The sequence below is a fragment of the Manacus candei genome, unplaced genomic scaffold (genome assembly GCF_025592945.1).
Source record: "Manacus candei isolate 608988 ecotype Guabito, Panama unplaced genomic scaffold, ASM2559294v1 h1tg000064l, whole genome shotgun sequence".
NCBI lineage: Eukaryota > Metazoa > Chordata > Aves > Passeriformes > Pipridae > Manacus > Manacus candei.
The window spans coordinates 105,902-232,109 of NW_026138112.1; the positions used below are offsets into that span (position 1 = coordinate 105,902).

The following is a 126,208-nucleotide window of genomic DNA, read 5'->3' on the forward strand; positions in this document are numbered from 1 at the left end:
AACCAGGAACAGCCCGGGCGGGGAGCGGGGCAGGAGCCATCTGGGGGGATTTTCCTGGCAAGGATGGAAAGGGACTGCTGGGATGGATCTCCAAGAGGAGGGAGAAACGGGGGATTTGGGCGTGAAGAGCCCCCACTCGACGCCCTCTCCACGGCGGGCACCTCCCTGGAGCCACCGGGAGCCACCGGCGCTTCCATCCTCGCAGTTTGTTGGCAGGGGGTTCCCCCGGTGCGGATCTGGAGGGCTGCCAGCGGTCTGGAGCGTAACTGGTTGGCACTGGTGTGTCACTGGGCAGCCTGGTGGCTCCGGCACCGCAGGGACAGAGCTCTGATTTTGCGAGGCTGAGCCCCCGCCGAGCCCAGCACGGCGACGCTGAGCTCGCCCCTGGCTCGTGGCTAATGAGATTCCAGCCCCGGGAAGGCGAGGAACGTGCAACATATCCCCAAAACAGCCTTTAATAGTGGCTTTGGAGGATCGGAGGAGCCTTTGAATCCACATCTGCATATCTGTCTGCGTGTGTGTGCACGGCACAGGCACAGGCACAGGCACACGTGTCCGTCAGCTCCTTCGTGCTGGGGATGAATCACGAGCCATTAATATTTCACAGGCAAAGGATAACTGCAGGGAGTGAAAGAGGAGCTAAATCCCCAGGACAGCAGCTCTCGCTGCCCCTGGGTGACCCACCTGGGTGCTGGGTGTCGCTGGCATTGCCACAATCAGGGTTCAGCCAGCCCTGGCTGGGGCGAGTGGGTGCCAACATCACACAGGGCTTTGCTTTGGGTTATAACTGACTTTTGGGGTCAGTTGTGGTGAGGGAGACCTGAAGGCACCTCTGTTTTTACCAGCAAAGGCGGCTCCAGGTACATCCCATGTGTCCCAAGTGCTGCTTGGGCGACCCTGGGTACACAGATCATGGATACCTTACCACAGGTACAAATTTTCCTCGAACAGCCCCCAAATTAATGCTTTTGTTGCCCTGAATTTCAAAAATAGGATGTATAGGCACCAAGGTGGGGCTGTTGGACCTGGCCACTGGCCACCAGCCCCTGCCCACCGCGGGGCCCGGCGCTGTCGCTGCTGCCGGCAGGTTCGGGTTCCCCTCCCCGCTCCGTATCAGCAGGAACGGGAGGGAAAAAAAAGGCTGGCGTGGAGCCGAGCCCTGACCTGGAGGGTGAGAACAGCGGTGGCCCCCAGGCAGCGCTGCCACCAGTCCCAGCCCAGCGCCGGGGGGGCCTCGGGGAGGGCCGAGCAGCAGAATCTGCATTTAAACAATAATTTAACAATAATTCTCACAACGTTGGCGCTGCAGCCGGAGCCAGGACGGGGCTGGGGGGGGTCCCGCACCGCTGACCCGGCCCGGACCATCCCGCCCGTGCCGGTCCTGCCCAGGACGGGCTCCAGCCCGGGCTCGGGCAGAGCCCCACAATGGGATATTGTTCGGAGCTGTGATTTATGTTTCCTCCCCAGGCTCGTCTGGGCTTTCCCAGGAGCTGCTGGAGCACCGGGCTGGTCCTTTCCGGGCGGGCCGGGGTGGGCTGAGCCCCCCGCAGCCCCCCCAGCAGGGACTGGGGGGTCCTGCCTGGGTGAGGGCACGGGCTGGGGGCGTAAAGCTCCAGCCCTTCGTTAGGGCTTGATTAGCTCATTACGGGCTGTCCTGTGCCCGGCTGGGACAGCCCGAGCCTGCTCCACCACGGATGTCCCGGAGACATCCTGGAAAGCATCCTGGGGGCTGGGGGAGCCCCGGGGAGCCCCGGGCTGCTGCCTGGCCATCCACAGATTAATTGGCCGCTTCTGTCGCGGCCACCCACCCTTTAACAGGATTGCTGCTCTGAGCCAGAGCAGAGCTGATCCCGCTTTGCGGAAAGACCCGGCTCGTTAGCGGGATTAATGCCAGCCAGGGCATGGAAAGTCGCTGCCCGGCATCCCCCGGGGGTTTCCATCCTCTCCTGCCCACCTGCTGGGAAGGGGCTGCCCTGCCCAAAGTCCCCAAGCTCCCGCCGTCCCATTGCTCAGCAGATTCCCTTTTCCTCACCTCTATTTTTACGCTGCCCTCCGGGACAGAAACCCGACCCCCGGGGAGCGCAGACGCGATGTGAGCTCCCGCTTGGCTCCCGGCAGCCCTGGGAAGGAGGAGTGATTCCCAATTCCCAGCTTTTTGCCCTAAACTTCGCGCCTGCAGCCTCCTCCAAAGAGCTGAGCCGTGCCCTGGGCAGCAGCAGGTACAAAAACCGGCTGGAGGCTTTCCCGTGCCCCACAGCTACGGATTTGTCCCTTGTTTTTTTGGGATAGGGTGGCTTTCTGTGCCTGTGCAGCAAACCCTGGAGAGAGGGGGGGATTGAGGGCACCCCCTCATTGCTGGGTGTGCTGGGAGGTCCCCGTGGTGTGGGGAGGGGTCCGGGATGCTGAAGGTTCCCCTTGGAAGACAATTCCAGCTCAGGGATTGTGCCTGGGCTCCGGGAGGGCTGCGGGATGTGGGGTGGGATTTGGGCAGCCGGCACCGGGAGAGCGGGGCCAGAGGAGAGGTCGTCCCACCTCTCCCACCTCAGAGGTCGTCTGGCACCTTTCCTGGCACGTCGGGGTGCCAGACACCACCGCGGGTCTCTGGAGGGCACGAGGGAAACCCTGTGCCCCCCACCCAAGGGACAGCCATGGGGCAGGGACGCTCCGTGTCCCCATTTCCAGCCGGTGGAGAGAAACATCCCAGGATCCCGGCAGGTACCAGGCACGTGGATGAGCCTTCAGCCTCCTCCTCCTGCCTTCCTGCTCGGCCAGCAGGTCCTGTGGGGAGAGCTCAGGAGCAGGGCAGAGCCTGGTGGTGCCGTGTGGGAATGCTTTCTGGGAGCACTGGGATGCTGCAGGGGAGACCAGGAACCATTTTTTCCACTTTTCCCACTTTTTCCAAGCTCCTTCCACACCAGTCCTACCACGATGGCCCCCAGTCGTGCAGCAGCTCCGGAAGCTCACGGGGAAGGTCTCTTGCAAAACCACCCTTTGGGAATACCTGTTCTTCTCAGGAGGCTTTTCCCCACTGGGATTGGTGTCCCTGGGTTGGGTTTCAGCTATTTTTGGCCCTGTAAATCTGATGGGTGACGATGCTCATGGCTGTGAGCGTGTGGCAAAGTCCTCCTTGGTACGATGGGTCCTTCCTCCACACGCACAAGCTGCTTTCTCTTTTGGGATTTAATCTATTTTAACTCTTATTTCCAGCTCTTTTCTCCATCCGTCTCCTCTTCCAGCACCCTGGATGGGGACTGCTCCTTGATTACCCCTTGCATGGGGGGTTTTGCTGCTTGAATTATCCCATAGCATCCTCCAGTGTGGGGATCAGTCCCTGTTTCCTACCTGGAACCCCCAAAGCCCAACACATCGGGCTGATTCCCAGTTAATTTTGCATTCCCAGCCCTGCATCCATGCACTGGGAGCAACTCGTGGTGGCATTGGCTCTGCACATCCTGAATCCACAGGGATGTGGGAAGGCTGTGGACTGGGAAGGGGAAGGTTTGGCACTGGGAATCCCTCTCTCCGTGGCTGGGCAGACACCATCAGTGGTTTTCCCTGGATCCCACCCCTGGGCTCTGCTCCCAGCAAAGGAGGCTTGGCTACCTGGGGTGCTGGGAGGAAAATGGATTGCCCCATTCTCCACACTTTCTCCCACACCTTAAAAACAATGCAGCTGGCAGGAGAAGGGCCCCTGGGTGCTGTTCAGCCACCCACACCTCCCAGGGAGCACCGTGGGACTGTGTTCCCAGGGGAACAACACCACAGCCACCCCTGGAAACAGTGGTGAGAGAGACCTGGGCTGTGCTGGGGCTGCTGGGGGGCTGTGCTGGGGCTGCTGGGGGGGTGTGCCAGGGCTGGGGGGTGTGCCAGGGCTGGCACAGGGGCTTGGGGGGATGCTGAGGAGAGTGCCTGTTGTGTTTGGGGGGGGGGGAATTTGGGTGCTGAGTGCCCGGGAAGGTTGTGCTCTGCTCCTAAAGGGGGAGAGGAAAACTGCTGGGGAGCATCCAAACACTCTTGTCAGTAGAAATAGGGTGGGGAAGGCAAAGGGTTTGCCTTCAAATATTTGGGAAGGTGATAAAACAGCAGTTGGCCCAGTGGGAGCTGCTGATTGTTCCTGTCTGGCTGCAGCCCCAGGGTATCCATTCATCCCTCCATCCATCCACCCATCCCTCCACCCATCCATCCATCCCTCCATCCATCCCTCCATCCCTCCATCCACCCATCCCTCCATCCACCCCTCCATCCATCCCCCATCCATCCCTCCATCCATCCCTCCATCCCTCCACCCATCCACCCATCCCTCCATCCCTCCATCCAGGGCTCTCTCCTGCCCTACTGGAGGCAGTGCCTGTGGTTATAAAAATGGCCTGTCCCTCAGTGCACAGCACCTTTTCCAACTGCTGAAACCCTCCTTGTTTCCCTGAAGCTGGTGGGGATGGATCCTGGGAATGCAGGGCTGGGGGATGTGAGAGCAGAAGTGCTGAACCCGTCAGTTCTGCTGCAAGGAGGATGCTCAGAAGTGTTTGCTCGGGGATATTTGTTGGTTAAATGGCCCTGGCACAGACCAGCAGGGACTGATCCTGGCTTTGGAAAAGGGAAATGCTGGATTAAAAGGCTCACAGGTGGATCAGAGTGGAGGTTTTTAGGCAGTGAGCGACTGGAGGGCGCTCAGGGTTCCTGCCCTCAGGATGGGATGGGAAGGGCTCGTGTGAAGCATGGCAAGGACCTGCTCCAGAGGTGTTGACAGCAATCAGGGAACGATGTGACTCCAAAACCTATTTTTATTTTGTTTTATTGGCTTCCTCGGGCTTGAGCTGAGGCTTCTGGCCAGGAGAGCCACGTCCATGTCGGTGCAATAGGTGGGTCAAGCTCAGCCCTCCCTGCTCAGGGCCAGAGGGTCTCACTTGGGGTTAAAGTCTCTTAAATTTAAAGAAGCAAATTGTCTCTGGGGATGTTCAGGGGCTTTGCAGCAGAACCTGGTGCTGAACTGAGGTGCAGCTCATCCTGCTGGATGGGACAATTGGAGGGGACAGGGACAACAGGGTCCCTGAGGGTGATTTAATCTCAAAGTGCTCGTTTAATTAACGCAGCAGCCCTTGGATGCATCCTAATTCTCTGTGCACATCTGACTTTGCGGCACATGGGGGCTGAAGCTGTGCCTTTCTGCTCTCCCTCACTTGGTGGCTGGGAAAAAAATCAATGTAAAACCCTTCAAAATGCCCGGAAAGACCCGTTATCTCCTGCTATCAAACCGGGAAGGTGAAGTTCAAACAACCCCATCAAGGACGGGAGCTCCTTCCCTGCTCTCCTGGGAGTGGGTTGAGAAACCAACCCCTTCCTTATAGATTTATGTAATTCCTTTGGTTTAGGGCAAAAAAGAGCTTTGCTTGGCCTGGTTGTGGGGTGGAAAGAGCCTTCTCCTTGGGCCTGCACCTTGTTCTGCTTTGGGAAAAGCATTTTGCAGAGGGGAAGGCCCTGATCCCCCTTGCACATGTCCCTGCTGCAGCCTGGTTCTGTTCTCAGTCAGGGGCTGGCTCCTGATTTTCTTTTTTTCCCATTACTTGGGTGTTTTGAACTCCAACACGAAGCTTTCTCTCATCCTCACCCCCCTTCCCAGTCTTCCCAGTCCCACCAGTTGGCCTAAGGGAGACACAGACCCACCAAACACCTGAAAATCGGCTGTAACCTGAAAACCAGGCGTGGAGCAGCTTCCACCGGGAGAGATTAAAAGTTACTGAATAACCCAACTCCGTCAGCCCCCGGTCGCTGCAGGGAATGTGGCAGCGCCGGTGCCAGGTGCCCAGTGCCCGGCGGGCATTTTGGTCACCCAAAACCACAAAGCAATTCCCCCCTTCCCCCCTCCCCATCCCAACCCTCCGGGAGCCCGGGGAGGGGGGATGCCCAGGCCGGGGTGATGAGCAGAGCGAGCCCCGGCAGAGCTGCAGGACGCCGGGCACGGGCCGGGGAGGGGACGAGGGCACTGCTGGGACCCGCTGAGCGTGGATGCCACCGTGGGAAAAGCGGCGGGCACGGCGCAGCCGGCTCAGCCCCGCTCCCGCAGCCCTCCCGCAGCTCCCCCGGCTCCGCCGCCGGCTGAGCCCTTTTCCTGCCGCTGCCCACCCAGCGCCTCCTTCCCGGGCTCGGGCAGCCCCCGCTGCCTCCGGACGGCCATGGCCTCGGTGTGTGCCTTTTGTTTGCTCTTGCTTTCGGGACCGAATTGCCCGGGGCGGGGGGAGCGGGGCCCCGGCCAAGCGGCATCTGCGGCGGGGGCGAGCGGGGCGCGATGCCCGGTGGCATCTCCGCGGCTCTCTCCGGACACAAGTAAGGCCGAGGGCGGCGGGGACACCCCTGGGGGGGGGTGTCGGGGGGTGGCTCTGAGCGGCCAGGAGGGCGCGGATATCTTTGGCTCCCATTGAGTTTCAGTTTTCCAGGAGCGCTTTATTCGGGATGGGACGGTGCGGGTCCGCTCCCCCCGCGCCTCCCCGCCGGTCTCTTAGTCCGGGAATCACAAGCAACCCTCTGGCTGCTCCGCTCGTTCCTCTGCTTTAGACGCGGGGTCGGGGGCTGGCACTGCCAGCAGCATCCCTTTGGCCCGAGCGGGTCGGCAGCTCCCCTTTTGAAGAGCAGGACCCTTAAAAATCCCTCCCCTGCACAACCCGCCGCGCTCTCGGGCCCTTCAGCTTCTCCTCGGGGCCCCTTTGGCACGTGGGGGGCAGAGGGGCGGCTGTGGGGCCTGGGGAAGGGAGGAAGGAAAGCATCCAGGAGGGAAGGGAAGGGAAGGGAAGCAGCTTCTGGGGAGGGGAGGCGTGTGCTCCTTCCTCCTGCAAGCCCCTCATCCTGCAAACTGCGTCGGCTCGCAGCTGCTCCGGCTTCCTGGGAAGTCCTATTGATGCCAAAGCAATCCTGGAGAAGTGTGGAGGGGAGGGGGGAATGACTAAAGTTATCCGTGGCCGTGTGTGCTGCTGCAGATGCGGGGTCCTTCCCCCCCCTCTCCCTGTTTTTTTGGGGAGGGGTTCGGAGCCCGTGATCAAAAGCTGGAGCTGCCGTCCATCTGCTTCTGACAACCTGAGCGCTCGCTGGCAGCTTCTGAATTCAGAGCCTTGAATTCCTCAATAATTAGAGGAGTTTTTTTCTCAAAAAAACCACCCCATCTGGGCTTTTTCGCGATGGGAATGAAAAGCCAAGGTGGGTGTGGGAGAGGGGCAGGTGGATTTTCAGCCTTAGCAACCCAAATCTTGAAATATTACATCAGCACCGAAGAGGTGTAATTAAGTAGGAAACAAATGAGCCCAGCTAATCTGTTTTGCTTGTTTGAGCTTAGCGGAGTGCAGAAAACAAACAGAGGCTGAATGATGAATGAGACTTCTTTTTATTTATTTTATTTTAAAGGGTTTCTCTTTCTCTGAGCCCCAAAGGGGGGTTGGGATGTGGGTCAGGAAAGTCGGCCGCTCCCCCCCCCCCCCCCCCCCGCGGCTCGGAGGTCACCCGGACGCGGCCGCCGGGGCCGCGCTCGCCGTTTGCCCCTTTCCTGCTCTAATTGACTGCTCTGCCAAGCCTCGGCTCCCTTGGATGCCTTCCCGGAGGGACAGGGATGGATCTCCACGCCGCTCTTCCCCGTGGCTGGCGGGGAGTCAAAGCCGTGGCCCCGCGGGTCGCCGGGCGAGTGCCCCTTTAACGCGGGCTCTGCCCCCTCGCCCCTCCCTCGCCGCGGCCCCAGGAGCTTCCCCGGGTCCTCGGGACGCGAGGCTGTCGCTGGGCACGGGTGTTCCTGCAGAGAACCGATGGTGCTGGTGCACCTTTGGGCGGCAGAAGTGGCCGGACAGCCCCCACGCGGGGCCCCCCCACGCCAACCATCCCCTCCCTCCTGCTGCCTGCCTGCCACCGGCCGTCCCACGAGGGACAGGGGGCACGGCCCTGGCTGGGAAGCCCCTGGCACGGTGGCTTTCACACCCCGAGGGGCTTCGGCAGCCCGAGCGTGTCCCAGCCCGGCCCCAGCTGTGCCACGGGGAGGGGCAGGGGCTCGGCCGGGTGGGATCGGGAGGTCTGGGGGGGCTCTCAGCACGTGGGGTCACCCCGGGGTGGTGCCACCGTCGTGTCCTCGCTTCTCCGTGCCCACCGTGCCCCAGCTGCCATCCCACCCCGAGACCCCCGGCACGGGCTGTGTGGTGGGAAGGAGGGAAGGAGGCCTGGCTGGGGTTTATTTTCCCCAGGCACTCGAGTGCTGTCGGGCTCTGGCACTGCCACGAGGTGCCAGGAGCAGATGGCAGCCATCGGCCGGGCTTTCTCCCAAATCCCTGTGGCTCCTGGCACCGTGCTGGGCAGCGGCTCCCGGTAACCCCCTCGCTCCCACACCGCTCTCTGGGGAAAGAACTGGAGGGTTTTTGGTCTCTTCGTTGAGCATTTTGCATTTAAACCCCGTCCCCAGCCTGGCGAGGAGTTACTTGTTGCTCTCTCTGGTGCGATGAGGATTGGAGGGTGGAAGGGCTTTGTGTTAAAGGCAGGTGGGTCTGAACCACTGCCCATCACTCAGCGTTGACAAAGACCCTGTTCCCCCTCCCCCCTCCTGCCAAACCTTCCAGAAATGGTTTTAAAAGCAGAGGAAACGGGCAACTCGCTTGGCCCCGGAGAGGGCAGGTGCCAGTGCGCCATGGGGAGGAGCTGGGTGGGAAGGGGGGCTCTGGGGGGCTGTCAGCACGTGGGGGCACCCCGGGAGGGGGAGCCTGGCCACCACCGTGCTGCTGCTGAGGTCCCCCCTGACCCTGGGAACAGCGGCCCCCCAAAATCACTCGGCAGGGGGGATGGTCCCGGCGAGCCCCGAAATGTCGCACGGCAGAGGTGACCCTCCCCATGTGCTGCTGGAGCCTGTCCCGCTCAGCATCCCCCAAAACCACCCCGGTGCTTCCTTTGCAGCCCCTCTCTCGCTCCTGCTGTTTGAAGCCTCCTCCATGGGGTTGTGTCCCCAGCAGCGACCCCCCCTTTTCAACAGGGGGACACCGAGCCCCCCGCACACATCTGGCTCCCCCTCCCCGCCCCTCAACCCTCCCCCGACCACCCCTCTGTCCTCCCTCCCCCTCCCATCTCCCCAGCGCTCCTCCTGCCCCCCGGAGGGGCCGGAAAATTGGGAAGAGGCCAAAATGAAACAAGTTTTCCCCTTCCCTCCTGGGTGACAATTTCAGCGCCGCGGGAGCTCGGTGGCCACCAGCCACATCTCCCGAATCCACAGCGGCCCCGCAGCCCCCCCCGAGGGCAGCAGCAGCCCCCGCCTCCCTCCAGAAGCAGCTCCGGCACTCGCCGTGTCATTGTCATTACGATGGTTTTAAATTCTGCCTTTTCTCTGCGAGGAGAAGGCCGGAGCTATTTATTCTCAGGCACCGCAGTCGCTGGTCTCAGCCTCTCTCCGAGTAATAAGAGCATCTCTGGAAGAGAAAATTGAGCAACTCGGTGGCAGGCGGTGTCTTCCTCGCCGAGCGAGGCTGTTTATCCTGCTCGTTTGGTTTCAGAGGAATAAATTTGCCAGACAACAGCGATATTACCCTCGTCTCAAAGACTTTATCAATTTGCAGTTGTCTCTCTTCGATGATGGTTTTTTATTGAACTGTCTGAGATGATTTCCAAAGAGAGGACTGCAATTTAAACTATTAAGTAATTTGGGAGAGCAATTAGTGTTAATCTGGAAACTCCCTGTGTTGCTCCCGAATAAATCACCCTCTCCGTGAGAGCAGTGCTGAAACAGCCTCGGCTGATTTATGGGGAAGGGGGGGATTTGGACCAGGAAAACAACAAGGAGTGAGTTTTCTTGCCTGGCAAACTTTAATGCTGTGGTTCAGAGGGTGTCAGGGGCTCATGGGAGTTGGGTTTTCCTCTTGGGGTCTCCCAGCAGGGCGGGGTGTCCCTCCATGTATCCCCATCTCCAAAAAGCTTCTCCACTGTGGTGCTCCCTGGAGAGATTTGGTTCGACCCAGGGTTTTGGTTCTGGAAGTGGAGGAGGGATGCTAGGGATGGGGAGCAGGGGGATGAGGGGGGCAGAGGAGATCCCTCTTCCTCCCTTGCTGTGTGATTCCATGGGATAGGAGCTGCCTGGAGCACCACAGTGCACGGCTGGTGCCAGAAACACTGTGTGCTCCCATCAGGTGGAGCCTCTTACTCCTCTGTCTCTTCTCTGTTGGCTTCTGCTCAAAACCAACCCCCAAAACTGTGTGTGAGGTCTCCACACCTCTCCAGACCGTAGGAGCATCCTCTGTTCTCTGCCTTTCACCCTGCCTCCTCTGCCTGCACCACGGGCTGCCTCACCCAAGGCAGGGCCAGAGGTGGGTGCCCAGGGGCAGGTTCCAGAGAACTCCAGGGGTGACAATCCCGTGTGTTTTACCCCCTTCATGGGGACATCTTTTGCTCCCCCAACAGCAAGTCAGACTGTCTGATGTTCCACCCTGTGCCATCACATCTCATCCTCTGGTGACCTCCCCCTGTCTCCTCCCCAGCTTCCACCCCGGTGCTTGCAGACGTGTCTCTTCCCTTCTCCCCCTGCTCTTCCCTTCTCCCCCTCCTCTTCCCTTCTCCCCCTGCTCTTCCCTGGGGAGAAGGAGCCCAGCTCCTGCAGCCTCCCCCTGTGCACTCTGTGCTCCTGCCTCTTGCTCAGGGGGGTCTCCACTGGGCTCCTCCAGCGTGTCCCTGTCTGTCTGATCCCGTGGAGCCCAGACCTGGACACCACCCAGACCTGTAAGAGGCAAGCAGAGGGGACTGACACAGCCCAGGGAAGCAGCTGGATTTGGCCAAGCTGAACTCTGGTTGTCCTTGTCCTCCAGCATCTCCAGATCCTTTCTCCAAAGCTGCTTCACAGCTCTTTGGACCCAGCCTGTCCTGTCCTTTGGGGTTATCCCATTCCAGGGGCAGCACTTGGTGTTTGCCTCCAAATTCCCTGGGCTCCTGTTGGGCTCTGTTGTCATCTGCTCCTCCCTCCCTGGTGTCCTCTGGGAATGAGCTGAGGGTGCAGCCTCAGTCCAGCTGGTTATCCACCACTTGGCCACCAGGACAGGACAAGGGGGGATGGTTTTAAGCAGGAACAGGATTGATTTAGATTGGATATAAGGAAGAAGTTTTTCACAGTGAGGGTGGGGAGGCCCTGGCCCAGGTTGCCCAGAGAAGCTGTGGCTGCCCCTGGATCCCTGGAAGTGTCCAAGGCCAGGTTGGACAGGGCTTGGAGCAACCTGGGCTAGTGGAAAGTGTCCCTGCCCATGGCAGGGGGTTAGATTAGTTGATCTTAAAAGTCCCTTCCAACCCAAACCATTCCATGATTTTATTCTATGATACTATGGAAAGCTCTGGCAAAGGCCCTGCTGAAGTGAAGTTCCCCAGCTTGCACTGCTCCTCCTGGATCCACAGAGCCAGCCCTCCCTCCCTGGCACTGAGCAGGTCCATTGGCCCTGATTTACACCTGAGAAATCCCTCCTGGCAGTTCCCAGTGTCCCTCCCGTCCATCATGGCTGGAAAGAGCATCCAGGAGGATTTGCTCCATCACCTTCTCGGGGGAGCTGAGCTGCCTGTGCTTCCCTGGCTCATCCTTGCTGGGGGATGGGTGACATCTGCCTTTTCCCTGTGCTCAGGAGCTCTCCTGCTCCCCACCATCCCCCAGAGACAGAAGCAGCTCAGGTGAGGGAGGAAGCAGAAGGGTGAAGGCAGCTCCAGCAGAGCTGTCCCAGCCCTGCTCTGCCTCTCCTTTCCTCTCTCCTCAAGGTCATCCCAGGGAAGTTATTTCTGTTTGCAGGGATCACGACAGCACCTTGTGAGCAGCAGCCCGGAGAGCCTCCCCCTCTCCAGACTGTTGCTTCTGTTTGGAGTTATTGCTTTTTCCAAGTGGCTGCCGGTTCCCCGCTCCAATCCCTCCGTAATCCACTAAGGGACCTCACATCTCCCTCTCTTTCTCCTTTTTTTTTTCTCTTTCTAAAACAATTAGCTTGGCTCAAAACCCTCTGCAATACGTCAATTAATACGAGCTGCGGCAGTAAATTAAAGGGAAACAGGAACAACTATGCTGGGATTAGGTCACTGAAACTATAAACTTTGGAACAAATCAGATTTCCTTGGGAAGGGAAATGGACAGCGGGGATATGTCAAGTCGTGAGATGAGACAGGCTCGGAGCAACTTTCCAGAGTCTCCTGACTTGGTTGCTGGATGCCAGAACTTCTTTCCCAAGGGGAAGTTTTGGGCTGCCAGAGCCCTGTTGCTGCTGATAAATGCTTGGATGGCCAAACAAACAAACAAGAAGAGAGAGAAACTGGAAAAGAGGGGGGTGAGGGGGGAGCTGTGAGGCGGTTTTGGGCAGCGGGTGGTTTGTGGCTGTATCAAGACTTGCTGCCGGTGAGGTCAAGCCCTGTATCCCCCTCCCTGGGTGGTTGGTGCTCTTGGATGTTGTACATGGCCCTGCTAAAGGGTCAGATCTGTTCACTCCCAGCTCACCCAGTGACGTTCCCAGTCTGCCAAGTGGTGGCAGGGAGCAGTGCTGGGAAGGTGCTCGGGGGGCCCTGAGGGAAGCAGGGCACTGCCACCTCTGTGCCAGCTCCGTCTGCAGGCAACAGGGGATAAAAAAACCCTCCCAAAAGCCGAGGTGAGTGGTACAACAGCGATTTCTGCACTGAGGGAGCGAGACCATCCTGGCCCTGGTGTTCTGGCAGAGCTCAGACACTCCCTTCTCCAAGAGAGGTCGTCTGTCCTCCCCCACTCCACAGAGGATCTGCTTGTGCTCCTGGTCTCTGAGGCTGGTGGAGGGCCTGGAACAGGGGTTTGCCCCCTCCTGGGGTGCTCTCCCCAGCGGGATAATTACAGCCCACGTGTTCTCATCAGCTTCACAAACACCTCATCCCTCCTGGCCTCTCGCTCAGCCCTTGGCCCCGCAAACGGAATTAAACGCTGTGCTCAGGAGCAAAGCTCTCCCTCCTCTCATCATCCCTGCCTCATCCCTGCCTCCTCCCTCCCCACAGCCTTCACCCCGGGCTGTGTGCTGCCAAACCCAGGAGGTCCCCAAGGCTTTTTTTGGGAAGGTCCCTCTCTCCCCCCTCGCACAAACCCCGCTCGCTGCCGCCCTGCGAGCGCTGACCCGGTGCTTAACCCCGGCCCACAGAGAGGTGTGAAGGCCACCACAGCCCTGCACCGCCAGACAAAAGGCTTCCCAATGATGGAAACCCCTGCTGGTGGGGCTGGGACAGCGTGGGAGCCGCGGGGACGGGGATTCAGGGCTCTGCCTTGGGAAAAACAACCCATTATTTCCTTGTTTCCTCCAGCACCGGTGATGTTTCTCAGCCGCCTCAACCCGTTCAGAGTATCCAAGTTGGGAGGCAACATTCCAGGCTCCTGGAGCTGTCAGAGAGGAGAGGCAGCTCTGGAGGTGGGGCTGTGGTGGGCTCCAAGCCCTCCCAGGGCTCCCACCCCTGGTGGTGTCCGTGGGGGCCGGGGGACCTGGAGCTCTGCAGGGCTGCACCCCAGGGGTGATGCAAGTTCTGCTGAAGGGTTGGACATGACATTCCCCGCCTGCTGCACCTCAACCAGCACCCAGGTGCTCCTTGGAGCTGGTTGAGGCTCCTCCTGACATCAGTCTTGGGGTCTGCATGACCACGGAGGTGTTTGGTTGGCATCACATTGTCACCAAGGTGACACGATTCCTGGGATCAGCTCTCTCTTGCTAAAAGGACAGTGTGGGCTCTGCCACGGGGTGCCAACAGGATTGGGGGTAAAATCAGAGAAAACTGGGAAGTCATATTCATGTTCTAATGACACAGAAATCACAGGGGAAATGCAGTTGCTGCTCCCTGGCTGGAATGTGGGGGCATCCCCCGCAGAGGAATTCCAGGGTGATTCCCCACACGCCCAGTCCGCAGCCTTAGGCACAGTTGTTATGGGGGATGAAGTGGAGGGTGTTCAAGTGGAGTGGCCAAGGATTTCTGAAAGGATCCTAAAAGGATTTCTGTTGAATTCCTCTGATTTTCTGCTGAAATCCTTTTCGGGAGGAGAACCTGAGGGCACCTCGTAGCTGATAAACCTCGTGGCAGGTTTATCCCTGATAAAGCAAAGGAGAGGGGAGGAGATGTCTTGCTGCTGAGCTGACAGTCGTGGTGAAATCACTCTCCTTGGATGACTTTGGTTCGTTGTAATCGAATTGTGACATCAAAACACATCTCTACCCCCGAGCTCCCTGCCCCCAGGGGATGATCCCCCCAAGGTGTGACCCCTGCTCTGTATTTTAGGGACTGTCACCCTCAGTGACCAAGGTCTGTCTGTCTGGAGTCAGGCCTGAACATACAGAACAGAAGTAAGTTAAGAAAGGGCAGAAGTTCAGAAAGACTCCTCTGGGCCATTCACTTAAGAGTTAGACTCGGTATCCTTGTGGGTCCCTCCCAACTCCAAATACTCTGTGCAACCTGTGGAATAACTCCTGGGATCAGCTGACAGGCTGAACCTGCCTCCCTCCCTTGTGATGCCCGGTGGGTAAGCCCCAGAACTCTGAATTATTGCCTTGAGCTCATTTTTTTTTCAGGATTAGAGCTCGTCTCTTTATCGCTTTGGGTCTGTTTGTGCAGTCAGATCCTGTCCCTGGCAGTCCTGGAACCTCAGCCTGTCCCAATTTTCTATTAGGCCGTGTATCAATCAGGAGTGTTACTCCACAACCTCTCACTGTGAGTCCTTCAAGGGCACTGGCAGCGGGGAATATATGGAATAAAAGTGTGGAGAGCAGGGAGAGGGTCTCTGTGCAGCTGTTGGAGTGTCCCTGGACACGTTAGTGAGACCACCCTCTGACCCAGCAGCTGCTCCAGAGAGAGCCCCTGTGATGGGACACACACAGGCTGGGTGGGCACGAGGGGCTCTCCTGGGGCACTGACAGACCCCCCAGACACAGAGGGGTGAGGGAATCCCCCCAAACAGAGGGGTGAGGGAATCCCCCCCAAACACGGAGGGGTGAAGGAATCCCCCCCAGACACAGAGGGGTGAGGGAATCCCCCCAAACACAGAGGGGTGAAGGAATCCCCCCAAAGAGAGGGGTGAGGGAATCCCCCCAGACACAGAGGGGTGAGGGAATCCCCCCAAACACAGAGGGGTGAAGGAATCCCCCCAAAGAGAGGGGTGAGGGAATCCCCCCAGACACAGAGGGGTGAGGGAATCCCCCCCAGACACAGAGGGGTGAGGGAATCCCCCCCAGACACAGAGGGGTGAGGGAATCCCCCCCAGACACAGAGGGGTGAGGGATTCCCCCCCAAACAGAGGGGTGAGGGAATCCTCCCTTCCTTGGGACAGAAAAATGGGGCAGTGGGAGGCTCCCTGGAGAGAGGTGGGATGGGATAAGGAGAGTAGAGATGGGATGGGATAGGGATGGATAGAGGTGAGATGGGATAAGGTTGGGTAGGGGTGTGATGGGATAAGGATGAGTAGAAGTGAGATGAGAAAGGGATGAGTAGAGATGGGACAGGATAAGGATGAGTAGAGGTGGGATGGGATAGGGATGAGTAGAGGTGTGATGGGATAGGGATGGATAGAGATGTGATGGGATAAGGATGAGTAGAGGTGGGATGGGATAGGGATGGATAGAGATGTGATGGGATAAGGATGAGTAGAGGTGGGTTGGGATAGGGATGGATAGAGATGTGATGGGATAAGGATGAGTAGGGGTGTGATGGAGTAAGGTGTGTGATGACACCACTTGGCAAACTCGTTCAAACAGTTTTCCTCCTTCTTGCTGTTGGTTAAACCAAAGCTGTGCTGCCTCTCCCTGCTCCAAGGGAGGCAAACCAGGCAAATTCTGCTCATGATTTGAGCTCCTTCTTTCCCGGGTGACACCTGGAGGGAGCTGCTGAGACACTTCCCACCGTCTACCCTGGTTGTTGGAGGCAGGATATTTTACAGCACTCCTGCTGCTGCCTCCCTGCCCAGGGCCAGCCTGCTGTGCCAAGCCCTCAGCCAGCTCCAGGCTGTTGGAAGAGCTGGATTTGCCATCCTCAGCCTGATGGCTCTGCTGGTGGGCACAGCATTTGTGTTCCCTCCATGTGTGAACCGTTGTGCTCATGAAACAGTGGTGAGAGGCAGAGATGTTCACTCCTGTGAAACCAAGGAGGCGGTGCCACATGTGCTACCCCCAATTTATTGCCCTTTCTCCACCTCTTCCTGGTATTGGGAAGGGACAGGGATGGGAGAAGCAAAGAGATTTCAGCAGTACTGAAGGCAAAACCTGGCCTTGGCTGTTCTGGTGGCCCTGAAACAATTTGGATTTTTTTCTTCACCTTCTCTTCTGGATCGTATTTTCCTGTCCTTTTAGCAAGAGAGAGCTGATCCCAGGAATGGTGTCACCAGGCAATGTGATGCCAACCAAACACCTCCAGGGTCATGCAGACTCCAAGACTGATGTCAGGAGGAGCCTCAACCAGCTCCAAGGAGCACCTGGGTGCTGGTTGAGGTGCAGCAGGCGGGGAATGTCATGTCCAACCCTGCAGCAGAACTTGCACTGCTCCAGTGTCTTCCTTGTGTTTCCCACATTAATGTCCCCAGCCCCTTCATGGGAACCAACCTGCAGTCTTGGGTGAGAATGGACAGGTTGGAAGAGGCCAAGAGAGCCAGACAAAGTGGGATTTGCATCTGGAGAGCCTGGGACGACCTCTGGGATAGCCTGTCCCAACCTCAGCTGGCGGCACCCACGTTCACAGCCACGAGGCCACCTTGGGCTCCCCTCGATCCTCCCTTCCCTGCATCCACCTCAGCCGTGGGTTTCTGTGGCTGCTCGTGGTTTTCTGGGGTCCCTGAGCCTGTCTGGGGAGTGGAGATGCCTGCAGGGAGATCGGGAGGTTCAGACACTGGCTAATCCTGTTAGGAAGCCAGTGGTTATTGCAGGGCTTCCAGTGGGACCTGCTAAATGAACCATAATTCTGTAATGAGATTTCCTTTTCCCGGCCAGACTAAATGTTCTTGGCCACTGGGAATAAGAGGCTTGGGGGGGGGTGGGGGGAGAAGGGGGAGAGGAAGCAAAAAACCAAAGAGAGAGCAAGAAAAAGGAGTGGGGGAGCCTTTCTCGGGTTCCATCTCTGGCGGTGGCGTCGGAGGTTTGAAGGGCTCTGGCTCGTCCTGTGCCCCACGAGGGCAGCTCAGGCTGCCCTGCCCTCCCCTGGGGGGGGCTGACAGGACCCTGAGGGCAAGAAAAACACCTCTGAGGTTGTGTTATGGCTCCAAAATCCAGGGAAGGCGAGAGAGAGAGACTTCTTTCCAAAGCAGCAGGGAAGGGGAACCAGGCCGTGAGGGGGAACGGCTCCGGAGGGGCGGCGGTTCCTTGGTGGGAGGGTGGAATGACACCAAGGGGTGTTTTGTTCTGCCTTCCAGCTGCAGCAGGGAAGAGCAGCAGCCTCCTGGGGTGTGACCACGGGCAGTGTGAGGGCTGGGGGGGTCAGCACTGATCCTGTCCTGGCTCATCAGTGGGACCCCTTGGCCACCACGGCCCCGGGCTGGGGTGAGGTCAGGGAAGAGGAGAACGGGACCAATGACCTGTGCAGGCTGTGGGGCTTGGGTGCAAACCCACGGCTGGATTAGCTCAAAGAGCAGCAGCCCCTCAAAGCTCATCCCATCCCACCCCCTGCCCTGGGCAGGGACAGCTTCCACCAGCCCAGGCTGCTCCAAACTGGCCTTGGACACTTGCAGGGATGGGGCATCCTGTGGGAAATTCATTCCAGTCCATCCTCACCCTGACAGGGAGGAATTTCTTCCTAATAGCTCATCTAAACCAGCCCATGGAATCATGGAATGATTTGGGTTGGGAGGGACCTTAAAGATGATCTTATTCCACCCCCCTGCCCTGGGCAGGGACACCTCCCACCAGCCCAGGTTGCTCCAAGCCCCGTCCAACCTGGCCTTGGACACTTCCAGGGATCCAGGGGCATCCACAGCTTCTCTGGGCAACCTGGGCCAGGGCCTCCCCACTCTCACAGCCAACAATTCCTTCCCAATATCCCATCTACCCCTGCCCTCTGGCAGTGGGAAGCCATTCCCTGTGTCCTGTCCCTCCATCCCTTGTCCCCAGTCCCTCTCCAGCTCTCCTGGAGCCCCTTCAGGCCCTGCAAGGGGCTCTCAGCTCTCCCTGGAGCCTTCTCTTGTCCAGGGGAACCCCCCCAGCTCTCCCAGCCTGGCTCCAGAGCAGAGGGGCTCCAGCCCTGGCAGCATCTCCGTGGAGCCTCTGCTGATGCCACATCCCTCCCCTCCTCCTCCAGCAGCTTGCAGGTGTCCCCAGACTTCCCAAATCGGCCTCATTTCACCCAGGGATGAGGAGCAGCCCCCCTGGGGAGTGCTGGGCTCTCTTCTGGGGAGCACTTTGGGGCTGGGAACTCTTTGATGCAGCTCAAGGAGCAGGGAAGGATCCTCCTGCTGTGACTCGGGGGTTTTGCAGCAGCTCTTTTCTTGCTCGATCTCGATCCTGCTTGGGGTTTGTTCCTTTTCTTCCCAGTCTTTCTTTGGGAGTTCCTGACTCCAATTTATTTCTGTCTCAGTGGCAATCAGAAGCATTTGGTTTGCCAAGTCCCAGGCTGGGCTCCTCTGGCTGTTTCTGGTGCACTGGGGTGAGAATTTTCCAGCCTTCCCCTTCCCCTCGAGGAATTCCTGATGGAAAACCCTGAGCCCATCCAGCGGGCAGGTGAGGAAAAAATGAAAAATGCTTCAATATTTTTAATGTTTCCCTTTTTAAATTTGGCCCCGGGGGTGCTGCAAACCCGTCGTGACCGACCTTGGGCCCTTCCATGCCTCAGTTTCCCGTTTTTAAAACAGGAACTGGGGAGGAGGGTGGTTTTTTTCCAGTGTTTCACGGGGCAGTGCTTTGCTGGTCCAAGGTGGCCTGTTTATTTGTCGGGCTGTTTTTCCTGTTTACTGTGTTTTTAGCCTCAAACCTCTCCCTTGGGCTGCACGGCTGGGTACCCCCCGCTCTCCTAACTCTCAGAGAGCCTTTTTTTCCAGCCCATCAGCTGCTCCTGCAGCAAAACACCCTCAAAATGAGGATGGGAAAATAACATCGCTAAAAATAAAATAAAATAAAAACAAACAAAAAAAAAACCCCCGGGCTGGTTTGGATGCCAGCTCTCCTGGTATACCCTGGGCACCTCTTCCTCCCTGCTGGCTGGACTCAGCGGGGCAGAAAGCCCCGAGGGGCTGGTGGTGCTGGGATGGGGCTGGGGCTGGGGCTGTCCAGCATGGGGGTAAATCCTGGGGCTCTCCAGCCTCCTGGGTGGGCTCTGCCCCAGCATTTAGTGGTGGGCTGAGGGGGGATTCAGCTCATCTGCTGCAGCAGTGGCTGCCCTGGCTGGGGGCACTGATGGAGGACTCGGGGGGCTGCAGCCACAACCAAATTTCCCTTTCCAACAGGGTCCCACCGGAGGCCAAGGGACTGTCCCCTGTGCTGAGGTGGCCACTGAAGGAGCCTGAGGGTGGGTGGCAGTGGGGGACAGTGAGGCCCATCACCCCCAGAGCTTCAAGGTCCCTTCCCACCCAAACCACTCCATGACCCTGTGATGATCCCAGCTTCTCCCTGGACGGAGCAGCAGAGCTCACCCAGGTGGATGTGGAGGGGCACAGCCACGACCCCCCAGCCAGCAGAAGGATTCCCCAGCTCCACACGAGGCGTTAGGAGAGAGCAGGATACCCACAGGCTCGTTGGGCAAAGCCTGGACAAGCCCAGGCTTGGCTGTGGGCAGGACCTGGCTCAGGTGTTCCTGTCACCACGATGGGCTCAGTCCTCACCGAGCTGAGCCCTCTCCCGAGGGTGAAGGGTGTAAGGAGGCAGCAGGGAAAGCAGGAGCCTGGAAATCAAAACAGGTGGGGCCCCTCCAGTGTTTTCCTGGCACGGAGAGACAGGATATCCCAGGATTTCACCACCTCCCACTGCAAACTGGGCAGGATCCCAGGTCTGAGTGGGGGGGACTGGGAAGGTCTGTGTGTGCCCATCGTGGAATCACAGACTGGTTTGGGGGGGAAGGGACCTTAAAGCTCACCCAGTGCCACCCCCTGCCATGGGCAGGGACACCTCCCACTGTCCCAGGTTGCTCCAAGTTTATCCAACCCGGCCTTGAGCACTTCCAGGGATGGGACATCAGGAAACCTCTCCTTGCCAGGGACTTATCCACGACTGGGTGAGCTGCACACCGAGGGAAAGAGATTTCTTTGCAGCTGGTTTGGGGTTTGTGGGCAGCCAAACCTCCTTGGTGGAGTTACCACCACCCACCAGAGATGTCAAGGGGTGGAAACCCTCCAATTTTTAACATTAATAGGTGGAAACCCTCTGGTTTTTAATATGAACAGGTGGAAACCCTCTGGATTTTAAACACAGGCACAACTTCCCTCCTCTGACAGCACCAAACCATTAGAAGGTTCTGAGGGGTGTTTTTTCTTTTTGGGGATACCCTTGGGAGCAGGGTTTGTCCAGCTGGGCTCTGGTTTCTCCATCTGCCTCTTCTCAAATCCAGCTGAATTCCATGGCAGGGCTGAGATCTGAACAATAGGATGTTTTTGTGAGAACTGTGCATTGGGGTGAGAATTTCCCAGTCCCGATTTTGTTATGAAAATGGGTCCCAGGGGGCTGGAAAGTGTGGGATACCAAGGAGGGGGACGAGGTTTGGGCTGAAACCCACGTGGCACCAGTGATCTCCCAAGGAAAAACATCAGGGATACTTTTGACCCCAGGCAGAGAACCTTTGGAAGTGAGAGAATCACCGAGCTGTGTCTGGGGGCAGCCAAAAAGCTGTACATTGATTTTTTTATCATTATTTTATTTTTTTAAAGCCGTGAACTCGGGGTCTGGGCAGACTCCAACCTGCTGCCAGGGCTCGGTGTCGGGGTGCTGAGCTCTCCTGGCCACGCTGGTTGCCCAAGCAGCTCGAAGCAAAGCGCTCTGGGGGAAGGGGTTTGCTCAGAAAAAAAAGCTGTTAAATACCTTTAAATGACAGCAGCGCTTCAACATCCCATTAAAGTCGTGCCAGAAATAAATCTGAATTCCTGGCGCAGCTTCTGCAAACTTCTGCTCGGTTGGTGGGGAGGCTGAACGCCGCCTTTCTGTTTGTTTGGGAGAGAAAAGATGGGAAAAAAAAAACATCTCCGTGTCTCTGGAGTTGTTGTTTGTCTCCCTTTTTTTTTTTTTTTTTTTGTTTGGGCTGGGAATGATCCATGGCTGCTCTTGGGCCGTGGCTGAACGGTGCTGATTTCGGGGTGGGAAACCAACACCTTTGGTCCCTCCATGCTTGAACACCACTCAGGGCTTCTTTATTATTATTATTATTATTATTATTATTATTATTATTATTATTATTATTATTATTGATTTTGCTGGGGCTGTGAGTGATTTGGGGCTTGGATTAGCCTTTGGTGTTTCCACCTTCCCCTTGGGTTTTGCTGCTCTGTCCAGGAAGAAGGTGGGATTGGCACAGAGTCATGGAATGCTTTGGGTGGGAAGGGACCTTAAAGCTCATCCTTTTCCACCCCTGCCATGGGCAGGGACACCTCCCACTAGCCCAGGTTGCTCCAACCTGGCCTTGGACACTTCCAGGGATCCAGGGGCAGCCACAGCTTCTCTGCCCAACCTGTGCCAGGGCCTCCCCACCCTCCCAGCCAACAATTCCTTCCCAATCTCCCATCTCTCCCTGCCCTCTGGCAGTGGGAAGCCATTCCCCGTGTCCTGTCCCTCCATGCCTTGTCCCCAGTCCCTCTCCAGCTCTCCTGGAGCCCCTTTAGGCCCTGCAAGGGGCTCTCAGCTCTCCCTGGAGCCTTCTCTTCTCCAGGGGAACCCCCCCAGCTCTCCCAGCCTGGCTCCAGAGCAGAGGGGCTCCAGCCCTGGCAGCATCTCCGGGGCCTCCTCTGGACTCTCTCCAGCAGCTCCACGTCCTCCCTGTGCTGGGGCAGCCACAGCTTCTCTGGGCAACCTGTGCCAGGACCTTCCCAGCCAGGAATTCCTTCCCAATCTCCCATCTAACCCTGCCCTCAGGGTTGGTGTGTGGGAGGGGCTGCCCAGCTCTATCCCAGATTCTCTGCTTCATTCCAGGGGTCTGGGGGGAGCAGGGATGCTGGAGCCTCCCTCCCACCCACCCTGTGGGGCAGCACGGGAGGGGCTTTGCCGGTGGGGAGTGGGTTATTTTTGGCTTTATTTTTTATTTATTTATTTTTTTATTTTCCTTCTTGCTCCTCTTTAGAAATTAAGGACTCGACAGCAGCTGTTCCTCTGCTTTTGGGTTTGCTTTGTGTCGGTTTTTGCAATGAATGCTTTGCAGATTTGGCTTATCAGGCTCGTCAGGCTGCTCCCAGCCCGCCACTCTCCTCCCCGGCCCTATTTACCCAGAGCCCTGGCTGACGCAGGGCCCTTTCCTGTGTTTGTCACCACCCACCCCAAGGTCCTCCGGTGATAACTTTTCACTTAAGATTAAGGATTTGGGTCTTTTCAAAAGAGTCTTTAACCTGCAGCCCTCTGAAATGTGTCACTGCATAGAAAAAAAGAAAACAAATTTAAACCTCTCAACTCCGCTGCTTAAGGTCGACACAGAAGTGGCTTTTCTGCTTTGTAATTACGCCCATAATCGACCTAAAGGTGAAAAGGTGCTGCTTGGGGGCCTGATCCCACCAGAAAGGCTTGAAATAGGGACTCAGATGGTACAAAATCCCGAGGACTGGCTGGTTTTAGCTGGCTTTAATGATCTCGATTCTGCTGATTCCACTGGAGTCGTGTAGCTCTGCTGCTGCTGCTGCGAAGCATCTGCCCCCAAACTTCCAGCTGCCGGTGGATGGCTCAGACACTTGTGCTTCAAAACAGCGTTTGCATCTGAATAACCCAGAAGGGACTCGAACCCCTTTCAGGCTGTGCAGGGAGGTCTTAAAGCAGGAGGTTTTTTTGGTTTTTTTTTTTAAATCTGTCTAAATTAGACCCCGGATTTACAAGAAGCCCTTGAACCCCGGTGCGTTTGTCAGCCCTCCGACGTGTCCTTAAAATGATAATGAAAGCGATTTCGGTTTTGATGGAAAGGTGGTAGGGCTGGGGCTGGAGGAAACACGCTGTCATGACTTTTAAAGGTTGGGGGGGGGGGGATCATATTTTGAAGTCCAAGAAGAAAGAAATGCAAGGGAAGACAGACAGGTACTTCTCTGCCCTGTAACAGCGATGAAGCATTAATTCATCCCCCTGGAATTTCTTGTTTGTGTGCTCCCATAATTTCATTTCTTTGGTGTCTGTATGAAGCTCGAGATAGTTGAATGCCAGGAGCCAAATACTCCTCGACTAATATCTTTTTATTAGATTTCGTGTGTGTGTGTGTGCCCACGTGTGAGAGAGAGAGATCACCCTTCATAACCCACTCGGTGCCCCGAGAGGCTGAGCCACGCTCCGAAGGAATCTTCCCAGCAGCACATTCCCAACTCTGACCCCCGCTGCGGGGAGTTTTGGGACTTGTATGAAGCTTTTGGTGGGGTTTACAGGTGGCTTGTGGGATGTTGGTGTTTGTGCTGGAAGCCTTCACGTTGCCACGGCTCTGCCTGGTAGTCCAGGGGTTGTTACAGCTTGTAGGGAGCAAAGGGTTTCCCCCTTCCCCCCCAAAAAAGTCATAGGGCTGGTGGAGCTGGGAGGTGGCACCGGGATGTGTCTAAAAGGGAGCTGCCTCGGCCACGTGCTGCCAGGTCTGAAGGGCAGCCTGGATGTGGTAAAACCCAGTTTCTGCCCCGTGCTAAAGGCAGTTTGGGTTTCAGCAACGCCCACCCTTTGCCCCGGGCACCGTGCGGAGGGGAGGGTGCCAAAGAATCCGCCGAGCCTGCGGCGGGGGTGTGCTCAGGGGGGATTCTGGATAGGTCACACCTGATCAGGGTCACCTGATTGTGCAGGTCACACCTGTGGGCTCGACACCGGTATTTAGGGGGGGTTTTTTTGGATGCGCATTTTTTCGATGCCCACGCTTTTTGGGGGGCGTTTTTTGGGATGCCCACAGCAAACCCTTGGCCGGCCCAGCGGAGAGGGCAGAGCTCCGGCTCGGCCGGGACTTCCCGGGCCCTCTTGAGCCGCGTTCGGGGCGAGGAGAAGAGCGAAGGCTCACTGCCACCTCTAGGCAAGCACCAGCATCGGCGCCCGCTCTAAACTAGAGCACAGACAGACAATCCTGGGATTTGTCCCAAATCGCCGCAGTCTCTGTGCCAGACCCCGCTATCAGCTGGTGTGTGTGTGTGAGTGTGTGTGCGCGGTTCCACAGGCTCCTAAAGCTTTAGTATAAATATGTTTAGCCGTTTCTTTAGTCCCCGGGCAATAATCCCTCGAACGCATTTCGAGTTGCATGGAAATAGCAGCCGAATAACTCCGGAGCTGCCGGGGATATTGTGTGTGTGATCCGTGCCGGGGCCGCGGCTTCCTAAGGATCTTAAGAGAGCCGAGCATCCTGAGCGGCACATTCCCGGCGGCGGGCGGGGAGCTCCGGCAGCGCAGCCGGCTCGCATTCCCGGCTCCAGCTCCCTGCCACGCACCCGCTGGAGCCCCCGGCGCCGCTGGCTCCCCAGAGAGAGGTGGGTGAGGGAGAAGGGCAGCAGGAGAGGGGGAAAAGAGCCAGGATTTGAGAGGAGGTGGGGTGGGGGTGGGAAGGAAACTTGGGTGAGCATTAACTGCTGCGTTTATATTTGGCTTCTCTAACCGCTGGCAGCATATGGCCAGAGGCAAGAGGCGCTGAGCTGCTTTCAGAGGAGAGGGGGAACCGGGGAGCAGCTGCGTGAGGGGCAGGGAAGAGGCTGTTCCCTCTGCCGAGCAGTTTTGGGGGATAACTTGCTCGATAGCGCTGCTTGCATTTGCTCCCAGCTGTGGGAAGGGGGGAAGGAACTTCCATGGACAGGGCTGGGCAGGAGGGGGCTTCTCCGGGGCTCTTGCTACCCGAGGAGGACGAGGCAGGATGACAGGAATATGTTCCCTGTGGGGACATCCTGTCCCCAAACAATTTTTGCTGGAGGAAGGGAGGTGCAAACCCTTGCTGTCACCCCAAGAGCTGTGTGGGAACGGGCTCGCTGGGGGCAGATGTGCTGGAGAGGGTCTCGCTCCACCTTCTCCGTTCACAGACGGTTGTTTGTGCACCTCCAAGCCTTCCTCTCCGGGCTGACTCATGGCTTCCAGCTGGAGGGAAAGGCTACCTGGGGCTCCTCCCTGGCGCGGGGGGAGCACAGGACAAGCACAGGCCGGCGGGTCCCTTCCAGTTCTGACACTTTCTCCCGGCTCACCCGGATTTACGGGCGGCAGCAAAGCTGCAGATGATCCGAAAATGAGCGTGTTCCCACTCGGTTCTCTGCGGGTGAAGGAGGTGCTGCCGTGCCCTGGGAGGACGTGGCACAGGGATGAGCAGTTCCCAAGCTCCAGGCCGGTGCAGAGGGCGGGGGTCCTGCCGAGGGTGCTGCTGCAGGGTGGTGGGGGGCGGGTGGGTGAGCTGCACTTCCAAACCCGTGTCCTGGAGCTGCACAGGGAGCCCTGCTCACCCTCATCCCAGCACTCAGGGCTTTGCTTCCCCAGCAAGGCTTTGCCTCCAGTGGATGTGCCTCCCTGGCAGGAGGGCAGGGGAGCAGCGAGGTGCTGCTGGCCAGAACCCCTGTCGTGTGTCAGGGTGGCTTTGGCCGGGCAGAGTCCCCTCGAACACCACACGGGTGCCATCACACCCCTCGGCCCTGTGAGCTGGACCTGCAGCCACGCTGCACCCACCCCCAGCCGAGGGGGACCAGCCTCCCTGATAATCACCAGCCCACACAGCCCTGCAGCTCTAAGGCCGTGCTCAGAGCTCTGAGCACTGAAGGGAGAAGGGTTTGGACTTTTCTCAGCCGCACTGAGTGTTCTCAGCCTGTGACAGGGTCACAAAGCCCTTCCTCACCAGCGTGTGCCCACTCATCCCTCCACGGGGCAGGATTCCCTGACCAGTGGATCAGAGCAGATGTCGTTGGCTAGCTCGCTATTAGATTACTCCTCCTGCATCTAAATAGTCATAATCATGTTTTCATTAGCCCCAGACGGTGCACACAGCTCTGGTGATTAGTGTGAGGAGCGGGGAGAACGGGGGAAGCAGCCCCAGCTCTGCTGCTGCGTTTGCCTGTCCCCTGCCCTCCTCCACCTCTGCACAGCTCCCGGGGTGCCTGGAGGAGCAGGGCTGCTCGGTTTTCCCTTCCCTGTGGGAAGTTTCGTGATTGAATGGCCTGCTGTGCTGTGTGCTGTTTGCCTGCCTTCGCCCAGGCAGTGGGGCAGGCTGTGGGGCTGCCCGGGGTGGGTGGCACCGGAGCTGCCGGGCATCCACGGGCTGTGGATCTTCACCAGGCTTGAAGCCACCTCTCTGTGCCCTGGTGGGAGCTGCCTCCTGAGCTCGGGAAGAGGCTGAGAGCAGGTGAACCTCACACTCCTGCCCGAGAGCCCACTTGGTTTATATAATATTATATATCTATAATTGTGTGTTTGTTGTTGCCATGGGAATGAGCGCAGTTCCAAAGCCTGGAGACTGATGTCAAGCCTGGGTCTGCACTGGGCCTTGCTGGGGGGCAGGAAAAGAGTCAGGAGGGGAAATGGGGTGAGGAGACCCTTTGTTCTGTCCCCTGTGTGCAGCCCAGGTTCAGCTCCAGCTGAGGTACAGGGCTGTCCCAGCACTGCCTGGAGCCGGGCTGGGGGCACTGGGATATCCAGGAGGGGCTGGTGTTCTGAGCCCCGGGCACTGAGCGGGCAGAGGGGGCTGTCAGGGAAAGAGGGGGCTTTTCTGCAGCATAACCTGGCTGGGAGCAGGACTGGGGGGGCTGCAGCACGGCTGGGTAGGGAGCTGGGGAGTGCTGAGCCCCCCGGGTCAGGCAGAGCCCCCCATTCCCCCGGGGCAGACTGAGCTGAGCCCGCGGGCAGTGGAGCGGAGCTTCCCGGCAACAAGTGGGGGCCGGGGGGTGTCTCTCAGCTCTTTAATTGGTGGGGGAGTTGGGGAGGGGGGTGGGCGACGCTCCCCGGCAAGGGGAGGGAGGGGGAAGAAAAGCCACGCTGGAAATGAGGTTATATAAAAGATGTATGATTTGGAGAGCAGAGTGTCTCCTAATGAGGGCTGCACCGGCTCGCTCCACACCCATAAAAACCCTGGTTGGACGTCAAAGCGGATTCGTTTCGGTGATGCTGGGATAAAGGGGCGCAGCGAGGACTGGCTCCCCCCCTGCCAGCCCAGCCGAGCCCAGCGCCGCGCCGGGAGGGATGCGGGGCCGGGCACGGGCGCGGGGCCGGGCACGGCTCCTCTCTGCCGCACGGTAGGTGCCCCCCCAGCCCCGCGCCGGGCGCCGCTTCTCCGGGAAACTTTGCGGCGGGGCAGCGGGTGCGGGACCGGCCGCGGAGCCCCGCGGGACCGTGCGCCCCGTCGGAAGCGCTGCCGCCGCCTCGGGGCACCGGGGCTGCGCCGAGCCCTCGGCCGGGGAAAAGGAGGGACGGCAGCGGGACCCCCGCCCCGCCGGTGCGGGCAGGAGGGCTCCGCGGGCGCGGGGGGCACGCGTGGGGTCTGCCCGGGGAAAGCCGCTTTGCCGGTCCGGAGAGCCGGGTCGTGGGTGGGCGCGCCGAGACGCGGGTCCCACCGCACCCCCTCGGGCCCTGCTGTGCCCCCTCCCGAGCCCCTCCGCGCCCCGGGGGTCCCCCCAGAACTTCGCCCGCCGCCCCCGTGCCCGGCGCCCCCCGCGCTGCGGGAATCGGCGTCTCCCTCCCCCGCAACTCCGCGCACCAAGTTTGGATGGGGCGAGGGGGCTCCTGGCGCGGGGGGGACACGCGGGGGACCCGGGGAAGGTTTTTTCCCGGGAAGGGCAGGCAGGGGCAGGTGCAGGGAGTGCGGGGGTGGGCAGCGGGAGCGGCGGGCAGCGAGCCCGGGACAGCCGGCACTTTGCCCGGCGAGGGAAGGGAAGGAAGGGAAAGGGGCCGGAGCGGGCGGGTGCCGGATGCGATGGGTCCGGAGCGGGCAGGGGCCGCGATCGGCAGCTTTCCGGGGGTCGGGGGGGCTTAATATGGGAAGTTTTTAGGGAGGGCAAAGGGGCGGTTTTCCGGGCGGGGGTGGGGGCGGAATGTCAGTCTTCTGGGGTGGGGGGCAGTTTTCCCTGGGGATGCTGTTTCCCGGGCGAGGGCAGTTCCCGGGGGGCGGGGGCAGTGTTCCTGGTGGAGGGGCAGTGTCCCGGGGGGATCAGTGCTCGGGGGGGAGGTGAGGGGTGAGCTGGTCCCCCCGCCCGCAGCGGGCTGTGCCAGAGCTGTCCCGGGTGCTGAACTCCGCGGGCACCGCCGCCTGCCCGCAGCGCCCCGACACTCCGGGCACGGGCGGGACGGGCTTGGCACGCAGGAGGTGCCACCAACCCCGGCGCTGGGGTGGCGGGGGTGACCCACGCCACGTCCTGCCCTTGCCGTTTCCCCTGTCCCTCGGGGCCGGGATGTCCCAGGTGTCCCCAGGGTGTCCGGGGTGGGTGGGGAAGAGACTCCCTGATGCGGCTCCAGCCCTGGAGCGAAGGGCCGGGATGTCCCGCTGATGGCGGGCTCCTCTCCTTTGGGGAGAGCCGGGGCTCAGTGTGGATTTTGCCCCTTCCCTCTCCCCCCCTGCACACCAGGGACCTCGATGGTCCCTGTGGATGAGCCTGAAATGCGGGAGGGAGTTGTCGTCGCCGGGATCAAAGGAGATGAACCCCGCGTGCCCTCCCTGCTGCCTCGCTCTCGGCTGGGAGACAGTGGGAAGCTTTTGGGTTTTCCTGGCAAAGCAGAGCAAAAGGGCGCCTCTGCACAACATCTGGAGCATCTGGAGCTGGGGGGGGATGTGCGTTGCCCCGTGCAGGCTCCGTTCCCTGCCCCCCGAGCCCGCCGACTCCACAGCCCAGGTGCAGACATTTTCTTCCGACGCTTCCAAGTTGTGACTGTCAGGAGGAAATTCTGGCAGGCGACTTGGCAATTATCTGCCGAGCCCCCGAGGAGCTGATCCGCCTCTCACTGAGATGGAGGGGAAGTGTCTCCTTCCTTCCCGTGGGAGCAGGGGCTGTCTGGAGCGGGAGGTGTGGGATTGCAGGGGGCATTTGCGGTGCTCGGGGGCTCCGCTGCCTTCAGCGCCAGCTCCTCTTCCTCCTCCACATCCCCCAGTGCCAACGGCTCAGGCAGGAGGCACAATGGGATCGACAGGGGTGATCACACAGAAGCTGCAGGGAGGCTTTTGGGGCAGGGGGGCTGTGCAGGACAAGACTCTCCGGAGGATTTCTCCCTGCACATCTTGCTCGGCTGTGCCTTTCCTGCTCAAGCTCGCGGGTGGGGAAGCCTTATTTTAAGGAATTTGGGTTTGCATCAGTGATTTCTTCCTCCCTCTATTTTCTCCTAGCTCGTGTTACCCAGAATATTTCCTTAAAGACACCACAAACTCGCAGAGCCTCCAATTTTAAAACGTGCATATGTTTGCAAACAAACTCCCGGTACGGAGGAGTCTCTTCCCACGCGGACGTGGGGTTTGAGGGGATGTTTCTCTGCTCACATACCTGCTCCGGGAGAAGCATTTCACATCCTCGTGAGTGAAGGAGAATGACAAGTCCCTGTGCCCTTCGAATTCTGTTTATTCCCTCTGTCAGTGCGACGACCGTGAGCGAGAGGCCATCTTAGGCAGAGGGGTTTGGGCTGAATCCTCACTTGGAATTAACGTTGTGTGGCTGCTCGTGGGGAGGGGTTGGTCCTCCCTCACCCTCAGGGCCATTTTGGCCCTGTCAGATTTTTTCTTTCTCCCCCCCTCTGCTTTGCTTGTGTATTTTGTCTTTTCCATTTCGCTGGTGTGTCTGTACAAAGGCTTAGGAAACCTGCCAGATTCCCTAAATCAGTGCCTGAAAACAACTATATATAGCAACTGATAAGTCACATGAGCTCAGCTCGCATAGATTAGCATTTACCTTTCCCGAGTAACGAGGATATTGTTTGATACTTGTTGATACCATCAATTTTTCCCAAAGAAATACAACCCCCCCCAACAGGGGACCGGTTTTGAGAGGAGGCTCCGAAACGGGAGCCAAAAATGCCTTCGTTCTACTCACGCTGTTCCGATTGTATCTGTGCGTTAAATCAAACCCGTGGATGCAATCTGATCTCTCCTCCCGAGCCAAAAATAAATACATTGTGTCCCGAAGAGGCCTGGGAGCCACTGTCTGGCTGAAGCTGGATGAAAGCGTGTTTGATTCTCCCCTCTCGTCGCAAACGAGCCGTGACGGGCTGTGTGCGATAAGGGACCCGGCGCAGCGCGGGTTCCCACCCGAGGTGGCAGCTGTGCTGATGTGATGCCGAGGGAGCTCTCGGGATCTGGTTGCGGGCACCGGCAGCTCTGGGGAGCCCATATGTTATCAGGGTGTTGGCTCCGTTATGTGGAGCGTGGCGACCCGCGAGGTACAAAGGCGGAGGTAATTGTGCCAAGGCGGCGACGCTTCTCTCTTTTCGCATGACAATTCCGAAGTGCTTAACGAGATCTAGCAATGCCCTTCTAGGGCAGGCTTGTCTTAATCCCATTTTCCGGAGTTTTCAGGCTTCTGTTTTCAGACACGCTGGAAACGTGAGGTTCTGCCTCGCTTTGGAAGTCAGGAAAGCTCAGGCTTTTCCGAGCGGGGATTATCCTTTGTCCCGAAAAAGCCATCAAAATGGAGTGTCGGTGCTGTGGGTGGGTCAAGGGCTGCAGAGCTGGCCCTGGGGTCACAGCCTGCCTCACCCCACCGTGCCAGGGGTGAGGAGCAAGGTCTTGGGAAGTCCAATCCCTCTCCTCTGGCACAGGGAAAAGCTGTTTTCAGGGTCAGGGCTGGGGCTGCTTCAGCCAAAGGCAGCATCACCAGCACGGGGCTGTCCCATGGGGAAGGGGAAAAACCCGGGAACTGATGGGCACCAGGGATATCAGGGACTATTTCCACTCCTCTCCCTCACACAGTGCTGGCTTTCTTGCCACGCTGCCCCATGCCCAGCCCCACGTTAGTGGTGCAGTGAGATGATGTGGCTGCTGCTGCTGCTTCCAAGGAACAACCTCTCTCTCACTGACAGCACCTTTAGCAAAGACTAGGAGGCAGAAAATTCCTCATCTCCCCACCTCAATCTTGCCTGAATTAGAGCGATGGCCCTCGTAGGACAAGGAATGGGTCCCAGGAGGCCCCCAGAGAACTTTGCCGCCGCTGTTGGTACTATGGCAACAAGTGCTAATGCAAAACCCTGAGAGAAGCAGGGACGGCAACTCAGGGGAACAAATTATCCTCGATTTCTGCCTCGCACAGTCCCTGAGGAGGGCGGTGCAAAGAGGGCGAGAGCTCCGCTTCGGCTCCACGTTCCGGAGCCAGCCGTGGGAGAGTGGGGGATGGCACCTGAAGAGAGATGGGGGGGACGCTCAGGGGACAGAGGGAATCCCAGAGCCAGGATTCCTCAGGGATCTGGCTGGGGGGTCGTGCCTCCAGACCGAGGAACCCGGGCTTGTGGCGGGAGGAGCCCGAGCTTTTCCAGAGGGTTTTAAATAGGGCCATGAGTCACTCTTAGAGCCGGTGGCAATAAGATCCATTGCTGTTCAGAGTCCTAAATGACTTGTTAGTGTAGGAAAATTTAACGCCGTGCTAGAAGGAATTTTGGGGTGTCAGCAGCAAAGGAGGGCACGAGAACACGGGTTGCTGAAATGAAGCAGGAGTTTATTCCTGGACTGACTGAGCCAAGAGCTCTGTCGCTGACTTTATTGATGCCGGCTGGCGGCTCTGGAGCTATTACAGCTCAGCCAACCTGCTGCGATCCTTAAATTCTCCTTTTCCTTTTTTTTCCTTCCCAAATGGAGCCCCGATTCCCCTCTCGTGCTGCGATTGGATTGCGAGACCATCCATCAAGTGGCATTTTCTCATTTGTTCCCTACCTACCTATTTTGTCTTTTTAGGACAAAGTGGCTGCGCGTTAACACGGGGCCAATTTGTCAAAGCGGAGTCGCGGGGTGTGTGATTCCAATCCCCTCGGCAAACGGATGGTGGGGAAATTTATGTTTTACAGATGGACCGAGCCCTAATAAGAACATCAGTTGTAGGTGGTGGTGGGGGGGAGCAGCAGAACTGATGGTTTTATCTGAGCCGCGGCACCGCGGGCACCGAGAAAATATCGCACGGGAAGAGTCAAAGAGAAATGGCAGGCGTGGTGCTGAAATATGCTCAAGCCTTGGACTCCAAATTACAAGAAAACCCTGTTTCTGTCAGCTTAAAAAAGAAGAAAGAACAAAAAAAAAAAAAAAAAAAAGAAGGAAGGGAATTTTGTCAACACAGTTGTCTTGGCAACATTAAAATGTATTGCTGCGGTCGGCTCGGAGAGGGGCGGTTCGTGTCAGAGGGAGTGAAGGGGAGAGGGATGAGGGGCTTCATTAAATGGAAATAAAGTTTTAGTAGGGTTCTACTCCCTGTAATACTCCGTGATTAGAAGACGCTGGTCTGACTGGGATGGGATAGGATGGAGTGTTTCAGCTGGGAGGGATCCACAATGATCAGTTCAACCGCCTGGAAGATGTGCCAGTGGCTGCTCGTGCTGGCAGGACCAGACTTTCCTTGGCTGTTTAATTCCCTGGGGAGGGGATGAACACCAAACTGAGTGCCAGGAGTTGGATAAATGTGCAGGTCACGGGGCTTTGGGGCAGCTGCATCCCAACAATATGGTTGTGAGCAATCAGATGTTGGTTTGCTTTCCAGAAAACAACCCCCTGAGTAGAGGCAAATGGACCCTCCTGGGGACCGGGCATGGATTTATTGATATCAGAAAGCAAATATTTATTTTATTAACTGCTCTTTTGCCAGGAATAGGCGTGTTTTGAGTGCAGACAGCCCTGCTGACACGGAGCAGGTGAGTGGATCTCCAGGGCTGAGTCCTTGGCACTTCATCCCTCTGGCACTGTCCTTCCCGAGCCCGCCGGTGTCCGTGGCTGCGGGGAGGGGTCCGGCAGCTCTGCACCATGGCTGGGCACTGGCACAAGGGTGTCATACAGATGGCAAAGCGCCACATTTCATCCACTCCTGTGTGTAAATCAGGTTTATTGGGGGCAAAGGAGGCGTCGTGGCCCCGGTGAAACAGTGACCTCCCAGCCAGGCGCGCTGGGGATGGGAGGGGAGAAGCAGAGCGGGCGTTTGGCTGGGAAGGGAAAAGGTCTCGCTCCTTCCTGGGTGGATTTTGGCAGGGTTGGTGGGAGGTGGATAATTAGAGATGGCTGAAGGAGCATTGTCTATATATCCCCAGGATTAAAAGGCCGTGTACACAGACACGCCGCGCCGTCGGCCGGAGCCGAGCGGGAGTCGAGCGCGGAACTGCTGGCACGAGCGAGCTGCCTGCCAGTGAATCACTTTAATGCTCCATTTTCAGAGGCACAAACACGCAGGTTTACAGTAACTGTGCATATGTTGCATCCCAGTGCTCCTCATCGCATCCACTGACGCTCCGTGGGTCGTAAAAATTAAACGGGCATAAATCCATCAGCGCCGGGGCTCTTCCCCGAGCGCCATAAATCCCACGAAAACTAATTAAGTAGGACAGTGGTGCCCATTTAAAGCTGGCACGCAGGACCACGAGCTATTATCGTGGCGAAGGCAAGGCTCAAAATCCATTTGTGAGGCCAAGGGCAGCCCAAGTGCCCACGCCGGAGGGCTGGAGCTGGGCACGTCCCAGCTCTCCTCTGCCTGGCAGAGTTAGGAGATTGTGTTAAGCTCCTGAAGATTGAGTTCTCCTCCGCTCTGCTTCTGAAATCAAATCATCCAATTAACATATGTGCTGGAGTTTGGTGCTCGAAATGTTATCTGGCAACTTGAGAAGCTTTTTGTTATTGCTTTTTTTTTCCTTTCTTTCTTTTTTTGGGGTGGGAGTTGTTGGTGGAGCGAATGCTTTCGTCGCTGTCGAAGGGGAGCCTGTTTGCTGCTCTTCCTTAGGCTCATTAAAGCCTCCAAAGGGAGGGATGTTACCAGGGATTGGTGTCGGGATCCGAGTTAACACTTGTCTGGGGTGCTACAAGTTTGCACGTCTGCAGGGTCTGTTGTGGTTTGAGTTGGGTTTATGTGTTGGAAAGGGAGACTGAGGCAGGGAGTGGGCTGGCACCGCCTGTGGGTGTTTATTCCAGCAGGGAGCTGAGCCTGGCTCTGCTCACAGCACTGGCCACTCCTGGCTCCCTTTCGGGGGTGAAAGGAGAGTTTCCACCCCAGTGAAACCCCCTTCTCACTGGTTTTAAGGAGTTTGACATGACACACCACAGGTAGCTTTAAATGTACAACCTGGCAAATGTCCTGCAGCTCTTGGGTTCATAAATCACACTCCCAAGGGTGCTGGGAGGGAGAGTTGAGCTCTCAGAGCCGAGCCCAGCTGCCATCTCCCCGTCGCTTCACGGGGGCTGAATCAGTCAGGTTCCATCTTAAATGTGGGATCAGACCTCCTGGGACACCCCAGGAGCTGGGCAGGGGGGAGCCCTGGCCCTCACTGGGTGTTTGGGGGAGTCTTTTGCGCATTCCCAGATGTCTCCTGCTGCCCTGACCTGCTCCCTCTCCCTCCCACCTCTGCTCTGAGTTTGTGCAAGACTTCAGAGCTGAGGAACCATCAGTCTCCACAATCTTAAAGTTATTATCCAGCCTAAATGATGCCATAATTCTATGAAAATGCTTGCCCAGCTCTTCCCAAAGGAGCAGAAGGCTCAGGGGCTTAGAGACAGGTTGCCCTCACTCTTCTGGCCTGCCCCTCTGCTTTCTGCCTCTTTTCTGACCCTCCTGACTCTGAGGAGCTGCAGAGAAAAAGGAAAGGAAGGGCTTGAGAAAGAGGAAACATAATGTCATTCCCTGTTTTCCAGCCAGTCCCCAGTGGGATCCCACAATCACAGGTGGGAGAGTGAAAGGTCTGGGAGCAAGACACCCTCTGTCTGTAGGGGACACACTCACCCTCATCTGGGAGAAAGCCCTGGCTGGGTGTTGGGGTATCACCCAGAATCTCCTTTTGTCTCCTTGTCCCTCTTGCAAGGAATGCCGAGGTGTCCGTGGGTTTTGGGGATGGGGAATGCTGTGCACCCAGAAATCATGTTGTCCCCCGGGATCTTGCAGGCTGGAGCTGAATACACACAACAGATGATGAGCCTTTTGGTGGAAATAACTGGAAATCAGCCTGGTGGGAGAAGAGTGAGGGGATAAACACTTTGGGGTTTCTCGGCCCTGCCCAGCGAGCTCGGCGTGGCCGTGCTGCCCTGCAGGCACCGCGGGAAGGTCGAGCTGGGCTGCAGGGTCTCCTCCAGCTGTTGAACATCTGCCTGTGTGAGCTGCTGGGGATGCCCAGCAGTGACAGGGACTCGTGCCAGGCAGTCCCTGAGGTGGCCTTGGCCCCGCTGAGACGGGCAGGACACGAACACCGACTCCAGCAGCGGTGAGGAGCCTGCGAACGCTGCTGCCCGTGACTAATGCTCAGCAAATAACAGGGCTGTCCCCTTGAAGGGAGCTGGCAGTGCCACGCTCCCGTGGCACTTGTGCTGCTCTCAGAGCCACGCTCGTCCTACAGCGTCAGCCAGGACGTTAGAAATGAGTCCTGTGTGACTCAGTGCCCTGCCCGGGCGTCAGGGGGACGGTCACTGCGCTTGTACGGGCACCAGTGGAGGGGCTGGGGATGCAGGGACCAGGAAAAGACAGACCCTGGCAGGGGGAAGGAAGCTGGTCCTGTGGTTCAGCACTGGCACCAAAATGCTTGAGAAAAAGAGGGAAGAGTTGGTCGGGGTCCTGCGGGTGAAAGCGGGCTCTGGATGGACGGGCTGGGAAGGAGGGAAAGGGACAGAACCTTCCCGGTAGAAGCAGATCTCTGCTTCCCTCCAACCTCCCCAAAGCTGGGATCTTCCCTCCCCACGTGGCCTGAGGATCTGGAGCAGACACCCTGCTCTGCTGCCCCGAGCCCTGGGAGGTGGCACAGCCCATCACGGCCAGTGTTGGTCCAGCTCCAGTGGCCTCTGGCCGGGGTCACTTGCAGGAAGTCACCCAGCAATTAGTGCTTATGTGCCCGGGGTTAATTAGCCCTTACTCGGTGGCATTTAACCCTTTGCACGTTGCTGGTGCTCTGCAGGGCCGAGTCACAGCAGGGGAAGGGCCACAGGGGTTAAACCCATTGGTTTGGGTTGTACATATTTAATTGTTTTATTCTTAACTCGCTTGTAAAATGTGCAGTCTGGGGTCAGCAGCCCTCATCACATGAGGATTAAAATGCCTGAGTTAATTCCAGGACTGGTGTCACTGGCTGCTCCTCAGATCCCAGTTTTTCCCATCTGGGTGCTCCTGGCAGAGGGGACTTGGTGCTCCATGTCTGAAGGTGCAAACGCTGCCCTGAGTATGGGGAGACAGGAGAGTGTTTTCCTTGTCGTGCCAGTGCCTCCAGCCTGCAGATCAAGTGCCCTCTGTTCTCTCCCCAAAACCCAGATTTACAAGTGAAAAGAAGGCGCCTGCATTTCAGTTTGCTGCAAAATGTCAGGGCGCAGCCCTGGAGAGGAACGTTCTCCAGAGCATCTGAGGAAAGGGAGGGGAAGGCAGAGAGGGTCTGGGAGCAGAAGTTTCTGAACGCAAGCCTGGGCATGTAAGAACAAGGGTCCCATCAGGAGTCAATGAGACGTGGCTCCCCGAGCCAGCTGAGGGCTGTAGACAGTCATGCCCAGCTGCACGAGGCTCCCCCGAGAGCCGGGAAAACTCACTGCGTGTTCTCCTGGAGATGGTTCGCCATCAGCCGAAGCAGTTTGTGTGGGAACAGTTCAGAGCCGGATGGCAGGGCTGGGCACGGGGGAGTGCGAGCGTTGCCTCCTCATCCCCGTGCCAGGCTCGAAATACGCGGAGAGGAGGAGCTGAGGCGATGATCCCTGGAGCCAGGCTTAAAAGCAGTTGCCTTTGCAAGTTCCCAACTCGGGGGAAGGGGGCTGAGTGTCCTCTTCTCCTGCCTCGCTCTGCTCGTGGCTGCTGCTCCCGGAGCACCGAGACCGACTCGCTGTGACAGCACCTACGGAGCGGGTTTCCTCCTGGGCAGGGATGTACGTCCCCTGTCTGGTTCTCGACCATCAGGTTGTTGGATGCTCTGGAAAACACATGGAGACAGGATCCCCCGCCGGCAGAAATCGCCGCCGAGCTCCGAGCGGCTCTGCCCCTTCCCCGGGCGTTCTCTGGCAACCCCTGGGCGAAGCCCCTTGCCAGGGCTCCCCCGCTCCCCCCGCGCCTTCCCGGCCCCCGCCGAACAGATGGTGCCGATTTTCGCAGGGGAGGGGGGGGAAAGGAGGAAACAAAGCCCGGAGCGATGGGAGGCTGCAGCCTGTCTCCCAAACGCAGCCCGGGGGGTGACATCTGTGGGGACGGGCTGATGCATGTGGGTGCCTGTGGCGTGCCGAGCCCCGTGCTGAGCAGGCACTTACCCCTGCCCTGTCTCACTTTTCTTTCTCCTTTGTTGGTTTTTTTTTTTCCCCTTCCTTTCCAGATAAAGAAGCTCGTGGACGGTCTGCGGGGATGCCGGTGAAGCGAGCGAGCTGCCTCCCCCTCTCTGCCCAGCGCAGGACCACAGGCTGACTGGAAGCTGGCATGTTGTCCCCTCCAGCCCCTGCTTGGCCACGCGATGCCCAGCCCTGCCTGCCCTGCCTGCCCTGCCTGTCCTGTCCCTAGCCTTGCTTCCCACCCGTGACACCCCCTGCCCTTCCCCGGGTGTTTCAGGGCGCGGTGACACCGAGCATGCCGCAGAAAGCCCCGCAGCAGAAGCCCTGAGGAGTTTCCCAGTTAAGAGCAGTTCCCTAAGAGCCAGAGTTGCCCCTTCCCCGCCCCGGCGAGGACGAGCATCTCCGACGGCGGATCTCTCTGCGCTCAGCGGGTGTCGAGGTCCTGGTCTGCAGGCTCGAGGAGGGGCTGCCATGGAAGAGAATGTGTTCAGCGTGCAGCAGATACAGCCCAACGTCATCTCGGTGAGGCTCTTCAAGCGCAAGGTGGGCGGCCTCGGCTTCCTGGTGAAGGAGCGCGTCAGCAAACCGCCCGTCATCATCTCCGACCTGATCCGGGGAGGGGCTGCGGAGCAGAGCGGCCTCATCCAGGCTGGGGACATCATCCTGGCCGTCAATGGCAGGCCCCTGGTGGACATGAGCTATGAGACGGCGCTGGAGATCCTGAGAAGCATCGCCTCCGAGACCTACGTGGTCCTCATCCTGCGGGGCCCCGAGGGCTTCACCACTCACCTGGAGACCACCTTCGCGGGCGACGGGACGCCCAAAACCGTCCGTGTCACCAGACCCCTCTGCCCGGCTCCCAGGGCTGTTGACTTGTCCAACCCGAGCCCGCACGGCAAAGAGCAGCTGCAGCCCGAGCGCGCCATGGGCTCCCTGTGGACCAGAGAGATGGGGAGGGAGGTGGAGCCGATGGTCCACGTTAACGGCGTCGTTACCGGCGGCAAAGGGCAGGACGCCGGGAAGGGCAAGGAGGGGGCTTGTGGCCACCCGTGCCTCAACGGCGGCGTGGAGGACAACGAGCTGCTCAAAGAGATCGAGCCCGTCCTGGATCTCCTGAAGAGCAGCAGTAAGGGCAGCGATGGAGATGCGCCCTCCAAGGTAGAGACAAGGGATATAGAAGTCCAGGTGGACTGGTAGGTCCCTAAATACGTTTTTTACATTCGGTGGAACGCGCTGGGTTTTGGCTACGCGAGGTTGAGGTGCCGGGGAGCCCCTCTCCGGAGCTGGCTGCTGTCTGGCACAGCAGGGTGGAGGTGGAGAGGAAGGGCTGTAAGAAAAGGGGGGAGCGGTTGAAGAGGGGAAGATAAAAGTAATGAAAAATTGGGAGAAGGCTGCGGAAGAAAGGGAAAAAGGTTGAGCATGGGAAACGGGGCAGAGCAGGAACAACGTCTCCTGGAAAGCTGAGCTGTGATGTGCTGGAGCACGGGCTGGGCTGGGGTGTGTTTCTGTTCCATGTTCTGAATCTCACTCGTCTGAATTCAAGCAAAGTCCTGTGTCTCAGTATCCCCACCTGCCAGACAAGATCCATGTGTTGCCTGTCCTTGCTGTCCTGCTGTAGAGCTCTCCGGGTGAAATCCGCCGTTGATTAACGGCGGGAGAGCGAGCGGGAAGGTCAGACCGGCAGGGCACGATGCTCCCCGGGAGAAACGAGGTTCAAAACCTTCTGTGCTTTTGGGAGAGGGGAGGGGAGCCCCAGCCCAGCTCTGTCTGAAGCCAAGGGGACCTCTGCCTTGGTGCTCTTGTCTTCTGGGAAGCAGGGAATTGTTTCCATCAAGAGCTCAGGAACGGCCAGCCCTTGTTGAAACGCAAGAGTGGAGCTGCCTGTTCATCCCCTCCGCTCTTTCTGGAGCAGGATAATAATTATTTCAGACCTGTTTGCAGGGGTTACAGGGGTGGGGATGCAGACAACACTTGTCCCATGGCTTCTTGAGGACGGTGAAGTCCCATCTTGTGGGTGGAACAGCTTAATTTTTGACATATCCTCCTTGCAAGGGGCCATGTGCGTGGTGCTGCCCTCTGATCTCCCTCAGCGTTTCCCTGAGCTGTAGCTCATCGCTCCATAGCCGGAGCAGCTCCCTGTGGCCCTTCCTGCTTTACAAAGCTGTTGTTAGAAGCTATTTTATTTTCTTTTTGGTACCAGCTCTCTCTCTCTCTCTCTCTCTCCTCCTGGCCGTTTATTAGCAGTGCTGGGTTGCCTTTTGCTGTTGCCTTTCCCCAAGTCCCCAAACACATTTTAGTGGTGTCAAGTGCTGCAGCAGGTTGTGGCTGCCCTCGGTTATTGACTGGCTGGAACAGCCTGCAGGGTTTGCTGGAGCTGGAGGTCTCGGTTCAGCCACGCAGGGATTTGTAATTTCAACTTCTCTTGCTGCACACGCTTCCTTAGGAAAGGGGAAAAAAAAAAAAAAAACAAAAAAAAGAAATTACATTCCTTTTTCTTTATCAGAAACAAGAAGGGAAAGGCACAGCAGGGTCCCCTCGTGGGCTCCCAGCCAAGGCTGAGCTCCCGATCGCTCCCATCCCAAACCGACGCCCACTCCCTGTGTTTTCCACCTCCCTTTTTGTGTTTTCAGTTGTTTTCCTGCGGTTTCTGCTCTCTCCCAAATTGTGCCTGTTTGCCGTGGAGGACACGGTAACTCAGAGCCCGTTTGGGTGGTCACACTGAGTCAGAGGGGAAAAAATACCTGCTGAGCCCGGTGCCGGTGGGCGGCAGACGCTGGGGGAGAGCGGTGGGACACGCTCAGGGACGCCCTTCCTGCCATCCCCTCCCCACCACGTGAGCCCCCAGGTGTTGTACATTTGGGAATTGTTGGTTTTGGGGCTCTGCTGTGCAACAGGAGGTGATTTAACCTCCCTCTCTCTGAGCCCAGCACGCTCTCTGAAGGCTGGGCTGCCCGGCTGGATGGTGCGTCCCTTAACCCACTGCCAGCCCATCCTGGGGGAACCTGCTGGAAGCAACCAAAGATTTGAGACACTGAAAGGGTCGTGCTTGTCTACAAAATGTGCAGGGGTGCTTAAAAGCCCCCTCTGGTTTAGCACAGGCTGCTGTGGAGGGGTTGGGGGTCGCAGCCCAGCGAAGCCCCCGGAGGACACAATCCCGGTCCAAGGTACAGCCTCACCCTTCAAACCACATCCTCTGCTGTCTCTTCTGCTCCAGCTGTGGGGGAGGGATGAAAAATGGTGTCTTTTCTTTGAGGAGTCTCTTCTGTACAGAGATTAAACAGAAATGCTTTGAATTCATGTAAATTGAAGGACCTCGAAGCAGCAAGTGGGTACTTCACCAAAACCTCACTCTTTCTTTTTCTTTCAACACCCTTAAAAAAAAAAATAATCATGTAATCTATATAGTCTGGGACTGAAAACCCACTTTTCAGTCAAAACCTCCTGCTTGATGAGAAGCTGCAGCCTCGTTCTTGCAGCAGGACTCGGTGTGAGCGAGGGCTCGAGCAGAGATGTGGGAAAGGAGATGCACTGCAGGGAAAACTTGTTGAGAGCTGCTCTGCAGGGCAAAGGGCCTTTCTCCTGTAATGTGCTGGAGATGATTCATCTCCTCTGCCTGGGCTCAGGCAGAGCCAGGGCATCGCGAAGGTCTGCTGCAGTCAAAGCTTTCTCAGTCCGTAGGAGAAGTGCAGAAGGGGCAGGGAGCGAGGGGGGGGTAACTGGGGAGGCTGCTGGACAGTGCCAAAGAAATGCCAAAAACACCCCAGCAAGCCTCACCAGATTGATGGAGCTCTCGTGCTGCAGGCTGTGACTCCTCCAGGCTGGGGGAGAAGCGAAGCTGGCGTTAGTCAGAGCAGGAACAGAGCTCTGCCTGGACACCAGGAGGGGGCAAAACCTCGTTTAAGGTCGAGCTTGGCACCCACAGCCTGGACCACTTGACCATCAATCCAGGTGGAGATGCTGGTCTTGGGATGACTCCAGTTCTGTCTCGTCCCTGCCCTGTGCTGGCCCTCCCAGCCTGCAGCACTTTGTCAGAGCTGCTCAGGGAGCTGTGACAGCCCTTCTGAAGGCAGGAGGGAGCGACTCTGAGGTTGTTCACAAGGAGCCAAAAACTTCTCGCTCAAGGTGGGCTTTGCCAAAAGTGATTCAAACAACACCTGGTGCTTCGGGCTTCCAGCCCGTGTTTCTAGTGCTACTTCCAAGGAAAACTGGGAACAGTTACGTCCAACACCTGAAGGGAGGTGGAGAGGCACTTTTTAAATGTAGTCACAGGAAAAGGGGGGGAATGGATTCAAACTGACAGAGGGCAGGGGAAAAATTCTCCCCTGTGAGGGTGGGGAGGCCCTGGCACAGGTTGCCCAGAGAAGCTGTGGCTGCCCCTGGATCCCTGGAAGTGTCCAAGGCCAGGTTGGACGGGGCTTGGAGCAACCTGGGCTGGTGGGAGGTGTCCCTGCCCATGGCAGGGGGTGGGATGGGATGAGCTTTAAGGTCCGTTCCAACGCAGGGCATTCTGTGATTGATGGATTCTGAGTTTGCTTGGGGGGAACCATCAGTTCATCTCCATCCCCTGCACTGCCCAGGGGAGTTATCCCTGGAATGACCTGGCTTTTCCTCCCTGCTGATTTCCCTGCCTGTCTGTGGGATGGGCTGTGACCAGGGCTGCGTGTCTGCTCCTTGGCTCCAGCCATCTGCACTGAAGTCAGTCACAAAACAGAGCATGGAAGTGGGGAGCAAGGTATGATGAGAGCTGGCATTTCTGCCATGAGGCTCACCGTGGGCTAGAGAGCAAAAATAGAGTTTGATTCACTCACTGCCAGCTAACCTAGGTCTGTTTTTCCCTCTGAGCTCTAGGGAGATTGTCATGTCCCATCTTCCCTCCTTCTTTCCCCCCTCGCCACCGAGTTGCCAATATTTATTTTCCTCCTCAGGTCTATTCCATAACACGAGCAGCATGATGGAAACATGGCAGTTTGGGTCCAAAAAGCAGCAATCAGCAGCCCCGAGAGGGAGAAGTGTGCTGAGAGCAGGAATTCAGTTTATGGAGGGTTTCAAGGTTTCAGGCTCCATCCTGCATTGGAACAAACCCCATAATTTCGCAGTTCTCGAAGAGAAAAATTCTCTTCCTCCCACCTCCTTCGCTGCCGCCAAAACCTCTTTGTGTTGCTCAAAACATTGCATTTGCATTTCTGATGTCTTTGTGCTTGGACACGAAACTTTCAAACCCATGAAACGAAAAAGGTTCCCCTGAAACCCTCCTGTTTGTGGCACTCTGCAAATGGATGCAGGGAGTTTTGGAAGGGAACAACCCTCCCCTTCTGCCTCGGCCGATCCTCCTTCCTTGTCGCTCTGACTCCATCAGGTTGATCCCCGGAGGCATTTAGTGCCTGCAAACAGCCTATTCCACCCAAATAACCCCCCCTGGAGCTGCCTTGGGCCGCTCATCAAACCACCCTTCATCCCTTCACCCTCTGTGCTGCTTCTTGCACCCCACGGGATGGGCCAGCCGTTCCCTGTACGTGGTCCCAGCAGACAAACCCACAGCCCGTGGGGGATCCTGCAGCTCTCCCAGCAGACCTGAGCTGTGTTTGGCCTCCAGAGAAGCTGCTGAGGTTGGAATCCTCCTCCAGGTGTCCTTTGAGCACGGCTGGGAAGGGACAAGAGCGGCAGTTGCAGCTCGACGCTGGTTGAATTTTGAACAATGCTGGTGGGGCTTTGGGATGGCTTGGATCTGTTCCCAGGTCTTTATCTGTCAGAGCCTGCTCCGTGACATTTAACAGCCTCATATTTCATGGGTGTCTCTGAAGCCCCAGCTCATTAGTCCCTGATCCCGGCACTGGGCACAGCCCAGCCAGGCTCGGACCTTCTGGGGCTGCAGAACCTTCTTCAGGCCGTGCCACGAGCTCACTGGGAGGCTCTTGCCCTCCTCTGGTGCTGTTCCATATCCCCTCTCTCATTTAGGAAGTGGTTCCTTGCTTTGACCACTCTGCAGTTGCCCACTCTGGGCACATGGTCCCTGCTGCCTCTCCGGGGAGTGCATCCCACCTTTTGGAGTTATTCCTCCCGCTTCCGAATTCCCACCTCCTTCCCGAGCTCTGCTCCATCCTCTCTGCGCCCTAAAAATCCCTTCTCCTGCCCTACAAATCCCTTCTCCTGCCCTACAAATCCCTTCTCCTGCCCTACAAACCCCTTCTCCTGCCTCTCCCTCTGCTCTTGCACAGGCCTTGCTTTCGCCCTCCAGGTGAGGAGTCTGCAGCCAGCACGTTTTCCATGAGCTGCCCCAGGAGAGGAAGCGAGGAAACATCAGCTCCTGAGGATGCCATGCCCTCTGGAGTGTGGTTTTCCAGGGGGCAAAAGGAAGGTAAAAGGCAAAGCCATTTAGCCTGGAAGGAGGAGCACTGCAAGTGCAGCCCTGCAGCACCCCCGGGGATGGATCAGGAGAGGGGAAGAAGGGAAGAAGAAGGGATTTCTCTCAAAGGTTCAGAGCAGTCCCAAGTTCAAGTGTGGGGTTTTCAGCCCCCAAGGAGAAGGGCTTGGAAGGAAGGAAAGGGTCCATCCACTGTGGGCACAGCACGGGGTGACTCTACCAGTGCCACAGCACAAGAGCTGTTGTTGGACCCGTGGGCACCATCCTCCTCCTCAGCTCACCCAGAGTGGTCCCTGGAGATGGCAGCAGCCCGTGCTATCTCTTATCTCTGCCTGGGAAATCAGAGAGATCCTTCTGCCAAGGAAATTCAAAGGAGAGAAGTGACAAACTTTCCTTTTTCTCTCTTCTTTTTTTTTTTTTTTTTTTTTTTAAATTTCTTTTTGGAAAAGCTTTGGAGAAATTTAAGAAAGGGCTGTCTCAGCAACTTCCCTTCTGCTTCATCACTCTGAGCACTGCAACATCATCAAATTAGTCAAAAGAAAACAGTGGTGCCTCTCATTTCTCCAAACAGCCAGATGCTCTTTCCGAGGGGAGGCAGCATCCGAGGCTCTTGCACCAGGGGGGCAGGGCAGGATTCCTCTTTCCTTTTTTAAATATCAGATTTTGATTTTGGAACAGAAAACAACCTCAAAAATGGTCCCTTTCCCCGAAACCTGATCTGGATCCAAGAGATCTGGCTGATGGTATTTAACAGATGTGGCAGCAGGACTGCTCAGAGAGGGATCTCTGGATCCTGGGTCCGGCCTTTGGGAGAGTTCAGCCAATCCATGGCCTCCAAGGACACATCTTCAGCACTGCTGCCTGTTCCTCAGGGACATTAAAGTGCCCATTTAAAAAATCTCATGGAATGGGTTGGGTTGGAAGGGAGCTTTGAGGTCTCCTTCCACCTCCTGCCGTGAGCAGGGACACCTCCCGCTATCCCAGGTTGCTCCAAGCCCCGTCCAACCTGTCCAGGATTTCTCCACAAGGAGCCAAGGGCCAGCTCCACTCACCCTGGGGAGCTCCCAGGGCAGATCCCTGGGAATGCCCAGCCTGGCTGCCTCCAAACACCCCTCGAGGGAACTGCACCCTCCCCACTGCCCACCAGAACAGCCCTTGGGGTCCTCCTGCTGCTAAAGTGCTTTTGGGAACATCCAGGGGAGGCTGAGGCCGGGCACGGTGTCTCTGCCGCTGTCCTGGAGCTGTGAGGGGCATCCTGGATGTGGCAGGTCACCCCCGTGCCTCTGCTGGGGGCTGGAGAAGCCACGTCAGGAGAGGAAAACAACTTACCCCAAACGCCCTGTTCCTGCCCGGGCTCACAAACAAGGCAATTACAAGAAAGGGGCAGGAAATATTTGTAAAATGAAACCATTGATTGTTTTTAGTTTTTTTCCCCCCCATCCGCGCTAGGACTGGGGTGAGGCTCTGGCTGCTCTGAAAGGGCTTTTCTCTCCTTGTCTCTCTCTCCAAAAGACAGAGCCGGATACTTCTGGGTGGCCTCATCCGGGGGGAGGTCTGTGCTGGCTCAGGACACGCACCCGGAGCTGCACCGGGAGGGAGGGAGGGAGAGAGGGATCCCCTGCCCGACCCTGAGCTCCGGGAGGGAGGGAAGGATCCCCTGTCCTACCCTGAGCTCCGGGAGGGAGAGAGGGATCCTCTGCCCCGATCCCGAGCTCCGGGAGGGAGAGAGGGATCCTCTGCCCCGATCCCGAGCTCCGGGAGGGAGGGAAGGATCCCCGACTCCGAGCTCCAGGAGGGAGGGAAGGATCCCCTGCCCGACCCTGAGCTCCGGGAGGGAGGGAGAGAGGGATCCCCTGCCCGACCCTGAGCTCCAGGAGAGAGGGAGGGATCCTCTGCCCCGATCCCGAGCTCTGGGAGGGAGAGGGGGATCCTCTGCCCCGATCCCGAGCTCCGGGAGGGAGAGAGGGAGTGATCCCCTGCCCGACCCCGTGGCACAGCACCGGCTGGAGGCGAGGGATGCACCCCCGGGGCTGGTCTAATGGCTCTGTGGCAGCCACGCTTGACTGCGCTTTTCCAGCAGAGGCTGAGGGTGAGGCAGCACCGCCCTGCCGTGCTCACACAGCCGTGAGTCCGTCAAGAATAGCAACACACAGCCCGCTCCTGCCACACCACCCGCTCCTGCCACACTTGCAAACACGCGATGGGATGTGGAGCGTTTGCTCCTGAGCATCTGCCCCGGAATGGCCACCTGGAACTCAATGCTCCTTGGGAAGGGGCATAGAATTCTAGAATTATAGAATTATAGAATCATAGAACGTGCCGAGATGGAAGGGATCACAAGGATCATCCAGTCCAGCTCCTGGCTCTGCACAGACACCCCAACAACTCCACTCTGTCCCTGAGAGCGTTGTCCAAACCCTCCTGGAGCTCTGGCAGCCTTGGGGCTGTGCCCACTGCCCTGGAGAGCCTGTCACTGCTCACAGAGAGCAGAGATTGGTACCTGCCCCTCCACTGCCCCTCGTGAGGATGTTGAAGCCCTCAAGGAGGTCTCCCCTCAGTCTCCTCTTCTCCAGGCTGAGCAAACCTTGAGGCCAGTGGCCGGGAGCAGGTCCGACTCTCCCGACTGAGGAGCTTCCCTCGTGCCAGTGCTGGGCTTGCAAACACCTCTCTGGAAACAGCAGGTCAAGCCAGGCACCTGCAGGTGTATCCTCAGCACCATTCCAGAGGTGCCTGTGGGATCTGTGGCACGCTGGGGTCTCTCTGCAGACCCCGAGCCTCTCCAGGCAAAGTCCATGCCCTTGGAGAGGCACCGTGGTCTTCTGAGAGGCAGGTTCCCTCTGCTGAGCCCCAAGCACCAGGAAAGCCAAGGGATTTCTTCCACTGACTTATGGATTTAGGGCTTGTGCCTTGATTTTGGGCCAGTTATGAGGAGCAGCACGTCAGGGCTCATTGTGTGTGCCCGTCCCTTCGTGTGCCTGGTGGCCCTGTGCTGACCTGGCTCCACACTCCCTGGCAGGATGGGGCTCAGGGCAAGAGGGCAGGGATGTGCAGCTGGGAAATGAGTGTTCTCCAGGAGATTTAACAGCTGACTCTGACTCAGAGGGAAGAGCCAGATTGGCTGAATTTTCATCCTGCTAATTCCCTGTCTTGCTGCTGGGGATTATCCTACATGGAGGTAGACTGGACGTGTCAAGAGACCCTAAGCTTCCCCTTTGGGTGGGCTGGCATTGGGCAGAGTGGGACTGTCTGGGTTGTGGTTGTCCCTGCCCCTGGGATCTGCTGGGAAAGCTGGAAAAGCACCACCACTGTGCAGCAGAGATCCAGGGTCTGCTGCCTTTGGCTGTTGTGGAGCTTCTGGGATACTTCTGGATATTCTTGTGTGTTGTCTGATTGAAACCATTTCATACCCTGGGAGGAGCCAAGTCACCACAGAACAGCTTCCTTGTCCTTGGGGGGGGTGGGGGCAGAGAAACCCCAGTGAAAACTGCCCCTATGGCACCTGTACCTCCTCATCTGTGCCAGGCTGGCCACTCTCACCCTAAGGCAGACAATGTCTGGAAGGTATCCAGGTATCTAATGAAATATTTTGGCAGCTGAACATTGCTCTGTAAAGGCAGGAAAATTACAGAAAACGTGGGGCACGAGGAGATCCTCTTTAAGTGAAGCATTTTCCCAAAGATACGAGCTGGGGGACGAGGAGGATTGTGGAGACTGAGTTTGTTTGTCTTCCTGGGACGGTGTCAAGAGCATCATGTTGGTGTGAATTATGTCCTGAGTGCAAAGTGCCCTACTTTGGTCGGTGCCCAAAACCCGCCGTCATTAATGAGAAGGCTCATTATTGACTTCAGTGGGCATCTGGAAGACTCTGAAGAACTGACAGCAGGAGCCAAACAATTGCCAGAGCGCATCACCCCGGCGCTGTGTTGAGCAAGGGCAAGGGCAGCGTGGCCACGAGCCGTGGGGCTGTGCCTGCCCTGGCCCCACTCAGCCCAGCCCAACCCAGCCCACGGGGCTTCTTCCCACCCGTGGCCTCGCCGGGGAGGTGGTGCTGGTGACACAGATGCCACCACCTGCCTTCTGTGACTATCACAGCTCCAAGCCCTGCTTGTTTTCCTCCTTCAGAGGGCTCGTGTGGCGCTGGTTTGGCGTCCCCTGCCCGGGTGGCATTTCAGACGCCCCCGGGGCACGTTCCCCAGGCAAACACTGTGCAGCAGGTTTTGTGCACCGGGAGTTCCTCTGCTCTCACTGCACGGCCCAGGGCAGCCAGTGCTGGGATACCCTCAGTGCCCAGCCCTACCCATGCCCCCAGCTCCCGGGGGACAATCCATCCGTTCGCTCGACTAGAATCGCTTGCGCTCACCAGCTTTTGCAGCATCTGTAAAGGTCAGGAAGAGGAGAGAGAGCTGTTTCCCACCTCCTGGGAACCACCTATTTGTTCTTGGGCTTTTTTCCCCCTCTTCTCTGCTCATAAACACCAAGCTGCTCTGCAAACCCAGCTCATTTTGCCGGGAGGTTTTGCAGCTGGAATTGTGGGCGACTCCCCTTTCCCCGGCTCCGGGCTTGCTCTCACGGGGTTCCAGCCTGGTTTTTGGGGTGCAGGGGGTCTGTTGTGTAACCTGGCAGAGCCAGTGTTGGGGCAGGGGTTTCCTGTTGCCCACGAGGTGGAATTTCCATTGTGTTTGGGTTGCCCTCTTCGTGGTGATTCATCGTCTTGGCCGAGGCAGAGTTTCCTTCCTTCCCGCAGGGCAATGTGCAAGGTTTCACTCCTTTGGAAAACAGCTGGAACAGGACCTGTCCCCGTGATCCCCGCACCCAGCCACCCTCCAGTCCACTGACCCAAATGGTTTTTAACCCTCCAGTTTCAGGGAAGGGGAAAACAATCCTCAGAAAGCTTTCCCGGCTCGGATGGAGAACGACCGTGTCCTGGGCGACCTGTGGGGGAAGAGCAACGTGCCCGTGGTCCTGAACAACCCCTACTCCGAAGCAGAGCAGGTAAGAGACCATGGCTTGTGCTGCTTTGGGTGGGAAGGGGGGTTTGGGGACATGTGACCCATCCTGGTGGGCTCTCACCCCACGGAGAACCCGCGCTTTGATCCCCAGAGCTGGGGTTGGTGGGGTGCAGAGCCCGTGGGTCAGACAGGGTATGTGGGTCACTGGAGAATGATGCTCTCCATCCAAGGGCTGACGTGGGATGGGAGCACAGCCAGGGACCAGGACTGTGAAACCTCCCTGGGGAATGTGATCCCTTTTGGTGGCAAACGGCCAAGTTGCATCATTAAAGTCGTTTTGATTCCCAGGAGGGTAATTCAATAGAGCACTTCAGATAATACGTGGTACACGGCGCCTTTTCATCTCCTCACACTCCACGGACATAAATTCTCAGGCTTCCTTGCCAAAAGGAGATTAACTCCACGCTTGTAGCAAAGCCAGAGACGTAAGGCAGACCCTGCCAGGCCACAAGATCACCTCAGGGAAAGCATGACGTGGGTGAGCCCTGCCAAGCCTGCTCAGGCAAACGTGTCTCCCCGATGGGATTAACCAGCAGCAAGGCAGGACAGGGGGGATCAGGCTCGGGACCACCTTGTTGCACCCCCTGCCATGGGCAGGGACACCTCCCACTAGCCCAGGTTGCTCCAAGCCCCGTCCAACCTGGCCTTGGACACTTCCAGGGATCCAGGGGCAGCCACAGCTTCTCTGGGCAACCTGTGCCAGGGCCTCCCCACCCTCACAGTCAACAATTCCTTCCCAATATCCCATCTATCTCTGCCCTCTGGCAGTGGGAAGCCATTCCCTGTGTCCTGTCCCTCCATCCCTTATCCCCAGTCCCTCTCCAGCTCTCCTGGAGCCCTTTTAGGCCCCTTTAGGTCTCTCTGGAGCCTCCTCTCCTCCAGTGAATCCCCCCCAGCTCTCCCAGCCTGGCTCCAGAGCAGAGGGGCTCCAGCCCTCAGAGCATCTTCATGGCCTCTTCTGGACTCTCTCCAGCATCTCCATGTCCTTTCTGTGCTGAGATCCCAGAGCTGGACACAGTTCTCCTGGGACTCCTGCATGGATCTGTGTCCCCAGTGCAGCCTCACAGTGCCAGAGCCCCACGGGACGTGTGACACCCACCGTGCTGGTGCTGGAGCACACACAGGGCAGCTGAGATGCTCCTGACCACACCAGCATGGTTTTAACCAAACTGGTTGGGTGCTGAGATGCAGCTGGGACCGATTCCACCCTGCCTGGCTGAGGCTCAGGATGGAGGTGAGGTGTCCCAGCAGCACAGCCAACCTCGCAGTGGGTGTCACCTACACCCCAACAGGGCCATCCACGGGCTCTGTTCTGCCTCTGCAGGGATGTCCCTGGGCAGTCCCCTGTCCCACCACGTGGTTCATGCACTGGGGCAGGTCTCAGAAGCCCCAAGCACAGGTCACAACTCTGCTCCCTTTGCCCCAGCTCTGGAAAGACTCTCCTGCCTCCTTTGCTAAGCTCCTCGCGGGTACGTGTCTGTTACTATAAGCACTTTATAACCTTGTGTTCAGAGCTTAATTTCTCTCCATGTTAGAGCTGCCAAAACCTCCAGTCTTAAGCTGCTATTAAACTCTTTATTATTATTTTTTTTGTTTTTTGCACTAGATGCACAGCTTTCTTTTTTATCCTTCTTATCCCCAGATCGTTACGCCTGCTCTTCTGGGAGCAGTTTGGTTTCCTCCCCACACACACACACCCCCCATGCTCCCTGCAGCCTGTTCCCCAGGGGCTGTGGGTGTGCTCAGGGCAACTCAACTTCTTCCAGGCAGCAATAAATACCATTAACACAGGGCAAAGCTCTTCGAAGCAGGGTTTGGTGGATTCTCTTGGCCAGGTGGTGAATGCTCACCCAGGCTCGTAATGAGGTGCTGAAAGACCCGCTGGGCATCGATCCCCAACCCTCTTTTATTTTTTGCAAGGTCATGCAGCGTGTTTTTCACTTGTTTCCCAGGAGCCCAATCCCCCTGACCCTCCATTTGACTGATGGAAAGGTGTTGTAGCTGTGCCAGGCCCTGTTTCAGCCCGTGTGGATTGATTTGTTTTTAGTAGCTCCAGGTAACGGGGAGGTTTGTGTCCGTGTAGCTCTCAGGGGAAGGGACTTATATCAGCTCCACCACGCTTGTGAGGGTGATTTACAGCTTTATAAAAGCAAAAAAAAACCCCACACTTTCAGTGAGCAAAGTCTGGAAGGAAATGTCAGCATGGCCATATATCTCTGACCTGGTCTCGTGCTGCAGTCTTCATCACAGAACCACAGGATCTGCTGAGCTGGGAGGGACCCACAAGGATCACGGAGTCCAACCCTCAGCCCTGCACAGCCCCAGCCCCAAGAGTCCCCCCCTGTGCCCCAGAGCATCATCCCAACCCTCCTGGAGCTCTGGCAGCCTTGGGGCTGTGCCCACTGCCCTGGGGAGCCTGGGCAGTGCCCAACCAGCCTCTGGGGGAAGAACCTTTTGCTGAGATCCAACCTGAGCCTGCCCTGACACAGCTCCAGCCATTCCCTGGCTGCTGTCCCTGGTCCCCCCAGAGCAGAGCTCAGTCCCTGCCCCTCCTCTGCCCCTGCCCAGGCAGCTGGAACTGCACTGAGCTCTCCCCTCAGTCTCCTCTGCTCCAGCTGAACACACCAAGTGCCCTCAGTGTCCTCACACGCCTTCAAATCCAGGCCCTTCCCCATCTTCATTCCCCTCCTTTGGCCTCTGGCTTAACATCTTTCTCACATCTTTCTCTGCAGTGCCCAAAACCGCCACAACATTCCAGGTGAGGCCTCCCCCGGGCAGAGCAGAGCGGGACAATCCCCTCCCTTGCCCAGCTGGTGACGCTTCACCCGCTGCCCCCCAGCCCGGGGGCTCCAGCAGGGAACCAGCGCAGGGCGCAGGAAGGGTGAGGACCCGTAGATCCCACTCAGATCCCAAAAGGGGAGATGCTCCCCGTCACTCTGGCCCCGAGGAGCACCCGGGCCTGCATTCCTGCTGTCTCCAGACAGCTCAGGGGCTGGGTGCTGCCGACAAGAGCCACCACACCCCCTGCCAAAAGGCGTTTGCATAACGCGTGTGCGCCCCGGCTGCTGCGTTCCACTCTCCAGCTTGTGCCACCCTTGAGTCACTAATATCACAGCTGCCTAATTAGAACATGAAAGGATCTCACACAGCCTCCCTGACAGACAGAACGAGGGGTAATATTTGGCTTCAGCTTTGCCGTGCGGGGAAGGAGCACACACACACACACACACACACACACACACACACACACACACACACACAGCTCCTTCCTTGTCTCTTCTGCGTGTCTCTCTCTCCACAGCTGCTCTGTGGTGTGCTTGGCAGACCTGACACCTCTGCTTCTTGGAGGTGGTGTTGCCTTGGATGCTCCAGCCTGGCTGGCATCCCAGGATTTTGGCATCCCTCCGCTCCGGGGCCCTCTCTCAGCACAGGCTGAAAGGGTTGTCAGGCACTGGGAGAGGCTGGGGGAGTCCCCATCCCTCTGGGGGTGTCCAAGGAACAACGGGACGTGGCACTCAGTGCTCTGGTCTGGTTGACAAGGTGACGGGCCACAGGCTGGACTCGACGATCTTGGAGGTCTTTTCCAACCTTAATGTTTCTGTGACTCCAAGATTCGAGCTTTCCCAGATCCTGCAGGACAAAAAGACAAACAGGAAAGGGAGCAGCTTTGAGGGAGCCCAGGGCAGAACATCTGCAGGCAGATGTTAAGCAGCCAGTGTCCTCCAGCTTGGAGCTCGCTCGCTCCAAGGGTCATGGCTACACCTGGATTCATGGCACAAATCCCCCTGGATTCTTGGGCCACCCCTGCTCTGCCAAGATGTTGTTTAGCAGCACGCCTTGTCAGGAAATCAAACCTAGCTGGGATTTAAACAATCAACACTTCCCGCCCCGTGCTCCCGATTTCTGTCTGGCAGGTGGAGGAGCAGGTGAGGGTTGGTTTCAGTTGCATTTCTGAGCAGCACCTTTCAGCTTCGTTTGACCAGTCTCACAGAGCTGCTCTGAGCAATCAGGCTCGGAAGGAAGGTGGCAGATTGTTCCCCTCGGCGCTCAGGGTGGTTCAGAGAGCACAGGATGCTGGTAGTGGCTAAAGAATGATTTCATTCCCTTGGAAGAGTAAAACAAGCAGGGGGGAAAAAACAACCAGGAACTGCCACTGCCAAAATTCAGGGGGCATTCCCTAAAGCTGAAAAAAACTAACTTAAAAATTGTGCTTTTCCAGGGCTACATTTTGGTGGTTCTTTTTATTTACTGCTGGTTTCAAGCTCTGCGTGGTTCTCATGTCTGGTTTTTGCAGCATGGGAAGGGGAGGCTGAGATCCAGGGTTTGGTCACTTGGCTTCAGGGGCTTTGAAACTCTGCTTGGGAAGACCACAGGATTTGTGACATGAGGAATGTCATGGAGATCCATGGCAGCACAGCCCAAAGGGTCAGGCTGTAAATCTCTCCCTGCCCCTCCAGCCTCTGTCCCTTGTTCCCAGCATGTGCTTTCAGTGCATGGGTATCACACTGTGAGCCTCAGGCTGCTTGACTGCAAAATCTCTGTTTTCCAGGAAAAAAAAGGAGTCTGGAGCATATGGTAAAAACAAGGACTGGGCAAAAACTCTGGCCAACAGTGCCACCAGGGCAGTGCAGAGGTGTCTGCTCAGCACAGCCCTCAGGGATCAGTCAGGCATGGATCTCTCCCTGCTTTGGGAAAGCAGAGCAATCCTCTGTCTGGCAAAGCAGGAGCCAGTCAGATCTGGAGCCTCACCTGCTTTGTCATCCTCGTGGCTCCTGTTGCTTTCCCTCCTGAACCAAGAGCTTCTTCCACCCTGTGTTGGCTCTTCCTTGGTTGCTCTTCCAGTGTGTAACGCTGAATTTGTGCTGTTGCTGCCAGTGCAACTGTGACATGGGCCCAGAACCCCCAAAAAGGAAGGTGAGACTCTGCACAGCTCTGCTGAGGGCAGTGCCATCTCCAAAAAACCCTCACAGATGGATCAGGAAGGGACACCAGCCACGGGATTCATGTAGGAAGGGTACAGCAAACTCGGTCCAGGCTCAGGGATAATTTGCAGAGATTTAATCCTGAAGTGGTGCCAAATACAAACAGGGTTTGCCAGGATGCTCTGGGGTGGAACAGATCTCCCCCTGAGACCTGCAGCAACAGCGTTGTGGTCACAGTGATGGAATTACCTCCTACTGCAAGATTTGATTCCAAGGAGGAACATTTCCAGAGCTCCCTGTCCCACGGCACGCTGGCAGACACCCAGTGCTCTTCAAGCTTCTACGTGCTTGGGGTGAATAAGGGCCACGGAAGAAAATTCAGATTTTATCAGTGAAAACACTCAAAAAGAAGCACTTGTAACCAGTTCTTCTCCTCACAATCTCTGTGCTGGCTGAGACTCTCCTCCTGTTGGCACAGACCTCTTGAAGTGCTGGCTGAGCACACCCAGCAGAGCACCAGGGAGGGCTGGAGGCTCGGAGCTGAGCTGAGGTATCCAACCATGCGTGACTCAGCATGGTAATTTATCCATCCTTATTCCTGGGATCTTCCAGGGTTGCTATCAAAGGAGAAGTGCCTTTGGCTTGCTCAGAGGAATGACCAGCTGTTAGCTCTGTCTCACAGTGCTCCGACCAGTGAGGCAGAACTTGGGCAGGTGATGCTGCTTGAAAAGGAACACCCAATCCAGTGCAGAGATCTTCCACAAGGCATTCTTCTAAGTCAGTTCTACCCCTGTTTTCACCTCCTCTTCTACAGGTTTGGCTGTCCCATAACCTGACATGACTTCTCAGTTGCATTAAGAGTTGGCTGCCCCGTTGTAGGATCCCCCCAAAAAAACGCCAAATATTTGGACAACACACCTCGTCTCGCTATGTTACCACTGGAATTTAAGCACAGGCATCCTCTAACACGAGATGCTGCCTGTTGTTGTGACCTTTCCCTGTGCCTGACCTTGTTCCTGGTGTTCCCTGTTGTCCAGCCCCCTCCGTCCGGGCGTCAGTCCCCGACCAAGAACACGGCCAACGGGAGCCCTTCCAAATGCCCGCGGTTCGTGAAGATCAAGAACTGGGAGACGGGCTCTGTGCTCCACGACACCCTGCACCTCAAGACTGCCATGGTGAGTAGAGCTGATGGGACTGGCCAGAAGCTGTCTGAGCACAGCTGAGGGGATCACGGCGTCCCCGAGGTGGTTTGAAATGCAAACGCAGGAGGGGATGAGTTCAGGTCAGTCTGGTCTCCAGGAGGGGATGAGTTCAGGTCAGTCTGGTCTCCAGGAGGGGATGAGTTCAGGTCAGTCTGGTCTCCAGGAGGGGATGAGTTCGGGTCAGTCTGGTCTCCAGGAGGGGATGAGTTCAGGTCAGTCTGGTCTCCAGGAGGGTTGGAATTTTAAACCTGTGGTGCAATAAGCTGGGGGAGAGGGAATTCCACCAGGGATAAATAAGAAAGAGCGTTTGACCTCACGCCAAGCCGGGGCAAGAATCCCACAAGCCCTGATCATCCTTGCTGGATGGGAGCAGAGCTGACTGCACGTGGCTGAGCTGTCTCACCCAGCCTTAACAACAGGGGTGGAGACAAATAGGCTGGAAACGTCCCTGTTGGCCAAAGACACCACCAACCTCTGTGTAGGAATCACTGGCTTCCCCCAGCCCAGCTCAGGTCACCAGGAGTGCTGCAGTGACCCCAGACTCACTCGTCCCCCCCTGTCCCTCCAGGCCACCGCCTGCACCGAGCAGATCTGCATGGGCTCAGTGATGACCCCCAGCCCTCACATCCGCAAGTCAGAGGACACCAGGACAAAGGAGGAGGTGCTCCTGTTGGCCAAGGACTTCATTGACCAGTACTACTCCTCCATAAAGAGGTAAGGACTGGCTGGAGAAGGTCACAGCCCGAGGTGTCACACGGGACACCTCAAGCTCTACATCCCCAGCACAGGGAGGACAGGGAGCTGTTGGAGAGAGTCCAGAGGAGGTACCAGCATGATTAGAGGGCTGGAGTGCCTCTCCTATGAGGAAAGGCTGAGAGAATGGGGATTGTTGAGCCTGCAGAAGAGAAAGCTTCAGGGTGACCTCCCAGTACCTGAAAGGAGCTACAAGAAAGATGGAGAGAGATTATTTGCAGGGGGCCTGGAGTGACAGGACAAGGTGAAATGGCTTCACACTGACAGAGAGTAGGTTTAGATTAGATATTAGGAAAAAAATTCACCCCTGTGAGGGTGGGGAGGCCCTGGCCCAGGTTGCCCAGAGAAGCTGTGGCTGCCCCTGGATCCCTGGGAGTGTCCAAGGCCAGGTTGGACGGGGCTTGGAGCAACCTGGGCTAGTGGGAGGTGTCCCTGCCCATGGCAGAGGGTTGGAATGAGATGATCTTTAAGGTCCCTTCCAACCCAAACCATTCAATGATTCCATGGTCCAGTCTTTCACACCTGTGAGTCAAAGCAGGGTGAGACTCCGGTGCCCCACGAGCAGCTGCTTCTTCAGTGGAGTTTCATTCGTAGTGTTTGGTTTTGCTGTGTGTCTGTGCCAACCACTGACCTCTCCCACTTGTCCTTGGTCATCTCTTACCTGAAAGCACACACACGTGTGTGTGTGTGTGTGTGTGAGAGAGAGAGAGAGCACACGTGTCTGTGTGTGTGAGCACACATGTGCTTAAGGAGGGAAGAACTCACACCCGGGTGGAGAGCACCCAAACTGCCACCTCCTCTGCTCCCCACCCACCCAGATCTGGCTCCAAGGCCCACATGGAAAGGCTGGAGGAGGTGACCAAGGAGATTGAAGCCACTGACACCTACCAGCTGCGGGACACCGAGCTCATCTACGGAGCCAAGCACGCCTGGAGGAACGCAGCCCGCTGCGTGGGCAGGATCCAGTGGTCCAAGCTGCAGGTAAAGAGGGGGCACTGGAGCTGTGGAGAGGCAAATCTTGCTCTTCAAACACCTGGGGAAGCACAGCACAGGTACAGCAGCGGGTGTTCATCACACAGCAGCAGCTTTGGGGGTGCACAGCCTGGGAACTCGGCGGGAGATGGAAAAGCATCGGTGGGGCTGGTGTAGCTGAGGGGTCTGAAATGGGGCTGGCGCTCTGGGAACTTTTTCCAAAATCAGACAGTGCTCTGGTATCTCCCCTGCTGCTTCCAGAACTGTTGCTGTGCCTGCAGAGAGGCAGCAGGACACGCTCACCCCTGGTACAGAGATGCTACAGCGGGAGAGGGTTTGGCTCAGTGCCCTTCTGCCTGGTGGGAGCGTAGAGCAGACTGGGGATTAGTGATCTCGAGTGGAATCCCTTGGCACAGAGATGACAACTCCTGCTGTGTCTTGGAGCCCAGCTCCAGTGCTGCTGAGGAGCTCTCGTGGAGCTTCCCACAGAGTGTGGGCACAGCCTGCCCGGGGGGCTGGGCCTCCTTCGCTCCCAGCTCAGCTTTCAGCTCATCCACAGTTTCTGAGCCTTGGGGGGGGGGCATTCCTGCAAGAACTTCAAGCTTCCTGCTGATCCTCTTTCCTGGTTTCCCCATCCTCTTGTAGATGCCCCTGGATCCCTGGAAGTGTCCAAGGCCAGGTTGGATGGGGCACTGAGCAACCTGCTCTGCTGGAAAGTGTCCCTGCCCGTGGCAGGGGGTGGAATGAGATGCTCTTTAAAAGCCCCTTCCAACCCAAAACCATTCTATGATTTCATGACACCCTGTCCCTCAGACCTGGCCGACCCCTATCCTATTTCAGCTTTGAGTGTTGATCTACAGGAGGAACAGAGCAGAGCCCAAAATCGTTGCTGGATAAGGCAGGGACAGCAGCAGGTTGGGAGCACTGGAATGAGGAGGTTTTTGCCTGAGCAGCAGATGACTCACCTCTCCAAAGCAAAAGGGGCAGCTGGATTACACATCCACGTGTTCTAAAGGCAGAGAACACATAATTATGGATCTTTAAATCCCTAAGAAGCCGCAGTGGTGTCTAGAGTTCTCCGTGTGCTGTGTTTCCATCTGCCTGGCTCTGCCCTTGGAGTATCCTGTAGCATCACTACAATCCCTTCCCCTCTTCCAGGTGTTTGATGCCCGGGACTGCACCACAGCCCACGGGATGTTCAACTACATCTGCAACCACATCAAATACGCCACCAACAAAGGGAACCTCAGGTGAGCCACCAGGGAGTTTGTGTCCAGAGGCCTCTGAGATGTGTGCAAACCCAGCTCTGGGCCCTGCTGGCGTTGTCTCCTTCAGCAGCAGGAGGGTTGCACCCCTCACCTGTGTTAGAGGAGAAGGTGTCCTGCTGGTCCAAATCAAGCCCTTGCTCTCTGCGGGACCTCAGAGGGCAGATTTTCCTATTGTTTCTCCTTTCCTATATTCTGTGTCAAACCCAGAGCACGGGCTGCTCTCCAGATTTGTCAGAACCCCCGTGTTTTCAACCAGCTTCTGCCTGGAGCTGGAAGCACCTCGAATTCCAGAGCCTTGCCGTGACTCCTTCCAGCGTAAAACCGTTTGGGGCTCACCCGGGGTGGCGGGGCAGGCAGGGACAGCACCTTTCCCCACAACACTTCCCCCCTCCCGGTGGCCTCACCGGCGCTGCCCCCTTCTCCTGCCAGGTCTGCCATCACCATCTTCCCGCAGCGGACGGACAGCAAGCACGACTTCCGCATCTGGAACGCCCAGCTCATCCGCTACGCCGGCTACAAGCAGCCCGACGGCACCATCCTGGGAGACCCTGCCAACGTGGAGCTCACGGAGGTGCCAGGGGGAACCTCCCGGGCACGGCGGGGATGGTGGGGGCACCCAGAAATCTGAGGGGGTGGGTGGGTCAAGCAGGTTTAGCTCACCCACTGCAGCACCACGAAGGGAGGCTGGGCTTGGCTCGCCCTCAGGTATCTTCTCAGGAATAAAGAGTATTTTTTTCCCTTTTCTGCTCTTCTCACCCATTTTCCTCTTTCCCCGTCACAGGCACAAATGGCATGACTGGATTTTCCAGAGCCACGTTCCTACCTGGGATCCAGTTCTGGGCTCATTTTCAACCCAAATCCCCTTTACTTGCCTGTGACAGGCGACCCCCCATTGCAGCTCCCTTGGTTGGAAGTTATTACTCAACCATAACAGAGCCAAGCACAGCTTGGAAAATCCTTAGAAAATCCTTGGAAATCCCGTTCAGAGCCATGTGACTCCCTGCCCATAGCGCTTGAAGAACAGAGACTTGCTGGGACATCTGACCCCACTTCTGTTTTTCCCGTAGATCTGCATCCAGCAAGGCTGGAAGGCGCCGTATGGACGCTTTGATATCCTGCCTCTGCTCCTCCAAGCCAACGGCAACGATCCAGAGCTCTTCGAAATCCCCCCGGAGCTCGTGCTGGAAGTGCCCATCCGGCACCCCAAGTAAGTCAGAGGAAGCCCCAGAGCTGCTTGAGGGGATCAGCAGGACTGAGATCCTCTGGTTCCAACCCGAGCCACCCCCTGTGCTTGGCCTTTCCTTGCCATGGCTTGGCTGCTTTACCCAGGACCTTCCCCCAGGTCTTCCCTTTGCTCAGTCTGGCGGAGCCTGGAGATGGAAAGCAAGTTGTGTCCTTGTCTGAGGGCTAGTTCTCCTTTCCCTGAAGTCTCCCAGGACTTGCACCACTCCACAGCACTCCTGATACCTTGCTTTCCCCCCTTAAACAGCCCCCAAGGGAGGTGTTGCCTCCAGGGTTCGTTCTGCTCGTGTCCTTCCCCCCCGGCAGCAAAGTGACCTCCTCCTCCACTTCCCAGGGAAAGGTCTGGCTGGTTGCCTAACCCCATTTGTCCTGGCAGGTTTGAGTGGTTCAAGGACCTGGGGCTGAAGTGGTATGGTCTGCCAGCAGTTTCCAACATGCTCCTGGAGATCGGGGGCCTGGAGTTCTCCGCCTGCCCCTTCAGCGGTTGGTACATGGGCACCGAGATCGGGGTCCGGGACTACTGCGACAACTCCCGCTACAACATCCTGGAGGTAATTCCTCCTACAGGTGCTCCTGGGGAGTGGGAAGTCACTGGGGAGCAGGCAGGACACTGGCACAGTGTTACCTTCAGTGGGGGAGTACGGGATATCCGTTCTCCTGGAGCCAAGGGTGTGACGGGCTGGCTGTTGTGTGTCTAACACAGAGGCCTACTGAGCTCCCCACGGACTTCCCAGAGAATCTTAGGGATCAGCAGGCAGCTGGTCGTGTGCTTGACTGAGGTCATGGGTGCTGAGGCACTTGGTGGCTCCTCGGGGATGCTCCTGCCCATGGGGGCCCTCCAGCTGGCCCCTCCGGAGTGTTCAACAGTGACCTGGGGGCTGCCCACAGTGGGAGGGATAAAGCCAAGCCATGGGGAGGTGCCAGTGCAGGGCATCTGGATTCACTGGGACATTCCAAGGGGAATGTTGTGTTATTTAGAGGGGCTGCACTGCTCCCCAGACACCTGAAAACCAGAGGGGTGAGAGCAAGTGTGTGTGTGTGTGTGTGTGTGTGTGTGTGTGTACATGTGTGTGTGTGTACATGTGTGTGTGTGTGTGTGTACAACTGCTCTCGATGGCCCTTTGAGCGGCATTTGGTCACCTCCCTCTGCTCAGGGGGGAAGGAAGGCCGTGCTCCTGCCATGGAGAGCAAAACATCAGCCCTTCCCTGCCCTGAGGGTGCCCTGTGTCAGCCTGGGTCCCTCCTCTGGGCTCCTCTCCCAGGCAGAGATCTCCAGTCCTTGGTCCCTTGGCCACGAGAAGCCCTCACTTTCTGCCACGTGTTGTTACAGCAAGTGGCCAAGAAAATGAATCTGGACATGAGGAAAACCTCCTCGCTGTGGAAGGACCAGGCCCTGGTGGAGATCAACATTGCTGTGCTGTACAGCTTCCAGGTACCTCCAGAGCAGGACTGTGCTCGGGCCAGGCTCGAGGGACACGGGGAGCGGGATGGAGACATCCATCCGAGGAGAATGCAGCACTCTGCTGAAATTGGGCTGTGCCTCCCTAATTTGGGGCTGTTCTGCAGTAAAATTTATAACCTCTGTGCCCTGGATGTTGTAAAGACAGCCCTACCAGCACCTGAGTTCTGCTGGTCCAGAGGGAATATCCCTAGGGAGCAAGATCCAGCCCTTCTGTCGCATCCAGGAGGCAAGAATTGGCCCAGGTTCTCCCCCTGCCAGCACTTAAAGGTTCAGTAGCTGAACTAGTGCTTGGCAATCCGAGTTCAGAGGGTGGGAGCCCCTCCCAGAGCTGGATCAGAGCTGCCCCATGGAGCTGCACAAGCCACGACAGAGCTCTCCAAGGGGACGAGCAGAGGATGCTCCATCCTCTTCGTGCCATCTCAGTCTTTGCCTGGCCCATGACAAATCACAGTTGCAGTGATCCCAGTGCACATCCATCCAGGAAGGACTGGGGCAGCTTCACAGCTTCCTTGGGAAGAGCAGCCACCCTGGGTCATCTCCAAAGACCATGGGAGTGAGGAATATTTGGGACAGCTCCAAAATCTTGGCTCTTGCCTTCTGGGGTGTGGTAACAGCTGTGGGCTCTGTTCTGTCCTCCCCTGACAGAGCGACAAGGTGACCATCGTGGATCACCACTCGGCCACGGAGTCCTTCATCAAGCACATGGAGAACGAGTACCGGTGCCGTGGGGGCTGTCCTGCCGACTGGGTGTGGATTGTCCCGCCCATGTCTGGCAGCATCACCCCAGTGTTCCACCAGGAAATGCTCAACTACCGCCTCACACCCTCCTTTGAGTACCAGGTACTGTCCTCACCTTCACCTCCCACCGGTGCCCAGAGGTGGGGCCAAGAGCAGGGTGGGAGGTGGAGATGCAGGAAGGGCAGGAACACCATCTAATCCCTTCAGCAAGCTGTCCCTCAGGTCCATGACAAGTCTAATTGCTGCCCTAATGTCCTGTAATAACCCCTGGACGTCACCCCTTGTCTCAGGGCAATGGCTTTTTGCCCCTCTGTGGGCACCCGACTTTTTGACCCCCCCCCCCAGCTTTTGGATGGAGCAGAGCTCCTCCCTTTGGAAGAGCCTAATTTTGCACTTTGGCGAGTGAGGGAATGACCTGGAAAAGGACTGCATCCCTCCCCTCTGCAGCCTGCAGGGCTGAGTGGATGGCTCCTGCCAGCCTGGGGATCCAACAGGCTGACGGGGGGGCTCCTGCCCAGCGGGACTGGCAGGAGGCTGAAATGCTGCTGCTGGAGTATTTAACACTTCAGACCACGGGGGGGAGAAAGCCCCTAAGCAGACACTCCCTCGTTATCCAGCCATCCCTGCTCCGGTGGTTTCCACACAATGTGACCTTTAGTCAAGAGCCCTTAAGGAACAATCCCAAACCAGGAGCAGTCTGTTCATTTCTATAACCAACCCACCAGGAACCCCGATGCTTCCTGGCCCTGATTGCAGCCTGTGAGGGCACGGAATTAGCTTCTGTGTGCTTGTTCCAGGCTTCTGCTGCCTCCCCTTCCCAAAGGGCCTCTTAGAAAAAAAAAAAAACCAAACCAAACAGTGGGCTGGGGAGGGGGAAGGATGTGTTTCCATCACTCTCCCCTTCTGGCATTGCCTGCCTTCTTTTCGCCTCTGGGCTGTTAAGGAGCATCTCAAGAGGTGAGAAAGCAGTTGGCCAGATGCTGTTACAAGCCAGCAAGGTTTATGATATTGCAATTTTTCTGTGCATGCTCCGTTGCCCAACTGCCCAGAAAATAGCCCCCAGGGGCTCCAAGGATGAGGGAGAGCTGCGAAGAGGAGTCCAGCTGCTCCTCCCCTTCATGGCTCGAGGAATTCAATCCTGGGTGCTGCTGATCCCTGGAGCCCTGGGATTTGGGGCTCAGTGCACCTGGAGCAGGTGGAAAACAGCGTTGGCTCCTTTCCCCTCTCTCCTGCCTCTCCCTGGTTTTGTCCCCTGGTTCAGCAGAGCCGTGGGTGAGCCCCCAGCCCTTCAGAGAGGGTCTCCTTCCCATGGCAGCCCTTCCCAAAGCTCCCAGGAGGGCTCGAGGAGCTCAAATTCGAGGCTGTACTTAATGTGCAGGTAAAAAAACAACAAAAAAAGGGCTTTTCCAGCCCCCTCCAGCCCCCCCTGTGGAGCTGGGAGGGCTCTGAGTGTCCCCTCAGCCCCTTCCCACCCCTCAGCTCCCTCTGGATGGTTCCCTGGGGGTGACACTGCTCCTTCCCCTCCCAAATCAAGCCATGGGTCCCCCCTCCCTCGAAGCAGGAAATCTCTAATACATGGAAGCATTCCCAAAGCTCTGAGCACTGCTGCCCTTCTCTCTCCAGCCGGACCCCTGGAACACCCACGTCTGGAAAGGGGTCAATGGGACTCCCACCAAGAAGAGGGCCATTGGATTTAAGAAGTTAGCAAAGTAAGTACCAGCAGGCTCTGGAAAAACCTGGAGTGTTTGGGGCTGGTCCTGGTTTTGGGCAGCTCTGACTGATGGAGTTGCCCTGTGAGAGAGGGGTGTGAGGCTGGACCTCTGGGGGCTTTACCACGAGGGACATTTGGACAGGCAGACAGTCTTTGAAGACCCCATTAGACCACCAGAAGGTGTGGGACCAGGTGAATAGCAGATGTTGCACATAGTCTGTTCTCCCAAGCTGTTCATTCTCCAGTAAGAGATGCTCAGGGATGGCCTTCCCACTTTTTTGGGGTGTGTTGCCTGGTTCTCCTTTCACAGCCTCCTTGGGGCAGGGACACCTCCCCTCGCTGTCCAGGGCTGTGCTGGCACAAGTGACATGAAACTCGTGTCCATATTTCTCTTTTTCTCAGTGATTCTTTACCACCTTGAAGTCTCCAGTGAGTGTCTAACCCTCCAAACACCCTCCTTTGCCAGGAGGGGGGGAGACAGGAAGGAGGAATCTCCCTCCAGGCAGCAGATGGAGCAGGGCTGAGCTGAGATTTGCACTTCATGGTCACTTGACCCCTGGAAAAGGGCCACACGAGTCCCTCTCCCCTGCCAAAGCTCCAAGTCAGCAGGGGCGGAGGAATGAAGTGTAATTTGGACCTTTAGGCTGATCCTGGCCCAAATGCCTCCCCCGTGGGCCATTGGCAGGGAGGTAGGAGCTCCAGGAGGAGCTGCTGGCCAAGGCTGGGGAGGGCTGGGTGTGCCCCGGGTTGGTGGCCAGGCTGCCAGGTGGCCCTGGCTCCTCAGGGCAGCTCCCCACGCTGCAGCTTCCCCCAGCCCCTCCCCTCGGTTTGTTCCCACTCTTCAGCTGTCACCTCCTGCGAGCTGCATCCATAAACATGATCAGCAGCTGATGAATGTGCTCCTTCAGCTGACACCGGAGCCGAGCCCGGGCTGGGGAGAGCACGGGGGAGATTAATTGGGCCATTGAGGGAGGAGAAACAATGCCTGTGTCGGTGTGTGCCGGGGTGAGGGATGGCTTGATGGAAACGTGAGCGTGGCAGGTAATTTAAAAAAAAAAAAAGGAAAAAAAAAAGAAAAAAAATCTCCATTGTTCCCGATGGAGGGAAAAGGAATTATTTGTGTAATTCCCCATTAGGCTGAGCTGATGAGCTGAACGAGGGGCAGACCCAGCCCGGCAGCCCCGAGTGCTGCGCTTGGCACTGGTCACAGGGGGGTTTTGTGGGTGGTCAGACAGGCTGTGCTGGTTCTGGCCAAATCTGAGCCTTCAGACCTGCACTCCCTGCCTGTCCTGCCCCTTCCCTCCTCTGGGGACTGTGCAAGTCCGGGGGACAGGAGACATTTCCCCCATAGGAAAGCAAAGGAGTGGTCACAGAGCAGCAAATAGAAATGTTCCCAAGGCTGACTTTGACATGGAGAGGAGCTGCCCAGGGGAGGCAGGATGAACCATCCTGGGGCAGTTTCTACCTCCTTTCTTCCTTTTTTTTTTTTCCCTGAGTGATTCTCCCAGAGCATTTCTTCCCTCCTTGGCAGTGGGAAGCTGGACTTCTCTTCTCCCAGCAGTGGGACCAGCCCAGCTGCAGTGTCCATTCCCCACAGCTCATCTGAAGGGGATGCAGGAGTCCTGCTGAACTGCAGAACCTGGGGCAGGGTCTGATCCCCCTGGCAAAGGGAACCAAGCAGCCCTTATTCTTGCAAAGGCCACAGAGCTGCTTTGTGCTCTCTCAGCCTCCCAAAAACTGCCCTTTCCCTGTTGCAGCATCAGGCTAAATCCACCTTTAAATGGGTGGCCCCATTTAAAGGCTTGATGGTCCATTTAGAAAAGGTGAAGATACTCTGCACTTAGGAGAAACAGTGAATGACTCTAACATGACAAACTGGCCACAGCAGGCTCAGTGCCCCAAAACTGGTTCGTGTCTCCCCCGTGCCCTGTCACGGTGCTCCCACTGATGCCCCAGACAGGCAGCCAGCATTCCCAGTGCTGCAGCACCCTGGCCAGGATTGCAGAGGCTGGTGACCTCTCAGGCCCCTCTGCCAGAGCTGAGCCCATGGGGAGAACTGGAGGACACACAGCCAGTCACGACTGCAGCCACGGGAGGCAGCTGGGCATGGCTCAGAGAAATGGGCAACCCCTGGGCCCTGGGAGGAACTTCCCTGCCAGGAAGGGTCATAGAGTCACCAGAGTGCAGAGGAGAGGGGGTGCAGACAGCTTTGTCTGACCTCCTTGGTGTCTCAGGGCTGTGGGTGTGAGGTTGGCTGAGACACCTCCTGCAGAAAGGCAGACAGGTTGGATTTAAAGGGATGGAGAAGCTCCTGTTCCTCCTGTAGCTTCAGCTCTGGCTGGTCTCCAGCTTTCCCTGTGCCCTGGCCAGTGCTTTCAGTGACTTCTACCCCCAATTCTTCTGCTGCTTCTCTGCCCCTGCAGAAATCCCACCCCACACCTGGGTTAGCATTTTCCTTCTTACACCCATTCAGGTATTTATTTCAGCTCCATGCTCAAGCTCCCCCATCCACTCTTCCCCTCTGACAAGTCAAGATGAACGTGCTCTTCCACAGCTTCACAAAAGAAGCGACGCTGCAACTTTTTAAGGCAGACAGTTCATTTAATAAGGAATAAAAGGGTCTGGGCTAGAGGCACTGAGAGCAAACTCTCTTACTGGGATTCCCCTCTTGCTTCCTAGGGCTGTGAAGTTCTCAGCCAAGCTGATGGGACAAGCCATGGCCAAGAGGGTCAAGGCCACCATCCTGTACGCCACGGAGACGGGGAAGTCCCAGGTCTATGCAAAAACTCTGTGTGAAATCTTCAAACACGCTTTCGATGCCAAGGTACTGCCCCAGCTCCTGGCTCCTGCAAGGGGGTGGGCACAGAATTATGGGTGGGCCAAGGAAATATATATGGATGTTGGAAAATACGTGGTTTGATGCCTGTGGAGCTTCCTGGCTGCCAGGGGACTCCAGCAGCTCCCAGGGTGTGCTGGTTTAAGGTAAACTGGCAGGGGAAATGAACCCAACTCAAAAGAGAGATTATAAATCAGAATAACAATTTAATAAAATAGTACAATAAGTACGATTATACAGACAAACAGTTGGTTCTAACCCACAAAACCCAAATGTATAACCCTGCAGCCTGGGGCATGAACAGAGTGGTGTTCATTGGGCCCCCTGAGTCCAAAGGAAAAGGAGAGGGGAAAAAGCATGTTGGTGAGAGTGCTGGTGCAGTCTGGTCAAGAGTGATGGTTGCAGTCTTCCTCTGGATCCCACAAGTGGTTAAAAAGTCCCAAGACCCCAAGATTATCTATCCTCAGGTTCAGGCAGGAATGCCCAGTACCTCCCTCAGGAGCTCCACAAAGGGTATGAGGACAGGAGCACCCTCTTATCTCACAGGCCTCTGAACACCCAGTTTATAGCCTGAGGGGTCAGGGCTGCTCTGGGCAGAGGGTGCAAATGCTCTGTTGATAACAGTTTCTGGGCAATGGCATGGAAGGCTCTGGAATACCCAGTTTTGGGTTACACCCATCCAGTGATGAACTGGTCCCAGCTGTTCTAACTAGGACACAGGGTCTGGGTTGACACCTGCACAGGAATTTTTCCAGCTAATACTCCTGCACTGTAGCACACATATTCCTACAGCCTCTTGAGTGGCAGCTCCATGGTTGTCCATGTCCCTCAAGGCCCTTGTCCTCATCCTCCCTGTGGGGAGATCTCTGCCAGAGCACCAGCATGGAGTCAGCAGGGACATGTCCCATCTCTGGGTGGAATGGGGTCCCTCCCAGCAGACTGGCTGATGGTGGATCCCCCCAGCTCCTGCTGCCCTCTCTGTCCCCTCCCAGGTGATGTCCATGGACGAGTACGACGTCGTGCACCTGGAGCACGAAACCCTGGTCCTGGTGGTCACCAGCACCTTCGGCAACGGGGACCCCCCCGAGAACGGAGAGGTAGGACAGAGCACAGGGGTGGGGGCTGCAGCAGGGGACAGGCACTGGCACGTGGGGAAGAACATCCTCTTTTTGCCCAGCCTGGGCTGGAATGGCCCAGGACACAGGTCTGGGCGTTGTGTGACACGTGGTGCTGGACCTGCCTAAATCCAGCCTGCTCAGAAATGGGGATACCTGCTTATTCCCACTCACAGCCACTGATCACAGCTTCACTTCCTGCAGAGACCGGCCAAACTGACGGCCTTTCTTATTCCCTTTCTGCAGAAATTTGGCTGTGCGCTGATGGAGATGAAGAATCCCAACTCCCACCTGGAGGAGAGGAAGTAAGAGCACTCCAAACCCCTCCCTCCCCACTCCAAACCCCAGCAACCCCCCCCAGCCAGGATACCCTGCTTCTCAGCCTTCATCCTCCCAGAAGGGAGTGGGAAATCCTCATGCAGGCATCACGTTTGCAAAGATCCAAGGGATGGGACCTGCCTGGAGAAGCAGGGAATGGGGAGAGAGGAGGTCCCAGGGAGGACAAACACACTGGGCCTGTGGGCTCCAGCTTGTGGTTCCATTTCAAAGCTCCTTTGTTCAGCTTTAAGAGTCAGGAATCTATGAAAAAAAAAAACCAAACAAATAAAAGTAGGAACTCCCCCAAAATCTGAGAGCTGGGGCTGTCCAGGAGACACAAAAATAGTAGGAGTTGGAGGTAGAAGGGAGTTCCCTGCTATGTGGATGTAGGTGGAGGGAGGGCTCGGGAACCAAATTTAACTTCATGCATGGTGTGAAAATATTTCTAGGGAAAAATAAGAGCTGTTATAAACCCTGCAATGTTTGTAACAGCGAGTCTGGAACTGGTGCCTTGGAGACAGAATCCGGGGTTGTAGAAAATCCCCCCTCGCTGGGAGATGAGCCTTGAGCATCTCGGTGCAACATTCCAGAGGCTGGGAAGGGAGGGCAGACAAAGTGTTAGTAATTGCTTGGGGTCTCCTCTGATTTTAGCTGCTAAGAAGAATATATTCCACTGAACTGGGACACTGCTCTGCTCTGGAATGTCTCCCGAGCCAACGACTGGCAAAAGGCTGCTCCTTAATGAGGGGTGAATTAGCCCCGGTCAGGGGGGTGCAGGGGGATTTCCCCGCCCTGCCTTTCTGCCTGAGCAGCGTGGCTGGGGCTGCAGGGCGGTGACAAACACCAGTTTGTGGCTCTCCAGTGCTGGCCACGCCGCAGCCCCGAAGCTGTCCCCTTGCTGAGCAGCCAAGTCCTCTGAGGGATCCCGGCAGGGCTGCTGAAAACCCACCCGTGCCTTAATGGGGACAAAACAGGGATGCCCTGGAGGTGTCTGCACCATTTCACACATGGTCCTCACCCCGAGGATCTTCACTTTTTGGGGTGCAACACCGGGTTGGGTGCGGCGGTGCCGCCCGTGAGGAGCCAGGCAGATTCGAGGAGGATAAAAAGCCCAGTTTATAAAAAGCTCAGGGCTCGTTGTCCCAGTCACCTCTAAGCGTAATTTCAGGGCTGGCAGGAGTTTCTAAGAGCCAGGAGAGCCTGTGGCTCCCTTACCTGACAGCAAAAGTGGGCAGAGTGCTGGAAACAGCGACGGATCAAAAGGGTGAGAGCTATTTTATCTGGAGGAAAGGAGGCAGAAATGGAGTGAGGTGGCAGATTTTGTAGATGGAAAAGGTGGCTGCAGAGGTGGAGGGAATAAATTGCTGCCTGTGCTTCCTGCAAGACAGGCCAAGAGGTCACAGCTCTGGATGGCAGGAGGAGATCACAGAATCATGGAATGGTTTGGGTGGGAAGGGACCTTAAAGCTCATCCAGTCCCACCCCCTGCCATGAGCAGGGACGCCTCCTACTAGCCCAGGTTGCTCCAAGCCCTGTCCAGCCTGGCCTTGGACACTCCCAGGGATCCAGGGGCAGCCACAGCTTCTCTGGGATTGCTCCAATCCATGTCCAGGACTTTGCTGATATTAAACATGGAAAAAAGCTTTTGCAGTGAGAAAAGGAGACCTGGAGGAGACTGTCTGGGGAAGAGGGACAGTGTCAGCCTGGAGTCTGTAGAATAGAACTGGAGAGAGCAGTTCCTGCCCACTCCCAGCTCCGTGTCCAACAGGGAATGCTGAGGGTGGCTGAGACCCCTCAGGGTGGGGTGGCCTCTCTAAATCCCAGTGTCTGGAGGAGCCTGCCAAGGTACTGTGGCCATAGCTCTCTGACCACAGCCCTGTGGTTGTGCTGTGGTTGTAGATTTGATTCCTCATGTCTTCCAGCAAGGGTTTTCCAAGGGTTTTCCGAGGCATTCATCAGCCATTCCTATTTAAGGACCTGCTGCTCAATGCAGCTCATCCTTCAGCAGTCATTTCCCACCACAGGGACCTTCCCATTGCAGCAAAAGCTGCTGGTGCCCCAACCTTGGACCCAGCACCCCCCTGGGGAATCTGGGCTTTGTGCCCACCTCACCCCGTGGGTTGTGCTGCCCTGCCCTGCCCTCCCCACACAACCTGGGCTGACCCGGGGGGGAGGACACGGGCACAGCAGAGAAAGCAGTGGACCAAAGCAGGTGGAGTGAAGCAGGAAAGCGTGGAAATCTGGGAGGGAAGGAAGGAGGATGCTGTGGAGCAGCCCTGGAGCCCAGGGCTCTGTGACCCTGGCAGTGGTTTCTCTCCAGGGTTGTCTCTGTGATGCCGTGCCGGGTGCAGGAGGTCTGCCGTGACTCATGCACACACCACAGCCTCGCTGCTCTGCCAGTATATTTAGAAACCCTTGTGAAGAGCAATTTTTGAAGATGGTTCGATTCAGAAATACTTCTGCTGTTGTCAGATTTTTTTTTCCCTCCGCTCCCCTTCCCCCTCCTCATCCCTTCTTCTCTCGCTCTTTTTTTTTTTTTCTTTTAAATTTATTTTCCACTTCCCATGAATGAAAAAAACCACCCTCAGAATATCTGTTCAGACATACACCCGACCTTGTGTGCTGCCAGGGAAGGACAGGTGGTGCCAAAGGTCCTGTCAGCTCTGCACCACTGGGGACAACGGGGTGGCCAAGGACCTCATGGAGCTGACCGTGGGTGGCCTAACCCTGGGAGGGAGCACATGGAATATTGAACCCTGAGCTCTGGCTGGGTTTCCTTGCACAATTTGGTCCCCGGGGAGGACCCCTCCCAGGTGTCACCTCTGGAACACTGGCTGTTGTTGCTGTTCACAGGAGCTACAAGGTCCGTTTCAACAGCGTCTCCTCTTACTCGGACGCTCGGAAATCCTCCAGTGATGGCCCTGATTCCAGGGACAACTTTGAGAGCACGGGGCCTCTGGCTAACGTCAGGTAAAGGGGACGGGGCGGGAGGCAGGAGTTCCTGCTGCAGGAGGGACAGAGCAGGAGCCGGTGCTGCACAGAGCCCGTCTGCTCCCCACAGCTCTTACCCCACACATGGTGTATTTTAGCCACTTGCAGACCCCTCCACGCTGCCTGGGGGGCGGTGGGGCAGGAGAGGGGGGTGCCAGTGTCCCTCCCCAGCTGGGCAGCCACAGCTGAGCCACCTCTCCGCAGGTTCTCCGTGTTTGGGCTGGGCTCACGTGCCTACCCCCACTTCTGCGCCTTCGCCCGGGCCGTGGACACGCTCCTGGAGGAGCTGGGCGGGGAGAGGATCCTCCGCATGGGAGAGGGGGACGAGCTCTGCGGCCAGGAGGAGTCCTTCAGGACCTGGGCCAAGAAGGTCTTCAAGGTAAACCCGCTTCCCTGGTGCCCCGGGGAGGAGCAGGGGGGAGAAGAACAAAGGGACAGAGCACAGCTGCTGGTTAGAGCTGGATCAAAACCCAGCCTCTCCTTCCCTGCTCTGGGATGCTCTGGCACCACCCCAGCCCAGGATGCTCCATATTTTGGTGGAGGTGATGCTCTGGTTTGTGCTGCACACCGAGGGTGAGCACTGGGTTGAATTCCTGCATTATCCCAGATATTTGGGGAAGGAGGGCACCACGAGGCACGCCCATGGCCACTGGTGTAGCCCTGCATGCTGGGGGCTCCTTCTCCTCGGTTGGCAGGGGTGGGCTGGGACAAGGGGGCTCCCCAGGGGCAGGGGGGGATGCCTGAGAGCCTGGTGTGTGCTGCAGGCAGCGTGTGACGTGTTCTGCGTGGGGGACGACGTCAACATCGAGAAAGCAAACAACTCCCTCATCAGCAACGACCGCAGCTGGAAGAGGAGCAAGTTTCGGCTGACCTACGTGGCCGAGGCCCCAGAGCTCACACAAGGTATGAAGATGGGGTCACCTGGTGGGGCAGGTGGAGGAGACACAGTGGGTTTTACTGAGGGCAAAGGGGCCAAACCTCCTTGCTTGTTCTGTGTTAAATTCCCAGCATTTCAGCCTTGCCTTTCACCGCCATCACATGCCCAGGGAGCAGCTTGTGATGGTCTCAGGCCCCTCTGGCTGGTCCCTGTCTGTGTCCGTAACAGAGATGTTTGGAGATGATCTGATCTCCCTCCTCCTGACCCCATTTTTTGAACCAGGGAGCTGGAAACCTGGGATCTTTCCAAGCTCTCTCCGTCCAATGCCGCTCCGTGGCAGGTCCAGCCCAGCGACACCTGGCCCCTCAGCACGGCTCCTGCAGCTGAGGATCTGCCACACTGGCTGCTCAGGTCTTCCCAAATCCAGGCTCTTCCCTGCCAGCCAGGTGGCCCTGGCAGCGAGAGGTGCCTGCGGGCACGTGAGGGCACATCCCTGCGTCTCAGAGTCCTCCTGGGTCACTGACAAAAGGGACACGTGTTTGGTTGTCCCCTGGGGTTTTCTGATCCCCCAGGCTCGCTGGGTGGTCAAGCAGGAGGGTGGTGAGCCCGTGGTCCTCTGGCTGTGGCCAGCACTGGTCTGAAGGGCTGAGCCCTCAGCAGTGACCAACAGCCCTGCGAGAGCCAGAGGCCTCTGCTGAATTCCTTCCCTGACACTTCTCCTCCTCAGGACTGTACAGCATCCACAAAAAACGTGTCTATGCAGCCCGGCTGATCACGCGCCAGAACCTGCAGAGCCCCAAGTCCAGGTAGGAAGTGCAGCTCTCCTGGGAGCTGGACACCCTGGAGGTGCACCCAAGCACCTGTGCACACAGTGCTGCTGACCTTGACCCCTGAACGCCCCATGGAATCACCTCTGTGCAAACCCTGAGCAATGCTGGAAGCCACGTGAAGCCGGGGAGGGGTGTTCCCCGCCTCTGTGCCCGGCTAAATCTCTGCTGCTGCTGCTGCCTCAATTAGCCCCGGGGGATGGGAAGCCAAAGAAACGATCAAATTGCTGAAACAAGAGGTTAAACTGGGTTTTTTTCCCTTTCTGAAAAGCCCCCGAGGGTGAGTCAGCGGCGCGGGGGGAGGCGGGGGATGCAGCGTCCCCTCTCCCTGCTGTGACCTTGGGGACACGCTCAGGGGGCACCGCGGCTTGGCCGTGCCACCAGTGCCCAGCACGCCCAGCAGCTCTCGAGGCCAGAGCTCAGGGACTCCCCCAAAAACACATCCTGCTTTCCCTCCCTTCCCTCCTTTCCCTCCTTTCCCTGCAGCCGCCTGACGATCTTCCTGCGCCTGCACACCGAGGGGCACCAGGGGCTGCAGTACCTGCCCGGGGACCACCTGGGGGTGTTTCCAGGGAACCACGAGGACTTGGTCACCGCCCTGATCGACAGGCTTGAAGATGCCCCTCCGGCCAACCAGCTGGTGAAGGTGGAGCTGCTGGAGGAGAGGAGCACGGCTCTAGGTAACCAGGGCCACCTCCTGCACGGGTGGCCTCTCTCCTCCTCGCCCAGCTCCTGCAGCAGCTCCTCAGGGTGCTGGGTGGCCCCCAGGAGAAATCATTTCCCATCTCGCTGCTACGTTTTCCTGGACTGGGAGCACCTCCTTCAACCTTCCTCTGCCCCCTCTGTTGCTCCTCTGCACTTGGGATGTAGAGAAAGGGTTTGAAGGGTGAGCAGGGCCCTGGGGAAGATATTTCCTTATTCCTTGGGAAAATTAAAGGTGTTTATATTTTCATAGAAAGAGCAATGTCTAGGACTGGAAAGAAGAGTTAGGGGGTGTTGATGGACCATCCCAACGCTGTATTTCGGGGATAAGTCTGACACAGGCATGCACAGTGTAACCAGAGCTGGAACACAGTAATCCACTGTCTCAGAGCTGACATGGGGGATGAAAGCAGAGATTTGCCCACCTTGGCTCTTGTGCTGATCCCGTGCTTGTGCTGCATTCCCTCCTGGCAGGTGTCATCAGCAACTGGACAGACGAGAACCGTGTCCCACCGTGCACCATCTTCCAGGCTTTTAAGTACTATTTGGACATCACCACCCCTCCCACGCCCCTGCTGCTGCAGCAGTTTGCTTTGTTGGCCACCAGTGAGAAGGAGAAGAAACGTCTGCAGGTCCTCAGCAAGGTAAGGACCCCAAGCCCCATGTTCTCCAAGGCCCTGAGGGACAATCACAACCCCAGGACATTTTCATCCCATGCTGTTTGGTGAGGCTGAGTCTCCACCCATGGCAGCAGGGCTCCTCCTGCCCTGCCTTCACTGCCACCCACCCTTTGCTACGGGCCTGGTGGGATATCAGTGGAGGCACCTGGCTTGGAAGAGGTGGATGCTGCAGCTCTCTCCTCCCTCCCTCCCTCCCTCCCTCCCTCTCTCCAGGGCCTGCAGGAGTACGAGGAGTGGAAGTGGTCCAAGAACCCCACCATCGTGGAGGTGCTGGAGGAGTTCCCCTCGGTGCAGATGCCCTCCACGCTGCTGCTCACACAGCTCCCCCTCCTCCAGCCACGCTACTACTCCATCAGCTCCTCCCCAGAGCTGTACCCGGGCGAGGTCCATCTCACCGTGGCCGTGGTCTCCTACCGCACCAGAGGTACTGGGCTGGGGGACAGGGGCAGAGCAGCAGCACATGGAATCATGGAATCATAGAATCATAGAATCAGCTGGGTTGGAAGGGGCCTCTGAGATCATCAAGTCCAACCCTTGATCCAACCCTGCTGTGGTTCCCAGCCCATGGCACTGATGCCACGTCCAGTCTTACCATAAAAACCTCCAGGGACAGAGAATCCTTCCCCTCCCTGGGCAGCCCATTCCAGTGCCTGATTACCCTTTCTGTAAAGAAATTCTTCCTAATATCCAACCTAAACCTCCCCTGGCACAGCTGAAGACCGAGCCCCCTTGTCTTGTTGCTCATTGCCTGGGAGAAGAGACCAACCCCCCCCAGCTCCCCCCTCCTGTCAGGGAGTTGCAGAGAGTGAGGAGGTCTCCCCTGAGCCTCCTCTTCTCCAGGCTGAGCCCCCCCAGCTCCCTCAGCCTCTCCTCATAGGACTTGTGCTCCAGTCCCTTCCCCAGCCTTGTTGCTCTTCTCTGGACCTGCTCCAGCCCCTCCATGTCCTTCCTGAACTGAGGGGCCCAGAGCTGGACACATGGGCAACAGCACAAAACCTTTGGCAGAGAGATGGTATTTAAAGCTTTTCTACCTGTTGGAGTGACCAGATTCCCTCAGCTCATGGCACAGCTGTGCCATGTTATGGAGAACAACCGTCCATAAAACGGCAGCTTATTCCAGAGGTGCCGTGTCTGGGTGAGGTGCATAATCCAAACTCTGTGTAGGGCCCTGTTTGCCCACCCCAAAGTCCACATTGCCCCTAGGAAAATTTCTGTACCTGCCCAAGCAGCCCTGCTGATGGTGTAGATGGGCAGGGCCCTGGTGCTCCTGCAGCCAGTGGGACACAGAGAAGAGAGAAGGTGGGACACGGGGACATCCATCTGGGGCTGCCACGGAGGGCTTGTGCCTGGGAGCACCACAGCACAATGCTGCTCTTGCCAAAAAGGACCAAAGAAGAGTCAGGTTCTTCATAAATATTGTGGAGGCCCAACTCTCCCAGGTTCTGGGTGAACTTGGGCAGCTCCACAGAGAGATCTGAGTGCCAGTTCTACCAAGTTCTACAAGGGGAATGGGTGCAGAGACACTGACTGTCTCAGTGAGGTGCTCATGTGGGATGTGGCAGGGAGGGTTTTAGGAAAGAGGACAACTGGAGTTGTTGGCTGGTGCCATCAGGTACAGACCTCCTTCCCTCCCCTCCCAGATGGAGAAGGGCCAATCCACCACGGAGTCTGCTCCTCTTGGCTCAATCGGATACAGCCCGATGAAGTGGTGCCCTGCTTTGTAAGGGGGTAAGTGTTCCACAGGGGTGGGAGAGATTGGGTGAGCCCCCTTGCAGGATGGGATGTCTGCCCTCAATTCTTCTCATGGTGGGAGGAAACAAGGCTGGATTTGTGAGCAAAAGCCCTCGGGTGCAGTTCTGCGCTAAAATGTTGCTCTCTGGGATTTCACCTCGTTTTCTACCCCTCCCTGCCCGGGTGCTGTCTCAGCTGGCTGTGGGCAGAGGCGAGGGAGGGAGCTTGGGTTTAACCGGTGTCTTTGGTGTGTGCAGTGCCCCCGGGTTCCACCTGCCCCAGGACCCCCAGGTGCCCTGCATCCTCATCGGCCCCGGCACCGGCATCGCCCCTTTCCGCAGCTTCTGGCAGCAGCGGCTTTTTGAGATCCAGCACAAAGGTGGGTCAACACTTGTCCCTCCTGAACCTCATCTCAGGCACTGCTTGGGAACCCTGGGCTGGTGGCAGAGGGATGGAGGGGTCCAGCCTCCTGCCTGGGATGTCCCAGCGGATCTGCTGGCAGGTCTGGAGGGAGGTGGCTTCCAGAACCTGGGGATCGGTGATCCCTGGGTTACCTGCTTCCAATCCTCCCCAGGGCTGAAGCCTTGTCCCATGGTCCTGGTGTTTGGCTGCCGGCAGTCCAGGATCGACCACATCTACAAGGAGGAGACGCTCTTTGCCAAAGCCCAAGGTGTCTTCAGAGAGCTGTACACAGCCTACTCCCGGGAGCCAGACAAACCAAAGGTGTGTGGTGGGCACTGCTGCGGTGCTGCCAGGCAGCCCTGGGTGGCCCTGGCCAGCCAGCACATGGGGCAGGTGCCCGTCCCTTGGCACGGCCCCGGTAGCTCATGACATGAGTGTGCAGGATCGTCCCTTCCCGGTGCAGCCCCATTCCCAGGGCACGCCCCCATCCCTGCACCACCCCAGTGTGTGCCCACCCTGCTCATGCTTTGCTCTGGGGGGCTGCAGCCATCCTCACTGGGTGGGAGCAGACGAGGAGGGATGTCAGCTGGTGGGTGACAGCACCCAGAGCCAGCGCAAAGCCTGCTCCGAATTCCCACGGGCACCTGAGCAGGCCTGGCCAGGAAAGACATGGTGAAGGTGTGAACGTGCAAGAGCAGGACGATGCTCTGCCGCCTTCCCCATCTCTTTTCTGTCCCTGTGGGTGCTGTGAGGCTCAGGCTCGTTCCCCCAAAGAGGTGTCACCTTGCACTGCTGCCTCAAGGGCGCCTGGTGCACACAGAGCCCGCGGGTGGGTAGGGCTGAGAAACTGGAGTCAACCCCATCTCCGTCCTCCTCCTCCTCCTCCCTCAGAAATACGTGCAGGACGTGTTGCAGGAGCAGCTGGCCCAGACGGTGTTCAAAGCGCTGAAGGAGCAGGGAGGCCACATCTACGTCTGCGGGGATGTCACCATGGCCGGGGACGTCCTCAAGACCGTCCAGCGCATCGTGAGGCAGCAGGGCCAGCTGTCGGTGGAGGAGGCGGGCGCCTTCATCAGCAAGCTGAGGGTGAGCGGTGTGTGAGACCCCACATGGCCCCTGCCACGGGCAGTGCAGCTGCTGCCTGCTCCTGCCTGCTCCTGCCGCGCGGGCAGCGCGAGGTGACGGGCACTGGGGAAGGGGGGTTGTGGTCCTGCCCCCGCTGCCGAGGTCTGGGAGAGGTCAGAAGGGTGATCTCCCAGAAGTTCGGGTGCCCAGGGGAAGTCTCGTTGCTCTGCAGGAGCCCTGCAGCCCCCTCAGCCCACGCTGGGCTCCTGGGATGAGCTGCTGCTCTGCTGGGCACTGGGACAGAACCTGGTGGGCACCCTTGGTAGCCCAGGCAGGGATTGTTCACCTTGATCAGTCCCTCCTTCAAACAAGGATTGCTTTTAAGTCCCTCTGTCACAGACCACTGTGCTAAGTCCCTCCGTCCCACCCATCCACCAGGGCAGTTTGTGGGGCCCCCTGTCCAAATCTCCCCATCTCTGTGGCTGGCAGGGTGATGTCCCTGGGCAAACACATTGCCCAGATGTTGCAGCTGGAGCCCAGACGAGCTCAGTTTGGGACACAGGCCCAGGGATGGATGCTCAGGAAGATAATCCAGCCTGATTCCTGTGGGATGACCCCTTCTGAACCACGTCCCCCCACTCTACCCAGGAGCTGAGGGATCCCAGAGTTGGTTGTACATGGGCTGGCTTTGGGCTGCTTGTCCCCCTGACGCCAGGCACTCCCTGGGCTGCCAGCAGCTGAGGAGATCTAACACAGGGAGCAGCTCCTGGGCTGCCCCACACTGTGACCTTTGCAAGGTCATTCCCCCTCCCTGCTCACTCCTGCCCCTCTGCCCTGCCATCCCACCCCCTCCCGTGACAGACCCCCGGCCCTTCGCCGTGTGTTTGGCACCTCCCCGCCACACCAGAGCCTGCAACAACACCAACTGTTTGCAAATGCTCCTTTTCCCCCTCTGCCACCCTGTCCCTCAGGATGACAGCCGGTACCACGAGGATATTTTTGGAGTCACCCTGCGTACGTACGAAGTGACGAACCGCCTTCGATCCGAGTCCATCGCCTTCATCGAGGAGAGCAAAAAAGACACGGATGAGTGAGTTGACATGTTTGTTTTAACCCCTGCAATGGCCTCCCAAGTGCGTGGGCTGCAGGACTGGGAAGGGATGGGGAAGGAAGATTTAACTTCCTTAGCCTCCCTGGTCCTGAGAAAGGCATGGATTTTGGCGCTCTGAAATAGGAGTCACCTGAAATAGGGGCTCTGAAATAGGGTCTCTGAAATAGGTGTCACCTCACTAGGACAAATCCCCCCCCCCCCCCGGCTTCCTGGGTTACTGCACTGAGTGCTCAGACACCATCCTATCCAAAGGGAATTTCCAAGGAAAACAGCCCTACCAGCTGCCTTCCTCCAGGCTGGAAAGAGCCGTGGGAAGGGGTGACTCCCCCCAGCTCCAGGGGGGGACCTGGCTGGCTCCAGGTGTCCATGCAGCAGGTGGGAGAGGTCTCCAGGATGCTCCATGCCCGGTTAGGAAAGATCTAGGGATTTTTTTCTTCCTGCTATTGTAAAAACAACCAGAAGAAGTAAAAAGTCTTGACATTTTGCTGTGTTTGTTTCCGCTCTACCATGTCCTGCCATTTGCTCAGCTCTGTCGTGGTGGGATTTTCCCTGGCTGAGCAGAAGGATTATTTAGGATAAAGGATGGGCAGCTGAGTGGATCTTGCTCCTTGTGCTGGCCCTCAGTAGCCTGACCCAGAGCTTGGCTCTGGGTTTCCCAACATCCCTGAGGTTTGGTGGGAATTTTTCTCCCGAGGCATCACATGCTTTGGGGTGTGCACTGTACAGAGAGCACCTGAGAGAGGGAGCTGCAAAGGGCTCTGTAAACCCCTGCCTGTGGCACATCCAGGTCGGGATGCTCCCGTGCTCCTCACTGCTCCCCCTAAGGCTGGCCTTTCTCCCCTTTCCCTTGCAGGGTTTTCTGCTCCTAACCGGACCCTTCACCCCAAGGGGATGCCAAACCAGTCCCAGCACCTGCTGCCCCCTCCAGCTGGAGGGCACTGGGTTTTGTATTTCACGGACACGGTGGCTCCTTTTCCACGGGGAACTGCCCATGGAAAGCGCTCTGTCTCTCGTCCTGTTGTTGTGTCCTGATGATGATGATGATGATTTTTATTTCCTTTTCTTCCTCTTTCTCTTGCTCTTGTCCTGTGGCCATTTCTTCCCCCCCCATCCCCCTTTCCCTTCCCCGGATTTCCCCACTGAAGTACGATGGCTTTATAACCCGCAGTGGCTCTTTACAGATCTCCACATTCCCCCTCCCCCTCATGAGGGCATTTTGCAGCTGCATGAAATCACCACCTTTGTGATCACCCGCGTTTTTGGTGTTTTGGGGGAGAGCAGAGGTGGCAGGGGGTAGGCAATGGCTCGGTCCTGTTGCTTGACTAGAGCAGGGGGTCGTTCCCCCCAGGATCCCCCTTTCCCCAGCTCGGGGCTTGGCTGAATCCTCGTGTTTTCATGGCTTTCCTTTGGACTTGTACATATGCCCGAGGCTGGGGGCAGATGATGTGCAGTGCCCTCGTGCCTGTGAATGTTGTTCCCCCCCAAGCAGCCTGGGTACAGATGTGTCTGTTTGTGTCAGGATTTATGTGTCATGATTTCTCCTAAGTGGGCTCTGTGCTGTGTTTGCCCCTTTCTCTGCTCCCTGTTCCCTGTGAGCCTCTCCCTCTGCTCAGTCCCCACTTTTGCTGGCATGAAAGTCCTCCCCCAGAGGAGCAAGCACAGAACACACAGGCTGATGTGCATGCTGAGGAAAAGCTCGTGGCAGTGACTGCTGCTGGGCCAGGCTGTTCTCCAGAGGGTTTCACAGGAGATATGGGATCTGCAGCCACGATGCTGGTGGGAGAGATTGGGACTGGGCTGCATTCCAGAGCTTTGCATGCTGTGAACCCTCTCCCAGGTGAGCCTGGAAAGCCATGAGGATGGGAGAGAAGCGTCTCCAACTCCAGCTGCAAGAGGCACCTCTTGTTACAAAGCTTATTGGGAAGGCAGCACGTGGAGGGTTGTGGAGGCTCCAGGTCCTTGGTGAGGATGTGCCAACGGAGGAGTCTTGAAACCCCGGAGAGCATCAGCTCCACCTTAGCACAGTGCCATGGGCAGTCCTGGCACAGCAGACCCCAGCCACTTCCACAGCTTTGGGAGCAGAAAACGCCAGTGTGGAGCGACCTCCTGCCAAGAGAAATCCATGTGGCATCCCTGTGGTGAACCAGTCCCCTCGGCGGGAGCACGAGCTGTCTCTGCCAGGACATCTCCTGTGAGAAGGGAGGTGAGGTCAGCTGCAAAGGTGCTGTGTGATTCTGGGCTCTGACACCCTCACACCTCAGCCCTGCTGCAAAAACCTGGCCCCAAAAGCAAGCTGTTAACACGGAGAGGTATCAGTCCCTTTAACAGGGGAGAGCTGCCTGCGAGGTAAAGCACGTGCGACCTTGTGTGTCCTTCCTCCTCCTCTCTTCCGCACCCCGAAGAAGGTTTGTCCTCCCTCACTGCCAGGACAAGGACAGCAGGACGTGGCTGCAGCTCTGGCTGGAGGCAGGGAGAGGAGGTTGGCATTTGGAGGTGGCAGGTGCTGGTCCTTTCCCCCTGCCCCTGCTCTGCTGAGCTGTGCACTGAGGCTTGCATGGAGCAAAGCATCAAAACCGGCCACGGCAGAGGCTTTGTCCGGGAGCTGCACTGGTGAGCTCGCTTTCAGGGGGCTGAGATTGTCTGCCCTAAGCCAAAAAACAGCTGCAGGAGGTTTGCTGCTCTCCCAGCCCACGGAACAAGCCGTGCTGGCTCCCCAGCCTCAGGGCTGTATGGTTATTCCCACCCTCATCCAAGACCTCCTGCCCTCTCCTTCCTCTTGCCTGGCTGCGTCTCCACGTGCCGTGACCGTCTTCTGCAACTTCGGCTCCCTGAATGCTTGAAGGAACTCCAGCCCAAAATCCGGGAGCGAAAAGCCTCCAGGCAGCGGGAGGATTTGAGATGCAGGCCTCGTTTTTGCTGGTCCCGGCACGGAACACGAAGGAATGCTGCCACAGTGTGGCCAGAGCCGAGCTCGCCGGGCTGGCAGGGCTGGCAGCAGGGCAGGGAGCCAGGGGCACAGCCAGCTTTGTGTCAGCCCCCCCGGGCACTCGGTGACCTGGGGGTGAAGGCAGGGCAGGGCAGGGAAAAGGGCAGCCCAGGGTGCATCTCTCTGGGTTGTGCCCTAAAGCCAGGGCGGGCAGTGGGATGGGGGTCCCTTTGCTGGGTCCCTCTGCTGCTGGGACGGGGGAATTTGGGCAGAGGAACTGTTTATGGGGACAGCTCCCAGGCCCCAGAGCCTGGTCCTGCCCCTCGACCCTATGGCTGCAGAAACACAGCTAAAGGAATAAAATCAAACTCATCCTCTTCTTTGGGGAAATTCAATTCTGGCTCTGGGCTTTGTGCTCTGGGCCTCCTTGGGTAGAAGGAGCAGTGCAGCCTGAGGAGGAGGGAGTGCCCAAAGGAATTCCCTTGTCTTCATCCTCTTTCCAGCTCTCCCTGTGCTACTGGCAAGTAGTTTCCTCCTGTCCTGCCTTCTGCCTGCATGGCTGTAACATCTCCCACCTGGAAATCGTGTCGCTGCTGGGTGCTGTGTCTGAGCTGAACGGGCTTGCTTTTCCTGCACCCCAAAACTTGCCACCTCCATCACCCCCTTCCACCTGAGCTGCTGGTGCACAGCAGGGAACTGTGTGCCTTGCCTTGCCTTCTGTGGGGTCTCCAAAGGGGTCTGTGCCAGGCAGATGGCAAAACCCTCCCACATTCAACAGGCATTGGGTTGGTGAGTCCTTCAGAGCCCTTTGGAAGGGAATTAATAAACATATTTTAAGGCCATGCTCCCTGCCTGGCCCTGGAGGAGAAACACCATCCCTGCCATGAAGGCCCATGGAGTTTATGTCCCCCAGGGCTCCTCTCTGCTCCCACTGAATAGGACCATTCAGTCCTCGCAAGCCACACTGGGAATTTTGATTCCCTGGTTTCTGTCGAGTCAGTCTCAGACGTCTGAATTTCTCTCCTCCATCCCCTTTGCCTGCGGGGGCTTCGCACTCCCCTCGAGCTTCATTTTCTCCTGCAACACAGGGGGAAAGAAACTTGTGGCTCTGCTTTATTATTCCATAAATGTGGCTCTTCCACCAGTTGTCTGGACTCTGCTCATCTCCATGTGACATTTCTGACGTGTGGGTGTAGCCACAATGTCTCTGGCATGAATAAATGCAGAGGGTGAGGTGGGGTCTGCCACAGATGAGCTGCTCAGGGGTGTCACACGTGGAGGGCCTGTGCCCCTTGGGCGCTCAGCTCACAAATCTGTCACCTCCAGGTGCCTGCTGCCCATCCAAGCTCCTGCACAGCCCCCCAGGGCTCCAGTGGCAAGGGCACCTGGTGGACACCCAGCCTGACCCAGTGTCCCAGTCCCTCTCCTGGTGGATATCCACCACCACCACCCCTTTTGGAGCAGCTCTGCTCCTTTTCACTCCCCAGGTACTGAAGAGACTCTTCTCTAAACAGGAGATTTGATTTGCAAGACGCTATGAAGTGGTTTTTTTCTGCAAAGGTTTTAATTCATGGATCTTGCAGATCGTCCACAGAAAGGTGTTATATGGACTTGAAAACTCCTGGGAAAAGGTTCTGTGTTTTCCCAGCCTGCTGTGTCCACTAGCAGGCAAAAATCAGTTGCTCCTTCAGTGCAAGGGTATCTGGTGCCTGTGCTGTTGATGAAATTCAAATGTTTCATCTGCCCAGAAGGACGGCCTGGGAGTTTGTTGTTCTTCTGTTTATGAGAGACAGCAGGAAAATAATGAGATGTCTGCCATCAGGAGTGGCCTCACAGAGATGTCACCTCCACAGCTGTGGCTGTGAAGGCCTGAGCTCGTCCCACGTGAGGAACTGAGCCCGTCACACTGGCCAGAGAAACGGCTCTGACTTTGGGCTGTCCTCGCTCCCTGTGCCCTCCCGCGCCTCTGTGTCCCCAGGGGTGAGCAGGGCACTGTCCACCCCCCGAGTCACCGTGTCTGTGCGTGACCAGCGACCCTGCGGTTGTGTCCTGAGCGAGGAGGAGCACAGCTGCTGCAGGAGAGGAGATGGGAAGAGCCAGGGGCTGCACGGCCCCGTGTCCAGCCTGTGATTGCTCCCGCGGTCCCTTTGCTGTCAGCGTGCGACGCCTCCCACCCCATCCCGGCTGCAGCCAGGCTCCCTCTGCCACTTCCCTCTGGAGATCCCGCCCTTCTCCTCCTCAGCCCTGCCTGCCCAGCCAAAAGGTGCAGGCAGCTGCTGGGCAGGGGCAGCTCCTGGGAACGGACACGGACTTACAGTGCCTTGTGCTGGGAAGAGACTCTTACTGCGGGGCCGCCCTCCTGCTCCCACCCTCCGGCTTCGTTTGACAAGGGAAATTCCCGGTGGGCAAATTCCCCCCGGGATCACAGGGAGCAAACCTGCAGCCCTGCTCAGCTGCTCTCTCCATCTCCTCTCGCAGGGCTGGGGAGGTGTGGGTGCAGACTGAGCACCACCTGTGAGCACCGCGGGGCTGTGAACACCTTCCACGTCCCGGGGACCCCGTTTCGGTCAAGCTGCTGGTGGGGGAGAGGGTGTGTCTGTGTTTGAAGCTTCGTGGACTTGCACCAAGCCCAAGCCAAAGCTGCTGCCTCCTGACATACGACCACTGAAGCCACCACATCGCCCTCCGGGGGCTCCCACCGTTTTTTGGAAGGATAATTTTATGCTCAAAATTAAATTTTGTTCCTTCTTTCACCGGGGACCAGTTCCCAGCTTCAGAATTGCTTCAGATAACTTTGCAATTGCGTTGATAGTTCCAGAGGGGAGCACAGTCCCTTTGCAGAACAGATGGAGGCACATTTTCAGGACCATTCAACTTTACTGTAACTCTCTGTTATAACAATTTCTTCTGCTGTAACAGGAAGAGCAAAATTCGGCCAGTGCTCTTAAAAAAATGTATTCCTGAAACTTGGACAAAATCAGTGTAGGATCCACGTCCTCCCAGGTCCAAAATGCCTTCCACACCCACTGGCTTCAGTGGCCCTGGGGATTTGGGCAGCTTGCAGGGTCAGGCTTGCACAGCAGCAGCAGCAGCAGCAGCAGCAGTTTTATGATGGCAATATTTTTGCTGTGTCAATCTGCACTTGCACGTGCCTGCAATGCATGGCTCTGGCAATCCATCCGAAATCTACCCTCCGAGGGAGATCTGAGCTCCAGCTTCTTCCATATGGCCCTGCCTGTTTTATAGGGAACCAGGGGAGTGGGGGAAAGCTGAAGAGGGGGCTGCTTTAAAGCACTTGGTTCCAGAAGTAGAACAGAGCTTAGGAGGGGTCAAAACCGGCTTGATTTTAGCACAGGTAACTCCTGAGATATTCAAGCATTGTGATGAGATCCACCTTTTCCCTGCTGTGCCCAGAATGAAGTAGACTGGAAACTCTTGGCCTCCACCCCTACAGATGTTTGGCTGTGATGGAATTTTGAGCCACTGAATCACAGGGGAAAAAAAAAACAACCAAACTCAAACAGATTGTGAGTTCATGGCTGAGCAGTGGCAGCTTGTTTAGCAGTGAGAGTCTCACTGCTGCTCTCCTGCCTTATTCACGTCCTACCTGGCCAGATTTTGGGGAGGGAGCAGGGAGGAAGCACCTCCAAGTGAGAAAGTCAGACCTGTGAGCCTTGCCCTGAGAATCCCTGGTTTAGCAGGGCTGTGGAAAAGCAGGAACCCGCTGCTGGGCCGTCGCTCAGCTCCTGTGCACAGGTCTCTGCAGGGCTGGTGCAGAAACCCGCGAGGGAAAAACATCGGGCAAAATATTTTTCTTCCAGGGGCATCCCTAATACTTCGAAAACTGAAAGACTGAACACCGAAACAGTTGGTCTGAAAGAGCTTGTTGCTTTGTTTTCACGTGTTGGTTCTGGGTGGGGGAAGCAAGCAGAAAGCAAGCAGACAGTATGTCAGCTTGTTTCGGATTAAATCAAATGTTTTGCTCCTACAGTAATTGCTAAGGGAGATTTCAAAATTTTCCAAGGGCAACAAAACGGCCTTAATCTTCTGAGACATTAATGCTACTTGCTTCTGAGCCTGCTTTTTTATTTTCCTCTCTGTGTGATCGTGGCATGGAACCATGTCTGAACAAAATACACTTTACAGTAGCCGAGAAACAGAAATAGAAGACGGTGTTTCAGAATCTCCAGCGTTGAAACGATGGCTTTGAAGCCAGTGAGATTCAGTGCAAAATCCCTGCTTTGCTAGAGTTCTGCAAAATAGGCAAATCCCCACAATTCCCGAGGTTGAATCCCCGTGCTCTGCTGCCTTGAGATGCCTTTAAAAACCCTGGGCTCTGTGTGCTGTAAAGAGCTTGTGAGTGGTCTGCAGCTTTTCCAGAGTGCACACAATTCCCCAGGCAGTGAGAGTGAGCAGTGAGATGACTTTCAGCCAGGACTCATTGCTTTTTAGATTGCATGTAGTTAGAAACATGAGTTCTGCCAGCTGCCCAGGGAATTCGATATTCAGTGCCAATTAATTTCTGTAATAGGAGCAGGGGGTTTATTCCCTCGGCTCCCTTAGGCACCTTTGAAAGGCCTAAGACTCAAAGGTTGGTTTGGATTCTTTGATTTCCTGGTGGCCTTCTCCCGAAGAGCGGCGGTGCCACGACGAGGACGGGGACTGCTCTGGGAAGGGTGGCGGCTTCGGGGCAGGCAACTCCCAAAATTTCTGTTGCAGAGGTTTTCTAAACTCCTCAGACATGGGTAAATTCTGCTGGGCTGGATGAGACTCCAACCCCTGGCTGCTCTCTGGTCCTCCCGCTCCCTCCTCCCTCCCCTCAGCACCTCCTCATGTCACTGTGCCTTCGTTCGGTTTATGAAACGATGCCATGATTTAGGACTGGCACGTCGTCTTTCCTCTCACTTTGCATCCCATACGACAGGTTACGTGTGGAGGGGAGGGGGGCAGCTTATTCTGCAGCTTTTTGTGTGGTGCCAAGGTGGGTTTCCCCTGAGGAGCGAGGGGGTGGGGGCGGTGGGAGCGGGCTGAGCCGCCTTGTGTTTGGTCATAGCAGTGCTTTAAGCGTGGTCAGAAACGTGGTCTTCCCCTACCTCTGAGCTCTCAATGCTGCTAAAATCTCTGCCATTCGTCCAATGTACTCCAGCCCCTCTCTCGGACTGACTCTGCCTCTGTTTGCAAGATATCCACATTGTTCTGAAGCATGCACCTCTTTCTGTATAGTTCCAATCTTCTGATTTTATGGAATACTTATGCCTGTTTGCATTACAGTCCAAATAAAAAAGTGAACTAAAACCTAACAGACCTCGTTCTTCTCTTATCTCTGGGATTTTAGCACGGAAGGGCCTCTGCTGATCCCTTGGCCTTGCTCTGCTCTGCCACCTGTAATGCCAGAGCACTATAAATAGCTTGGTGGCGTCAATCAGCGATACCTGTTTACCTGCCAGACACAAACACCTCCTTGGAAGGCTGCTTGAGTCACAGCACTCCATGTTTCACATCATTTAGACCATGTCCTCGGGGAAAATGTCACAGGCAAGCACAGAAGGCTCTTTGTGTGCAATCCAGAGCAATTTTGGTGCTGGAGCCTCTGGAATGCAGCAGCAGCAGCGCTCCAGGCAGCACTGGAGAGACCTGGGAATGGCAGGATGTGAATGAGGAAGTATGGACATGGCTTTTCCCATGGGAAGGCAGTGTGCACTTCCAAGGGGGAACCTTCCAGTGCTTGAAGGGGGCTTATAAAAAATAGGGAGAGCGATTTTTTACATGGGCAGACGGTAATAGGGCAAGGGGGAACGGCTTCCCACTGCCAGAGGGCAGGGTTAGATGGGATATTGGGAAGGAACCCTTCCCTGTGAGGGTGATGAGGAGCTGGCCTGAGGGGAACACGGCCGCTGTGTTGCCTCAGACAGGGCTGCAGTGCCACCTCAGAGGTTGCTGTGGTGTCACCTCAGACAGGGCTGCAGTGCCACCTCAGAGATTGCTGTGGTGTCACCTCAGACCGTGTCAGTGCCACCTCAGAGGTTGCTGTGGTGTCACCTCAGACAGGGCTGCAGTGCCACCTCAGAGGTTGCTGTGGTGTCACCTCAGAGGGTGTCAGTGCCACCTCAGACATGGCAGCGGTGTGACCGCAGGCAATGCTGGTGTCCCCTGAGGCACGGCAGCTGTGTCACCTCAGACATCACCACAGCACTGCTGCTGTTGCTCAGACTTGCCCTGCTGCCAGCCCGGACCCAGCAGCAGGCACCTCGGTGCCACCCCACACACCGTGCTGTGTTACCTCAGTCCCCACAGATGTGCTGCCACAGACACAACGGTGGTATTACCTCAGGGGTCAGTGCAGACATAGAGGTGTGTCACCTCAGGGGTCAGTGCAGACACTCAGGTGGTGTCACCTCAGGTGTCAGTGGAGACACAGAGGTGGCATTACCTGAAGTGCTAGTGCAGACACTTGAGATGACCTCAGGTACTGCTGCAGATACTGAAGTGGCATCACCTCAGGGGTCAGTGCAGACACGGAGGTGGTCTGACCTCAGGTATCAGTGCAGATATGGTGGCAGCATCACCTCAGGTGTCATTGCAGACATGGAGGTGACGATATCTCAGGGGTCATTGCAGACATGGAGGTGACAATATCTCAGGGGTCATTGCAGACGTGGAGGTGACGATATCTCAGGGGTCAGTGCAGACGTGGAGGTGGTGTGACCTCAGGTGCCACCACACACAGGGCAGCAGAATGCCCTCAGCCAAGGCCTCCTCTCTGTCCCCCCCCGAGTGTGTGTGGCACTTGTCAGGACCCCAGACTGGTCCAGGCTGGAAGGGACCACAGTGGGTCATCTGGTCCAACCTCCCTGCTCGAGCAGGGCCATCCCAGAGCACATTGTACAGGACTGTGTCCAGACGGTTCTGGAATATCTCCAGTGAGGGAGACTCCACACCCTCTCTGGGCAACCTGTTCCAGTGTGTGGTCACTGCACAGGGAGTAAGTTGTCCTCATGTTCAGGTAGAACTTCCTGGGCAGCAGTTTCTGCCCACTGCTTCTTGTCCTCGTGGTTGGCACAATGGAGCAGAGCCTGGATCCATCTTCTTACAGAATTATAGGATACACACTGATGAGGTCCTGTCTTGGAACTCCCCTTTAGATATCGATACACATTGATGAGGCACCCCCCCTTAATGAGGTCCCTCTTTCAATATTTATACACATTGATAAGGTCCCCTCTTTAGATATTGATTCACATCAACGAGGTCCCGTTTTGGCACCTCCCTTTTGATGTTTATACACATTGATAAGGTCCCCTCTTGGAAGCCCCCTTTAGATATTGATACACATTGATGAGGTCTCTATTTAGATATTTACACACACTGACAAGGTTCCCCTTTAAATATTTATACACATGGGTGACGTCCCCCTTTTGATATTTATATACATTGATGACATCCCCTCTGGACACCCACTTTAGATATTTACACCCAGTGACGAGGTCCCCCTTCAGACATTTACACCCATTGTTGAAGTCCCCCTTTAGATATCGATACACATTGACGAGGTCTCCTTTTGGACATTCACACACATTGATGAGGTCTCTATACATTTACACACAGTGTTGAGGTCCCCCTTTAGACATTTACACACACCGACGAGGTCTCTATTAGACGTCCACACACCTTGACGAGGTCCCCCTTCAGACATTCACACACACACACACACTTATGAGGTCTCTATTAGACATTTATACACATCGATGAGGTCTCTATTAATATTTACACACCCCGCGGAATTCCCCTCTCATCCCGTCCCTGTCAGACGCTCTCTCCCCTCACCCTGTTCCCGTCACTCGCTCTCTTCCCGCTCTCTCCCGTGTCCCCGTCCCTGTCAGAGGCTCTCTCCCCTCACCCTCTCCCTGTCACTCGCTCCCTCTCCGCTCTCTCCCCTGTCCCCGTCCCTGTCAGAGGCTCCCTCCCGGCTCCCTCCCCTCATCTCGTCCCTCACGCCGTCCCTGTTACTCGCTCTCTCCCCGCTCACCCCGTTCCTGTCAGAGGGTCCCTCCCCGCTCCCTCACCCCCTCCCCGTCACTCGCTCCCTCCCCGTTCTCTCCCCTCACGCCGTCAGTGTCAGAGACTCTCCCCGCTCTGTCCCCTCACGCCGTCCCTGTCAGAGGGTCTCTCCCCGCTCTCTCCTCCGTCCCCGTCCCCCGCTCCCGGCCCGGTCTCTCCCCTCACGCCGTCCCTGTCAGACTCTCCCCGCTCTCTCACCCGTCCCCGTCCCTCGCTCCCTGCCCGCTCCCCCTCACGCTGTCCCTGTCAGACTCTCCCCGCTCTCTCCCCGCTCCCCGTCCCCGTCCCTCGCTCCCTGCCCGCTCTCTCCCCTCACGCTGTCCCTGTCAGACTCTCCCCGCTCTCTCCCCCGTCCCCGTCCCTCGCTCCCTGCCCGCTCTCTCCCCTCACGCTGTCCCTGTCAGACTCTCCCCGCTCTCTCCCCCGTCCCCGTCCCCGTCCCTCGCTCCCTGCCCGCTCTCTCCCCTCACGCCGTCCCTATCAGACTCTCCCCGCTCTCTCCCCCCGTCCCCGTCCCCCGCTCCCTGCCCGCTCTCCCGCTCTCCCCGCCCCGTGTGGCCGCAGCCCGGGCCGCCCCTCCCCGGAAGCGCCGCGCGGCCCCAGTGACCGCAGGTAAACAGCCAAGATGGCGGCGGCGCAGGGCGCGGGCCCGGCGGGGCCCGGCGGCGGCGGGACGGGCCTCACGGACCTGCCGGGCGAGCTGCTGGAGCTCATCCTCTGCTGCGACGTGCTGGGCGCCGCCGACATCGGCCGCGTGTCCTGCACCTGCCGCCGGCTGCGCGAGGCGTGCCAGCCCCGCGGGAAGGTGTGGCGGGAGCGCTTCCGCCTCAGGTGCGCACCGCGGGCCCGGCCCGGCCCGCCCGGGGCTGCGCTGGGCAGGGCAGGGCAGAGGGGGGGACCCGCCGGGGGCTCGGGGGAGCTGCGGGTGGTGCCCGCGGCCTCCCGGGCCTGGGAAGGCCGACGGTGATCGGGGCGGGGGGGTGGAGGTGCAGCCCCAGCTCCCCATCCCCGTGTCGCTTCCCGGCTCCAGCGGGTGCGCGGGGCCCCTCAGGGGCCGGACGAGCCCCGCGGCGTTCGGGGTGGAATCGTGGAGCGCTTCGGGTGGGAAGGGGCCCTAAAGATCATCCAGTTCCATCCCCCTCTGCCGTGGGCAGGGACACCTTCCGCTAGGCCAGGCTGCTTCAAGTTTATCGCACCGGGAACGCTTCCAGGGATGAGGCAGCCACAGCTGTCCTTCCGCACTTCTGAAAGGGCTTTACAGGGCTGCCTCCCCTCCGAAATCCCGCGGGGTGGGACCGGTCCGTGCCTGCTGCTTGCAGGAGGTCTGTCCTGCCAGCTCTTCGCTAGAGATCAGTCCTGCAGCCCCTTCCACCCCCGGGATCCTGCACTCCCCAGATCCAGCCAGTGACACAGAGCAGATCCACGTGCTCTGGAGTTGTGGCTTGGCCTCTCTGACCCCGACAGCGCCTTCCAGAACATCTTCCAGCACCTGCCCCGTCACGGGACTAATCCTTTACAGCAGAAAGGTGTTTATTTGTGGTGCTTTGAGAAGAACTGTTTCCACGGGTACCAAAATCCTTGGGGTGGACTTTTGCTGCTGCCGAGTTCCGTCTCGCCCAGGGGCACTCACAGGGTGCCTGGTGGGGGCAAAACCGTGTTGTAATCCCTGAAGCTGCTCACATTTTGGCTGGGAATGAAGCAGGGGGATAACACTGCTGACACTCTGCTGCTTTCAGCAGTCCTGGAGGCACCACCACTCATCGCTGTGGCCTCCAGCCTCTCTAGGATAGAACTTTCTCATCTGTTACCTGCTTTTTTTGGTCTGTTCTGGCACCGGAAAAGTAGGCAAATTGCTTTCTCTAATTGCCACTTGGCTTCTGAAACGTAGCATGGCCCAAATGAGAGGATTATTCTCTTTTCACGGGTGAAAAAGGCCTATTGAACAATTACAGCTTCCCCAGCTCACCAGACCGTGGCTTAGGGTTGACTTTCACCGATTCAGTGGCTGTGTTTTCTGGGAGTTCAGCACTGGTTGGGATCCAGCAGCTGGAATGGGATGTGGTGGGTGATTAGCACACTCTGCTCTCCTCCTCTCTCCTTGGTAATGGGACTTTTGGCAGGAGGTTGCACGTTGACCTTGTTGTCCTGGCCGGATTTCAGCATGAGCAGTTGCACTTCATCTTCCTAAAATTCCCAATATCATTTCAACCCAAGAAATTACCCTTTCTCATCCCAAAATAAAGGATTGTGATGGTTATTGTGGGGTGGCTGCGTTTCAGCAGTAAAGGAGAGGCCAGGGATTTGGGTTGTTATATAATTTGAGGTTATTTGACTTTATTTTTTAAAGGCAATTGCAGGACAGTTTAATTATTAACTGGCAGTGAAATATCTTCCATGTGTGGTCAAACCCACCTGTGCATTTTGGTCACTGGTAATAATTTTTATACAGGAGTAGTGATTTAAATATTTGGCCTTCTCTTTATTTATCCAAGTAAATATATATGTAATCTGGAAAGAACCTCAGGTAATTTAGTGATAGTGATTTAAACAGCTCTATTTATTAAAATAAATAAATAAATAAATAAAGATAGATAGATAGATAGAACCTGAAAAAAAAATCGAGGCAGTCCCTGTGACTGAAGGAAAATGTTTTAGATAAACCAGTAATAATTAACAGAATTTCGAAACATGAAATAAAAGTCCCAGTGAATTGCAAGAGACCTTTCTCTCAGCTTTATTTCCAAAATGTTTTCGTCTGTGCTGATTCTTCCCCATATTTCTCGCACAAGTGGTCTTGGAGTCTTCACAGCAGCCTTGGGAATTGCTGTGCTGGCACATATTTTATGGCACACCCACTTTGTTAGAAAAGGTGCTGCTGACAGCCCCCAAAACACGACCTGAAGTTAGGTTTTGAGTTGAACCTTGAAATTCTTAATAAAGTGTCTTAAGTTTTTGGACTTTTAGACTCAGTAAAGCGGGTCGGGGAGGTTTTTTTACAAGAAAGCTGCGAGGGTTTTTTTAAAAATAATTATTTATTGTGCCAAAAATGAACTGGAAAAGCATTCTGCTGTCGGGGTTTGACTGCAGGGTTCTGTTTTCCTCCAGTAGATGTTGCCACCAACAAGGGCAGTGGAGGGAGCTCTGTTTTGTGCAGCCTTTTAATTAGACCCCGAGGTGGTAGCAGGAACACAGGACAGTTTTTGGTGCCAAGTTGGCTGACATGGGATACTTCTTTGTGCTGAACTCTTTTAATTATCCAGCTAAAGCATTTAGGATATTTAGATGCTGAAACCCTGGCGTGTGAGCCTCTGAAGGCTTTCTCTTGGCAGGCTTTAGGAAATCTGACTTTTAAATAACCACGAAGCTGCAATGGGTGGGTTTGTGCTTCCATGTTTGGGTGGGTTTTACACAATTACCCTTAAAGCTGGGCGGTGTCTCAGTGGTTACAATAAACAGCATTTTACAGCTCTGGGGGCTCTCAGGGCTGTGAAATCCTAATGCTCCTGTTCCTTTGTGTCTCCTGGGGTAGGTGGCCATCCCTGCTGAAGTACTACAGCCACACGGACGGGGTGAGCTGGCTGGAGGAGTACAAGGCGCGGCACAACGCGGGGCTGGAGGCCCAGAGAATCGTGGCTTCGTTCTCCAAAAGGTTCTTCTCAGAACACGTGAGTCCTCCGTGTGTCTGTGCAACAACCTGGCCACTTGTTTGGTTAGAATCATTATTAGAATCGTTAATGGGATCATTAAGGTGGGAAAAGCCCTCTAAGATCATCAGGTCTGACCGCTAATCCAGCACTGCCACGTCCACCACTGAACCACGTCCCCAGGTGCCACATCTGCAGATTCTGTGAATGCTTCCAAGGACAGTGATTCCACCACATCCCTGAGCAGCTTGTTCCAGTGCTTGGCAACCCTTTCAGTGAGGAAATTTTCCCTAATACCCGACCTAAACCTCCCCTGGTGCAGCTTGAGGCTGTTTCCTCAAGAGCGGCTGAGCTTTCGTGTCAGGAGGTTGTGTTCTTAAAAAGTTCTTAAGCCATTCAAAAGGTATTTATTTCTCAGGTGCTTTTGCCTTTTAAAAATTATTGTTATTATTAGGAAAAGGGGCACTGCCCAGGCTCCCCAGGGCAGTGGGCACAGCCCCAAGGCTGCCAGAGCTCCAGGAGGGTTTGGACAAAGCTCTCAGGGACAGAGTGGGATTTTTGGGATGTCTGTGCAGGGCCAGGAGTTGGACTGGATGATCTTTGTGGATCCCTTCCAGCTCAGGATTAGGTCCAACACACGTTCTCTGATTGCATTTTCAGCTTTAAAACCTCTCTGCTCACGTCTGTGTGTTCAGACCCAGCTCTGGGGACTTCTGAAGGCTGGGGTGGTTTGTTGACACACAGCACAGCCCCTGAATTCCTCACTGCAGCCCTTGAGCAGGGCTGTGTTCTGGGAGCTCTCACAAGGCATTTGGAAGCAGGGGCAAGGCACAACAGGGTCACTGAATTGGAAAGGGTGTTATTGAGGTTCTTCACCCAGCCATGACACCGAGATGCTTTTGTGTTCAATGGGAAAAAGGTGGGAATGTGGTGTCTTGGGGAGACTGACTCGCCCGTGGAGCAGCAGGTATTTCATTGTCTGTTTGCTTGGTTGGTGGCTGTGGATTTTGGGCAAGTTCTACAGTTGGGTCAACCTGAAATTCTGTGAAATAAGCATAAATGCTGCCTGGAAATGTGGCTGAATTTAAAAGTTCACACCAGAGCCACTAAGCAGCCACCCCTCTGTATCTCCTGTGCAAAAATATCGTGGTCCAGTAGAAAATTCCTGTCAGATACAGGAGACCTGTGTTGGAATTCTCTCCCCTGACTTTCAGCAAGGGTTGGCAGGTAGTGTCTCTCCTGGAGAAGGTGGCTGTGGGGCCAGTGGGGTATTTGGTGTCTCTTGGCTGTTCTCTCCCACTGTAGGTGCAGCAGACACACATCTGTCCGTGGAGAATTGTCAGAGCATTAACTGGGAAAAGCAGCTCCTGGATTGCTGTTCTTTTAATCATGTATGCAAAGACTTCTGAGAGACCATTAAGCAATACCCAAAGGCCTGATAATGAGAATCATCTCCTGTGGGGCAAGAAACTGCAGCTTGATTCCCTGCCTAGAACTGAGAGGAAGAGAGACTTTCAGCCCGTGTCTTATACCGAGAAATGAGTTTTTTTGTAGTTCAACCAGAAACTTTAAAAATAATTCTGAATTCTGGAAGAAAATAGCTATTCTTAATATAGATGCTTAAGTGATTGATTCAAAAAATAAAGGCTCCTGCCTCTTCATTCCTTCCCCCAGGATTAATCTTAGGCACTGAGGTTCAACCAACCACAGGCAAAAGTTGATTCCACCTTAAAATTACTGCATGAGATGAGATGTGCTTGTGCTGGTCCCTAACCCCCCCTAGGAGCCCCAAATGCTGTAGAATTTGGCTCAAATTGCTGTAGGATGTTACCAAGGCTCTCAGTGGATCCTTGTAATAAATCCATGGAGTACAGACTGTGAGTATTTGGTGAGCTGGACATTTTTAAGGTCTTGCCTGGATTTGAAAAAAACCAGGCCAGAACTGGGGTTGAGACTTTTTTCTGCAGTTCTGTCCTGCTGGGAGGAATCTGTTGTGCTCTGCTTAACCCCCTGTGTGGTCCCACAGGTCCCCTGTGATGGATTCAGTGACATTGAGACTCTGGGGTGCCCCAGTCACTTCTTTGAGGATGAGCTGATGTGCATCCTGAACATGGAAGGAAGGTAAGAGAAAGAGAGAGAGGGCTGAGAAATGCCAGGGATTTGCCCTCTTTCACCAGTTAAAGGAGAGCAGTGCTGTGGGGAAAGCCTGACCTCAGCTCCTGTCCTTGTGCCCCTCATTAAACAACACCCCCAGGCCCACCAAGGCTGGCACATATTCCTCTGGGTTTAATTGCAGAACAAATTGAATATTTCCAGAAGGAACCACGTGAACTGTCCCACAAAAAGGAATCCCCTGGCTTGGTGTTGCTTATTTCCTTGCCAATTCATGCCATCTCTTGGGACCCCCTTCTCTGCAGCAACTTCCCATCCTCATGTTCCTTTGTTTTATTTAAGCCTGGATCAGTTTGCTGAACTGCTTTGCAGGATCATTCCCTCCAGAGGGAAGCAGGAATACTTGAGGATTGCCACCTTGAAGCCATGTAGCATGAAATTACAGCTTTTTGTTTTCTTTTCCTCTTGTTGCTTTTCTTAGCTGTAGTAGGTCGGTACAATTTTTTATTCCCAAATAAGAGTTTAATTCAGAGTTTAAATCTGAGTTTAATTCAGCCACTGCAGACTTTACAGTCCTGTAAATTATTCAGGCAAATGAAATGGCAAGTGAGTAAATAAAACTTCTGGTTTGCATCTGCCTGGGTTTCCTCATCACCACGGTGAGCACTGGGCAGGATGAATAACTCACTGCTTTCCTTGGAGGTTTTTCTACTGGTTTTGGTGTGATCAAAAGCAATGATAGATTGCTCTTAATGGGGTCTAAAAGCCTTAATTAGAGGGACTGTCAGTAGAGCTTGAAAAAACCTCACTGGAATGGCAATCAGCTCATTTTTGCCTTTTCACAGCCATTTTATTACCTTTGCCATTTGAACTGGGACTGAGCATCCCTCCCTTGATGACTGGTTGAAAAGCTTCTGAGCCCTTTTTGCTGGCCAAATACCTCCCCATAAAGCAGAATTGCTGCTAATTACCCTCTGATTAAGCTGTACTCATTGCCATTCAGCAGCATTAGGCTAAATCATTGCCCTGGAAGACATCCCAATAAAGCAGTTGTCCCTATTGAGGATCCCAGTTTATGGGAAGAGGATAAAACCTGATGGGGTTGGATTGTCCTCCTGTCCAGGAGGATGGAGAAGCCTGACTGGACCTGCAGTCTGGAGGACAGGAAGTGTAAGCAGGGAAAGAGGGGTTTTTTTCTGAAGAAGGAACCTGGGCTTGTTTTAAACACATGGCAAGGGAAGGAGGAGGATTTTCCCTTTGGGTGTTTTTGAGGCCAGGGCTTGTTTAGATGCCCGTGGTGTGAACACCTCTGGGTTTGTCCTGTTGCAGGTGACCTCCTCCAACCTTCCCTGGACAGTAACCAGCTCTGCAGTGCTGCTTCTCTGCCTCCACCTGTTAATTTAGAAAGTGATGGGCCTTTACTTTAAAAAGCTTTAGGATTGTGTCATCTACACACCAACTGTTGATCTGTTCCTGCCTTTTCAGAGCAACAGAGTTGGTTTTCCTCGGGGGAGTTGTGTGTTTTTCCTCCATACTGTTGGACTCACATTCATATCCCTCATCAATTCATTTTTAATGCTGAGAGGGTGCTTTCAGATTGACTCTGGAGGGATCCACTCAGACAGAGGGGAATGTTTTATGAATAAAATATAGGATTTTGATCGGATATTCCTGCGCTACTTTAATTAGGATCTGTGTTGTTTCCCATGATAATGCACCTACTCAAAGTTATATATTGGTGGTAGGATGAAAATCAGAGATGGTGGGAACAATGTTTTGAAAGTGTCTTACCTTGTGGGGGTTATGATGATAAATTTCCTCTTAACCTTTCCCTTTCTGGCTGACTTTTCAGCAACAGCATTGTCAAACCCGTTAAACAAAGCAATAATCTAAATTATAAACTCCTGTTCACCGGAGAAGTTCAGTCAAATGTTCACCCTTAAAATACCTGTTTAGGGCAATGCCTCTTCTTGTATTTAAATGTGCAGGAAAGGCCTCACCTGGAAGTATTATGCCAAGAAAATTCTCTATTTCCTGCGGCAACAGAACATATTGAAAAACCTGAAGGAGTATCTGCAGCGCCCGACTGAGCGACAGTCGTTCCTGGAGGGTAAGTCTTGGGCAGAAATCCCGTGGTTTGCACCTCCTGACAGCTTTCCCATCATTGTTTTGCTTGGAAGGAACCTTTCTTGCTTAATATTTCAGCTGGCCTCGGGACTGTCCCTCAAGAACTGGGCTCTGGAAGCTGTGCAGGGTAGGGATGGGGAGTGGCTGGAAGTCCAGGCACAGGGTGGGACAGTAACCTGTGCACCTGATAAGAAGAAAGAAAAGGTTTTTCTTCTATTCATGTCTTCGCTCTGGTGGATTATTCTCCTTCCCAAGCTTCCTGGGGAGAGGACAGTCTTCTGAATGCATCCAAAGCTGCCAGTGGCTGTAGAAGAGTCCCTTACTCTTGGTGTACACTCCAAAATGGCCTATGGAAGAGCCTCTAACACCACAGGTGGTTCTTGTTGGTGGCAGTAGACTTTGGCTTTCCCTTCTTGTCCTTCTGCACAGTGGCTTTTTTTGGACAGCTATTTGTTTGACTTAATCATGTGGGTCACAAATAGGTGCACAAACAGTCTGCCATGAAGGGCACGTTATTAGAGCCATATCAGAGCACAGAAAGTCTTGTGAAGTTCCACCTGGCCAGCACAGGGAACACTTGAAGGGGACTAACAGAAGCCATGGCTTGGGGCCCTGCTGAATTCCTGGAATTCCCTGCCATGGATGTGCTAACAGAGCGGTGTAGGAAGCTGGGAGAGGTATGGTCCATGCAGAATTCCTGCAGGTGTCTGCAGTTGATTCCAAAGATTAGGCAATGTGAGGCTTTGGAAAGAGCAGTGATGACAAGGAGAATATCCTTTGAGAGGGATAGTTTTTTTCCTGCAGAGGTTTGACAGAAGAGGTTTGGGCAGATGGAAAATGAAAGTTTGTTCTGTTCCAGCGGGGTTTTGGATAAGAAGATGGAGGGCAGGTGTGGAAGGGAAAGATGAATGTAGCAGAAGAGAACAAGAATGATAGCTGTGGAAGATGCTGCAGGAAGAAATCAGAGCTGAAGCACAAGTGAAGCTGGGATTGTTTCAGGCTCTGAATAAAAAGCAGTGTGAGTTGGGAAGGTGCCAGGGGATGCAGTGTGACCGCAGAGCTGGCTGGTTAAGCCTGACCTAGCAGCATACCTGCTCAGTGTACAAATCCACTGCTTTCCCCTTCAGGGTGGTGGAGGGGGGAATACTGAATTTACCTGGTTATTTGTCGTGTCAGCTTGTTCCTTGCCTTTTCTGTGATAAAATCCAACATTTGGCTGCACGTTACAGACCGACAGCTCCGGTGCTCTGCTGCAGTCCCTCGCTGCATGCCTGGAATGCAGAGCAGGCAAAACTAAGCAAAGGAAAAAAAAACTGAAGTCCTGTTTCTTATGTAGTTTGTCTCTTGCAGGTGCTGTTTTAATTGATCAGTACTGTAACCCCCTGTCAGACATCTGCTTAAAAAGCGTCCAGGCGCAGGTGGACGATATCGCGGACAAGGTGCGCAAAGTCCTGCGGACCAAAAACCCCCGGCACCCCAGCTTGGCTTCCAAGGCAGGTACTGTACAGAAAATAAAGCTTTCCTGCAGCTCTGGGTGCAGGCAGACAAGGGGAAACAGCTGTTGAGTTGTGGCAGCTTGAGGAGTTGTTGTTCTTTATCCCCTGGCAAACACATTCTGACGTTTGCTTAAAGCATCACTCGGGAGAGAGCTGTTTGTTCAGCCCCAGAGCCCTCCCAGCCCGGGGTTCATCCATCTGATGCTGTCTGAGCAAACAGAACTGGGAGGGGAATTCATTCTTTTTCCCATTTATCCCTGAAGTCTTAATAGTCCTGATATCTGTAGAAGAGCTGTGGGCAGGGAAACAACCTCTTCTCTGCAAGTCCCAGGAAAAAGGTGCATGTTTTGACACCTCCAAAGGTCAGTGTTTTCTCTGACATGGTTGGAAAATTATCTTAAACTGGAATAGCTGTTACTAAAGTGCAGCAGTTTAATACATAAAGCCACTTGATTGAATTTGTGGTGCAGTTAGCAATTGCTTGGTTTTATTCTGGTCTTTGAGTGTGGCAGTGGTAGGAGCCATTATCGCTTCTCAACTTACTTTGGTTTCTTTTTAGGGGTAAGGGTATCACTGTAAATCATTTATAAGATGCAGTTAGTAACAGACCCTCTAGCAGTGCTTCCTTCTGCAGTAATGACACGTTCTAAACACTAATAATACAGCAATCCTTGATTATGTGGGGCTTTTAGGCAGAAAAACAGGCTCCTCAGAAAAAAAAAGATGCTTTTTATAAACACTGTGATGTTTTCCTGGCTTTCAAGGGCAGAGTGAGCCCACGTGAAGCTTTCTGGTGTGAAGATCACTGCCCAGAGGTGAAGTGCACTTGTTTTCTCAGTCTTTGTTCCCTTGCACCTGTTTTCAGGAGATGTCTGTGTTCCAGAAGTGGAGCTCCAGCGGCAGGTTCTCGATGCCATGAACTGTGTCCTGTACGAGCAGTTAAAATACAAAGGAAACGAGCTGGATTACTACAACTCCCTGAATTCATACATTCACCAGGTATGTTTTTGGCACAAAAACACGAGGCTGGAAGGCCTGAGACGTTCTGTTTGTGATGGGTTTTTGTCTAAGTGTAGCCAGACAAATAATTCTCTGTGAAGAACAACTTACTGTAAAATACAATATAATATTTTAAGGCATATTCTCTGGAGTTGTGGTGTTTTCATTAGTGAAATCAAACCTCAGGGTTTTGTGTTTTTTCTCAATACCCCACGTGTTTTTCTCACCTTTGTCTCCCCCAGGTTTTGATCCGCAGGACAGGAATTCCCATCAGTTTGTCTGTGCTTTATTTAACAATTGCCAGGCAACTGGGAGTCAAACTGGAACCAGTCAACTTCCCCAGCCATTTTCTCCTGAGGTGGTGTCAAGGAAAAGAAGGGTGAGTGGCCTGCTGAATTTTGAAACCAGAAAGCATTTACAGCTCCAGACCTCTATGAAAATGTGTCATTATTTTCCACCTGGAATTATAACCTATACAGAGGAAAAGGAGCAGACCTCTAGAAAAGTTTCCCCACAAAAATCAGCTCTGGGAACAGATTTCCTGAAGTAACAGTAACCATAGGGTGTTGTTTCCCTTATGAAAATCAGAAAAGGGAGGGAAGGTACCAGGTAATCTCTGTTTAGGGGGGAGCTGAGGAATAAATGACGCTCGTTTTACAAAAGTGCTGAGGGAAGAAGAGAAATGGCTGATCCTGCTTTCCCAGCAGACCCTTCCTCACCATTGGGTTTCCTCGTGGTTTCTCAGGAGCACAGATATTTTTGACTACACCTACATTGATGCCTTCGGGAAGGGGAAGCAGCTGACGGTGAAGGAGTGCGAGTACCTGATCGGGCACCACGTGACAGAGGAGTTCTATGGGGTGGTGACTTCCAAAGAGGTCCTGCAGCGCATGGTGGGCAACCTCCTGAACCTGGGCAAGCGGTGAGTTGAGATCTTCTCACCTCTGAGGGCCCCCAGAGTATCCTGGCATCATATCCCAAATTGCCCCTCTCACAGTTTGCTTCAGAAAGGTGTCAGCCACCCCATGAGGTCCTCAAAATTCTGTCTTGTCACAATGCATTGTCTGGTTGCCTTTAATCACCTTCACCTGAGTGGAAATAAGAATGTTTAGTAAAATTAATTCCCCTCAAGAAAATAGATCTTTTGGGTTTTTTTTTTTCCCTTTGTGAAAAGTTCATAGGGACTGTCCACCCTTCCCTTGAGAGCAGGGACCTGTGTTGTGACCTGGTAAGCACAACCCACATGCTCAAAGGAGCAGTTTCAGAGATACTGTTGGTGTGTAGAACATCTGAGTTTTATTTCCAGATACCCCTGATAATCCCTGTCCCAAGTAGCCACAGACAGAAATCACAGGAGTGAAAGGATTGCTTGAGGTGTTAAGGGAACAAAAGGAGATTTCAGCAGGGAGTGGCTTGGTGAGCGAGTTCTCTGTGCAGGATTGTTTGACAGCAGTGGAGTGGGAGGGCAGAGCCCAGTCAGCTGGGCAGGGATTTTCCTCCTGAGCTGTTGGATGTGCCCAGTCCATGCTGGAGTCACTGAGGGAACACACCCGTACCCGTAGCATCATTTTTGGGGACTCTCCCTGTCCACTGGAGTACTGGGGGTAGGGGTTGCAGAGCCTTACAACTGGGTTTCTTTTTTGCTGGCAGAGAAAGCACTGACCAGTCTTACCAGCTCTTGAGAGACTCCCTGGATCTGTACCTGGCCATGTATCCGGACAATGTGCAGCATCTAATGCTCCAGGCTAGGTTATACTTCCACCTGGGAATCTGGCCAGAAAAGGTACCTCTCCACGTGGTTGGGTGTTTTTTGGGTAGGTTAAGCACTGCTAACACTGGGCTATTGATTTTTTGGGCTGCCTCAGCTTGTGTTACAGTCTGCCACAAGTTGTTGCTGTAATAAATGCAATGGAATGAGTTATCACGTTGCAGAGAATCAATCCCTACCATGCAGAGCAGAGAAGAGAGGATGATTCTTGCCTGCTTGTCCTAGGGGAGACTCATGAGCAGCCTGGAGTCATAATTCATGATTTACTGCCCAAGCCTCACAGCTTATCTTGCAAACAACACTTTTAGCTGTTAAGTTCTGAGATCATCCTGTTTGGTTTATGCCTGAATTGTGCTCAAACTCCTGCTGGACTCCTGTAAAAGGAGCAGTTACCTTATCAGGAAACTTGAGGAAGTTATCTTTTATAAATATGACCAGAGCTGTTCTCTGGAAACTTGGCCACACAATCTGTGGCTCTAGTAAAAAAGCAGCTTGATATTCCTGTCCTTGGAATTCTTTTTGATTATTATTACCTTTAGTGTAGCAGCTCGAGTCCTGCAGTCTTGTGAGTGTGGGAAAGAAGGTGCTGGGACTTAGGAGTTGTTTGGATCATCCAATTTAGGAGAAGGCACGGGGAAGAAGCCTGTAACTCCAAAAAGTATAATTTCTTTAGTGCTTCAGTGCAGCAAAGAGGTCAAAATTTCCTGTGCTGCTTCAGTGAAGCTCAGCCTTTGGGCAGTGCCAGTCCCAAACGTGAGGTGTGGGGAGGGGGCAGGAGTATTGGCTGGACATCTGAGCAGAAAACAAAGCTTTCTCCACCAAATTATCTGAGACAGGGCTGCTGGAAAAGCTGCCTGCCTTCCCTTTGAAGAACAGACTGTGCTGAGCCTAGAGTTCCTTCCTTACAGCAGCAAGTTTTAGGGTGGCCACGGGAAAACCAGCACAGAGAAATTGTGTGTGGGAAGGACTCACTGATATCAAATGGCAACTGTACATAGATAGAGGGGAGCTCAGTGAAACACTGGAAGATCTTCCTCCCCCTTCCTGGCACTCGGGGATGTGTTTGTGAAGCCCCAATCCTTGGATTTGCTGTCCTCAGGACACACAGTATGATCCCATGGCTGAGTCTTCCATGGAGTTCTCTGCACCACGTTGCCAGATGCAAAGGAAATGGGCAAATTTGGACTTTCTAGGATTGCATCCAGTCCTTCCAGGCAGTTAACCAGAGAGAATGCTCTCTGTCTGACAGGGGCAGAAGGTACCAGATTTTATAGGGGACTGCCAGATTTATGGGAAGTGGTAGAAAACCTTAAAAGTCATACAGAATGTTGTCCTAAACATTTTCAAGTGACAGTATATGAAATTCCCTAGAATGTCTGGCAGCTGTGGTTACTGTGCCAGGCCTTCCCCTTCCTGTAGGATTTTTCAGGATTTTCAGCTCCTTCTTAATTCTTCAGAGAATTAAAGTGACCATGAAGCCTGAGCTGCGTTTCTTCTCATACCAAATTACTCACTTCTTCTTTTTTTTTGATTGATTTTCCTCACTTCTTGGCTGATGGAACCTGAGATTTCTATTCTTTTGCTGCTGCTGCTCTAAACTTAAGAGGGACCAAACCTTCCAGCACGTGATCAAGGAGACAAACCTTTTGCCAGGTGCTAAAGTGTGTCAGATTTTGGGGCTGTGGCATCACTTGAGGTATTTGATGTTGAGACAGCTCTGTGTCTCTTTTCCCAATATGTTTAAACAACAGGTTGGGGATTTTTTCCTTGCTTTTAACAAAAAAAAGTAAAATTTGCATTGCCTGCCTCTGACAAACTTGGCAGCAGATGCTCTGATGTTGTGCCAGAGGGTGTTGGAAGGCTGGAATTCTGGTTCTGCAGGGCTTGCTGCTTTAAGAGCACGTTTAAAGCTGGTGTTCTTTCCTCATCCTGAGGCAGGCAGGTTTTCTGTCTTGTTCACTCTTCCAGGAGAAAGCATCACAGAGGTTATTTGCATTTCCTTCAGTGCTGCCCCGTTTTTCCCTGCCAGGCTCCCACAGACACAGGGAGGAACTCTTTTAAGTTAAAATATTAGTTCTCAAGTGCAGCAGGAGTCACGTGGAATCACTTCACAGCAGCAGTTTGGGGGACTAACAGCAGTACCCTCATAACATTTCAGAAACTGTGAGAAACCCTCTCATCGGTGCCCTGTGTCACAAAATGCGGGGTGGGGAGCTGCTGTGACTCAGGTTTAAGGAGCTGCTGTGCTCACCAGTGCCCTTCCTTGGAAACCAGGAGCTGTACAGACAGGAAAGGAGAGCACTGTGTGCAGTTTGTGCAGATTAAGCGTGGAACAAGCAGAGAGCTCAGTGTGGGAAGTTCCCGTGGCGGATCTCTAGGCCTGGGCTCTTACAGCTGAGCACAGCACTAGACCTGTATGTGCTTATACAAGTGTTGTGCTGCTGCAGGGGCTGGTTCTGAACGTCCCTTTGTTTTGGTTGCTGCAGGTCCTGGACATCCTGCAGCACATCCAGGCCCTGGACCCGTCGCAGCACGGGGCCGTGGGGTACCTGGTGCAGCACACCCTGGAGCACATCGAGCGGCGCAAGGAGGAGGTGGGGCCCGAGGTGAAGCAGCGCTCGGACGAGAAGCACAAGGAGGTCTGCTTCTCCATAGGGCTCATCATGAAACACAAGAGGTGAGCTCTGCACCCCCCCTGGAGCAGGAGGGCTGGCCGTGGCAGCAGCTGGAGCTGCCATGGGAAATGCCAGGCACGCGCGGCTGTGCCGTGGAGCGTGGAGGGAAATGGGAGCAGCCCAGAGAGCGAGTGTTGGCACTGCTGCTGGACTGCAGAGGGGTTTGGGAGGGGACTTGTCTGAGTCACTGGGTATCACACAGGTAAAATTTCCAGAGCTCTCCAAGAAACGTCGCCGTCGGTTCACGAGGGACTGTGGAGCAGAATCAACTTTTAGAAGAGATTCTTATGTATCCTGTGGGGGTCAATAAGCTGTCACGATCCCAGGGCAGGCAGAAAACTGGAATCCTTTATTGGGTTCACAGCTTCATATTTAGAGGGTTCAGGGTTTACATATTCAACAGGGGGTTCTACATATTTGTGGTATTAAAATTGGGGGGTTTCACAAGGACGAGGTAAGGGAAAAAACCCAGGTTAACATTTTTGGGGTCTCAGGAATTACCTCATGGGAAAAACCCACTTTAACTTGGGCAGTGATTTTACAGGGGGGACAGGTAACAGGAAAGCAGAGATAAAACACAGTGGGTCTTCTGCATAGATTGATCAAATCAGGGTATGGTCTCCCTGGCTTGGGCAGGGCATGTGATAACATCATGCAAGGAGTCTCTTCCATTGTACTGGAGGAGGCAGGAAGAATCCACAGTGATGAAGTTACTAAAAAGGGTTTTTCCCCAGCTTCTGTGACTCAAGGTTTTCTGTTTAAACCTAGCAGTTTCTTTTCTCATATCTAAAATTTGGAATCCAACGGTATTCTGAGAGCTTATGGATCTTTCCCTGTGCTGTTATTCCCTCCTCTCCCTGCACTGCACAGGGGCTTTGTGTTGCTGTCTGTGCTGCTCTGCCACAGTGACATGCCAGCATGGCCACTCCTCTGACTCAACAAGACATGTGGAGCATATTTGAAGGGCATCAGCAGTGACAGTTATTATACCTCTTGATTGATCCCATAAATATTCTGTAAATAATCATGCCTTTGTTTCTGGGAGCTCAGGGTTGGGATTACCACATCTGTGTGATGGCACAGAATTGCACAGTGCAGTAAGGTGGTTCATTCCCTCCCTATTTCTTGTTTCTTATTCTGCTTGCTGACTTCCAGTCTCTTTCCTATCTTCTTTTCTTGCTCACATTTGGTTTTCCTTTGTCCTCAGCTGTTTATTCCTGTCTGTTTCTCCAGTCACTCCCAGTCATTTCCCCCCACCTCAAAATAACACACACCATCTTCCTGAATTGGTTTTTTTTTCTTCCCTCTCCTCCCCGTGCCAGCTCACAGGAGGTTCCTATCCTGTTTGTGCTGTATTAGTCTGGAGGGAAAAGAGCTGGCTCTGGGTTTTTCACAGTGTTTGGTGTGCAATTGCTGTCGTTAGGTACGGCTATAACTGCGTCATCTACGGCTGGGACCCCGCCTGCATGATGGGACACGAGTGGATCCGGAATATGAACGTCCACAGCCTGCCCCACGGCCCCCACCAGCCCTTCTACAACGTCCTGGTGGAGGATGGCTCGTGCAGATACGCTGCCCAAGGTGAGCAGGAGCCTCCTTGGGCTGTGTTTGTGAGTGCACTGGGAGAAAGGGGTGCTAAAGTGAGTGACTCTTTCATGTGAAACGTAAACTGTTAGCAAATGTTAGCCAGGTCCAAGGAGAAGTGATTCTTCCCCTGGACTCAGCACTGGTGAGGCCACCCTTGGAGTGCTGTGTCCAGTTCTGGGCCCTCAGCTCAGGAAGGACATGGAGGGGCTGGAGCAGGTCCAGAGGAGAGCAACGAGGCTGGGGAAGGGACTGGAGCACAAGTGCTGTGAGGAGAGGCTGAGGGAGCTGGGGGGGCTCAGCCTGGAGAAGAGGAGGCTCAGGGGAGACCTTCTCACTCTCTGCAACTCCCAGGGGGAGCCAGGGGGGGGTTGGTCTCTTTTTCCAGGCAACCATCAGCAAGACAAGAGGACTCGGTCTTCAGCTGTGCCAGGGGAGGTTTAGGTTGGATATTAGAAAGAATTTCTTTCCAGAGAGGGTGCTCAGCCATTGGAATGGGCTGCCCAGGGAAGTGGTGGATTCTCCATCCCTGGAGATTTTTAAAAAGAGACTGGATGTGGCATCAGTGCCATGGACTAGTAACCCCAGCAGTAGTGGATCAAGGGTTGGACATGATGATCTCTGAGGTCCCTTCCAACCCAGCTGATTCTATGATTCTAATCCTGAATCTTGTTTGCTCTCCATGAAATCAGCACTGCAAGGAATGGGCATTAAGGCCCACTCTGGTGTAATTTCCTCTTGCCCAAGAAGTGTCTTTAAGCGACCTTAAAACACTTGTTCATGACAAATGTGGTTGGTTTCATGGTGTGAACCCTATGGTTGCTGCTTTGAAAGAAGTAATTCAGCTTTTGCTGAAGGCTGAAGGTCTGCCAGCAGCTCTTTCTTGTGGAAATAACAGCTGTGCCTTGGACAGGACCTGGAAATGGGATCTAGTGAGGGAGCACACAGGCTTTGCTTGCAGGACCTGGTTCTGAGCAGCTGTCATCGAGACAGCACGTGCCAGGATCCCAAAGAACAGAGGTAGCCTGGCTTTTAGTGCCACCTTAACAAGAACAAAAGTTAACATCCCTTTACAAGTGCAAAGAGGTGTGGAAATCTCTATATCACATGTTCTTTATGCAACATAACCGTAAGAGGAAGTTTTGATGGTCAGAATTTGTGGTTAGGACACGGGAAGAGGTGTCAGGCTGAGGTTGGGAAGAAAATTAAAACAGAAGAAATGCATCTGTGATTCTGTATCTTGCCAAAAGAGTGTTTTGTTTGCCTCGTGTTTGTGTTCTCCCTGTCATAGGGAGGCAGGGCAGCTACACAGGCAGTGTGTTTTGCTAAGAGAAGATGTGGAAGCTGCTGGAAGTGCTGGGATATAGTCAGCCCTTTCCTTAGGTGCTCCCTGGATGTTCTGTCCCCACGAGCAAGAGGTGCTTTTACAGGAAGGAACACCTGTACCTTTGTAGATTTAAAGTGCAGGTGTCTCCCACTGTCCTAGAGTTGCTTTATATTTAGTGGTCCAAAAAAAGGCAAAAAATGGGAGCATTGCATCTCAGCCTGATGGTCCATATTAGGCAGGGCTTGGCCCCTCAGAGAGTCTTAAAAACCAGAAATTCTTGTGTTGTGGGTTGATATTAAAATATGCATCTTGGTGGAGACTAATCAGGTAATTGTCCACAGTGCTGCTGGGGCTGAGTCACTGCTTAGTTTTTGTCTCATGGTTTATAAACAGGCACAGTTCTGGCTGGTCCCAGGGTGTGTTTCAGCCAAGCCTCCAAGTGTTCTGATATTCCTTGGGAGGACTGTCGGGTTTGTCCCTGCTTGCTGCCTGGCTGTTGATATCCCCTCTGAAATGTGTCCTGAGATCACCTGGGAAGGATGATTTCATAACCCCCTGACCTGACTGGGGAGGGAATGCAAGTTTTTTACTGAAAGACTCTTAAATCTACATGTGGAGTTTAGTCTGACCAGCTCAGGAGTAACACTGAGCTTGTAATAGGTAAATGTAGCTCAGCTTGAGGCCTTCCTGTCAATGTGATTCCACAACACCTGTGTCATGCAGCGAGTTTGGTGCCTGTGTTTTGTATCCCTGCCTCAGAACTGCTTGTCAGCACATTTGGGAGGCTCCCACCTTGTGCTGAGCTCGCTTGTCTCAGCCTCTCCCCCCCTGCCAGCTCCTGCTTCTCCCTGTGCACAGCTCCCTGCTCAGCCCTGCTGCTGCAGAGCCCTCGGACTGGGAATTCTTTTCCGCAGTGGTGCAGTATCCAGAGAGGTCCTTTGCAAGCCTGTAGGACTGGACTGCACCACTGCTGAGGGATAGAAAGCCCTTGTGCTTCTGCAGCAGCTTCAAAGAGCCTGCATGGATTAATAGGAGTTCTCTGGGCTCTCTGTAGTGAATGGAATTTCAGAGACGGATTATTCCGGAATGACATTCTCTGCATCACGTCTTGTTCCTGCCCTGGCCAAAGTCAGGCTTTGAGACTTGGCAGCTTTTTTTTTTTTTTATTTCTAGATAATAGTTCCTGTATTATCTGGCACTGTGCTGGAAAAAAATGACATCATTTGGGGGCTGCTGCAGGGCACCTGTGTGGGATTTACTGCCAGTCCTCCTGCTCTGTGCTGACCCTGCAGAGCAGAGCAGCCCTGGGCTGGGGTCACCTCTGGGTTTTAGTGTTGGTTTAACTCTTGTGCCTAATCAGGTTATCTTGTAGTACAAAGGAGGAAATGGGCTGCTCTGGGAAAGAATCAACCTGCCTTTCTTAGGAACTTTGGTTTAACTTGGGGAAGTTTGGGTTTAGAGCAGTTGATTTTGCTGTGAGATGCCCAAAACCCAGGCTGGGCACTTGGCATGGTGGAAACACAGGCTGAGCAAGGAAGCACTTGGCTCCTCTGCCAGGACAACCTTGTGCAGGTGGGCTCAGCTTGGAGCATTTGAGGAGGGTCTCTCCCCAAACTGATCTCCCATGGGCCATGAGGGATCAGAGCTCAGTGCAGCAGCTGCTCCCTGCACTTACCAGGGTGGGAGCAGCATCCTGCTGCTCCAGCCCAGTGTCAGGCATAAAACAGTTCTCATGCCACTGGTAAATGGGGTCACTCAGGAGGTGAGGCTCTGTGCCCCCTCAGACTGCCATATTCCATGCACGTTTTCCTGGATTAGGGTTTTTTTTTAATTCAAAGCACTGAGATTTGGTGTTTCTAGAGCCAGAAACAGGCCCAGGGTTTCTTGCCTTGCACTAGCACCATTTCCTGTGGTGATAACTGATCCTATCCTTTCCTTTCCTGGCAGAGAACCTGGAATACAACTCGGAGCCTCGGGAGATCCCTCACCCCGACATCGGCCGCTATTTCTCCGAGTTCACCGGCCTTCACTACCTGGCAAACACCGAGCTGGAAATCCGGTACCCAGAGGATTTGGAGCTCACACGAGCCACGGTTCAGAAGATCTACAGCTCAGGCAAGGAGTGAGTGCAGAAGGCAGCGTGAGGACAGAAGCAGCTGGAGTGTAGCTTTACCCTCTTGGCAAAACTTGCGTGGAAAGCAAGTTCGGTGACAATCCTTTGGCTTGATAATGCATTGAAAACTGCATTGAACTTTGAAACTGGTGCTACAGCATCTTCCCCTTGCCTGCCTGCCCCTTCTGGCCCGAGTGGCACAGGGACATGTTGGCAGTTGAGGCCAAGCAGAAGGATCTTGCAGGGACAGCCATGCCAAGGAAGCGCGTGGTCCTTCGGAAGGATCTGCACAAACTGCTCGTCCTGTGGTTGTCCTGCCTTAGGAGGTCGACACAGTGAGATCCCTGGTGTGGAACGTGGAAGAACCCCCTCTTCCAGAGAAGGAAGTTGCTTGTCCTTGCAGAACTGTGGGGTTTTTGTTTGGTTGTGTCTGTTTGCTTTGGTTTTTAATGTATATCCCAGGCAGGTGATAGTTTTTAAAGTCTCTTACGTTTCCCTGTCGTCCTCTCCGGTCTGAGTTTTTGGTCAGGTTTTGCTTCACCTCTGTAGTCTGATTGTTCATAGAGCTTCTGTTCCAATCCTGAATATCCTTCTGGGCCTGGCAATATCCTTTTGGGCCTGGCAATATCCTTTTGGGCCTGGGAAAGAGCCCCAGCAACAAAACCAGCAGCAATGAGGCTTCTGGGGGTGGCAGGCACTGGGTCCAGTGGCCACCTTGCTGAGGACACGGACTCTCCTGAAGCAGAAGAGGAGCTTCTCGTCCTTTTCCACGCCTGCTGAACACACCCAACCCATGTTTCGTGATCTGTTCATCATGTGTGTCCAAGGCAGGACCTGTGGCGTGGCCTGAGTGCTCCCAGGACACTTTGGAACCTCGTGGCACTTTCCTGGGAGCCTTGGGGCCGGTGCCACAATGACTTCGATGTACAGGGAGCTGCCACTCGCTGCCACCTCCAATCTGTAGGTATTTATGCAATACATTGGAATTATGACTGGAAACTGGCCAGCCCTGCAGTCAGCCAACCTGTGTATGGAAACAAGATGTTGATTCCTGCAGCTCGAGGCCTTCTTCCTTTTTGCCAAAAGAGACTGGATTCTGGGGGAGCACAGACTTTGCTGCCTGCAAGGGAAGAGCTTTAGCAGCTCGAGGCACATGAATTTTAACATGACTTAAAGACTGAACCACAGCAGAAAAGGTTTTCCTCTGGGTCCAGGGGTGCAGAGTGACAGTGTTTGTGCATATCTTTGTGGTTTCTGAAGCAATGTGTGTAGAGTAGCTGCAGCTCCTGTAACTGTCCAGTTGCAACACAGTAGTTCTCTCAGAGCTGAGAATTAGGTCCCTGTAGAATTAGGTGGATGCTCTTAGGCTCTTGTAGCACTTCAGGTGAAATCACAGAGCCCTGCCCTAAAGCAATGCTTGAACTGCATGTCATCATCCTGCAGTCCTGGTCATCCTGCAGTCCTGGTCATCCTGCAGTCCTGGTCATCCTGCAGTCCTGATCATCCTGCAGTCCTGGTCATCCTGCAGTTCTGGTCATCCTCCTGCAGTCCTGATAATCCTCCTGCAGTCCTGGTCATCCTGCAGTCCTGGTCATCCTCCTGCAGTCCTGGTCATCCTCCTGCAGTCCTGGTCATCCTCCTGCAGTCCTGGTCATCCTCCTGCAGTCCTGAGCACTGGTTGTGTGCAAGAAATAAACACTCAAAGCCCAGCACATTGCCCCTGGAGTGGTGGTGATGGTCTGTAGGGACCCCAGGCCTTCAGGGACAGCAGCCTGGAATGTGCTGAGGAATGGAGAAGGTGCTCTGCTCCAAGGGGAACTGTGAAGGATTATAATCATAGAGTCACAGAATAGTTTGGGTTGGAAGGGACCTTAAAGCTCATCCAGTTCCCAAGAGCAGGGACACCTTCCACTGGAGCAGGTCTGCACTGAAATGACCTTGCAGGGAAGGAGGAACTTCCATTTTGAATCAGGGTAGGGAAACCTCAGACAAAAATCTTAAAACCCATCCCTTGTTCTCGAGGGTTGGAGCAGACCCCAGCCCTCCAGTCCTTTTTGGGGGTTGAAAGCAGATCCCAAAAGATTCCTAGCAGGGGTGCCAGGTTGGGAATGGGGCTGTGGAGTCCCAGGGTTGATGCTGGTAGCTGAGAACAGGCAGAGCAGGGTTTGGGCTCCCCGTTCCCAGTCCCAGCTCTGGATGTCACCGAGTTCCCTTGGACTCTGCCAAATGGGCAGTCTGGTGACATCTTGGCCTCTCTCAAGTGTATCAAGGGAATTTTACCAAGCTCACAGGAGCCCTCAGGTGCTGCCTGAGTGCCAGGCAGAGTCGTGCCAAAAAAAACCACAGGAGCCAACGGAAGCCACACAGAGCTCCCCTGAAAATTGGTGCTGGCCAGTGCTTCTCTAACCCACGTGAACACATGCTGTGTGCTTAAAGCCAGGGGTCCCAGAGCAGCCAGCAGAGCCCATTATATCCCTCTTTTGGGGCCACTCTGTGTTCATACCCCGAGGAGAGTCTGTTCAAGGAGGAAGTGGGGGAGTTGCTGCTCACCACAGACTGCACCCTTCCCGTTTCCGAGGGGAGTGTTGTGTGCTGTGAGGGACTGGGTGCACAGGGCAGCCCAGCAGCCCTGTAGCTAAATCCTGGGCCCTTTGGCAGGTGTTTGGTGGAGGAACTGTGTCCTCAGACAGCTCTGCTTTGCTGTGCTGCCCACGCCTGGCTCTGGGTGTTGGTGTCACCCGGGAGCACCGACACAGCCTTGGATGTGCCAAATCTGGAAGAAACTTGAGGTGTTTTCAATAGGCACCACACAACACCAGCCAAAGGTCCAAGTCTGCTTTTGGGACTTCAGGCAAACACAAAGTGTGTAAAGCCCCCCCTGTTTGTTCCCATTTGGTTGGGGTGGCCCCTCTGCCTCCTGTGCTGTTTGCTCTGGGTTGAGTTTTGCTCTTGGTGAGGAGGATTTCCCTGCTGAAGTATCTGCAGCTGTAGGAGCTTCAGCCCAAGCATCCAGGGTGCCAGGGAAAGCTGGAAACCCCCCAAGGATCCCTCTCTGTCCCTGCTTGAGCAGCCTCTCAGAATGCACATCAGTTCCTGCAGGCTGCACATCCGAGGTCTGCACAGCGGGAACGCCTCTGTGGGATAGCAGGGTGACATTTGCTGTTTCCCTGTGCCCCCTCCCCTCCTGGCAGCACAGGAGGGGGTTTCCACAGTCACCTTTTCCCCAAGAAGACAGCAGTGGATCCCAAAAGTTCCTTGTGTCCATGAGTAACGTCCAGGTCCACGTCCAGGTCCATGTTACAGACGGTGCTGATGCACACAGTGTGCACTTTGTCCTGTCTCTGTGGGGCTCTCCAGGAGAAGGGATGTTTTCTGGAGAAGGTGGAATTGCCTCCCTCCTCTCCCACCATCCAACCAAGTGGAAAGTCTGGCCTGGTTCCTCAGTGCAGTGCCAAAGTCCTCTGGTCCTGCATCCCCTGGGAGCAGAGGGGTGAATTTCCTGCAGCTCAGACCATCTTCTCCCTTCTCTTTCCATGTCATTGGCCATCTGTCCTGGGGACAGAACAGCCCAGGTTAAATCTGGAGGGTGAAGGAAAAACAGAGTGGGGGAAGAAGAGGCTGGGAGGAGGGTGGAGGGAAGGAGGAGTCACTGTCTGGATCCTTAGGAAAAGGACAGGGAGCTGAGCAGCAGCCGTGGGCTGGTTCCCAGCAGTGCCACTGGATCCAGGGACTCAGGGATGTTACAGGGAGCACCATTCCTGGGTTTCCTCTAGCAGGGAGTGAGGCCTGTGGGCATCTGTGGGAGGTTTGTCCACCCTTATGGGCCAGTGTCTTGTGAGAGAGGCTGCAGAGCTGCTCCCAGCCCTCCACCAGCAGAGTGTGTTCCCTGGGACAGCTGGTGCTGCCACATCCTCTTGGGAAGCCCTTCCAACCCTCCCACACCCATCCTGACACGCAGGACCAGCAGGAACATGCTCAGAGCGCCCTGACACAGCCAAGGGCTGGGAGTGTGGCCTCTGTGACAAACCATGACCTTTGTCACCAGCCTTGGCAGGAAAACCAGACGGCAGGACCCTCCAGCCCTGCCTGGGGCCAGCAGAGTGCTGTGTCCTCTGGGACAGGGGGTGAGGAAAGGCTGGAGAAGGGCTCCTGGGGTGTCCTGGTCCCTTCTAGGCCCCCTTCACCTGCACACCAGGTTGCTCAGGGTGTTGTCCTGACTAGTTCTGAGCATCTCCCAGGGCCATCCCAGCCCCGTGGGCCCTGCCAGCCTCCCTGCTGGCTCCTTCCCCACAGAGGACACAGGGACTGTGCAGGCAGGGACAGAATGGTGCTGTGTTACCCTCCCTTCTCTGGGCTGGAGGGGCCTGAACCAAACAAAAAGCCACATTTAATGGAAAACTGCCCAGAGGGTGCAGAGTCCCAGGGCCCCCGACACAGCTGAGGTTGCAAGATGGGGACATGTCTCCTTTCTCCTTTTTTATTTATAAACAGGTATTTTCCTGGATCTGGGACAGCTGGAGGCTGGAAATGATTTGATCCCTTTCCTGTTTATATTTGGCTTTAAAAAAATAAACGACACTGACTTGCTACCCCCTCCCACGGTGTGCTGTGCTTTCTGAGCTGCCTCCCAAACCCCCTGTGTGCTCTCCCCTGTGCCCGTGGGAGGCTGACGTGGCCCTGCCAGTGCCAGAGCCGGGTCTGGCACCGCGGGAGATGGTGACAGAATCACCCACCTCTGCACCAAACCTGCCTCCTGCTGCCACACCCTGGCACCACAGCCAGGCTCTCCCCAGGGCTGGGATTCCCTTTTGCGGGGTCCTGGGTCCTGTGTCACCCCTCTGTCTGTGCCCCCTTGCCCTGTCCCCATCCCGGGGGTCGGTGCAGCCCGGGGCAGTGCCGGGGGGGGGAAAGGGCTCAGGAGGGAGCGGAGGCTCTCCTCGCAGGGGAAGATCCCGGCCTGCATTCCTGCAGCCAGGCTGGGCAGGGAGTGGGGACACGGGGGTAACTCCACACCCTTCTCCTGGGGAATGGTCCCCGTGCAGCGCCCAGAGCCACGAGTGGGCACAGCCGGGGCTTCGGGTGCCACCAGCTCATGACGGGAGTGCCCCCGGTCCCAGGGGGTCCCGCCCAGGCCGGGCCCTTGTCACGGCCCTCCACTCTGGAGCCTGAGGGCTGCAGGAATGCTGACCCTGGAGCCTAAGGCCGGCTCGGTGTTAACCCTGGAGCCTAAGGCTGCCGGGGCTGTTCAATCTGGAGCCCAAGGATAGCTCGGTGTTAACTCTGGACCTAAGACTGGCTCGGTGTTAATTCTGGAGCCTGGGGCTGGCTGGGCTGTTCAATCTGGAGCCTGAGAACTGCGGGGTGTCAGCCCCGGACCTAAGGACGGTCGGATGTTCACTGTGGCCCCAGGGCCGGCTCGGTGCTCTCTGCCCCGGTACCGGCTCAGTGTTCTCTCTGCCCCCGTGCCAGCTCTGTGCTCTCTCTCTGCCCCAGTGCCGGCTCTGAGCTCTCTCTCTGCCCCAATGCCGGCTCGGTGTTCTCTCTGCCCCAATGCTGGCTCTGAGCTCTCTCTCTGCCCCCGTGCCAGCTCTGAGCTCTCTCTCTGCCCCAGTGCCGGCTCGGTGTTCTCTCTGCCCCCGTGCCGGCTCGGTGTTCTCTCTGCCCCCGTGCCGGCTCGGTGCTCGCTCTGTGCCGGTCCCGGCGCTGTGCGGGGCGCAGGGACCCGGGGCAGCCCCGCCGCCCCTCCCGCCTCCCCGCCCTTATAAAGCGTTGGCGGCGGCGCTCCCGGTGCAGCGCCCGCGGCGCCGCTCCCGGCACGGCCCGGGATGGGCTCCGCGCACTCCGTGCCCGCCGAGATGCGGGAGCTGGCGGACAGAACCGGCTGTGAGTACCGGGGGCACCTTGGACACCCACCCGACCCACCCCCGCCGCCTCCGGACGCCCCCCGGCCCAGGGGACACGGGGTGTCCGGACCCGCGGGTGACATGTCACTGCAGGGGAGGGGCAGGACGTGGCACCTGGGGTGGGGAAAGGTGGCACCTGGGAGGGTGGGGGGGTGCAGGAGATGTCACCCGGGGAGGGGGGGGATGCGGGAGGTGGCACCTGGAAAGGCGGGGGGCGGGGGAGTGCAGGACATGCCACCTGGGAGGGGCTGCAGGAGATGTCACCCGAGGTGGGGGATGCAGGACATGTCGTGTCACCCGCGGGGGCTGCAGGAGGTGGCACCTGAGCGGGCGGGGTGTGCGGGAGATGTGATGTCACCCGGGGGGGAGGATGCGGGAGAGGTCGCTCGGGGAGGGTGCAGAGGTGTCACCTGGGGTGGGAGAGTGCAGGACGTGTCACCTGGGGGCGGGGGGGATGCAGGTCTGTCACCCGGGGGATGGAGGGGGGGGTAGGGGAGGGGGAATGGGCAGGAGGGTGTAGACTTGTCACCAAAGGGTTGCCAGCATGTCACCAGGAGGTGGGGACGCAGCCGTGTCCCCGGTGCCACAGTGCCACGAGCCGGGGCGTGGAGCGGTCACACGAGGGAGCCCTGGCGAGGCTCTGCCCGCCCCCGCCGCTGGTGCAGGGAGTTGTCCCCGCACGGCTGGTTTGCTCTGGAGCCGTGACAGTCTCGGGGCTGTTACGGGGTGGATCGGGATCGAGGGACCCGCAGGCAGGGAAATGCAGCAGGGACAGCCCGGGGCTCCCAGCAGGGGCGGGGGGGTAGGACGGGGTGGTCGCGTCCCTCCTGGGAAACGCCATCGCTCCAGGGCTGGGCAGCTCTGGGCACAGAGATCGGGGGGCTCCCACCTGGATCCTCCCGCTCCTGCCGTGCTGGGAGCAGGCTGGGACACAGGGAGGGGTGAGGGGACACAGGGAGGGGTGAGGGGACACAGGGAGGGGTGAGGGGACACAGGGAGGGGTGAGGGGACACAGGGAAGGGTGAGGGGACACAGGGAGGGGTGAGGGGACAGCTCTGCCCGCGGCCAGAAGCTGTGGAGGGGCTGAGAGGGTCCAGCAACTCTCCCCAGAGGTGCTGCTGATCCTGGGGTCACATCTGCCTTCCTGCCCTCTCCTCCTCCTCCTCCCCCCGGGCGGGCTGAGCACCCCAGAGCCGCACTGGGCACCCCGGGGCGGGCTCAGCCCTCCCCACAGGGGAGCCCGTGGGGTGCCAGCCTGGCAGCCCGGGGTGGGAGGAGGTTTTTGGGGAACTCCCTGGCCTGGGGAGCAGCAGCACCTCCAGCACAGGCAGCGCCTGCCCGTGGGAGGGCACCTGCCCCACGCCCCAGTGCCCCGGGAATCAGTGCCAGGGAAGGGTTTTACAAGGGCAACACCCTGAAAAATCTCATCAAACCAGAGGTGGGAGGGCAGGGGGGGCACAGTGACCCCGTGCCATGACTGGGGTGCACGTCATGTGCTCCCAGAGGGACTCACAGGGTTTCCACCGTGCTGGGGCTGCTGCCAAAAGAATGTGGGAACTCAGGGGTTTTACAGCCTTGCTGCTGCAGTTGGATGTCAGGGAAGGAATCTCAGCCACCCTCGGTCCCGTGGGAGGAGCAGGGACAGGGCAAGGCCACCTGCATGTGCCCAGGATGTGCCCAGGGCTTGTTCCTTTGCCTTCTCCCCCGTTGGAGTGGCACCCTCAGGGTCTGCTCGGGGTGTTGGAGCTGTTTCCCCTCCCTGCCTCCATGGGCTTCATCCCAAAGCTGCAGCAGCCAGTCCCTCTGGGGCTGAGGGGGCTCTTCCCGGGATGATGAGACCATTCCCTGCACCCAGGCCCATCCCACGGGGAGGGCAGTGCAGGGCTGAGCCCCTCCTGTGCCCCTCTTCCCGGGGGATTCCCTTTGTTCCAGCAGCATAAACCACCCCAGGCTGGGAGCAGCAAACCCAGCTCCCTTTGGATTAAATCCCAGTTTTCCCCCCTTCAGCATAGGCTGCTGTGCTTGGACAGGGGCCTGCAGAACCAGGGTGTTCCTCAAGGATATTCTCAGGGATATTCCCAGGGATATGAGCAGCCTCTGCTGCCCTTGAGATGGCCCTTCTCCTGGCAAAGCCTTTGCCCCTTTGTGCAGGTTTTCCCTTTTTTTTCTGGAAAGCACTGCCACCCTCGGCAGGGCAGAGTGATCCTGTCCTGTGAGGGAGACCTGGGTTTGGAAAAGAGGGGGGAAGAGCCCTCTTTAGGCCTTGCAGTTGTGGGCTGGATGCAGAGCAAGGCTGGACCGACCACGAGCGTGCCCCTGACCCCAGTTTTTTGTCATGTTGGGGCATTTTTTTGGGAAGATCAAAGACTTTTGGTGTGCAAGCAAGTCCCAGATGCTGAAAACCCAGCTGCTCCCACGGTGACAGCGATGTTGTCGAGGGAGAAAAGTGAAAGGTCACTTCTCCATGGCCAAAATTGGAAAGCAAAGTCCAGAGAAAGTTTCCGTGTGTGTGTGTGTGTGTGTGGACAGAGCAGAGCACCAGCCAGAGGGATTAGGGAAAAACATCCCATGGATGAATCAGTGGGGGCCCAGGCAGCCTGGGATTCCAGGGAATCACCCCCTGGGAGCCAGAGGGTTCAAGGGGGGACCCCAGAGCTGTGCAGGGGGGTTAAAGAGCCCCTGTTCCTGAGGTGCTGGTGGCTGCCAGTGCAGGCAGGTCCAGGCAGGCCCAGAGCCCCAGGAGCAGCACAGATGGGTTCTCCAGTCCATTAAAGAGAGGTCTGTGAAGGCTCAGCCTCGCTGATCAATACAGTTTCTATTTCAAGGCCGTGGAGCAGCAGTGAGGAATGCAAAGGACATTATTTAAACATCATAAAAGAGAGGGAGGGAGGCAGGGAGGGAGCAGCACTCGGCCCAACACTGGCCTGGTGTCTCTCAGCCACAGCACTTAACCATTTGCAGCCCCTCAGTTGCACTTTAATATCTTTTATCCCTCTCCACGGTGCCAGGAAGGGCTGATGTCCAGCTGCTGGTGCAGCCCTGCCCTGTGCCAGCTCCTCAGCCACCGTGTGGGTCCAGCTGGTGCCCAGACTACTCCACCAGCCCATGGAGACAGGGCTGCAAACCACTTCCCTGGCTCCTGGGAACGGCTCTGTCAATATTTGCACAAGAGTCAGGCTCCCTGTGTGTCCCCGGGGGATTGCAGGGCTTGGTTACAGCCGGGGAAGGAAGGATAAAATCACCTGTGGGTGGCACTGGGCAAGTGAGAAGGTGCTGCTGAGCCTCTCTCTGTAGCCCCAGAGCTCCTGGGGCTCAAAGCAAAGCTCCTGCACCCCAGTTCCAGCCCTGCCCCAGGTCTGGGATTGCTGCAGCCCTGGGGGATGCAGTGCCCACCTCGGTGGCTTGTGGTGTCCCAGTTCACCCTGAACAGCAGCAATTTCCAGGCTGGGCTTTGCTTTTGGGCTGCCAACGTGTGCCCTCCGTGCCCAGCCTTTCCTCTTCCCTGGTGAGATGCTGCTGTCAGCTCGGGGCATTTGGGATCCCGGGGTTATTTCCTGCCACCCCTGTGGACACGGGCAGGGGAAGCTCCCAGAGCAGGGGGAGATGTCCCAGGGCAGGTCGGGATGTGCTCCCTGGGCTGGGCACTGCCCACGGTGCCAACGACCCCAAAGGAAAGGGTCAGGTCCTTTTGGAGGGTCTGATACTGGGGATCCTGAGCTGGGGGTGGGGGTGGGATCCTGCTATGCCAGGCCACACCATACTGTGCCATGCAGTCTGAGAAAGGGAGCTTCTGCAGGCCAGAATTTGGGATAAACCAGCCCTTGGGGTCACCCCCCTGCAGCCAGCAAGGGACAGAGCACTCAGGGACACAGAGAGGGACCTTGCAGGGCTGCACAGACACTGAGGGGACAGGGGGATGGGCACCCAGAGGTGCCCAAGGCCCTTCCCCAGTGCCAGGGGTGCAGGAACAGCCCTTTGGCTGCTCACATCCATTGGTGCCCCAGGAACAAGCCGTGGTGCCCACCAGCCCCCTCGTGTCCCTGGGCAGGGCAGGAGCTGGCAGAGGGATCCCTGGGGGTCTCCTGGGGAGCTCAACCCCCCCGTCCCCTCCTTCTTGTCCCCAACAGTCACCTCGGAGCAGATCGAGCACCTGCACCGGCGCTTCAAGCAGCTGAGCCAGGACCAGCTGACGATCCGGTACGGCATTCCCAGCCAGCCCATTCCCAGGGCCAGCAATTCCATACCAGTGCTGGCCATTCCATTCTGGTGCCAGCAACTCCATACCCAGTGCTGGCCATCCCATTCCCAGCGCCAACAATTCCTTACCCAGTTCTGGCCATCCCATTCCCAGTGCCAACAATTCCATTCCCAGTGCTGGTCATTCCATTCCCAGCACCAACAATCCCATTTCCAGCACCAACAATCCCATTCCCAGCGCCAGCAACTCCATTCCCAGTGTTGGCCATCCCATTCCCAGTGCCGGCCATCCCATTCCATTCCCGACCAGCACAGGCTCAGCCCGGTGCCTGTGGCACAGCTCGGAGGGACAGTGGGATGTGGAGGAAGCTGAGGGGAAGTTGGACAGCAGGAGCTCCTTCCCAGGCCTTGTTGAGCCCATTTGAGGCCTTATTCCTGGGAAAACTCTTCCAAAACCACGCAGCCATTTGCAGGTCAAGCCCCACCATCATCCCCAGTATCCCAGAGCTTCCCAAAGGGGAATTCCCCCATAGCTGCGCCGAGCACAGACTTGCTCTCAGTCTGAACTGAGGCAAAAAGGGGTTTTCACCCAAAACCTCTTTATTTTTCCATGATTGCTTTGGAAGAACGGGGTTGGGGCTTTTCAGTGGCATCTCCCTCCTCCTCCCTCCCTCCCTCCCTCCCTCATGAGAGGTTGTCCCTGTTTCCTTTGCAGCAAGGAGAATTTCGACAGCATTCCCGACCTGGAGTTCAACCCAATTAGGGGGAAAATCGTCCACGCCTTTTTTGACAAGCGGTAGGAACCCCCCCAGTGCCACAGGGAGGGGCAGGGCTGCTGGTTTATCCTCTGGGAGCGGGATGTGGCCGGGGAAAGATCTCCCTAAAGGCTGGGATGGAGCCGGGGGGGGGATATTACAGCCCTTTAAGCTGAATGTCAGGGACAAAGCAGCGCTGAAGGTTTGGTGTGGTGGGGTCTGCAGCGGGGGGGAGGGTCTGGGGAGGGTCCTGATGGGGTCTGCAGCGGGGGGGAGGGTCTGGGGAGGGTCCTGATGGGGTCTGCAGGGGGTGGGGGGAGGGTCTGGGGAGGGTCCTGATGGGGTCTGCAGCAGGGGGAGGGTCTGGGGAGGGTCCTGATGGGGTCTTCAGCAGGGGGGGAGGCTCTGGGGAGGGTCCTGGCCTCCCATCCCCCCGCTGTCGGCAGGAACCTGCGGCAGGAGTCGGACGGGCTGGTGGACGAGATAAACTTCGAGGACTTCCTGACCATCATGTCCTACTTCAGACCCATCGAGATGAACATGGACGAGGAGCAGCTCGACCGCTTCCGCAAGGAGAAGCTCAAATGTGAGGCTTTCCCAGAGCCCGGGATGGGGGGGGATGGTGGCAGGGGACGGCCCCTCTGACCCCCCCCCCCATGCTCCTCTCGTCCCTCCCAGTCCTGTTCCACATGTACGACTCGGACCACGACGGGAAGATCACGCTGCAGGAGTACAGAAATGTAACGCCCGGCCCCTCCCGCCCCGGCTCCGGGGAGTTCCCAGCCCTGGCTCTGACCTCCTGTCTTGCAGGTGGTGGAGGAGCTGCTGTCGGGGAACCCCCACCTGGAGAAGGAGTCTGCCCGCTCCATCGCCGACGGGGCCATGATGGAGGCCGCCAGCATCTGCGTGGGACAGATGGTGGGAGCTGCTGCCCGGCCCTGCCGGGGCACGGGGGTGCTGCACTGGCACCAAAAACGGGGCTGGGAGGTGTCTGTCCTGCCCAGGGCATCTCCCAGCTGATCTGGCTGGAGGTGTTTTTGCAGGCAGCAGCTTTCAGGGCGGGTTTGTTCCACGAGCAGAGCCCAAGGGGGGGGGAGCAAACAGCGTCCCTTAAAGCCCCGTCCTCAGAGTTTGGGGAGTTAGTGCTTATGGGAAAGGTGGGCTGGGAACTAATTTTGGGTTGGCTGTGGGGTACAGGGCTGTGCACCCATGGGAGACTCGTCCCACTGCCCCAGGGGACCCACCCTGGGTCACCCAGAGCCCCCAGAGCCCCGTGCCCAGTGGTGTGGGGCAGCTGTGATGTTTCCTCTCTCTCTGGCACAGGGGCCGGACCAGGTGTACGAGGGCATCACCTTCGAGGATTTCCTTAAGGTTGGTGGCATCTGCCAGGAAGGAGGGAGCTGGAGGGCCTCAGGGAGCTGGGGTCGGGCCCCTGGCCCCGCTCAGCCCCGTCCCCCTGGCAGATGTGGCAGGGGATCGACATCGAGACCAAGATGCACGTCCGCTTCCTCAACATGGAGACCATCGCCCACTGCTACTGAGGGGGAGGAGGAGGAGGAGGAGGAGAAGAGAAGGAGGAGGAAGAAGAGGAGGAAGAAGAAGAGGAGGAGGAGGAAGAAGAGGACTCAGCAGCTCCACGTTCCTGGCACAGAGCGCTCTGTCCCCGCCCGCGCTGGGGCTGCCGCTGCTCTCTAGAAACATAAGAGGCTTTTATCTGTAATAAAAGGTATTTCTCTTTTTACTCCCAGCTCAGAAATGCTCCGTCCATCCATCCCCCAGGGCCTGCTGGGGTCTGTCCCTGTGCAGAAACCCTCCACACACCCTGCTCTCCCCGTAAATCTGCATTTTCAGCCTCTGCCATGTGCTGCTCTGGGGAAGGAGCTGCTGTGAGCCCCCTGATCCCAGGCCAAGGGGAGAGTGTGCAGGCAGGGATGGGGATGCCGAGGGGCAGGAGGGGGAGGGCAGCATCCTCAGCACCTGGAAGGACAATCACATCCCACTCTGCATCCCCACAGGATGCTCAAGCCGGCAAAGATGGAAACAACTCATGGAATAACCTCAATTTAAACCCTAACCAGCCCCCCCTGGCTGCGTGTGCCGGCCAGAGCCGGGAGGAGCCAGGCTGGGATACAGGCAGCAGGGATGCAGGGACGTGGGCTCCTGGCAACCAGGTGGCTCCTGCCCCCACATGTTCCCGCTGGAAAAAGGCACCGGAGACAGGGGGTTGTTTACTGGTATTAATGACTGGATGGCTCCAGGCGCGTTCCCGTCGCTAAGGCAGCCTGAGCTGGGGAGGGAGGGGGAGAAAAAAAAAAATAAAGGGCAAGGGCTATTTTTAGAAAAGCGGGAGAGATTTATTTGTTTTATCAAAAATGGCTTCCCCTGGTGACACGTTCAGTGGCTGGGAGCAGAGCCCCCTCCCAGCCGACAGGGAGCGACGGAGCCGCCCCAGCCCCTCCATCCCCGCGGGCACCTCCCGGCTCAGGGCACCGGCGATTCCTCCTCCTTTGCCGTATTATTGGGGGTCTCTGCTGTGCTCAGGCACCCCTACACTGAGGCTGCAGATAAGAGAAATTCCCTGGCAGGCTTTGGAAGCTTCGTCCCCACGAAATTCCCGTTCCCAGCCGCTGGACACGGTCCTGCTCCGGAGCAGCTCCTGGAGCAGCAGCAGGAGGGAGAGCTGGCAGCGCTCCCCCAGCGCAGCAGAGCCCTTCCCTGCAATGCAGTGCTGGCCTGGAGAGACCCGAGCGGCTCCCGCTGCTCCACGGACAGCCCGGGGCACACCTGGGCATGGAGCCGCTCCCGTCCTGCAGCTCCACGCTGGGAATGCCCCACTCCAGCTGGGTGTCCCAGTGCCACCGAACTCAGATGGGTGTCCCAGTGCCACCAAACCCAGCTGGGTGTCCCAGTGCCACCAAACCCAGCTGGGTGTCCCAGTGCCACCAAACTCAGTTGGGTGTCCCACTGCCACCACACCCAGTTGGGTGTCCCAGTGCCACCACACCCAGCTGGGTGTCCCAGTGCCACCACGTCCAGCTGGGTGTCCCAGTGCCACCAAACCCAGCTGGGTGTCTCCCAAAGCTGTGGGACAGCGCTGTGGCACCTGAGGTGTTGGTTGAAGTGTTGTGGTGCTGGCACATGGTGCTGGACCTGGGCCGGGTGCTGGGAGCAGGATTGGTGCTGGTGCTGGGCTGGGTTGTCAGAGCCAGGGTTGGTGCTGGGCCTGGGCCAGGTGTGGGAGCAGGATTGGTGCTGGTGCTGCCAGAGGGGCTGAGCACCAGGGTGTGGGAGGGGATGGCAGTGATGGAGCTCCCGGCTGTTCCAACGCAGCCATTCAGGCCCTGAGGGGCCCCGGGGCTGCCCCACAGCTTGGTCTGTGTTTGTAGGGCTCTGGAGTTCCAGTCCTGCTCTCCTCCAGCTCCTCTGGACACCCCCTATCCCTGGCTCACATTCAGCAGCACCACAGTGGCACAATCCAGGGCACAGGGTTGGTGCCAACCCCCCAACTGGCACTGAACGTCTCCTCCTCCTCTTCCTCCTCCTCCCTGGACCACCCCCCACTGCTCCCCTCCCACCCCAAAAACGTGAGAGCACAACATCCAGCTCCTCCCAAAATCCCCAGGTTTCAGGAGTCAACCCAGGCTCCTTCCCCTGTTTTCTCACTGGAATTTCCACACAGACACTGTAGGACCATCCCACTCCCCGAACCAGCTGCAAGTTCCATGCTCCTGGTCACAGTCCAGGCCCTTTTCCACCCCTGGATCTCCCAGAGGGGCTGTCTGTGCTGGGAAGAGCCTTTGATGTTGCTGGGACTGCAGGGTTTGACATCAGGTCGTGGTCCCACTCCCCCTCCATGCTGGTTTCCTGGGAGGAGACATCCAAAGGATTCCATGCCAGCCTGGGCTGGGTACACCGTGCAGTGCAGGGAAGTAGAGGGCAGGAGGACTGAAGAGTATTGGTAAGAGGATAATTATTACCCCTTGAGCTAATTAGCTGTCCCCAGGTATTTTGTGGGGTGGTGTGGAAAGTGTGGGATAAGGGACTGAGGGAAGCAGAGGCTGGAGCCAACACAACCCTCTGCAGGAAAAGGGATGAGGTGGAGAGCAGGAGGGAGGTGAGAGGGGGAAGGGAAGGCCCAGGGAAGATAAGCCTGATCCTCACCCCAGCAGTGGCTGATGCTGAAGGCCTGGTCCTTAGGAACGGATCCTCCAGGGCAGGAGCAACATTCCTGTGCCAGAGGAAAGCCAGGGAAGCACAACCCAGGGTTGGTGTTACACACAGCAAACCCCGGGATAACAATCCTGTGAATCACTGGAAAATCTGGCAGAGCCCTGGGGAACATGGCAAGGGAGAGGCCTCTGTTGCAGCCCACAGCAAAGCCCAGAGCCTTCCATGAAGGATAATAGTTCTGCTATGGGGCTGAGATGCTGAGCCCTGTGAGGAGGCCCAAAGCTCTGTGGCAGATCCCAGCTGTGGTCAGCAGAGGGGAATTGGAAAACTGAAGCTCTGGGAAGGCTGATAAACAGCACTGGAGACAGCAGCAGCTCCTGGGTCTGGAGAGCAGGGCTGGGTGACCCCCAGGACTGCAGGGGGGGGACAGACAGTGCACCATGAGCAACACTCATCTCACCATCCCCACCCACCTGCAAGCCACAGTGGGGCTTGGGAAAGGCAGGAGAGACCAGAACACAGGGGACACCTGCCCAGGAAGGGTGGGAGGAGCAGGAGAACAGGAGGCAGCACAGAGCCCACAGCCACGGAGTTGGGCAGCCCCTTGCAGCTGGTTTGTGAGCTAAATTTTGAGGAGCTCCTCGTTCCTTCCAGTGGCACTGTCTGAGGCAGAGCTGACACAGCAGCTCTCCCATGAAGAGGCATTTGGCCCAGAGGCTGAAGGTCTACATTTCTGGCCATAAATCTTCCAGTGGCACAAATCCTGACCTGGAATAGGCCCTTTCCCACTGAGTTCTGCTCTATAATCCATCAGTACTTACTTCAACCACTGCCACCCCATCTTCCCCTCTGGCAGCAGGGACCAGACTCAGAGGTCCCAGGGACTGGGAGGGGTTGGGAGGACCCCAGCACTGCCCAAAATGTAGGTGAAGGTTTTAGGACCATCCACAGAAGGCAGAAATGAGTGGCCAAACGTCACTGGAAGACAAGAGGGGGCAGAGAGGGCAAAGCCAAGTGTTTTGTGCACCACCTGGGCACATTGGCACCACACATCCCCCCCTCCCTGACAGCAGCTGGAACAGGGACTGACAGAGGTGGGCAGGGGCAGCAGAGCAGAGGCCGAGTGGGAAAGGCCACAGGGTGGGAGGGGAAGGTGCTGCTCGAGGCAGAGACCCCTGTAGTCCCTCTCTGCACAGAGAGCACCCACTGCTCCTCTCCCACCACTCCTCAGCACCAGGAGAGGGATGGCAGCCCCCGAAACGCTGGAATCACCCTTCCCCCACTGCCAAGGTCACCAAACAGAGGCAAAAAGCACTTTCTGGGGGCCTTTGCTGGTGGGTTGGCCCCAGGATGAGTGGAGGGGCAGCTGGGGATTTTCCAGGGCAGATTTTCCAGCACAGCTGAGCACGTCCTGCCCTGTCCTGCCCTGTCCTTCCCGTTGTGCTGAGCATCCTGCAGTCACAGCTCCGGGCTGAGCACAGACAGCTCCCCTTTGATCTCAGATTCCCTTTGGAGCAGAGATCCTTCTCAGGAGGGAACAGACACCTCTTTTTAGCTGAGGGTCACTGTCACCAACAATAGACACCAGCAGTTGTTCTTGAGGCTTTTTCCCCCCTGAACTATTTCCCCCTCGGATGCCTTTGGATTTTTAGCTGTCCCTGATTACCCAGCCTGGTTGAGGGTCACCAGGCTGGCACATGAGCCCAGTGTGAGCCTCCACCTTCAGCCCAGCCCCTGCCAGGTCAGTCCAACCTGGCCCAGCATGTCCTGACTGCAGCTTCTCAACTCCAGGAGCCAAAACCAGCAGAGATGTCCCTTCCCAGTGACCACCCTTGTCTGACACAACTCTGGGCTCAGCTCTGCCCTCACCTGCAAAACCTGCACAACCTGCACACCTGCACTGGGCACCAGGAGTCCCCAGATGGGAAGCCCAAAGGTGGCATCACTCCCCACACACACAGGATGGTGGCTCCATTCCTGCTCTTGAAATTAAGGAAGAGGCTCCATCTAAATGTCCCCCGAGCCCAGCCTGAGCAGCCCAGGCCATGTTTGCTCCACTCCAGCACCACTCCAGCACCCAGGGAAGTGGGACAACAGCCCTTTTCACAAAGACAATTCAGCTCCCCACAAGGATACTCTCCAACAGCCTGAGTGCCCTCATTTGCATTGGGAATGCCAGCTAAATGCACACACCACCTTCTGCTGTGCTGCAACCTCCTCAGTGAATTCCAGACACAGGGAAAACAGACCCAAAGGACCACCCTGGGACCCACCTGGAGGAGCTGCACCCAGAGCATGAACCAAGGAAAGAGGGAATTCCTTTCCCCACTGGAGGTGACACAAGCCTCCCAGGACCAGGATGGGTTGGTGACCAAAGAACTGGTGACTTGCAGGGCTGCTCTGCCTAAGGAAGCAAACATTCCACAGGTAGTGCTGCAAAACATCCCCCTCCTGTCGGCTCAGGGATGGGGTAGCCTTGGCACAGGCAGTGCAGGAGGACAGGGAGAAGCAGGGAGCAGGAATGTGCAGGTGGACTCCAGGAAAAGGGCTTGGACACCTGGGCACAGCACCAACTTATCTGCTCCTTGCAGCAGGGAGAGCAAGAGAGAACAAAGCTGTCCTGAGATAACAGAGCAAGATAAAGAGGGTCAGAGTGGGAACAAGCCAAGGGCTGGGC

The 126,208-nt window shown here is 56.3% G+C and overlaps 3 protein-coding genes across 9 annotated transcripts; all 3 read left to right on the plus strand.

Moving 5' to 3' along the window:
* The first annotated feature begins 2,065 nt into the window (after positions 1-2,065).
* NOS1 (nitric oxide synthase 1) lies at positions 2,066-85,903 on the plus strand. 7 transcript variants are annotated; one of them, XM_051805269.1, is made up of 30 exons: positions 4,301-6,179; positions 32,774-32,819; positions 37,431-38,576; positions 48,604-48,736; positions 54,713-54,850; positions 55,446-55,591; positions 56,449-56,611; positions 57,761-57,852; positions 58,300-58,441; positions 58,938-59,077; positions 59,489-59,663; positions 60,443-60,544; positions 61,220-61,414; positions 62,936-63,021; positions 65,703-65,847; positions 66,852-66,956; positions 67,221-67,279; positions 70,145-70,261; positions 70,487-70,661; positions 71,047-71,185; positions 71,887-71,965; positions 72,473-72,666; positions 73,163-73,332; positions 73,582-73,792; positions 75,009-75,096; positions 75,357-75,478; positions 75,674-75,822; positions 76,393-76,587; positions 77,538-77,656; positions 78,531-85,903. In XM_051805269.1, exons 3-30 carry the CDS (start codon positions 37,855-37,857, stop codon positions 78,544-78,546), a joined length of 4,317 nt encoding a protein of 1,438 aa, XP_051661229.1. In that variant the 5' UTR covers positions 4,301-6,179; positions 32,774-32,819; positions 37,431-37,854; the 3' UTR covers positions 78,547-85,903. The 7 variants fall into 7 exon arrangements, with proteins under 7 accessions (XP_051661227.1, XP_051661229.1, XP_051661228.1 ...); XM_051805267.1 differs by lacking the exons at positions 4,301-6,179; positions 32,774-32,819 and adding an exon at positions 2,066-2,219; XM_051805268.1 differs by lacking the exon at positions 32,774-32,819.
* Positions 85,904-89,264: 3,361 nt separating this feature from the next.
* FBXO21 (F-box protein 21) lies at positions 89,265-110,215 on the plus strand. Its single transcript, XM_051805297.1, has 12 exons — positions 89,265-89,492; positions 92,191-92,326; positions 94,332-94,426; positions 96,406-96,527; positions 97,895-98,041; positions 98,906-99,039; positions 99,282-99,418; positions 99,785-99,961; positions 100,690-100,822; positions 103,294-103,484; positions 104,906-105,063; positions 108,341-110,215. Exons 1-12 carry the CDS (start codon positions 89,287-89,289, stop codon positions 108,517-108,519), a joined length of 1,815 nt encoding a protein of 604 aa, XP_051661257.1. The 5' UTR covers positions 89,265-89,286; the 3' UTR covers positions 108,520-110,215.
* A 4,070-nt stretch (positions 110,216-114,285) lies between these two features.
* Positions 114,286-121,102, plus strand: TESC (tescalcin). The gene is made up of 8 exons (XM_051805318.1): positions 114,286-114,389; positions 118,537-118,606; positions 119,322-119,402; positions 119,808-119,947; positions 120,040-120,101; positions 120,172-120,279; positions 120,685-120,732; positions 120,825-121,102. The coding sequence occupies exons 1-8, from the start codon at positions 114,332-114,334 to the stop codon at positions 120,900-120,902; spliced, it is 645 nt and encodes a 214-aa protein (XP_051661278.1). The 5' UTR covers positions 114,286-114,331; the 3' UTR covers positions 120,903-121,102.
* The last annotated feature ends 5,106 nt before the right edge of the window (positions 121,103-126,208 follow it).

Excerpts from the sequence above, each read along its gene's own strand:
- NOS1 (XM_051805267.1), top strand. The coding sequence starts at position 37,855 with ATGGAAGAGAATGTGTTCAGCGTGCAGCAGATACAGCCCAACGTCATC. Across the intron at positions 75,479-75,673 it reads TTTTGAGATCCAGCACAAAG|GGCTGAAGCCTTGTCCCATG; the intron begins GTGGGTCAACAC and ends AATCCTCCCCAG. Across the intron at positions 76,588-77,537 it reads CCTTCATCAGCAAGCTGAGG|GATGACAGCCGGTACCACGA; the intron begins GTGAGCGGTGTG and ends CCTGTCCCTCAG.
- FBXO21 (XM_051805297.1), top strand. The coding sequence starts at position 89,287 with ATGGCGGCGGCGCAGGGCGCGGGCCCGGCGGGGCCCGGCGGCGGCGGG. Across the intron at positions 96,528-97,894 it reads GCGACAGTCGTTCCTGGAGG|GTGCTGTTTTAATTGATCAG; the intron begins GTAAGTCTTGGG and ends TGTCTCTTGCAG. Across the intron at positions 105,064-108,340 it reads GTGCAGATACGCTGCCCAAG|AGAACCTGGAATACAACTCG; the intron begins GTGAGCAGGAGC and ends CTTTCCTGGCAG.
- TESC (XM_051805318.1), top strand. The coding sequence starts at position 114,332 with ATGGGCTCCGCGCACTCCGTGCCCGCCGAGATGCGGGAGCTGGCGGAC. Across the intron at positions 118,607-119,321 it reads CAGGACCAGCTGACGATCCG|CAAGGAGAATTTCGACAGCA; the intron begins GTACGGCATTCC and ends TTTCCTTTGCAG. Across the intron at positions 120,280-120,684 it reads GCATCTGCGTGGGACAGATG|GGGCCGGACCAGGTGTACGA; the intron begins GTGGGAGCTGCT and ends TCTCTGGCACAG.